The 121,896-nt window shown below is 44.2% G+C and overlaps 2 protein-coding genes across 2 annotated transcripts; both read left to right on the forward strand.

Moving 5' to 3' along the window:
- The first annotated feature begins 27,115 nt into the window (after positions 1-27,115).
- On the forward strand, positions 27,116-102,822 carry LOC128306494 (serine-rich adhesin for platelets). Its single transcript, XM_053044026.1, has 9 exons — positions 27,116-27,216; positions 49,111-49,271; positions 84,273-84,464; positions 84,593-86,509; positions 86,639-87,239; positions 87,324-87,745; positions 87,969-88,049; positions 101,082-102,135; positions 102,620-102,822. Exons 2-9 carry the CDS (start codon positions 49,131-49,133, stop codon positions 102,769-102,771), a joined length of 4,560 nt encoding a protein of 1,519 aa, XP_052899986.1. The 5' UTR covers positions 27,116-27,216; positions 49,111-49,130; the 3' UTR covers positions 102,772-102,822.
- LOC128306523 (putative uncharacterized protein DDB_G0271606) lies at positions 102,772-103,797 on the forward strand (the record flags this gene model as incomplete). Its single annotated transcript, XM_053044059.1, has 1 exon — positions 102,772-103,797. A coding segment is annotated over one exon (570 nt), but the record flags the coding sequence as incomplete, so codon positions are not given.
- Between the last annotated feature and the right edge of the window lie 18,099 nt (positions 103,798-121,896).

The raw sequence follows: 121,896 nt of genomic DNA on the forward strand, positions 1-121,896 counted from the left end.
GTGTTCATACGCACATACATCTTCCGCACTCAGCATATGTGGGTTGCGTGTACGTTATTTTACACATAAATGTTTTCGAGATAAATAAAAGATTTTTGACAAAAAGATTTTTTGGTAAATCGCGTACGCAACTTAAGTATGTTCTAAAGATTAGATTATCCCATTAGAGTATCTTATTCATTCCTATATTCATCAGTATCGCTATGTCAAAACGAGCTGTCAAATAGATGTCAAATACATCAACGAAAGATTTTCTTCAAGTAATAATAAAGTTAGTAAATCGGTAAGTTTGGTTCTAAAAATTGTTAATTCAATAAGTGATTTTGTTAAATTTTTAATAAAATTAGATGAGATTAATAAAAACAGCATTGTACAGCACTAGAATAATGTTACTGTTAATTTTCGAATAAAATTAAATAAAAACAAAATTATAATCCTGCAGTTAGTCAGTATTTTACTTTGAATTTTACGCACTTTTGACTAACTCTTTTATTATTTTATATTATTCCATTGGTCGATCCCCCTTAACCAAACCCCTCTCCCCACGGAGGGACGTAGGAAGGATGGAGGGGGACTAAAAACCACCCTTCTAACCCCTATTCGTTTCGTTTTTTCTCCAAGAACTCAGACATATGGTTTGAGTGCGTTTGCGAATTTTTATTTTTATTTTCCAAAAGAAGACAGAAAAGAATAGAAACAAAGAGAGAGAGAGAGAAAGAGAGCATTGCAACAGCAAAACCAAGTGAAGAAGAAAAAAAAGATTCTGCACGCAAATTTTCGTCTTGTTCTTTATTTTATCTACCTTCCACCTTCCCCCCTCGCCACCGTTAGCGGGAGGGGGTGCGTTTTTGTTTTTCGTTCTTTCGCTTTTTGGTGAACGACCCGGGAGGAGGAGGACGCATTTTCTAAGCGCTTCTTCCGCGTGCGCAATGTTTGTTTTTTTTTTTTGTTGTGTGTTGTTTCTCCTGCGCGCTCGGCTTGGGATGTGCTGTAGAGATGCGGAAACCGAAAGGGGTGCGTCTGTCTACGGTGCGGATCGACTGTGTGTGTGTGCGTGCGGCTTTTGTTTTTTTTTGTTACTTCTTTGTGCAGTGGACCCCCCCCCTCCCTCGCCCCCTCGCCCCCTCCCTGCTCACAGTTGGCGAATTTTTGCGAAAATGGTGCGTTTCGCGGACAGTTCAAGGTTGCTTTTTTTCTTCTTCTTTGGCTGCTGTTTAGAGTGTGTGCGTGAGTTGTCCGCCTTCGTCCCTGCCCCTGACCGGCAGGCCATCAAGTGGTGATCGAGCGGGGTTCGTAGCGTTCTTCGTAGACGAAGTTACAGTTCGTAAGTTTAGAAACGCTTTTGAGTATTTCCGGGTTTTCTTTTTACATATATAAATATATCAAGTTTTCTTCTTTTCTTGCCGTGGGTGGTATTCTTTTCATACCTCCCCCTTTGCTTTACGCGATATCTTTGGCTTAGCAAGGAAGTTTCAGAGCCCTTCTTACAAGGTTATAGCAAAACAATCTTCAAAATAAGGAAACAAAATATGAAAACCCCTTTAAGGACGCTAAAGGGAGAGAGTGTGTGAGAGAAAGAGAGAAAGAGAAGTTCCCAAATGTTTCCAAGGTCTTAAAAAAAGGGAATTGGTTGTTTTTTTTTGTCAAAGAAGTGACCGACACAAACACACACACGCCAGTGCGAATAGAAATACGCTCTAAAGGTGCAACACATACACAATGCGGTCTGTAGCCGACAACAACAACGACAACACGACAAAAAACGCTCGCAACCATGGGTACACACACGTGGTTTCATTGTGAGGTTTTTCGATGGGGATGTTTGAAACGCGCGCGCAATCGGGAACAGAAGAATTTTCCTCCTCGTGGCACAATGCACAATTGAAAAAGGGTTTTGGAAAATAATAATAATAATAAAAAAAAACACTCACACAAGCACAACAACAAATAACATTGAAACGCCGCAGCTGCCACCCCAGCTGTCTTTCGAGATTAGGTTTCGCCAAATTTTTGGCAAAATGCGCGTCTGCCTGCATGCGCTTGTTATAATGATGTTTTGTTTGTGTGTGTATGTGTGTGTGTGTGTCGCCCTTCTTTTTCTTTTGCTTGCTTCTAACGCGTTCGCCTCCTCGCCTAAGCGCTCGTGCAGCTCTTTCCCCCTATCCCGTGTGTTGGTATTGAAATTCGACAAAATAAAAGTAGAATGTCTACGATTGTGTGTGTATGCGTGGTCACGCATACACACAACCAGATCGATCCACTAACACCTCACGCGGTGCGACGAAATTCGCACAGCCCACACACACACACATACAAGCGCCCGTTATCAGAGTGTCCTCCCGGTTTCAAGGTCTAACACACCCCAACTTCACCCCTTGCCCACCTCACTTTACCCCCCCACCCCCTTTTCCCATGCCAGTGGTTTACGCACATTTTGATGGCGAATTGCGCGTGCGCGTGAGAGGAAGATGAGTCTTGCTGGAAAATTGTGTACCCTTATCTCCCAACTGTAAACCAAGAGAATAAAGGGGTTGTGAGATACGCAGGGGGTGGGAGCACATGACGAACCCGATCTGGTTGTACCTCCCCCCCCCCGTACCAACCCGTCGTTAGGTTTGTGGCCTTGACCAATATTTCTTATTTGCTGATACATTAATATGACACTAAGGCAAGGCGAGAGCTGGCTTGGAGTGGATGCGTATACGCATCCATGCGTACGTATGATATAAACCGCGCGTGTTCTATCTCGCGTGTAAGGTTTGATAAAAGTGTGACGAGCAGCTAAGCTAGCACGCGCGATCACTTAGCGAAAAGTTTATTAGAAGCCAAGAAGTCGAATATCCTTTAATACAGTTCATACGTTAATACGTTTTTTTTGCATTATATTTATTTATTTTAATTATATATTTGATTTTATTGGAAAGTTATTTTAGGTACTGTTTTTAGATTAATACTTAAAAAAGGGATCTAAAGGTGAAAATATTCGAAATATTCTACTTACATATTAAATTATTTATAAAATTGGATTACTTAAAAAAAATATTATTCAATCTAAAAATAATCCTTATAATTACGTCACGCACTGTAAATTCGCATAAAATTAAATATTTTAGGTAAATTGTAAATTTATATTGAATAAATTCAAATTTCGTTTTTCCTAAATCGGAAAGAGGTGCTCTCAAGCATGCAGCTTGTATCTTCCGGCATCATTCCCAGTTTATGCGTGTGCGATCGTTTTTCCTTTCTGTCGTCGGTGCCCGGTTACGGTTACGCGTCGCGTATGCCGCGTGCGCGAATATTGCGCAAGTGGTTTGGCTGGAAGAGTCAGTGTGTGGTGTCGTGGTTGATTCGCTCGTTAATCTTAGAAGAGAAGTTTGAGAACCGCATCAGGATCGAAGGGAACTGAGGAAGAGATGAAGAGACGGAACGAAGGAATAAAAAATACCTATCGTACTTTTGTGCGAGACTCCATACATACATTCAGCGTGGCGCGACGTGCCCCGGGGTGTAACACGATAAGGCATTAAACGAAGAGAAGAGAGAGAGAGAGAGTGTGTGTATGTGTCGCGGAAAGGCGGGAGAGGAGTGGATTTTTTTTTCGGCATTCGCGAATATGCGAAAAGTGAAATAACCTTGACACATAAAAGTTGCGGTGCGCGCTCGCGGACACACTCGCGAGATAGCCGCGGTTTCGTCTCGTTCACTTTGCGGATCTTCTCACTCAAGCGCGTTGTGAGAGAGCGGCGCGTGCGATAGAAATCGGATTTTTGTTTTTCCGGATTATTATTTATTTTTGGAGAAATTTTCCATGCATTAGGAGACGAGGGTGTGAAAAATTGGCTTTAGGAGGTGGTAAAGAATTTTTTCTTGTTGTCAGGAAGAACAAATTTTTTTTGGAGCAATTAAAGAACCCTAAAAGGGAGGGCCTTGCCGGAAATCAACTGATATTCTCTCATTTTCCAATCCTCGACCTTAGGGAGGTCACTGAGTCAAACACGAACATTTCTCTTTGCCGTGGTAAATGTCATGAGAATCTTTAATGAGGAATGCTCTCAGGAACTCTTAAATAAGTCTTTGAGGCTATAAAATACGCAGAGATTGATGAATCCTCAATGATTCTTGAATCATCCATAATTCTTAAATCCTAAGAAAATTTGCGAATGTTAAATGATTCTTGGGTTGGGTCAGAGGTTTGTGAATCCTTCGAATTCTGACTCTTGAATTCTCAAAGATTATAAAATCCTCAGAGATTTGTGAATCCTCAAAGATTCTTGAATCCTCAGAGATTTGTGAATTCTCAATGTTTTTTGAATCTTCAAAAATTCTTGAATCCTCAAAGATTATAGGAAATGCTCAGAGATTCTTGAATCATCAATGGCTATTGAATCCTTTATGATTATTGAAAATGCTCAGAGATTTGAAGATTCTTGAACCCTCAGAGATTCAAGAATTACCGAGATTCGTGTACCCTCGAAGATTTCCCAAACCCTAAAAAATTTTCGAATTTCGCAATTTAATTTAGAAAGCATTCTTCCTTTAAGCTGGTAATATTTCTTGAAAACCTAGTTATGTCATGCGAATAATACCAGACAAACAATTTAAATGTGCTTGAATAGATTGATTGTTTAAATAATTCTTACACAGTTATGACACCCAAATGTGCTTAAATTAATGTTATTTGACATAATTTTAGTTAAACTTTCTCTAAAGAGTTGGAATGGCTTGATATTATTCTCTGACGCCAGTGACGTGCAGGGAAACTGCCCATAATTTAACCAATAAGTCTTCCTCATTAGTGTCGTGTTTATGGTGGGGCCTTCTGTCTGTGGTCAATGTTTATTAATCAATAGCCCCAGCCGCGGTTGTTCCGTGTCTAGCTTCGCTTTTCCCACTGGCCTGCCTTCCAGTCTCGAGTCGAATTTTATTGGTTTTGAACCGTTTTTCTTTTCCCCCCCCCCTAAGCGTTTTCCCGTTCCGAAAACCCCGGTCGAAAGGTCGCGCCACGACGCACGTCGATACCGCCAGACACCGAGCCAGACACCGGCCCAGACACACGATAAAGACGCTAAGTAAATTAAACAGTGAAAACGCACCGCACAGCAAAACAGAGGGAGGAGAGAAAAAAACTTCACTTCCAATGAGGTAACATTCTCGATTCACCCAACAACCCAACCCCCAATATTGTTCCCAACGAAAAACCGCCGATCAGTGACCGGCGGCAAATCATATGGCATTTGTTTACACGCCACTCACGCACACACGCATCCCCCCCGCTGTCTTACCGGCGCATCGTTCAACTGTCTCACTGTCTCTTTCACTTCGTCTCGTCCGGTGCCGCGGGATGTTGTGGGGTGGTGCACACGTTAAAAATGAGTGCCACGCGGTCGGTCGGCTTTTTGGGTGTTCGGATTTGGGGGATGTTTTTTCTTCTATTTTCCATACGCGCTTTTCTTTATTCGCGATTATTGTTCACTCATTCCTCCTCCACTCAGTAGCAGAGATCGCCGCTTTCCGGTTTTGATTGTTGTTTTTGATTGCTTGCTCACTTGTTCTCTCTCAAAAACCACACGCAAGTGCGTGAGTGTTCTCCCTTTCCTTTACTTTGTGCATTCCGGCAAACGCAGCTTCGGCATTGTTTGTTTTCACAAACATTTCCTTTCCCTTTCTCTCTCTCACACTCTCTCTCTCTCTCACACGCATTCCTGTTGCGCACTCACGCATGTTTTGGTGAGTGATATAGAACGAGTGAGCGATATAGAAACACCTTCGCAAGGGGGGAACTCACGCGTTGGCGCTCTCTTTTCAATACGCACTTCTCGATGCGTGAGCGCGAGTGAGACATTAGCGCGTGAGTGGTACGCACGTGCGTGAGTTACCGTAACCGGTTGGGGAGAAGGAGGCAGATTTCCCCAATTTTTGAACGTCGCGACCCGGAGCGAAAAGTTTCCGAAATTTTTATTTCGGTGACGGGAAAGGGGAAAAAATGGAGCGAAAGTTTAGGCGCGTGATTTTGTTCCTCTCTATAGCCGAAATAAACTTTTCGCCCGAATTAGAGAGAACCTTTGGTCCGTACGCACGTTTTATTTTTGGGGTGTATGCGATTTGCCGCCATTTGGGGGTATTGGGGGTGAAAAGTGGTTCAAATGAGGTTGTTTCACGGCCGAGTCAATAATTGGATTAAGCTATAATATGTCTAAGATTTTGTCATGTGAAAAAAATAATTATATTTAGTTTATAATGCACGTATTTATATAAAAATTAATATAAAAAACAAGTAAAAACGTTATTTCTTAGTACACAAAGGCTCGAATGATTTGAATTAAATTAATACAAACCACCCAACTGTCAAAGCTTTCTTTTTGGTCGGATTTCGCCCGAAAGCTTCCAACATATGCGGCGTTTTTGGATAAATAGGGGAAAACGCGAAGGATATCCACCTGTAGCACATGGAGCCGAAGTAAATGATGAAACAAGAAGGAAAAAACAAACAATTCCTTCCAAATATGAACCCACCCAAAAGTGAGTGACCCCAAACTGACTTCGGTGGTGCGTAGGTGATTGAGTTTGAGAAATTCATGAGGATATCTTTTTCTATACATATTATTTTTATGTAAGTGTAATATATTTTTGTCGCTCAATTATTGCAATATTTTTGTAACAATATAAATGTTATTAAATTATTGTACCATGTAATACAATAAATATAAACACGGAAATTACTTTTTTACGACATGGTCATGACCTCACGGTTAGCATTTTATTTCTCCGCTTTCTGACCATTTGCTTATTATTTGTTGTAAAGAGGGGTTTGTACACGTACCGGGGTTACATTAGTGGTGGTGGCGTCCCACAATATTACAGCCCATCGCAAATGTGTCCTGCCAGTGCTGCACACCGCTTTTGCGTGTCCCATACTCACGCAACAGCTCGTAACTGTCAGACATCAGTTAAATGTTCTGCTTACTGCACCCTCACGCATACCCTCACCACCCTACTTCATGTCTAGACGGTACCACCTTCCCGCCTGCAATCCCAGACACTCTCGTCCTCATCAAAGGAGAGGACGAGACATACAAAAAACAAAACACCACACACCGACACGAAATGCTTTATCCTTCCATTATATTCGGTTAAGGTGTGTGTGTGTGGGTGGGTTGGGATTGGGCGAAGAGTGGAGAATAATGCGCACATCCCCAAACAGAAGGCAAAGAGGCGCGTTGATTCACCTGCGACACATATACACACATACACACACATACATCGAGACATGAAACATGCGGTGGAGCTCACGCACTCTCGAGAGTCATTCAACTTTCGTGTGCCGCCCGCTCCGAACCGAAGAAAAAGGGATCGACCGTTCGGGGGTTGGAAAATGGGAGGGTTGATTTTTGGGGGTTGTGCGAAAGGGGGGGTGGGTGGAGAGGCGCGATGTGATGGAGACAAATAATAAAAGGTTTACGATTGGAAGAAGGGAGGGTGGGACGGGGTGGTTTTATGGGGTGGGTGGTGGGTGGTTTTGTATCAAAAAACCCACCAGACAGCGACCAGACGTGCCACAGCACAGTAATAAGCGGCGCGTTGTTTTGGAACCTGTGGCGGGCTGTATCGGTCGGCTTTTGGGTCGGAGTGTGACAAATATTTTCCGCCATTAAAAGCTGCCCTTGATTTTCCGGGAGGGTGACCGCCGACCGCCGACGTCTCTTTTCGCCTTTATGGGTTTATTTTATTGACCAAGCCAAGGCAGAGATTTTATTGCAGCGAGAGAGAGGACGCGGTATTATGCAGTTGGGCACACAGAAAAAAAAGATTCCTTAGGGGGGGGGGGGGGGGGGGGGGATGATGATGAAACTTTTATATAACTATTTTGGCGAGTTCGTTGAACTTAGTGTTATAATCCCTTACTTTTAGTAAATAAGCAGTCACGCTGGCGGTTCCTTTCCCTTCCACGGTCAATCAAAACAATCAGTTTGTCTCCTCCAGCCTCCCTTTCACTCCCCATTTCCCCCTTCCAGGGAGGTTATTATCCTGACAAAGGACGAAAAGGTATTTGTGTGCCTGGGAAGGCCCTTGTCTTTGTTATGTCGACGAATCCTTACAAGAAAGGATGAGTGTGAAAGAGAGATAGAGAGAGAGAGAGAGAGAGAGAGAGAGAGAGAAAAAAACAGACATTTAGAGTGAGATAGCTGACTTCTTGGGTGGTCTTGCAAAAGGTCCTGTGAAGATGCGTGTAAATCTCTTGGTTAGCTAAGGCAAACTTCGTCCTGCTTTTTTTGTTGTGTTTTTTCCCCAAACATACATCATTGGTGGTCTTCTCCCCCATACACCACCCCCTCTTCTGTTTTCCGTTTTCCACTCCCTCTCCCCCCCCCATCGTATCGTCCTTTATCTGGTTCTGCATCGTTGGTGGTCTCTCCCGTCACTGTGTCAATGACATATGGGGACACACACACACACACACATACACACACAAACACACACACATGGAAAACTGTTTTCCATCATCATCTGCTATCATCTGCTCTCGTTTATCGCGTTGTCCTCCGGATCCGGGAAAATCTTGAAAGAAGGGGGGGTGGGGGGGAAGGGCGATAAGTAAACGAGCGGGAAGGGAGAAGGGACGGGGGAGTTGGAGAAGGTATCACTCAAGTATGTCTGGGCCAACAGCTAGAGAGACGTTGGCAAAACAAGAGTAAAAGAAGTTTGATCCGACCACCGGACAAAAGGGAGGTGTTTGGCATGAAGGGGGTGGAAGGGGAGGGGGAGGGGATGGAATCCTAGACTTTCCATTTCGACGGCAATCTCTCACCCCCCCTTTGGACGGCTTTTGTGATATACGCACTTCCACCCCCCCCCCCCCCCCCCCGCTCCCACCACCCCCAACAGGATAAGATTCTTTTCCACAGAATTTTCCTCCCGATTTTCTCGTACTCGTTTCAGCAGTGGTTTTATTTGCTGTTTTTTCTTTTCTTTTTATTGTTGTTACACCTCCACCACCCTCTGTAGCCCTTTCCCTTTTCCATCACCATTTTATGTCTTCTGAAGGTGGGAAGAGGGGGTTTGGACGGGGGTGGTAATCATAAATATCAGCCATTCTTTTATTTTCTACCCCTGTGAAGAGTGCCCATTTGTCGCTTGGTCTGTTGCAGTTAATTTTTCCTACTGTGTTTTTTGTTTTTCTTTTGTTGTGTCTGTGTCACGCACCCAAAACACATCATCGACGCCTGGAAGGAGTTGGAAGCGAGGTGGGGCAAACGCACTGTCTAGCCAGTTTTCCAGTTCGTGTTTTTTTCTTCTTCTTCTCACATCTCGCCCCCCTTTTATTACATGTATCAAATTTTTTTTTCGGGGGGAGTTCATTGGTGCAAGCGATAATAGGCCTATGACAGGGTGAATACCCAAGAACCTGTTTAACAGGGTGGGTGGGGTGGAAAGCAAAAAAAAAAAGGGGGTGATGGAGAAGGGGTGGTTGTTATGTCTCATGTAGCAGCCTGTGTCCATCCCACCGTAAGGGGGGTGAGTGCGCATTTTGAACTTGACATCCAATGAACCCTTCTCTTTGTGCACTCACTCACACTCCCTCTTAATCTCTCTCTCTCTCTCTTTTATTCGCCCTGTGCGTGGTTTGTTTTCTTCCCCATTTTTCGGCACGAACTGTGTTGTTGTCTGGCCCCAGTTGGTGTAGAGAGAGAGCGAGAGGCCATCACGCAATAACGCAACACCGAAAAAAAAACAACCCTCAGACACGCACAACCAACCACCCACTTGAAGCAACCCTTCCCCTCCCCGCCGCCGCCGCCGCCCTCCCATTTCACCGAGCCATGACCTTCTCAAGTGTCAGCGGGAAATATGCTAGACGACCAGACGGCGTCGTCGAAAAGTGACGATGGGCAAAAATTGTGTTCCTTGAAATGGGGGGATGGGGGTGAGTTTTTTTTTTTTTTGTTCGCTTTTCGCCTCCAAACTCCCTCCCTAAAATCGCGACCGCGTTGCGTGTGGTTGTGCGTCTTTATTTGATGTTTCGATTCCTTCCTCGTACCAATTCCATGTCTCGCCGCTGGCGGGGTTTAAATTTCTGTTTTGTTTTGGTTTTTTTTTTGTATTGGCTGGTTGGCTCTGGTGGATTTTCAAAACGAAAGGTGAGGAAGAATTCGATTTGTTTCCTCTTTTTGATTCGTTTTTTATTTGTTTTTGTTTTTTGTTGGTGGCACACAATTATGCAGCGAGAGCGAAATAAAATAAAATGAGTGGGTTTTTTTTCTTAAAAATGTGCGTCGTAAAGAAGGCAATGGAATGAATGGAAATCTTATTATATAATTCCCATACCCGATAACGATTTCTACTGCGAGCGATGCTTTATGACATCATTTGGCAACATCCCCCATTTCAATGTCACCAACCCACCCCCTTCTGCATAAGCATAAGCATGGAAGGATGATAATTGACAGCAAATCGCCATGACTAATGCGGTTAAGGGATCGGGTTTTGCTGCAGAAATCGGATGATTTCATTTTTATTTAATGTATTATCGCCTTTGATGGTTCTCATTGATGCTTTTTGGTCGATCTCGTCCCCCTCCCAAACAAACCCATTTCAGTCCCTTCAAATGCGGTAGAATTTCCCAAGACGGCGGAGAAGGAAGGGCATCAAAGACATTTTTCTTCCATCATTGGAAGTTGTGCATGACTTTATACTTCCTTCCGGTCTGGTTTGCTTCCGATATTGGGGGTTTTCCTTTTCTCCAAACAGACAGAAGAAAGAGGGGAAAGTTTGATTGGCTTTGAAGACGCAAAACACACACCGCGGGGGTCAGCAGAGTGTGGTCTTCAAACGTCAAATAAATCCATTTTATCAATGAGTCAACTTTCTTTTCGCCCAAACATCTGCATAGCGGAGCGGAAGTCTATACTACAGTCATGAGATAATAATAATAAAGAAAAACCCTTTCATTCTCTAAAAACAACATAATGCAGACGCAAAAAATAAACGGAAAACCCAAACCCTCTCTCAACGTCTTACGATGTGCAATAACAAAACACATCACAGACGGGTGTGTGTTAAATGCTAACCCGTGCAACTACAGCCTGTGGCCAAATGTGGCCATCATCGCCATGTGGTGTGCAGTTGGGTTCCATTTTTTGTTTTATATTTCTTCCAATTGGAGGAGACGCTTTGGTGTTGTTGTTGGTGAGCGTGTGGGGGAGAAGGAGCGAAAGAAAAGGGAGGGGAAGGAAGTGGGGTGCATCGGCATGATAGTGCAACTGGTAACGGAGTATTGGAGTTTATTTTTCATTATCAAAGTCAGGGCCACTGCAGCAGGATGATGTATATGTGCGTCATTAAACACACTTGCACACACTCGCCTTGTCATCCATACAGACGCGGCACACACACACACACATGATGCTGCGATACCCCGATGGATTATCTCATCGGAAATGCACTTTCTTTCTCTAACGGTGCACTTTTGCTGCAATGCACCATCTCGAATGCATGTGTGTGTGTGAAGTTAGTTTTTAAATATTTTAATGGAATTTAGTTTCTTTGATTAATTTTTCAAATTTGATTTTCATAAATAGCTCTTTTATATTATTTTTTTTAGGTAATTAATTTACAATATGAACTATTCTCTGTCTTGTGATTAAAATATAACTAAAAAGTGTAAATATTAAGATTTTATCATTTCCAAAAATTATTGGACAATTAAAATAGTTGTTTCTGTATCAAAACTAATATATTATTCTAAGCTTACCAGAGCGTCACCCACACTGTGGGTGACGCAGTACACGACGTGTTGAAAATGGTAACTGAACTAGTTGGGTAAACAGATTTTTTTTGGTTGATTTTTATGTTTTTTCTTAGTTTCTTCTGCGATACAGAATGGAAGAAAAGTATCCACCTTTTCCCCTAGAATGCTTACGGTGGGGACAACACGCTGTGGGTTGTCGCTATATTTAGTGTCAATACACCATCAAACACAGCCGGAAAATATGACGTGGTTATTTTGGTTACTTAAGGAACGAGGCATAACCGAAGCGGGGTGGGCACACACATGGGATTGCTTAATTTAGCTTAATTTCTTACAGCTGCCGCACCACACAGCACAGCGGATGGAAAATTTTTGTTGGGGAAACAACACACGGCCCTATACCAATAATATACGATCCCGGGATGAAAGGAAAATGTCTGGTCTTTCCCTGGTCTGGTCTAGTCGACACAATGACTCAGACACGAAAAATCAGGATCAAAGAAACATAAATCATAATACAAATGCGTGCAAGAGAGTCAGGGAGGGGGAAGAGAAGGGACTAAGATAGGGGATGAAAAATGAAACATTGCCTCACGGAGCACACACAATCATCGGTGCATAATGTTCATTGCGTTTTGGGGTGGAGGGATGGGGGAGAGGAAAAGGTGTAGAGAGAGATAGAGAAGGAGAGAGAGAAAATGCACTGGGCGACACCTTGAATGCGTTTTCTTGCGTTTCCGCTTTGTGAAATGTCTTTGCGGTGATTTGAGCTGTTGATGAGGGGAGGGGGATAAGAGACGGTGGGAGCAGGTTTAGGCGATGGCCAACAATCACGATGATGATGATGGTGATTTGGAGCGTGTACGTGTGTTTTTTTTCCAACGCATGAAATTACCCTCCGGACGATATCGCCATTGGGGGGGTGTGTGTGTGTAAGGGGAAAGATTAAGGTAAATGGAATGAAAATGAAATAATAAAACAAAAAAAAAACATAAAATAGCACAACAAAGCAGACACAGTACGTTGAATAGAAAAGAAAGAAAAGTATGAAAGAGAAAAAAAATAAGAAAAACAGAAATACAATAAGAAAAACAGTAATAAAATATAAAAACAAAAACAAAAGAAAGTAGATAAAGTGAAAGAGAAAAGGTAACGACAAACTAAGGTAAATGTTAAAAAAAGACAACAAAAAAAAGGAAGATCAAAAAGGGAAAAAGCACAAACAATCAAACAAAAGTAAGGAACGCAACAACAACAAAAACCAGAAACACTAATAATGATGATATTAAGTAATGATGCACAGAAACGAATTAAGGCTAGAGGAATCAGCAAAGTGAAGGGGGGAAGGATGGGGGGGGGGGTTGTTTTTTTTATGCTTCTCCCCCACCAGGTGGGTTGCGTTTCGATGCGTTTTGCGATGCACCAAACCACCCCTATTTTTTTCTGTATTTTGTCGGAATGCATCTCAGTAGTGACTGTTTTTTTTTCTTCACTCCATTTACCATTCTCCCACCCTCCCCTCCCCTCCCCGTGACACCATCAGATTTTTCAATTATTGCGTACACTTATTTTGCCTTTTCCCTTTTTCGTCCATTCCTTTCTCTTTTTGTGTGTGTGTTTTTCTTTTCCATTTTCCTCCCCAATGCGTATCCGTTGCGTGCGGTTGTATTATTTTTGTTTTTTTTTACCAGAAGGCGAAAAATTGTTCTGTTTGTGGTTTTGGTTTTTTTTTGTACTCTCGTGTTGCTACGTAATCTTTGGGTGTGTTGAAAAACCTTTTTTAAATTATGAAATAATCAGTATTTTTACAAGAAATTTAGCTTTTTTTGGGTTGTGTGTTGATAGTGTTGTTAAACTATTTGATAATTCAGCATAAAGTGCTAATGCAAGCTAATTTCATTGTAGGAAGTAGTTAAGAAACAGTTTTGTAACTGCTTACTTTAATACTTTTTTGTGATACTTTTTTTTATAAATATTAATAAATAAGGAAATAAATATGTGTTTTTTTACAGCCAGCCAATCCAATAGGAAAATATAACAAACGAAAAAACTCAATTTCAATTCTCCTTCCCTTCAATTATCTTTCCCAGGATGGAAATTGATGCACAATTTCATTCTTGTGGTTTCGTTTTTTTTTGCCTGTTGTGCGGCGCCCTATTAGGTACCTGCAATAGCTGGTTTTGATATTAAAAATTCTTATTTATTTGTTGTGTTGATAGTTTTGGCAAACATTATTGTAAAAAGTTCACTAAAACACTATTTACTTAGAATTGGTTCAAATAAGGGTAGTCTTTATTCCCCTTTTTAAGTTATGTCGTGATAACGCGAGTTACAGCTTACTTCAAGCCCAATCGGTTACCCACACGATAAACATTGTAAATGAACTCCAACAGTGTCCTCCAAATTTTAGCGTTCATTTATGGAAAGACACGCAAAAATAAAGAAACAATTAAATGAACTAACGGACATCCTTACACGCATTCAGCGCTGAGCCTGTCGATTGTGATTTGTGTGTGATTATGTCATTTATTACTTTGTAGTAAATACCCCCCCGGGCGCAGATAGTCTCCAATTGACATTGGCCCTTACGCAAGTTGGTGGTAAAAAATAGGGGTTGAAATCCAAATAGGGGTGGTGGTGGCGCAAATAAAACCAAACTACACAAAAAAAAACAGTGAGTTTTGGGGTGTGTTGTTGTGGTGTTGCCGAGGGGATGAGATGAGTTTGTGAACCGTTTTGAATGTGGTGCGCGCGTGCGCCGTATGCTTACAGAGAGAAGTTGGTTTTGGTGATTTTTGGGGAAGGGTGGGAGCCCAGCAGAAGGAGAAGGGGAGGGAGGAGGTGTTAAGGAAAAGGAAGGAAGATGGAGTGATAAGAGATGAGTGGGAGGAAGGTATGATAAAGAAGGCAAGAAGAGAAAACAGAGAGAAAAAAGCGCGCAAGAGAGAGAGACAAAGAGAGAAAAAGTGAATAAGCCTTCCGTTTTGCTGCATTTATAAAGAGTGCAATAAAAGGGGTGTAGGGAACGCGCGCAAGGGGGGGTAAGAAGAATGCGGGACGGTGCATAACACACAAGTGTGTCGTAACCGCGTGCAGTGCTGAAGCGCAAAAAGGGGGGTTGGTCTCGAGGGTGGAAGAAGGTTCCCGCTTGACGACGATTAATTGTCAATGTCAGTGTCAAGTACGCACACGGCTTCTTCTTCGTATGCGCAACTAAACGTGCCAGCGCGCGCGAGAGAGAGAGCGAGAGAGTGGGGGGCGATTAGGGGATGATGGGGGTGGCTGCAATTCGCAACTCGTCGTCCATCTCGCTCGGTGTGTGCGTGCGAGCTGTGGCTGGTTTTTGCACTGCGCGCAGCACTGTATCGATGCAATTTGGTGTGCGGGGGGTGAGGTGTGTATAGAGAGGTGAAGAGTCCGCCACCGGTTGCGTGCGTGCGGTGTGTGCGCGCCTTTGCACGCGTGGTTCCGTATGACATTTGGGATGGGGGAGGAGGGTGGGTGGTATGTAAATTGCGTAAAACAATACCCAGAATATTCCAGAATTTTCTAGCACGCTAGAGCGATTGAAATTACTAGGCGTTAACTACTCCTATTTCCATGTCTTCTTGTATCATCCATTTTATCCACTTCTGCATAATAAATTTTATACGTTTTATATTAAGTTTGGTAGTATTATACACTTTTATAGCTGTGCTTTGTTATGACTAAAACTTTTATGTTATTTTACTTACTTTGATGGTTTTTATTTTCATATACAAACCGCGTTTGGGAGACTCTCTGTTAGCTCTGTGTTACCCTTTATTGTCACTGGGGCGCGTATAGATTCATCTCTTCTACCTTATCTTGCACGTAATATTTGTTTAACTTTTTAAGTGTTGGTGCTGCTGTTGCGTGTACATCCGCTGCATGTCAGTGATGTGCGCAGTCGTGATCAGATGCACCCCTCCTACCCCCCCCCCCCCTCAACCCTCCCACCAAGTCACTTGAAATCGGTTGTTTTTTGTTTGTGAATTTACAAACCACCCGCGCGCACTGTAAATTGTGTCAATCGGGTACTACAGGGTGACTCGCAAAGAATTAAAAAAAGAGCGAAAAGGAGGGAAAAGGAAAGAGAAGGAGAGATCAAAGCGTTTATCGTGATGTATGCGGGTGCTTCCGTTAATTTTGTTACAAACGCATTCAAACCAACTCAGCATTTCTTACGCGCTTGCGAAAATGAAATTTATAGAACAACAAAAACAACACCCATACATCCACATCATCTTCTATTAGTATAATGCTGTTGTATACCATCAACGTGCTGGACCGATTTAAATGAAATTATTACCAACGGGAGAAGAGTTCAAAAAAAAAAATAAATCACAAAAATTAACGACCCCCCAACACACACTCACATATGTAGCACCCAACCCCTTCAGTTGTTGCACCAAACCGTTGAAGGCCACAGCGAATGTGTGGGAGGGAGGGAGGGTGGTGGGGAGGGAGGGGATGAAGTGTCTTGCAAACGCACAACTTGGTGCAACTTTGTTTGCCTATTTTTATGCACGCTTCGGTTCTTTTTTTGCTTTTCAACTCGAACCACCCCCTCCCTCACCCCTTTGTTGTTGTTGTTGTTGTGTCGTCACCGAAACGACACCAGTGGGGGGATGTTTCTGTCCACTTTGCAACCATTAGTTTCCAGAAATGCAGAATTTTCGCTTATCGGTGCGTCTTGCGCGCAATATCTAACCGTAAATTGAGCTCCGTTGGCTTTATTTGTTTTATTTTCCCTTTTGGGGACGGGCGATCGATTACAGTAACAAAAGGGGGTTGTTTTTGTGTTTTTTTTTTTTTTTGTTTTATGACACATTGGAGGGGTTTTGGGGGGGTGTTGTTCATTTAACGGTAAAAGTAAAATCGATCCACGAATTTCTTCGAACACAGTGAGAGTGTCCCGTGACAGTGGTGTGGGGTGCGAAATGATGGATGTCAGCAGGTTGTGATTTTTTTCTAAGGGTGTGGGAAGGGTGGCGATATGAATTTTTAGCTGTAAAGGAGGTCCACAAACTGCATAATAACCCGTTCGCAAAGTAGAGTTGATTTTTGATGTGTTTTTTTTTGTTTTTCCTTTCTCCACCGCGCTTGACCCTTGGGGGCCGGTGGGCGACGGAGCGCGCTGTAGATCGATGTAGGCAGCGATCCAACACACGCGGCTTACCGTTTCAACCTGGATGAGGCCGGCCGGTTATATACGGTTGCTTAGATTTATTCTCAACACAAAACCCCCCCGGTGTTGAGAGAGAAAAAAAGGGCTCGCAAAGGAAGGAAGTTAGCAGCTGACCGGCACTCCTAGGGCAGGCAGTAGAGAGCAGCTGCTCTTGTGTGTGTGCGTTGTGTGCCCCTGAGGGGTGCTAAAAATAGCGCAGACACACACGTTGCAGCGGTGGGCATCATCATCCGCTGCTTGCCAACATTCCATCCCCGTGCTATAACGCTGTGCAATATATTTTGGCATTTTCAAATGGTTTTAAATGATATAGTTCGGGGTTGGAAGGAACGATGGTGTAGTCACGAGGGGGGGGTGGGGGGGGGGGGGGTGGTGCAGAATTCGAAAAAGTGAACCCCCTCACACCCAACCACGCCATCTAACCACCCCCTGTGGCAATAAAAATCGCAACGTTTTTGTTTTTGTTTTTGTGAGGCGTGTGTGTTGTTGCACCTCAGATATAATTAGTGCGGCACATGTGATCATCGTCAGCCACATCTCCAAACACACCGGCAAGCGTCTCGTTTTAAAAAAACTCGCGACACATGAAACACTTATTTCTGCACGTACTTTGGAGCTCATGCTAATAGCCGCACCTTATCCCCGTCTGATTGGGGTAGCTATCCCCAGAAGTCGCCCCAAGTCATCTGGACATCTTGACTTTTTTTTGTTGTTATCGGCCTATTTTGGGTTGGGATGCTGCTGAGAAAATCCCCTCATTTTCGCAAAACGATCGGTGGTTCGTGATGTTTTCGATGACTTTCCCACTGTCCGGTTCCGTTCGGCACAGTGTGTTGCGATTTTCTGTTGCTTCTCCCTCCGGGTTGCGTAACGCGAGTTGCATCATCAGCTGAGCGGACCCATCAACATCCCCAGCGCCGCCACCTCTGTTTGTGGCAGGCGAGTGAAATAGATGGGGTTTTTGAAGTGATCGGGAGAGGGGACGAACACATTATCGTGCACATATTCTGCATCGCCGTCTCCGGCACCGTTAAAAGGGAGATGTTCTCGTCACCACATCTCAAATGCATAAGCAATAAGAAGAGGAGTATTACACACCTAAACAGGAACGACTTACAGTACAGGACAAAATAAATCATCAATAAATCATCATAATTCGGAAAAATTATAATATTTCCATAATATTTTTAGCATATCATAATAATACATAAAATAATATATAAAGTATATATCTATTATATAATTAATATATAAATATAATTTTATATAATATTTATTTATCATAATATTACCTACAAGAAGTAATTGCAACAAAGATATGATTTTTAATCATTAACAAAATTAGACGTTTTGCTGGCAGCACTGCAAAACTGGCAGCACTGCAAAACTGGGCGCTCTGTCTTTATGTCTATTCCAGGTTTTACCCTTTCCTGAAAGAGCCTTGAAAAGATATTAAGAAAGCCATACATAATCCTAACAACTCCATTTCTTCACATTATTGCTTGATAATAGATGTAAAAACGATAGTTTTATAGCAAGTATAACATTGAAGGATTTATTGAGGATGCAGAACAAGATTTGTAAAAGCGTATAATTTATTTTGTCCAGCACTGTATATTCTGTAAGAGAAGTGTATAGAGTTCTGCTCTAGGGTTTTTTTTGTGTGGGTCCTTTTTGCAGAATATGCAAACCATGCTTTTTTGTGGTGCAAGGTGGAAGACTTCGTCTTCCTTGCTTCAGTATGAATATCTGAGTAATATGTCAAGAGCCCTCGGTCAGAAGTATGAAGAATGGTGCGATAAAAGACTTTTCGAAGCTCCATGTGAAGGTCGTCAAACGGACAATCTTCACCATCAGTAATTTAATCCATATTCCAATCTTCCCAATTCGCATCTGGACATTGCGGAGCAACTCCGCATGCTTATTATTTGGTGTTATATTACGTCCCGTGTGGTGTTTTCTGTCCCGATTCCTAAGTTTTGTGCAGAGTCTCCGTGGACGCGTTTTGTGTGCGCGATAAGAAGTGCGCCGGCCCGGGACCTGCTTATCTCGGAACACCTCTTCCCCCTCCAATGCACACAACCTCCCAGCAGAAGGGAGTGTTTATACTTTTGTTATTTTTTGTTACTTCTTTCCCCCTCCCGGTCAAGCAACTTCTTCGCGCTTTCTTCCTCCCTTTGCAACGGGGGAAGAATTCGACGGTGTTACGGTGTGCTTCTTATCACCAGTTGCAGTAAACTTAACCTCCCGAGTTGCGCTTCCATCGCCGCTGCAGCCTCTGCCACCGACGTTGACGGCCCCCGGGTGTGGTGAATTTCCTGCAATGGGGTGTAAAATTGTTGTGCAAAAATTGTGCATTATCGCGCGTACATGTGACGCGCTGCGGGTGGGGTGAGGCACGCGTGTACCATTTTGGGGAGCAAATTTTGCACGGTCGGGTGTGTGCAGGATCGTTGCAGGTTCGATTCGTGCAAAGCCTAGCCCCTAGCGTTTTCGCGGATGGTAAAGCTTAAACAGAGTCTATTCTCGGGAACCGCACAGTTAAAGGTTGGATACAGGAGAGGTCGTTGCACTCTGCACAGTAGCAGAGGGAGTGGGTGAGGAGGTGGAGGGGGGGGGGGGGAAAGAGTAGGATTGAGGTGATATGCAATCGTTGTCCGTGGAGCTGCAACAGATAACGCACAGCAAAGCGAAAACACCTAGACAATGACACTCTTGCCTTGCAAGGGAAGTGAGAGGGAGTTCACGGCTTTAGAAGAGATATTTTGCTGTCCAAATTCTTGGACCACCTCTTATCGCTATCATAGATACATAAATGAAGTACGAGAAGTGGATGGCCATATGCAGTAATTACGATCTTATTCATTACCTCCAATTAAGCAGCAATTCGAAGATGCTCCAGGTATCTGAACATATGAGTAGCTCGCCTTGAAGTGTTACTATTCTGGTCAGGAGTCTTACCTCCTGCAGCAGTAGCAAGATGGAGCCATATCAGTGAGGATATTATTGGATCTTTGAGAGATGCTTCCTATTTCTGTCAAGATATGCGTTGGATTATCAACACTCTAGCAAGTCACTTATATGTCTTTTATTGTGCAGTAATAGGGAGATGCCCCTTTATTGATGAAGATATGCTTGGATCTCCAAGTTAGTAGTAGCACCACTAGAGTAGGTGATTCATCAGACTTCAGAGAGAGAGATGGCTTCGTGTGTCTTATCTCCTATTATGCAGCAGTTAGTAGATGCTCCCTATATATCTTCAAATTTGGAGTAGCAACATTCTGGTAGGTGACTCGTCTTATTTGACAAAGAGCCTCAGAGGGCACTCCAATGTAGTCTCGGCAAAATGCGGCACAAACCACACACTATAGCGGGTTACGAACCAGTGACTTCCCTTCTACGAGAAGCCATTAATCCCGGGCTACGCACGAGAACACGCACGAAGATGGCAACCGCACGAATACGGCCTCTTTAGTTAAAAGCGGGAAGCAAAAGCATCGCTCGGCGTGGGGTATATGAGTGCGCTGCAGGCTGAACAGCAACACCCCTTCCCTTCGTACCTTTCTCAACCCCTCGCTTGCATCACCGCTGCGTGCGCAGGTGAGAGGGACCGTCGCGACATGTCTGCCCACCACCGGGAGGAGGAGAGGGCGTCTTTGGTATAATGCAAGCAAAGCTTTTCCTTTTGCTCCCCACTCCGGCGGTGGCGGCGTCGGTGTCCGCCGCACGCAACATCAAAACTTAAACCAAAAATTAAACGAAATTGGTGGTGAGAGGGAGGGAGGGCGGTGGGTGGTCAACTTCCCCTTCAAGCCGTTTTTGCCTCCACCACACTTGTTTGTCGCTTTGCGTGCAATTACGGCACGCGTGCATCTTGCACACGTTGCGTGTGCATATTAGCCCCCGTCCCCCTTTCAGTCTGAGCCTCCGCGCATCCTCTGCCCCATCCACCAACCGAGTAGTGTGTTACCAACTTTGGCTAATTAGAATGCGTTCCGGCGGTGACTTCCTCATTTCGCCGCCCGCTGTGAAGATTGCGTTTTGGGTTTTGCTTTTCCTTCAGTTTCCCTTCTTTTGCTGCTTTTTTTTTCTTTTTTGAAACCCCCGGAGCCTTTCCCGGCGGGAAATGCACAAACAATCTAAAAAACCACCATTGGACCTGCCCTGTGCCCAGCCAAGCTTTGGGTTTTATACGCACGCCATCTAATTTGGGCTTAGTACGTTTGGTATCAGTAAAAGGGCATTACTCATCCCCAACGTGTACTTGAAGGGTGGTGCGCAGCATCGAATGTGAAAGTCAAAAAGAATCATGCGGGCAAGAAGGGAATCGAACAAAAGCCAACAACGCGCGCAAACCTGTTTGCATATTGCCGTTGGGAAGTTTCATTTTTATAGTATTTTCGTATTGTATTGGCTTGGACCGTGCAAGATCAATGGAACGGACGGAGATAAATAAATGAAGCGCGAAAAGGCAAGTCTGGCCCCCAGCCTCCCAACAAGATACAAACACGGTCAGGAAATCGTGGAGATGCTTCAAACCTGCAAACACACTGACACAGATTCACTTTTGCTTTTCCGTTTCGTTATCCCCCTCCAAAAAAAAAAAGAAGGAACCAAACCAGAAAAAAGACAACAAATGCAAAATTGCATTCCACTTTGATACGTTGGTTGTGATGTGGTAAATAAAAAAAAAACACACACACGAGAATGGCACAAAACGTACCAACCGAAGATACATCGTTATGAATTTGGTGTATTTTTGCAGTTCATTCCATCATTCTTCTTCGATTTTTTTTTTTGGGAAGAACGGTACCAAATAAAACAAAACCATGAGAGAGATGAAGCAGTATATAAATAAATTGATACACACCACAACACATAAATCGTGCAACGGCCTTCTATAACTCTGCCTAAGCGTCAGCATTGCGTGGCGCCTGCATTTCTGCTGCCTTTCCCATTGCATGCCTGCGTGGTTTGTTGTTTTACTTCCGGCATTATAATTAATGTGTGATCGCTATCGTTGTTGTTGCTTCTTACTTGGAACACGATCGACATAAATACGCTTTCATTCCTTTCATTCTGTAGTACAGAATGCAGAAAAAAGACAGTTATTATCTCAGAGCTAAAATTTCACCCACACTGGATGATACTGGTCGCTTATCAGTTGCTTGTCGGTTGAGGTGTGCTGAGAGCGCAACTGGTAGGAGCGCTAGGAAAAAAGTTCTCCAACGATGACGCGCGCGCGTAGGTTCAAATCTCGGTTTTGAATTCTCTCTCCCATACTCTTACTTCTTTTCTCATCATGTATTGCGGAACTAGTGACCGGAATGAAGATTACTGATCGTGTAGAACCTTTCCCGTTGAAGAAAGCTTTCAGTAAAAGCTGTATCAGAGTTCTCGCTTTGGGGCACACTTTATGCAATCTCTTCCCACACACGTACACATTTAATAATCTCCTCTTCTCTTCCAATGTTATCTGCGTTGCAACAACCTAGACTCATATCTGCATTATAATACACCTGCACAACACAGCCTCCCATGGTTTGTGGAAGTTGACGATTGACTCGGCAAAATGATGCAAAACAAATATGATGCACCTGATCACATCACACACACACAACAACACTCTCTCTCTGAACCAGGGCTAAATATAGCAAAAACCCCGCACTGCATCAGTGAATCGATGCTTATTACATCGTTAGGTTTCTGTTGCAGGGTAAATGTGTCTGTGCGTGTGTATATATGGTTAACGTCCTCTTTATGGTGGAAGGATAACGCATGTCCGATTAAATGTTTTTTTTTTGCTGTATGCCTTTCCTCTTCTGTGAGGTTTTTATGCAACTCTGAATGAGGTTAATGATTAGACGATCCGCATTTTAAAAGAAACAGGGCTACATTAAACCACGGGCTTAAAACGGGAAAGATTGCGCAAGATTAATGCGTTTGCGTGTGTGTGTGCGTCCAATTTAACGAAGAAAAAACAGAAAAGGAATGAAGAATGAAGAAAACGGGTTGTAAAAATCGCGTAATAATAAAATTAACGAATGGAGACGACAGCGCTTAAAAAAAATGCAAAATAAGTGGCAGAAAAAAACGGAAAAGAAGTAAACCGAGCACAGAAAACACCCCGTATGTGTCAACGCCTTCGTTAAGCCTGGCCCTTCGGTCTTTCTCCGCACTTATTTCCTCATCATTACACACGCATTACTCTCGTTCTCATTCGAACGCATTTCTTTCATTCTTTTCACTCTTTCTCTACCCCCCCACCTCCTCCCCTTTTCCTTCCCTTTCTTTTCTGTTCCGTCACGCCCGATTCACCCTCCCACAACCCCCCCCCTCTCCCCCCCCCGCCGCCTGCACCATGTGTGATTCGTTAATTGTAAGGAACGAAAGGCCAAAATCAACACTGCACGCGTATCAAAAACACACTTGTGCGCACATAACTAACCGTGCGTGTGTGTGTGTGTTTTGGTGGGTTGGGGGGGAGGACAAGGGCATGGTGGGACTGTGGTGTGAGACGCACGGAAAACGCAACCCGGTCACGATCGATGCCCCGTTGCAGTGCGCAATATGCGCGCCCGCCTGCCAGTTTCGGCACACGGGTCTCTGCATGTGTGTGATGGTGGTGGTAGGGGTAGGCGGCACTTCTACCAACACGCACATAACACCCCCCCACCCTTTCGGTTCGCATCGCGTCAGTAAATCATACGAGAACGAACGCGCTTTTTTGCAGTCCGTTAACCAATGTCAACTGTGCAGTAGTGTGTACGCAAGAGAGAGAGAGAGCACTAGGGAGAAAGAGAAAGAAAGATAGGAGCGCTACAAGCGTAATTGTGAATGTTGTAGAAGGAGAGATGGTAGGGACAAAGGCAGGGAAAGAGAACGCAACGGGCTCTCGATTGAAGAAATAAAGCCCCCCCCCCCCCTCTCCCCCGTCTTCTTTTCCATTCCCTTCTACGTCCCACATCGTGCACAACACACGGCAGCACCCAAGCACCCATACGCGACCTTGACATTGAACGCCACGCCATGCGCGCGCGACGCCGCATGCGTTTGCGGATTTTGGGTCGCTTCCGTTCCGCTTCTTCGCATCTTCCGCCCTGACATTGGTGCGCGCTGTGATGTGATGCAGTTTTTATTTTTACGTAAGCGCCTCTTTTACGTGTGTATGTCCGCCGAGTTTTTGGTTCGCGAACGAGCGCTTGCAAGGGGAGGAGAGGAGGGGAAATAGAGGGGAAGGGCAGATACGTTCAGATCCGTCGTCTTTGTGTGGTAGATGCTGTTGAAAGTTTTCTTTGAGGATGAGGCACAAAGTGTGAGAATTTGAGTAGTTTATTAATTTCACTCCAAAACAAGCTGTCAAACGTGTTCTTTATGATGCAATTTCTTCGATGAGTGTTTATTATATCCTTTTCTGCTTGTCCGTACGCTTCTACACACGTACCGAGAGGGGTGAACACACGCGTACGCAATTATCAAGTGTGATCAACAAAACAATTAGCTAATGTCACTTTGACAGCTCACCATCTTCCTCCTTCGTGGAAGGTAACGGTGAGTTCCCCCGATGTTGTCAGTGTGTTGGAATGCATTTAACCATTTGCACAGTTGGCTAATTTCGTACCACCCTGTGTGTGTCATTGCGAAAGTGTGTGCATCATGTGCTCTCTCACTATTACCAAGAGCACGCGCTCACGCTTTGCACACCTATGCGTTTATAACGTCCAGCGTAGCGGCGGACGGTGGCAAAAATGCATACTCTAACAGGTGACAGACGGTTAGATCAGACGAAGAAGAGGCCCACACACACGCACATCGACCTCCAACTATCCCTTACCCTTTGCCGTTCTCTTTCCCTTCCCATTCCGCTTCAGCGCGATAGAAGCCCTATTCCGCTTGCGGTTATGCATTAGCCAGAATGCACGCGAAGTAACAACTGTTCAATCGGCGTAAAAATCAATCATTTGGAGCAAACGTGCAGAGTTTATTTTCAGTTTTGGCAAGCGATCATCCGGGCCCACTCACTTACACACCAGACAGTTACTGAATCACCCGGCCTGGTAAGCGTTCTATTTTCCTTCCACGGGAGATGAAATGGTTCAGGTCTATCATTTTTATTGAATGACAGGTACAACACACACCCCGATCAATGATTGTGTGTGCCGCCTTTAGTGACTCATCCGCGTACATGGTGTGCGTGTTCTATGAGCGGTACGTGACGTTATGGTGTCATAATTCGATAACTTATGCATTGCAAACGCACGCACGTTTAGAATCTGCCGTTTCTATTTGTGTCTAAAGGCTACAGCACGGAATAGTACTTATATGCTGAAGGTACAAGCTTCAATGGTTGAAGATCGATTACAATTAAGCACGGATAATTGGGTGTTGTGAGAACTGTGAGGATTTCTGTCAACCGATTTTGCCATCTATCTGTCAAATCAGGGCCGTTTGACAGGTAAAAGCACTGGCAGTCTCCGAGATACGCTATTATAGCGAACCGCTATAATCCGGGAAAATTCCGCGAAAAAATCGATTCCTGGTGCAATTTCGTTTATGAAATTGATATGGAAATACCGAAAAAGTAAAAAAAAAAATGTAACTGCACTGACAGAAAAACGGACGTGTTTTGGACCAGTGTTTTTCTGTCAGATTTCGTTTTGACAGATGAAAGGTAAAATCACACATCCAATTGCTAGTACAGGCAGTCCCCGAGATACGCTATTATAGCGGACCTGGATTATAGGAATCCTGGTGCAATTTTGTTTATACTTCTAAGTCACAGAGTCGATTTCCTTCTCTGGACTTAATTTTTTCACCGAATCAGGCGATTTTAAGAAAGAATACATTAAAATAAGTTAGAAAGAAATGTTTTATGTGACAAAAAAAGGTAAGGTTCGACCAATTTTCATTCTTTTGCTTAGATTTGTGTGTGGTTCGTTCTATGACCTCCATCCCTTAACAAAAGCGTCCTTTCTTCTTCTTCGCGGAGTGGCCCAGTGTGCTCTTTTAAGTGCACTTAGTACATACCCCGCTGCAAGTGACTAACAAACGAAAATACAATTATTCCACCATTTGTTACTCACACACACACACACACGGACAGCGTGAGTCAGGAATCGTCATTTACTTCGCTTTTCCGCAAATTACCACACAAACAAACCCCCCCTCCCGGTCACTGAACATCCTTCCGAATGATCGGTCGAAAAATCGGAAGATCGATCAGTCTGTGGACGGAAATCGATCGGTTAGGTTCCCTCCCCTCGCTTCTTCGTCCCCGTTTTAAGCAGGGCACACACACGCGCGCTCGTTGCACGGCGGCTTCGGCCTTGGCATTGGCGCAGGGGTGTGCATATTCGCTGCTGCTGCTGGCTTTAGATGCGTCTGTGGTGCACGACCGACCGGATGTGTGTGCGGGGTGCGCGCGCGCGCGTATGCGTTGTTTCGTTTGTTGTTTGCTGCCCTTAACGAGTGTGTGTGTGTTTGTGCGCGGTGTGTTGTTGTGTGTGTGTTTTTTTGTTGTTGTTTTTGCTGCATTGAAGCGGCTTTTCTTTTCCCGCCTCTGCGGGGAGTTTTTCGCGCGCGCGTGAACACTCCGCTACCGTGGCGCGCTGATGTGACATCGGACCAAGCAGGCTTGCTGCACACACGGGTGTGCCGATTTGTTGTTTTGGGGGTTTTTTTGTTTTGTTTTTTGGTGTTTGTGCGGTGCGTTTTCATCAATTCTCCAAGGCGGTTTTTTTTTGTGCAGAATTAAAGCAGAAAGGATGAAAGGGAAAGAGGGAAGGGGAAAGGGGGGTAGCGTAGTAGTGTTCTTGTGCCCCGGCTTGGGTAACGGCGGTATGCGTTACGGTGTTACTCACGGCGGTTACTCACGGAGTTATTATTTTAGTGTGGAAAGGATGATTTGCGCTAGAAGAGTGATCAGTGGATCGACAAGTTTTGGTGTACGTTATGATATAATAAATTATTATTAAGTGAGCAAACGTGTGTGTATGTGTGTATATCAACGGTGATCTTTGCAAGCTTTCCTAGCTGGGGGGCAAAACATCACAGAATACACCAAAAGAAAGCCAAAAACCGTGTGTGTACTACTCTGGTTGCCAAGAACCGCCCGAAACAAGAGCAAAGTTTTATCTTCACCTGAAAGAATACGCAGGCAGTGTATGTGTGTGTGTGCCACAAGATCACCACAAACCTTAGGTTCTTTTTTTGGGGAGGACGAGGCTTGCGAAAAGCGAAGGCGAAGCAAGCCAAGCGGCAGGTGAGTTATCCGCTCGTTCTCGACGTCTTCTGCCATCGTGTTGACATATCCAGCATCACACGCATCACACACACACACACACACACTCTCTCTAGAGGAGAGGACTTTTGGGGGTGGAGATGGCAAGAGGTAGTAGAAACACATCTTCTTCCCTCGTCAAGGTTGCATTGGTCACGATCTGCGCGTGGTTGTGCATCGGGGTGCATCCGACGCAATTCTCTCGCCATTATTCTCAGATAAGGCAGAGTGAAGTGGGCGGCGATGAGTGGAGAAGGGAGGGGGGAGGGGTGGTTCATCTAATTGTCAATTCCGAATCGTCATTCCATGTGTACGCAATGAGGAGGGAGAAAAGGGGAGGGGGGAGGAAATAGTAAACGTTCGTGGTAGACATGTTTGGAACTCGTGAGTGATACGTTTGCTGTTCATTTTTCTTTTTGTTCTTTCCAAACCGTCTCCATCACTGGAACATTAATTGGACAAACAAAATATGATCACGTAAAGGGTCACGGAGAGAGAGCCCAGCGTGATGTTTTATTTATAAAGAAGAAAACAATATTTAAAATGTCCACAATTTTGGTCGGGTAACTCATGAGTTCTTGTTTTTTTGTTTTTTTGTACTTACGGTTTAATTTTTAATGCATAATAAGAAAAGTATTATGAACCACATCCGCCGCCAGCCAGCCATACGTTTCGCACGGTCAACAGGGCGCACCATTTTCCGGCCCCACATCTTTCCCCCGGATGCGCGCCAGAAGGCAGCGGAGAGTCCATTGGCTTATCATCGATCGGCATCGTTGTTACACGCTCCGTAATCTTGTCATCAATCTCGCACCGTGATCATCATCCGCTCGCTACAGCGCTGCTGCAAACGCCTTGCGCTGCATTTTCGCGCCCTCTCGAATGCCCTTCGTCCACCGAAGCCGCCCCACCCGCAACCCCACCCCTGCCGCCGCCCCCCCATACGTTTGCGCTTTGGACACGCAGCTTCGTTCGCTCGCTCACATTCACCAGCGGCCGCCTTGCAACGTGCATGCATTTAGCACGCATCCAGCACACAGAAACAATTACACGATCGGTTGTCACACTCCCCCTCCGGGATGGACGGGCGCCACTAACCCCGCCGCGTACCCAGCTTCCCACTCTTCCCTCTTGTTTTTTTAGCCTCTCGGGTGTCCTATTTACCGTGCTGGAGTGATCTTTATTATTGTTACCTTGCTCAAACGTTTTTGCTGTTGTTATTCCGGCTACCGTTTTTTTTTTTCGTTTTACAAGGCAAGAGTGTGGTAGTACTGTACGTGTCTCTGCGGGCCCATGTCTGTTAACGCTAAGGGTTTTATTTATGGGGGGGGGGAATGGATTCTCTCCCCCTTTTCGAAGGTTGCGCACACGTGTTTAATATGCAAAAAAATTCTTAAAATTAATAAATATAAAATATTTTTTATTTCATAAATTTTAGAGAGTGATGGAATCTTCCAGCTTAAATAAATCTTTTACTCTTTTACTCTTTATGCTAATGTATTTTTCCTCCCCCTTTCTCTTTTACAGGTATGTGCACACCCATCTGTACCATTATTCTGAAAAGTACCGGGCGGCTCCATCGGAATATTTTTATGTTACTTCAACCTTTTTATTGTAAGTAAAAAAAAAATGGTTTGTTTTATCAGAAGATAAGTTAAAGCACATTAAAGGGGAATCTTTATTATACACAACCCGACGGACCATTAAATCGATTGTACGCGTGTTGTGTGGCGTGTGTTCGTGTTTTAAAGCGAATGGATGGAAAAAAACACTCTATCGAAAATCAATGGCAATATGAACGTGGAGGATAATGCTGCCAGGTGTGTTTTGATGTCCGAGTCACACATTGTTGTCTTCTCTTTCTTGCCTTTCTTTAAAGAAAATGAAAACAGCCTTATTTATGCCATTACATTTAAGCCTCAATGGTATTTTTCTTCTCTTTTTTTATTTAATTCTTTTATTTTATATTTATATTTATTTTATATTTTATTAACAATGTGGTGAGTTTTCGTTAGGGTTATATGATTAATTTTCTCGTCCTTGTGTTCCGAATCGCTATTATTTCAATATATTTATTTTTGTTTCGTCTTTCAATTTTCCTCCGGTTTTTTTGTTTGGACACACCACTACTGGTGCATTCCGGCTCTCTTCATTGCCATACAAACACACACACACACAGACACTATCCCTAATTGATGCGTTTAACCTACTGCTCCAGTTATCGATCCTGAACGGAATCGAATCGCACACCTTCGATACATTTCCGATACACATCCATTCCGCCCCCCCCCTCCCCCCTTCAACCCCCGTTTCAACCCCACCATCCATCATCCCTAAATCAGATTTAGGTTCAAACCTCGTCCCTTCCATGCATAATATTGCAACCCGAGAATGCTTTCACTTCGGTGTGCTTGCACTGAACTTACCAATTTTCCATCCTACTTTTCCGCACGCTTGTTCACACTACTCTTTCGTTCCATTCCCCTCCATAATTCCCATTCCCACTCCCCCATTCCCTTTCTACCAACCTCTCACTTCCACCACAGGGCACTTTGACAGCGACACAAATTCCATTCTGACGCGCTTCGGCTGGGCCCAAAGCCAAAACATTATGCAACGGTCTCAGGGATGCACTAACGAAAAGAGAGTTAGGAAAGGGAGAGAAATGTGTGTGGATGAGTTTTCGCATATTGCTGCGCTTCTCTCGAATGCATTTATCGCGCCGTTGCTTATGCCAACACAGCCGAACGGAAAAAGGACACCGAAGGAAGGAGGGAGGGGGAACGAAAAATATGAGGCGAGTTTGGATGGGAATGGGGATGATGTTTGACACCCTTTTCGCTCACAAACGCTCGCGGGTGAGACATTTTGGCCCCGATAATAATGATGGCGGTTTACGATCGATATCGGAAACATGTGTAGGTGTGCACCGGGGGTGGGACGCACGGATATGGTGGAAGTGCATAAAGGATAATGCAAACCATCGAAGGGTGGATGTGTGTCACAATGCAAGCCAATGGAAATGCCGTACTCCAAAGGAACCTGACTGTAAAAAAAACTACTACCACCGGAACAGTTTTTCTTTTGCCGTGGGGAAAGAAGGGGGTGGAAAAAAGGATAGTAAAGAAAATCCCTTATTCCACGTCCGGCGATCTTCACGATCTTGCTTGTATTTTTTTTTTTCAACAAGACGATCGATTTATATTCCCCATCTGAAGATGGGTGGGATACTTTTTCTTCTGCTTATTTGTGTGTAAGAAGGTGAATTTTCTTCTTCTTTCATGCGTTTTTTTCTCACTCTCACTCTCGTCTGTGTCACCCTTACTGGGTGGGACACACTTCTGCACGGGCTGGAACGTGATTTCTACCTCGAAAAGAACGCAAAGTGATTATAAAGTATTGGTGAGAAAAAAAACCTCAAGGAAGGGGGAGGACACAAGGGAGGGGGTGGAAATGGGGTGGGAATGGGGTTTCTTTTAGAAGAGGTTTTAAATACGCCTGTCATCATGGGAGGACGCACACAACACGAGCTAGTACAAATTTATATTTGTATAATATATAATACATTTTCCTTAAATTTACTTAAAATCCTCTCTTAAAATCTAAAATTTTCCTTAAATTCCTCTTCTAAATTTTAAATTCCTTAATTTAAACAAATTTTCGTAATTAAAATCCCATGTTTATATCTCCGTAGATTCTTTTGGTGTATTAGTCTTATTTGACACATCTTAATGTATGAAACTGTAGTTGACAATTCGGTGCTTTTTTAAAAAAATATATAAATTTAACTACTTACAAATAACATCTGAAATTAATCATTATACTTAAATACTTAAAAAGGATTTTAAACTTTCGGCGCTCGGCGTAAAACAGTCAAGTTACCTTATTTGCAAAGATTCGTTATGGCATGAAATTATCATCATAATAGCAGCGTCAGAACACATATTTGAGCTTATTTTTAACATAATCAATAAATTTCACCTACGGTTGACAGACAATTTATGGGAAAATTTAAAACTAAATATTGATTTTGTTCTAACTCGGGTTCTATTACCGATCAGCTACATGATGAGGCGCTTTAAAGCGCTTTTTGCCGCTTCTGCTTTTATCTTTGACAAATTGCCGCACAATGGGAATGGATCATAATGGTTAATGGTCATAATGTTTTCTTTCTCGATATTTTCACTACAATATACAAGAGTTCCTGTAATAGAAAGCAATCAGTAGCAAATATCGGTGGGAAAAATCCATCTGCATATCGGTTTCCTGTTTGGGGGTTGAAAAATTATATGAAATTTGCTGTCGGTTTTTTTTGTTTTGTTTATGTCCACCAACAGGTTGTGTCATACCAAGGCACCATCACGCAAAAAGGGCGCAAATCGGGCAAAGGGGAAAGTGAGCCGCGTGTGTATGTGTGTGTCGGGTACTTAAAAATAAGATTGTTCTAAGTCGTAGAAGGCAAAAGTAAAAGAAAGTGTTCCGCCAAACGCATTCGCTTGCTTGCAAAGCGCGCTTGCATTTAATTTAACCATTACCCAACCACACCCGTCGTTGCTGCCCTCTCCCCTCTGAGCAGTCCATCCCCTTTCCTGTCTCTCGCATTCTCTTCCTTTCATTTTCTACCACCCAAACATTGCCAGAGCCGCTGTTGGCACAGAAATCTGGTTTTTGTTTCGGTGTGTCTCCGTGTTATAGTCGGCTTCGGTGGCGACGAATTTGGCAGTTGGACAAGTGGCCTTCGTTCGGCTCCCCTTTTTACGTATGCATCCTATTTTGCGCATTCGCACACACACACGCTACTAGAATTACCGTTGTATGCAAAATTCGCAGCAGAGAGCTCATTTGCAAATTGCGAGTGAATTTGGAAGGAGAGGAACGGGGTAGGTACAGGCCTACCCATCTTCGGTGCAGCAACCGTATTTTGGGGGGGGTGCAGGAATGATTTTACGTCTAATTTTATGTCCGCTTAAGCTTCCCTTTGTGTGCGCTATCCATTCTCATCCTCTTTTTCCACTGTCTTGGACGGATATGTTCGACGCTTCGCGAGTGCATTAAAGGGGATGGGAAGCATTAAGGGGTTGAAACCGAATGGTCGGAATCAAGGGGGGGGGGGGGGGGGTGGTAAGAGTGCGAGCTTCAAGTTCACGCTTAGGGCGCGTGAGCGCAGCGGGGAACACGAGAAACACGGAATAGTCGCCAGCCAGTGCGCGGGTGTGTTTGAGAGCGCAAGATCACATGTGCCACCATTGGTAGAGATTTGGATGGTGTAGGCACCTGTGAGAAGAGGTGAGCGTGGGTAGCAACTTAAAGGGAAGCATAGTGGCAACAACAAGACAAACAACAAAAGCGGTCAACAAAGGGAAAGGGATTTTACACACCCAAAAATAGGACACACCACGTAGCGAGAGAGAGGTCGCCTTCACCACCGCCCAGAGCGCTCTACAGGTTAGCGCGGGAGGGAAGATATTCGTCCACGCTTAACGCGACCTGCCAACGAGGCCAACTCGCCCACAATCCCGAATATTCGGCACCTTCCTTTGAACCGGTAACAAAACCCGCCATTACCGACGTCACTTCACATGTAACCAACCACCCATCTATCAGCCCTATTAGTTTCAATTTTGTCCTTCGGATCGGACGCGTACACGTACGTTTTTGTTGTTGTTGTTTGCAGTTGGCAACATCATGCCAGATTTTTCCCGATTTCTTTGCCTTTTTTATTTTGTTCTGCTTTGCGTCTCAACTAACATGATTTTGTTGTTATTTCTGCTTTTATTTGTTTGTTCCGGTGCAAAAATGCGCGCACCGCACGTGCATCTAAATTTATCCCCTTTTTTTTTGCTCCCAATCGCCACCTCCTCCCCCCGAACATTCCTAAAAAAAGGTGCAAGTGGCATAAAACGACGCAGTTGCAGTTGGCAGCAGGTTTCGGCACATTTGCGTTTAAGCGCACCACGGTTACGACGGTGTTTTTAACGTAGAGAAAAAAAATATGTTGGAAACACATTGAGATACCTTGGGATATTGGGGAGATCTTCGCTGGTGCTGGTCGGAAAGCAGTAATAGTGGATAGATATTCAAGTATGCATGTCGCGTAACCTTCTCCAGAAAACCGAGCGATCTACTAATCACCGAGAAGCAGATCGGATCACATCTTCCAAGAGCGTCTTACATTCGTGCGCATCTCCCATAACGTCAGAAACGCATCCGTTTGCGACGCCCCTGGACGCCTCCTGGTCCATCGGCACAATCTTATGGGCCAATATGCACACTCAGCATAAACGAACTGCTTATTAGCTCTGGTGGCAACACACCAACAACCCCGACCCGGGATGATGAGCCTGAATTTGTTTTGTTTGACTGGACAACGGTCCGACATATCGCGCCTATGGACATCACGTAAACAAAACATTGTGCATCTCATCGAACTGTTTGTTACTGTAAAGGTTGGGTTTCTCTAATTAAGATCACACAACCCTTGATGTCACCAGCTCCAACTCCATGCCCGACAATCACGTTCTGCCTGTCGGAATCGCGAATTTGTTTATGATTCTCGTGTGTGTGTGTGTGTCGGGTTCCGTTTTAGCTGATGACCAACCGAGCAACACAGATTCTCCCTCGGATGTCACGTACCGCAAGGGGCTTCCGAGAAAACTGTTGTGGCCCTTTCTGCTGTGCAGCGACACTGTGTGAAGATCAGTTGCGCTGAGCCGACGAAATCCTGCTGCGTTTGCGCGTCGAGATGAAATGTTTTGAGTAGCGCCCCCCCAGCAAGCCATCGAAGAGCCTTCTCCGGTCTCTCGCTGTTGTTGTGGCGTGTGATGTCAGCTCTCTTCGTTCTCCTCCATTTGCCTGCAGTGTGCCACTGTGTGCACCCTCGCAACGATGTTGCACTTTTATTCGCGCTGACTCATGCAGACTGATGATGGTTGGGCCTCGGCCTGCACATCTCATTGCACGTATATCCGGAAGGCCACTCAGTGCGCTGCTTCTTTGGGGTGGGAATGTACAAGACATTGCTCGGACATTGGGAATGCTGTCCTCCCCCCCCCCCCATCTCACCTGAGGCAGGCCCTGAGTGGGTCTGGCGCCACGGGTGTCGATTGTGCCAGGTGACTTAATGATGCATTAGCCTACCGAGGGAGTGGAGAGTGAATGAGCGAGTTGCAATACATCAATTATCTCCCCAGGGTTACCCGGGATCGGCGATAGCGAAGAATTGATGTCCATTGGAGACATCCGAGAGAGACCCCCACCGTTTGGATGGTTGGGAAAGCGAGCGACACTTGCTGTTGATATTTTCCCTTTACCTCTACGGCAACGGTAAAGGTGTCATTTGGTGCTAATTTAGATCCCTTTCGCCCAGCGGTTTCGCTCCACCCGCCTTGTGGTGGCCGGTACACACACGCACTTGAAACGAACGCTCGGAACTGGGGGGAGAGCTAATTGATCTACGCCGCTCTTGACAGACGCCCCCGTGAAATGACTCAGATTTATCGTCTCGCCAAACCTCACGTTCTTCGGGGGCTATTAACAGTGACACGCACCCATCCATCTTCCCGCGGTGCACTCAATCTTTCGCTCTTCTGCACTTTGCCGCGGCTTGTGCACCGTTTGATGCAGAGTGGCAACCTCTGGAGGAGCCTCTCGCTCTAGGAGATATTGCTACTTGCTGTGTCCACCTTTTGTGGCACTTGCGCGCGCACACACACACAACCTCATCCACAATTCTAATGATCTGCAAATGAATGTGTCCCGGGGTAGTCTATTGAGCCTGTTCTCCCGCGTGGTGGAGAAGTTGTAGGAAATAAAAAGCAACCGAGAGATGTTGAACATTGTTAAGCGTCGGACTCCTCACCCTCTGAAAGCAGGACACAGCAAAACTCTTACTGACAGCGGCATTCTATATCATTAGCCACCCCTTTTTTTGTGGTTGTTGCATCGGTTTGCGTACCCATGCTCCGGTGTGCGCATTATCCCTTCAACACCGTTTGACATTCCGACCGGTGGTGTGAGCGTCTCGCGAGGTGATAATGCTCGGGCGCCCGCACTCCTCGCCCGGGTGCGAAACAGGAATGCATGCGAGCTCTCTGGGGAAGTTGTTCGGGTGAAAAATTCCGGCTGCGCGCGGGTATGGAATATCCAGCCCCGTCGGAAGATACCTTCGATCATTAATCGTAAGAATACACGCACCTCTATGCGGGAGCGTGTTCGGGACGCACCCCCTCCCTCCTTGAAGATGCCTTGAAGATGCCGAACGCAATACCCAATGATCCGCGCGCTGCCTGTTGAATTGCTGATGGTGTGTAATTTAAGCTAATTTACAGTGTGCCGCGATTCGCAACGAGCGCTAGTGTGCATCCACGCGGAGCGAAATGTGGGAAATGCTCGCGAGCACCCGTTCGGTGTTGTTGACTAGGTCCCCTCCGGATCTTAGTTCCTTGGTTTGAATGCAGCAAAACCCGGCGGCACAGAAGAAATTGCAGTAGAAAAGTCGATTGATATCACCTTTTTTTCTTCTTGCTTCCTTCTTTTCACCTCCGAGAGTCCGTATGACCACTCCGGGTGCGCGCGCGTTGTACATGCGATTCGGAGGAGTTGTAGAAAGTCTCGGACGCCCCCGCTCCAAAATGAAGCTAATTTATAAAGCATGTTGGGATCTTTTACTGTGTGCAGGAGGAGGGAACCTCTGTCCAACTTCTGAGCCTCAAACGGGGGGTGGGGGTGTTTTAGAGCCCTCCGGGAACACCGCGAGGGTTGTACAATGGTGCATTTTATATTTATATAAGAAAAAAACACATCTCCTCCACCACGCCAAGAGTAGCCGTTGAAATGTCGTTTAAGATCATCGCTCCGATCTGATCGAATCGCTCACCTCGCAACTCTTCCCCAGCCCTTCGTCACACGAAACGAAACTTACACATTTTTCTAGCCTGGCTTCCGACCAGCGTTAAAGGTCTATTAAGATCGCAACCCGTACGAAGGATTAGGGGTGAGATTTGCGCGCATCGGCCACCAGCGGACGCATTAGTGAGTGAGATTGAAGATTACAGGTAACCCGGTGTTGTCTCCCCCTCCCCTATTCTGGTACCCACATCACCCCCCTGATGTTCCCACCAAGCCGTGCGACAAGACACCCCAGTGCGAAAAGAAACCCATAAGAGGGAGATTAGATAAAAACGCGGCCCTCATACACCGAACTCCTTAGTCGTCTCCCCCATTCGTTGATGGTGTGGAAATGGCTGGTGCGTAGATTGATGAGATGATTGGATTTTGCCACCCCTCATCTGAACCCCTGCGATGGTGTGCAGTGAGCGGCAAAATTGCTTCATCAGCGCGCCTAGAACACGACCGGGCGCTTGAATGCAAGGCTGCAATGTGCAGCACAACGCTTGGCGAAGGTAAAACCAAGGGTTAGAGATGCGTTTATGGGCGTCTTTATGAGTTGGGAGCACTGGATGTAGAAAGTATTTTGGCATCGGAATTGTGGGTCTCCATTAAGCTCATTAGCCACAGCTGTTGAACGTCTAAGAGCTTAATGTGAAATGCAGGGTCACATGAAGTCTACCTTTGCTCAAGGAATTCGTTAAGAATAGCTAATTCTCACGCATATAGGGATGTTCTACAGGCAGGAGATTGATCTTAGGAAATTGTCATTCACCTCTTAGACGAGAACCCGCTTTTTCTGTCGAAGAACAATGAAGAAATCCTAACATCTTACTATTTTACAGCGCATTGAAATCGTTGGACAATGATTACTCCAGACGAAACTAACCTGTCAATTTCTTTTAGAAGGTCTATGGAGATAGAAGAGCAGTAGATGATAGAGGAGCTCTGAAAGAAACTAATACCTGATTATCGTTGTATTCATGCAAGAACAATGTGCTATAATTTGGTATAAAATATATTTAAAAAATATAAAACTTAGACGTAGAGGAGCCTCAACGACTTCAATAAATTGATGAGATATCCGCATCAGGGGATGCTTGTAGTGATGTGCTCTATATAGAGATCTGTAGAGAATAGTCATACAATCTTCAGGGAAAATTGAATTATATGAATCTTTTAGAGAAGAGTTCTCAAAATGTTCTTGAATTTTCAGGGATGTGTCAGATATTCAAGTATTCTCAGATCTTCATGCATTATCTCCAAGATTCATACAGATTTACGAATCCCTATTCAGATTCACCCAGCATGTCCGTTTCGTTGTCCTGTTTCGGTGAGGACATTGACGATAGTAGATTCGTAGGGGACTTTAGACGAGGCGTATACAGTTTATTAGAAGACTTTAATTCATCAATGGAGGATATCAATGAAAAGAAAAGGATAAGAGTACTTGCAATAGAACACTTTAAACTAAAGTTAAACACACTACAAAGCTCATCCATTCCTTTCCAACAATATACTCTGACCAGTTACAATCCCGCCCAAATATTCCCACAAAGAGATCGAAAGCTTTCTTCTTCCCAACCTGGATAGGTTGGCGAAGAATCAAGGGTGAATGTTGTTTGGGGGTGTGGGTAAGTGTGTATGTACCCCTTATTTATGGTGACCATTTGTTTAATAAATGCGCATACCGCTAAAAAGCATGCGTGATTGCGTGCATCCACGTCCCCCCTCGACAACCGGCCTACTCGCCGGGGATGAGGGGGAAGTGAGGTGGATCCTATTGGATTTCCCGTGCATCATCCCTTGTTCACATCCACTCCACCCCTCTTTCCCCACCCGAGGGACACCACTTTTCCGGGCCGGTTAAAATAGATGGAGTTTGGGGGTGGGTTTTTAGAGGACGTTGTGTTGTACTCCCCCTTCCCCCCTGGTGCTTAGAAAGGGCCAGTGTGTGAGCTGTTTTATTTGTGTTGTGCCCCAACCAAACGCCGTGTTGCGTGAGAGGGTAAAGGACAATTAATTTCCAGCGCATTAAAATAACTGCCAACCCCCCGGTACTCCTTGGGTGATGTTGTTATGTTCTCTCGTGCGGTCGTGCAGCTCTAGTTTTCTCCTTCGTGTGGTACATTTATTTATCTTTCCTACCCCCTCCTTTGAGGGTGGGTATGTTTAGTGTGTGTGTGTGCGGGTGGTGAATTATTTGGTTGTGAAATCGTACATTTTATCCCAACCGTTCGTGCGCCTTCCTCTAAGCTTCGCTCCTTGCGCTCGCTCGTGCTCTGATTTCTGTCGGCAGTGATCCTGGCACGGGGAGGGTGGTTTTATTTTTTCTAACAATATAGCAAGAAAGAGTAGGAAGGAGCAATACTCCAATCAGGCACCGACACACAGTTCCCCCTTCCCGCCGTACATCACGAAACCCGAAGCTTGATCGTTTTCGTGCACGCGTGATCAAATTAATGATCGTTTCAGCTTCTCTCGCGCGCACAGCTAGAAGAACGCTTGTCTTTTCTTTTTTCTTCGTAGCGTTACCACGCGGTTGTCGGGTGCGCACCCCGGATCCATGATCCCTGGACCCTCGCAGCATCCATCGGGGGATGTGAAGGTGGGACATGTGGTGGAGTTTATACGGTCGCGGGAATCAAAACGGAGGGCAGTAACGAGATATAGTTGCGAAATTAATTTCATCCTTTCCTTTCACCCTATACCAAACCCCCCCCCCCCTCCTTTATTCCTCCTTGCGTACCACCTTCCACTCTCCAGCTCTCCACCGAAGCAGAGAGGACCCCGGACTGCGGGTGCATTTCCTGATCGATTTCCTCCATCAGCGTTTTGCCCTATAGGTCGCTCTCCCTTTCTTTCTCTCATTTTGTCCTCGTTTTCCCCCTCCCGGGGCAAATGTGTGTAGGTGGTGGTATGGTTTCAAATTGCCGTTGCCGTTTTTTTTTTTTGCCGACACTCGCTCTCGACGACCCGTACCGTTTCGTGCCGCTTTTGTCGCTTCCCGGGCCGAAAGGAATCGGCTCAGTTTCAGCAAATTAGGTGCGCACAGAAAACGGTTTTTTTCTCTAGTCCGGTGCTGGCTGCCATTTTTCTTTCTCCCACTGTTAAAGATCATGAGTTGGTAAGGTGCGCTCGAGTTTGTGCGCTCGATGGTGCCAATGAAAAAGGTTGGGCGCGAAAAGGGAGTGAAAATTAGCTAAGCTTTGTGGTATCTCTGAATGCTGCTTATTTTACTGAACAGAATCGTACACTGTCACGTATTCGCGTGCGTTCATTGGGTGACGCATGGTAAGGAATTTGTAGAATTGAAGGACATTCCAAGGAAAACATTTGCTTTAAACAGATTGAAATCCCATGAATTAATAAGCTTGTTTGAGCATTGACGAAATAAATAAAATAACTCTTCAATTTATAATAATTGTTCCGGGAAAATGAATAATATCGTTATAATATTAGTCAATTTATCAAAATAAATAACTTAATCATTATTTATTTTTTATTTGGTACCCTTTATGTTCAACAAATTAACAAAAGTGTATGCATGATATTTACCTATTTATTCCATATTACGAACCCTGCAATGCTGTTTGTTTCGCATGAATGTTAAACTATGCAACGTCGTTTATCCGGGTGTTCGGTATATCCGTGCAGTTCAAAAAATGACAGTTCACTACAGAGCACAATTTGAAATTTTAAATTTAAAACAAATGATCTTCAACGAATCATTTAACTTAAGTCTGATGTAGTAAAAGCCTTCACTAAAAACACTGCTTATTAATTGTTTAATATAATATAGTTATAATAAACTCAAGGAAAGTATTTAAGTTTAAATAAAAATGATAGACATCTATGTAAATTGAAATAACGAAATAACATAATAACGAATAAAGAGTAACGACACGTAATTGAGGTGTAGTGTTCGAAAATATCTCTTACATGACAAACAATGTACTAATTTATTATTGCTTACAGTGGCGCCCTCTTCCGTCAAACCATAAAAGTTGATGAAGCAGCACATAGTGTTAATGCTTTGACAAAATTGTATAATATTTGGCAGTTTGTGGAGTATTTTTAACTTTGAAAGACAGTAAAAATAATTTACAACATTAATCATCCTCCCCTGCTGGCGATCGTTTATAGCAGCATTTACGATAAAGTATAATAAGCGAATAAATTTATTTATTTTAATTTTCTTCCCGAGTATTATGCTACTCTGAATGTGCAGCACATGGGTAATTTGTGAAACCAGTTGATAAACTTTAAAATGCTTTCTAACCTCATCGAACCCAAAACACACAGCTCCAGGTTTAGAGTGATCGCCGGCTCCCGATCGTACACGCGCGCGCGTGCCTTAGCGGACGGGGAGATAACGCGCAAAAATTTATTGACCACCTAATCGCGAATGCATACGCTTCCTTTTGCTCGCCTTCCCATCCCCCCCCCTCCACTCCCCTACTTACCGCTCTTGATTCGCTTGATTCGGGCCTGAGCGGGTTGCGTCTTTTTTTTTTCCTGTTGGTGTGTGCCCGCAGGACAGAATGTGGGGGCTCTCTCCGCTGTACGCCCTTCTTCAAGATTTGGATTTTTCCCCCAATCTTGCTCCCCAACCTCCACCATCCTCCCATAAATACCTTTTCCTACAATGGAGTAGGTGGTAGTGCCGGTTTGCTTCCTCTATCCTTCTCTCTTTTGCTTTCAATTTTACCCGATTGCGTGTGATGAGTGTGTGTGTGTGTTTTTTTTCTTCGTTGTTGTGAATAAAGGTTGCCTTCCTTTGCGCGGCTTTTGGTGGACAAAACTTCTTGTCTGTTGGCTGCTGCTGCGAGGTTTCGTTCGTTTTTACAGTCAGCAGCAGCAGCGGTTGGGCACATTTTTTGTTGTTGTTCCTTTTTGCGCGCTGTGTGCGTTTTTCTTTCGTCCGCCTGCGTGTTTTATCTATCTCGCGCGCGTAACTTTAGGCGAACTTTTACGGTCTCTCGGTGGCCAACATTCGCCCACCGCACCCACCGTGCCCTCACGCGCATAAACACAAACACCGGCCAGCAGCCAAGTGTGGTGATGCAAACCAGCGAATGCAGGAAGGGAAACGGTAATTTACAAGATTATCACTACGCTATTATTATATTGCATTATGGGGATTTTCTGTCAGTTTCATTGCGCCCATTCGTTGTCGCAACTGTCAGGTGGGTGGGTGAGCAGAGGAGGGGAGGGGTGAAGTGGGTTGGGGAAGTTCCAGGACACATGCCGTACGCGGTTCCGCGTGTTTGGGTGCGCATGACTTTCGATCGGTTCGTGGTGTTCTCCTTTAGACTATGAGTCTCAAATTAACCCTTCAGTGGCCATGGAATGAAGTAGTAGAGAATAAAGAATTAGTAGAGAGTAAAGAAATAGTAGAGAATAAAGAAATATTAGAGAATAAAGAAATAGTAGAGAATAAAGAAATAGTAGAGAATAAAGAAATAGTAGAGAATAAAGAAAAAGTAGAGAATAAAGAAATAGTAGAGAATAAAGAAATAGTAGAGAATAAAGAAATAGTAGAGAATAAAGAAATAGTAGAGAATAAAGAAAAAGTAGAGAATAAAGAAATAGTAGAGAATAAAGAAATAGTAGAGAATAAAGAAATAGTAGAGAATAAAGAAATAGTAGAGAATAAAGAAAAAGTAGAGAATAAAGAAATAGTAGAGAATAAAGAAATAGTAGAGAATAAAGAAATAGTAGAGAATAAAGAAATAGTAGAGAATAAAGAAAAAGTAGAGAATAAAGAAATAGTAGAGAATAAAGAAATAGTAGAGAATAAAGAAAAAGTAGAGAATAAAGAAATAGTAGAGAATAAAGAAATAGTAGAGAATAAAGAAATAGTAGAGAATAAAGAAATAGTAGAGAATAAAGAAAAAGTAGAGAATAAAGAAATAGTAGAGAATAAAGAAATAGTAGAGAATAAAGAAATAGTAGAGAATAAAGAAATAGTAGAGAATAAAGAAATAGTAGAGAATAAAGAAATAGTAGAGAATAAAGAAATAGTAGAGAATAAAGAAAAAGTAGAGAATAAAGAAATAGTAGAGAATAAAGAAATAGTAGAGAATAAAGAAATAGTAGAGAATAAAGAAATAGTAGAGAATAAAGAAATAGTAGAGAATAAAGAAATAGTAGAGAATAAAGAAATAGTAGAGAATAAAGAAATAGTAGAGAATAAAGAAATAGTAGAGAATAAAGAAATAGTAGAGAATAAAGAAAAAGTAGAGAATAAAGAAATAGTAGAGAATAAAGAAATAGTAGAGAATAAAGAAATAGTAGAGAATAAAGAAATAGTAGAGAATAAAGAAAAAGTAGAGAATAAAGAAATAGTAGAGAATAAAGAAATAGTAGAGAATAAAGAAATAGTAGAGAATAAAGAAATAGTAGAGAATAAAGAAATAGTAGAGAATAAAGAAATAGTAGAGAATAAAGAAATAGTAGAGAATAAAGAAATAGTAGAGAATAAAGAAATAGTAGAGAATAAAGAAATATTAGAGAATAAAGAATTAGTAGTTGTTGTTGACTCAAACGCGTCAATTATCGTCTGTAGACATCTCCTGTAATTGTTTCGTTCGGTTGTAGCAGCTTCTAAAGAAAAAAAATCAATTTTTCAACCGTGCAAGCCACAAGCCAATGACAAACTAGTGCTAGCAGACAGCTAATGGGAAAGAAAGTCTGAAGAAGACACTTCAAAATGGCAGTGTTGCCAGATTCCACCACAATAAAACATAATTGTGGTAAAAGTAAAGACGCTTGTACTAAACCCGCACTAATTATATAATCCTAATTATTAATGCGTAACGGTATGCATCAAAATTATAAAAATCACACAATTTAGTTTAGCAAACTTTAACATTTGAGCTTCAAAAGCAGTGTTTTTTGTTTTGAAACGAACTCTGTAAAAAATTAGCCCCCCCCCCCTTCACGAGGTCTAAAAGAAAATATTCTGCCGTAACCATTCGAAGGTTGCAATGTGAAGGGTTTAAAGCGGGCATGGTTCGTGTGCGGAATGTGTCCATCGCACCAAGGGGGAACGCGTGATGAAGGGAGGAGGGGGGTTTGTTTATGTGGCTGCATGATCGCTTAATATAAATAATTCCGCGAACAAGACACATACGCACGCTCATTATCCGCGCGGGAATGGAATTCCTGCGTACACGATCGTAAGCTGTAATATGAGGGTGGGATCCGGGGGAACTGTTTTGGTTTTCTTTGTTTTTGGTCACCCCGAAGCCCTTTTTTTTATTAATTCTCGCGTCCTCTTTTGCTTAGCTCTCTCGAGTGGTAGGTCATGGATGCTAAATCGGTACGAACCCCCAGCATCCTTGGGGGTTTTTATTTTTTTTTTCTTATTAAATGTTAAGTGTTTTTTTTTTGTTATTTGCTTCGGGAGAATTGTTCTATTATTTTCAATTTTACTCTTGCATTAAACATGCGAGTCTCATTTTTTTTACAATACTTTATTTAATTATTTTAAGTTGGAAAAAAACCCTTTTTTAAGGCACACTTCTCCATGCTCATAGAGAAAAACAGTAAAGCTTCAGTGGAGATAATCAACACCGAACCCCCCACCGCTCAGGTTTTGCGAGCTTAAGCTTCCGTTGCAAAAAGGGTAAACATTAAACCGCGTAGGAGGAAATGGCCCATCCGCTCCAGAGAAAGCGCACCCCTCCCCCATCCGGGTCCGGTGGGTGGGAAACAAACAAATGACGCAGCAGCACGCAGGATTTGCAGTGTGGCAGGGCAACAGGGGGAAAGGGAGGGGGTGGGAGATTTTTTTTTGCTCTGTGTGGCCGCGCAAACTCCGCCGCAAATGCCCGTTACTCTTCCGGTGCCATTTGTGTGTGCGCGCGCGCAGTTAGGCCGGGCAAAGATAAATAAAATAATTAATGAATCTTTTCTCCCCCGGTCTCTCTCTGCCTCCCAAACAACCCCTAAAGGGGTGCATTCTTCGTGCCGTGCTTTTCCCCCGGTGGGTGAGAGGGAAAAAATGCGTAAATGTTGTCGCCGTCACTTGGATGCCACCTCCTCTCAAACCCTTAACCCCCGTTCTTCCTCTTTGTGCCTTTCTTCTTTTTTTATCTCTTCACATAGCCGGCATATGTGGTGTGCCGGCAGTAGAAGATGCATGTGCGTGCGCAAGGGGGTTGCCGCACTTATTGCACTGTTCTTTTCTGCGCACTGCAATCATTTGAGATCTTACTTTTGCGTCGCCCCTCTCCATTCCGGTTCCCCACTACTCCGCCAGGAACGCCACACTCAATCAAAATTGCGCGTGGGGTTGCATGCACGTGCCCCCAGCAAGAAGCGAAAAGGAAGCAACCTTCGCGCCAATCGAATTGCAAGCAAGAAATAAAAGAAATATAAGCAAAGCAATCCATCCGGTGTGTGCAACAATGGGGAACAGTTGTGCGCTTGAAGGTGAGAAGGAGAATTTTGTAGCAAAACCTTCTTTGTTTTTCGGTGCGGTTAGCAAGTTCACTTTCCATCTTTTTAATGCGCTAAGCGATCGATTTAATAGGAATACGTTTTGTGTTACAATTTTCCATGTTTGCTACGTATTCTCACTACTTAAAAGAACAATTTTCACATGCAATAACCACTTAAGTGCGCCGTTGTGTAAAGCTTGTGAAAACAGTGTCTACTTTTTATGTCTTTTTCTTTACTATTGGTTGTCCGCCTTTTTTATTTGCTGCGTGCGCGTACTGCAGCGACACAAACTCATTCGGTGTGTAATTATTGCGAGCATATATGAGTTAAGCGGAAATGATCAGGCAAGCATGCAAACCCCTCTCCATCACACTCCCACCCACCCCCAATTGACGGGGGCGGTCGATAAGGGTGGTAAGGAAGGGTGAGGTTTACACTTAATTTATATTTATTCGCCCGTGCGCATACATATAGAGCGCCATCATTACACACTGCCGTGCGGTGTGTGTGTGTGTGTGTGCACCGTTGCGACAGTTCTTCGACCGTTTGCGCCTGAATGTTGACAAGCGCGCGCGCGCGCGCGCGTGGTGGCAAGTTTCTGGAGGACCAAGCAAGAGGCGGTAAAAGAAATGCGCGTTCGGTCGTAAGTTGAATGCGTGCACCCACCGCGTACTACTGCTGGCCATTTGTACGTGAAGTCGGTCACGCTGGTCCGGTGCGGTGTCTATACTTCAACTCCTCCTCGCCCCTTCTGCCCAGTTTGCGATCGTTGCTTGCTTGCGTTGGAAGAACGTGACGGGAACGATCCGGAATTCGCAGGAGAAGGAAGGGGAGGGAGGGAGGGGGGGGGGGGGGTGTTGTGGCGAGGAAGGAAAAAAATCGCACTTATGCTAGCGCGGTTAAATTAGTGTATCATTACTCATTTGGTGAACCACTGGGCCACCCCCCTTCGGGGGGTGAGTTTACCCCCGTTGGGCTTTTGCCGTACCAAGGTGTTCCCGCTATAATTCCGCCCATATTATTGTCGGTGTGTGTGTGTGTGTGTGCCGTGCGGTGGGTTCAAGCCTTGCGCATAGATCACATTCCGGATCGGAAAGCAAAAAAAAAAAAAAAAGACATCCCTCTCCAACCCTCCCAAGCCTACGTGGAAGGCTGCGGAATGTGGTTGGCTAGCGCAACCGAGCGGAGATCGTAAAATTGATCTCTAAAACTTGGGCAAGCTGTGGACGAGGAAGTTATCAACTGCACACTTGCTGCACAAGCTGTGGCGTAACGAGCCCGCAAAACGGATAAACTTTGTAACCCTGCTTCACCGAAGGGTTGCATTGAAGTACTTTATGGGTTTTGCGTTTGAACGTGTATTGGGCAATCGCGCATGCGTTGAAGTTTGTGAATGATATTCGCCCAAAGTGCCTCGGATATATTGAGCGCATTTCCGAAGCGTTCTGTGTCCGCTGCTCCCCTTCAAAGATATTTCTAGGCCACTGGCAATGGCCGACCGGGATGGTGTAGCATTCGACCCATTACCACCCGCCGTGTTGCGTAGGCGACTCTCCAACTCCACATCTGTCAACACCAGGAAGGAGATATCCAGCCGTAGCCGTGGTGCAGGAGGAGGACGTTTGGATGCTTCTTGTCTCGTGGCAAAACTGTCGGCACCTTCGAACACTGCCCCGTGTGCGCGAGGCGTTGAGTGAAATTCAACGCGTGATCGGATAAGCATTGCAAACACAAGAGCCTGTTCCCTCCCCTTCCACACCTGTTCATGGGCAAACCCCTCGGACATCTTCTGCAAGCTATCAGCAGCGTCCGATCTTTTTCCTCTCGCCGAAGCGGTTTGCGTGGTTATGTTGCCAGGTCAAAGTAGTAAGCGCGCACACCTCCTTCAATTTCGATTCTGATCGCTTCGAGGCTTCCCGTCTTCCTGGTGCATAAGCTTTTATAAGATGAGGTGCTGAGATCGGAACGTGCAAACGCATCAGACATTCCCTCCCCGGCTATCGGTAACTACGATCTCTGTTGGGGGGTGGGATGGGAAGAACTATTTTTTGGTTTTGCTCTTTTACCTCAAAGTCCACCCGCTTCCATGCAAGGGGATAAACTCAATTACAAGCAGTCTAGTTTGCGCCACTCGCACGGTAAAGTCTTGCGGTGTTCTTGATGCCCCTGATCAAGAAGAGGCAAGGTTATCGAGGTGACGCACACGGGAGATCATCAGACGCATCCGCAAATGGGAGCATATACACCGTGTGTTGTGTAGGCGTAACAGGGAAAGTCTTTGAAGCATGGAAATCGCTAGATTCTGCTCAAAGTACGCTTCAAATTGTTATCTCCCAAATCATCAAAGTGTACAGGAGAACATTTGAGAGAAGATGTGCTGAAAGGAACAAACATCTATGATGAAGTAACTCAATACATCCGGGGAGAGCCCCTGTGGGGGAAAGAACCTCCGGGACATTACGAATATCTTGAGGATATTTAATTAAATCTCTCGCTGGTGGATACCTTGAGACAACTTGCAAATGTGAGAACATACGCGGAGTTCCAATACCAAACCTTTGACCTGACAGCTACACGGGCTTCTGTGGTATCTAGGCGCGGTGCACTCCATTTTAATGAGTAATCTTGATCCGAGTAGCCTATTATGTTACCTTCGCTTCTTGCGCATTGAGCGTCCAGTGATGTAGGAAGGCGTTCTTCGAACTCTGATTCTCTTGCTCCAATATTCCGAGGCACCCTGTTTAGCAGCTCCGTGGTTTGGAGCCTTACCGACCACCGGTGTGGGGTAGGTGACTAAGGCTAACTTCACGCACGGCACTATCCCAATATCGTACAGTTCTTTGCTCTCCCGCATACTGCTGGTTGGTGCATCGGATCCCGCTCGCTTATCGATCCATCACACACAGGGTAGAAACACACGTCGTGTCGCGAGTCTCCTCCCCCTCTCTCATACCAAGGAGCCTCGATCTCGATCTCGCGGATAGCCACCGATAGAGGGGAAACAAATAATGTTCGCCCTCTCGCGGGGTTCGTTTTCCTGTTCTGCAGAAATTCTCCAGATATATCCCGGAGGAGATGAAGAAAAACTGGAGTGACTGGTACACGGAAGATGGAACACCCGACGTGTGGGTGTCCAGCTTTCCAGCACATTCGGAAGGAGGAAGCGGCAAGTGGCAGTGGCAAAGGCGGGGGAAAACCCGCCCGGTCATGTACCGCCTGTCACGAGCGCATGTTCGCTGTCAGGTTTCCACTGTTACTGCCACGGCAGGGGAGCCACGCGAAATAAGAACTAGGTGCGAAACCGTGGAAAACATCAAAACGGGAAAAAAGAGCTGGTGTCTCGAAAGGGGAAGGTTTCTGGTGGAGGTTGTCGAGGCTTTTGACATCTCTTGCTGTGTTGCGGTTGGATGAGAGCGCCCCCGAGGGCACGCGCTTCAGAAGTCCGAACAGACAGAAGTGCCTCCGGAAGGTGCAAAAGCAAAACAAACAACAAAAAAAAGACTAAAATCTTCCCCCCCTGCCCCCGGGGTCCGATCGACATATGTGTTGCCGGCCATTTTGACAATCGTCAATTAACTCCGCGCGCAGAGAGGGTAAAGCCTGCTTGGGGGATGTGTTATAGACAAGATATCCCGACGTGTGTGGGGGGAAAAGGTGTAAAATTTAAGAAAAAAAAAAACCACCGGCAAATGTGCCGCGCGATGCATAAATTATCATCCACTTTCGATGCCATGTCCAATATTGTACGGTGTGTTGACTTGAGGGCAGACGCTAGCAGGGTGGAAGTGAAGAGGAGAGTGAGTGTGCGGAGCATACTCGATGGAAGAAATGGTTTATCTCAAGCCGCGAGGTGAGTTCCACGGTCGGAGGTCAATTAATCGAGTTGAAGTCCTTGCCAAGGAACGCTTCGCTTCTGAGGGCTGTGCTTCATGACTTCTTCACCAGGCGGCGCCACCGAAATCGTACCGATATTTGTATGCCTCGGATGGGTAGCATTTCTTTAATTAGCATGTTTTTTTAAATGGTAAAAAAGAAAAATCGTGAGAGAGAGAGAGGGAGAGAGGGAGAGAGGGAGAGAGGGAGAGAAAGAGATTGAAAGGCGCAACGACATGCTCCACTGATTGTTTAGTTGGTAGGGGAGGGATAGCACCATTTTCCTTTTTCGGTGCAACAAAGCTGATTGCTAATTTAATAAATCAACAAACGCGCGATGGAAATGGATGCCTTTGAGGGGGGGGGGGGGGGGGGTTGATTGTTGCTGCTGCAAACAGTTATCGACAGTTAATTAACGCATCGCGCCCCTCTGCGTCTTTTGTCCTCACCGGTGACCTCACCAGTGGTGTGTGTGTGTGTGTGTGTGTGGGTGGTTTGCTAATTTTTCCCCAAATACCGACAACGAATGCTGCAACCTTTTGCATCCGGTTCCCTTAGCGCACCTTCTTTTATTTATCTCCGTTCCGGCACGCAGCAACGCTGTTGACAAGGTACTAATTTCAACCGTTTCGTTTTGTTCTCTTCTTATCGGTCTCTTCCTCACAGCAGCGTAAGCTGTCACCGACATGGGCAGTGATCATTACTGCTTGAGGTGGAACAATCATCAATCCAACCTTCTCGGGGTGTTCAGCCAATTGCTCCAGGACGAGAGTCTGGTGGACGTTACACTCGCTTGCTCAGAGGGCGCCTCCATCCGAGCCCACAAGGTAAGTACCGCCGGGAAGGGAAGAAATAGAGTCACGGGGTGTGATTTTAGGCAGACTGTGGGGGGGCCCATAACTGGAAGAAACATTTCATGTTGATGTCGACTGTTGGCACAAAGGGAGCACTGGATGACAGTTTGACGCGGCAACGTTTTATCAACTTTGTAGAGCCCCACGACGTTGGCTTTTGACTTCAGCTCTCGTATGAACTTCACCACATTCGGACGTGACCGTCGTACGATCTAGAATTTATCGCGATTGGTGAAAGATCTCGAAGGTCACGCGCTCATCCTGCTGCCTAAGCTAACCCCAAACCCCGGTCGTGATGAACGTGAAAAGTCTTTTCGTGGTCGTGGAAATATAGACAACTCCCTCTTCCCTCCGCTCCCAGCTTATCAGGAAAATTAGACTTTTCTCCCAACGGTAAAGGTGCGTGGCCTTTAAAAATATATAAGCTGGCTAGAAGTTTCATACCAACGAATCTGAGAAACTGGCGCGCAGAAGATGCAACCTGCAATCCCTCCCCCCGGGTTCCACGAATTGAATTTGAACCCATCTCCACAGTAGACAAAGCACAAAACGCTGAGAGGAGGGGTTCAAGCGTGTAAAGGGGGTAAAGTATGTGAACCCAGCCATGATCACGACTTGCGCGACTTTTTCACCGCGAGATTCGTGATTTTTTGTTGTTGTTGCTGCTGTTGTTGTGTTACTACAGTAGAGTCGCAGCAATTGAAGGGCTGGGGTGTCCTCATCATCTCGGAGTCCACTCCCCCTCCCTCATCAGCAGCAGCATCTCACGATTGCCAAGCAACGGCGGTGAAAGATCGGTGCACCCGGCTCTCTCGGGTGGGGAGGAAAAGTCAGGAAGATAATCGCGCATCAATAGTTATATTATGCACCCACCATCTCAACTACTCTGCGTGGCCAACACACACACACACACTGGGGCTTAAGGGCTAAAACAAACTGGGGTGGACCGATTCGGTACCGAGGACTGGCAAAAAAAAAAGGTAACCTAAAACCAAGGAAAACAAAACATAAAGGGAACGACTTTCAGAAATAAACGGATCGGTTCCTTCCCATGATGACTGTGAGGCTAGCAAAAGGAAGCAGGGAAGAAGAAGGGATGGAGAAAAAAAACAGAAACACAAAGGAGAAGCGTGCGAATTTGTGCGAAAAGAAAGGTAAGAAAAAAGAGGTAATACACAAAACCCCCTTCCGGCGCGGGAGGAGGGCCCTTGTAGGTCGCATAGAAGTAAAAACAACGCGCCGCGAAACGCGCCCAACAATTGCTCTCCACCGTTGTTGAGGCAGCGTTTTGGGGTCCGGCAGGTCGGCCCCCCGCGTCCCCCGGATGCTTAGAACCCGCGCGCGCAACAAGAGACGCGAGAAGTGAAAAATGTACACAGGCGCATATCCCATAATGCACCCACAGCAAACGTGTCCAAAGCCCTCAGTAGAGGGGGATGTTGGCAGGTGTGTCGGGTGGTTGGGGGGTTTTGTTGTTGTTGTGGAGTGGTTTGTGGAGTGCAGTGATTTCGGTCTTGTTTTGCTTTCGGGCTTGAAAATGGGAAGAACGGTCGAGATATCCTTTAACCCGGAGGGGGACCCGCACCAGTCACGGGAGTCGGGGGGGAAGGGAAGAGGTATATACGTGCGTGGGTGTGGATCGTAGTGGGAGTTTGGAAAATAGACTACACCAGCGTTACACGCCGGGTGGTTGAACCACTTTAGCGATAAAAGAAAGACAACCAACAGGGTTTGCGTTGTTGTTGTTTTATTACTATCTGCACTTCCAGGTATAGAAGGGCCTTTGCCTAGCCCAAGCGGGGTTTAAGCGGAGAGTTGGAGCAGAAGCGGAAAGGCAGAAGGATTGATGTGGTCTTAGAAAAAAAAAGGGCCCCGAACGTGACCTAAACCCGAGGCACGTATTTTCGTGTGGGAGTCTCACGCTGCATTCGCCTTATGGTACACCGCCAGAAGCTGGTGATGTCGACTCCGGGGACGGTCGATGCGTTCTGGACGTCACGCGGGACTCTTCCCAGTGCAGTCCTACCTGTGTACCCGTTGGAACCGAACGAGGAAGATTCCGGGATGGGCACATGTGAGTGATCTCACTTCGCGTTCGCAGTGTAATGAACTTACCGTTGTAAAATCGTGTCTACCGTCAAACTTTTTAGCGGTTCTTTGTTGGGAATAGACAAGAAGCAGATGAGTTCGCTCCTCTGGTTCGCTTCACGGACCTTAAGGCAATCCTGTGTGGAAATGCCTGATCCATGTGCGCTTTGTTGGAGTTTAGAAGGTCCAGCGAGATGCGTTACTCACCTTCACACGGCGTACCAGTTCGGATATCTCGCGAGCAGACACAGGAACCAACTAGAGATGTGCACATTAAATAAGAGTGAGTGAGTGAATTGAAACCTTTGAGGGAGTCAATGAATATAACTCCACATGAAGAGTTGTAAATATGACTCCTTATATCACTCTTTTGCGTTTATACTCACTCTCACTCTCTCACGACTCACGACTCACGAGTGAGTAAAAGTATTTTATCACTCTCTTATCATTTTCTTTCTAAAACGAATAACAAAACACTACTGGCATTCGCTTTTACTCTCTCCCTCTTGGATTCAATGAATACAATCCAAAGAGAGTGATAAAACTCTTCTACTCACTCCTGAGTGAGTTTCTCGTCAGCACAGAGAGTGAGAGTGAGCATTGAACGCAAAAGAGAGTGGTAAAACATTAATGTAGTGTAATATTATTCAAATGAATCTCTAAAGAGTGAGTTAAGGTTCCGAATCCTTAAACCCACTCTTTGACTCTGATTCAACTCACTGAAAAGAGTGATTATTCCCGCCTCTAGAACCAACTCTCCCGGTGAGAAAACATCAAAATAAAGTACCGCTTTAAATATTCCCCCGGAAAAAGGGTTTCTTTCACGTTCGATAGACCACAATTTCTAGATCTCTCCAACAAGTTTACGCTCCAGTTTCCTACACACATTTGGCCGGTGCCCTTTTGCAGGGGTTTCTATCCCGTACCACCACCACCACCACTACCACCTTCACATCTAAACACATCCGCGCGCGGTTGTTCATCGACCAATGTTCGCCAATGCACACTCTCATTATCATACCCGTTACATCTCGTCATGTTTCCGCGGGGCATCGTGTCGAAACCACGAAACACTGCCGCGCACTCTTCTGCCATAGTAACACCCACTCGCAAAAAAAACAAAAAAAACATAATCCACCATCGTCCAATGTTGTCCAGGGTCAGGGCTTTCAGCACATACGCTCCGTACCCGGTTGGTGTACCGAACGAAGAAAACCCAACTAGACATTTAGCAGTTCTGATATTGATGTGTTTGCACGTATATATGTTTGTCTCTGACGTGCACCGTGTGCACTTTAATGCGTAGAACTTTTTTTCCGATTTCATGACCGTATTTCTTTTACTTCCCGTCAAAATGATCTTCACTTGTGGGGGGCGCGAAGTGATGGACAAATGCGAGCGGACGCACCGGAACACCCGAAGGTGTCACTCTCGGTAGCGTCACTAGCCTGCACAACTGGCTATGATTTATGGGATGCTGCACAAAGGAAAGTTCGGAAACCGAGTTCGAATAGACAATCAAAGTTGTGTGTGTGTGTTCAGTGATTTTTTTTATTGGTGTGTGCCTTAAGCGCTCGTTAAAAGTTTCCTTGGACACAGGGTTTGTTAATTTACTCCTCGCCGCCATCTGTATTGGGTGCTGCTGTGCGTGTGCTGCCTCTCAAAGGTTAATTGATGGCGTAGTAAAGAATAGAGGAGTAGCACGAGTTGGTATAAATTTGTGGACCTCGTTTGCATTTTTCCAACTGAAGATTCCTCTGCATCTGGGCAGGGATAGATTTATATTTATAAGGTTCCGTTGTTATGCATGCTGCGATCGTAAAGCTAATTACACCAGCTCTCCGCCACCTTCCGCACCAAGCTGCCTTTCCTTCTCTCAAAAGATAAAGCTCCCAACTGTCATGTTTTTTTTTGCTCTTTCTTGTAACTCCCGTGTGATACCTCCACAGACACGCGCGCACCCTCCACCAACCGTGTAAGGATGCGTGTGGCATATGGGAAAATGGAGCAGCAAATGGAGAACGCTGGTCCTCCACCGGGTTTGGTTATAGCACCGCATCTTCCGGAGGCACAAACATGACTTCGGACTTCATTAAGAAACATGAGCGCGCACGTGCTGCCGTTGTTCCTCTTTAATTGTCTCCTGCGGGCTGTTATGGGACGCTGCGGTGCGACTAGTGCTATGTGGGCGCAGCATTTGTGGGACAGTTTACGATCGTACCACCACGGCACGGTGGCGTCTCTGTGCCCTTTGGCTGCAAGAGTTGTTTGCTCCGTAACACAAGTTCCGGTTTTGTCGTCCAGTTTAAAGGTTTTTTGAGATGGCATATATATGGAGGGGGTAGTCGGCATCGAAGTAGAAGACGCGGCATGTCACTTGATTGCGTTTGATGCTCTCGCATGGCTGATTCTTGGGTGGGTGTTTGATAAGGTTTCAGATCACAGACTTTATCGGGTTTTATGGTACGCACATCCAACAATTCAACTGATGATCCGACAGTGATCACTTTCTGTTCTGTGATGTGATCAGACACTTCCTTCTTTACTGACTGCAAACCCATGGCCTTGAAAATGGAGAGACAGCTAGCGCCATCGTGTATGTACGTGCCCGGAATATGCGAATGCTGGTGTCCGTCTACTGTCAAATGAGCAGCGCTTCACGTTACACTAACAAAACAAAAAAACCATCATACACAAAAACCCTGTGACGCTTTGATCAGGTGCGTGTGTTTTAAGCGTGCCTTAAGCGCAGTGGTCGCAAATTTTTTGGCAGAAAGACCTATAACGTCTGCGTTTGATGCCGCCACAGCTTCTATCAACCGTCATTGCGTGGTGGCGTCGGTTTTGGCAGAGCGTGTGTGCGTAAGCCAACCGCGCTTAAGCCACACGCACACCAATCGCCATGGCACACTAGTCCAGTCAGGCAACAGGTGGAGGCTATTGTCTGTTGCGGAAAGGGGGGAGGAGGGGATATGGCGCGTCGGACGTAGATTACGCATTTCATCCACGCGTGGATTCGCACACCAACACCAGCGAAGGCGCATTAGAATGGTACCAGTAGACCAATCTCTCGCTCTCTCCACCCTGTTCTCATCACACCGTTCTCTTATATTACTGACCGCTTGCTCTGCGTGCCCCCCCGAAAAAAAAACCTTTCGGATCTTCTTCCTGCACAAACCATTACGCATCGTGTGTTTGGTGCGTCCGTTGTGAAGTGGTGTGGCACCCTCCCCACCGTGTGCCTTTATTTTATTGTCTCTGTATTTTTGCAAGCCGCGTGTGTTTCGCGGGCAGAGTTTGCTTTGGTTCGTCGGCCGAAAAGTGCTAAACGCTGCCAATGATCGCAGGTAGAGGCGAAAGGTGGTACAGCAAGAGAAACATAGTTCTAAGCCGCGTTCTATGCTTAAAAATATCCCAAATACGGAGCGATGTTGGGAGCTTTTTTTTTTCTTTATATAAGTCACTTCGGAGCTCTGCAGTGGAGTGTTATGTTACACTCCGTTCCTGCTCTACTGCTGAGTTTGACGTTTTGGTAGCGAGAAGAGGAGGGATCCCAACTAAAGTTAGTGGACGAGATCAGAATACGGGACTCTGGACGAATTAAGAAGGACTCTCGGGCAGGGTTAATAGAAAATAGGGCCTTCTATAACAGCCATGGGAAAACAAACAACCGAAGGATGGAGGGTTTTTGCACGGTTCGAATAAATCTTCGGACCAAACGATCCCAGAATTCTTCGTCAAGCTGTCATCTTGCGTTCCTTTCCTCTTTCGCGGGTTCCAGTAGTTTTTTCTTCTTGCTTTCCTAAACAACATACTTCCTTGCTCACGCAATCCGCTCTCTAACGCGCTCCGCAACAGGAGACAAAGAACATTTTGGCAAAGGGAAAAGAAACAGCAAGAACCTTCTCAGCTTGTTCTTCGCTTTAACTATCTTCGGGGGTTTTTTTTTTAGGTAGCTTAGCCCCTAAAGGCTCGCTGATGGGAAGTTTGAAAGCATAGCGAATTTCGCAAACAACATCCTAAATGTGTCCTTGAATATGCTCCTTTCGGGTGAAAATAGGTACCCAACAGCTTGTACACGGCGTAACCAACCCAAACCAAACTGTCAACTTCGGTATCGTTATGGAGTCACGGTTATTCCGACAAGATGTCTGATCTTTTTGTCTTTTTCGTCGGTAATAAATCATACCGGCATTAGCGAACGGATAAAACGGCCGTTTTCGGTATGGACAATAAAACATTAATTTATGGAATATGGCTAGGGATTTTATGGAATGTATTCAAATAAATCTCCTTTAACTACAAGCCAATTTAGAGGCAAATTTATATGCTTAGCAATAAACTTAAGTTCTCGATTTTAATGGTCATCTTCTCGTTAGCTCTCCCGTGTTGGGGTTGATGGTGGTGCAAAATCAAAATCTATCATAGAAGGCTATCCGCCGCGCTTCCCCAGCACCCTTTACAATACGCGCCCAAATAAAGCTCGTTTCTAAATTTAAACCATTCTCCCTTCTGTTCGCTCACACAATTGTCACGCAACGCTCGCGTGTATGCGTGTGTATGTGTGTCTCCCTCTAACGCTTGTCAGTATGATTACCCCCTGCAGGGTAACATGCGTCGCCCGGCGAGGGTTTTTGTTGTTGTTGTTCGTGTAGTTTGGTTGCCGAAACTTTGGGGCCTCTATCTCCCGTCCAACGCAAAGTGTGCGCAAACAAACGAGTGGCTTTGAGGAAAAAAAAAACTGAACGGTCATTGAACCTCCCAAGCCCCACGTAGTAGCGTATCGCCAAATGGTGTGCGTGCGCGCTTATGGCGCGCGAATGTCAAGGTGGTGTAGCATTCTTTTTTTTTATGCTGTTCCCTACCTCCTCCTTTGCGTTAGCTCAAAGATGGAACGCAACGCGTAGACCGACCTCGCCTCGTATCTTAAAATGTATTCTACGGCATGTGTGTGTCCGCATACGAGTCGATTTTTTTCTTGTTTTGCACACACGAATAAAAACACAAAAACACGCGCAGAAGCAAACTTTCGGATAAAAATGTGTGATGGGAAGATGCTACCGCAACTTTGGGCGGGGTGGAGGATGAAACCCGAACCGAAATGCGTGGAAGAATAAAGTTGGGTTGATACGGCTTATCTGCCGGCAGGTCGATTTCCGTACGCACGCATACAGCAAGCTCTCGCGCCGCGTACGCACACGCACGCTCGTTCCGGGGTAACGCATGGTAACGCGCGTGCACTAATTGACGTGCGGGGCGAGAGTCAGTACCGGGGTCGGTTGGAGAAGCTTTGTGGGGTAGCGCGCACAGTGGTGTGTTCTGTGTGTGTGTGCGTCAAAGTCTCAATAGGGATGCTCCATGGTGTCGAGGCTCCAAGAGCAGTGAAGCGAATTTCAATTTATATATTAGCAGCTAGCCAAGAAGCGAAACCAGTGCGATGCGAGAAAGAGAGATGATGGAATAGAGCACGCAATAAAGCATACACACGCATTTGCGAATTCAATTTGTAACCCCCGGGGTTGTGTTGTGTCCGAACCGATGCGATGCGGTGAATTGAAAATGAGAGAAAAAAAAACTAGAAGGGGTGGAATAGCGAGAGAGAGAGAGAGAGACAGAGTGATTTTTTTTTATCACTCAGCTAAAACACCACAAGCGTCTTCTTTTGCGTACTCTGGATCCCGTGGTCATCCGATGTCCGGATTCTTGTTTTTTTTCTAACGGCGTCGTTAGAAGATCTGCATATAAAATAGTCCACGAACATCAGTGCCAAAATATCCAGAAGATCCAGACGGATGAGTTTAAAAACTGATCCTTCTAGTTTGGTGGAGCTCTCGTATGTCTAAGTACCTTGAGAGTGCAACTTCAGAAAGAATACATCGATAACAACGGGGCAACCTGGAGAACTGTCAAGCAGCAACCTCGTATAAATGTCGTTCGATCATAACCATTTCGATTGCTTTGTGTGATTAGCTCCACAAGTTTCTGCACGTCTACTCTGCCGGCATCACAAGAAGCTTGTCTATTTCACTGACAGTCATTCTCATTCTAACCTCACTAATCCAGCCGATTCTATTTTTAGTCGCGTGATGCCTAAATTAGTCGAATACGGCGCGTTTGACTTAAGGCTTTTTTGTTTATTGGTTCTTTCTGGTCCAAACGGGCTCTCTTGATATCTTGCGCGTCATATCAAAGCTTTTCTCGATGCATATCTAATTGGAATCAAGGGAGAACTCTTCGATGTAGGTTTTTCATTATTCAAGAAGAACGGCCAAGAGGTCGCATTGCTTAGAACTAAAGGTAACTTAATGTCTGAAGACATTTCCTTCTCCAAAACAGTGAAAGGTCACCTTATCCCTGGTGTACTCGTCCCGATCGATGTAGATGTTGATGGAGAATCAAATGCGTACGAAGACGTTCTGACGGGTCTGCTGTCTTCCGAGTTTCGAGACTCTAGATTTCGCCGTACAGTGGAGCTACCTGTGCAGCTAATAAAATCTTATCTTATCCGTGTGTGCGTGCGTGAATTAAAAAAAAAAAAGAATGCTTCACACGGACAATTATTTCGAACGGCATCAGGGCTTTATCTTCCCTTTTTTTATATATCTTTCGCTTCCACAATGGTACGATACCTGCGGTATCTTGCCGCATTTTGCAGGTTCGGTTTGGAGCACGCACTCGGCTAAAAAGGAAAAGCGAACCAAGCGAAGCAAACAGCCAACACCACTGGTGGTGGTTTAGAATTGGTTCCCTTCCATCCGGGTGTGTTCCGTTCACGAGCATGTTTCAAATGCTTGGGCCCCGCTTAGTTTAGTCGGCAAATGTGCGGAACATGTGCGCACCAGAGGGCTTTTAATGGCCGAATTTCTTCCAAGGCTCTCAATATACGGCGAGGTCCATGATAGTTTGATGTGTGTTAGTGTGTGTGGTTTTTTTTGTGTGTTCTGTTTGGATCCCCACCCCTATTATTTTTGTCAACCGGATGTGTTTATGGTCCTGCGATGTATGCGCATGTTACCCATGGCCTGTCGAAAGCGTTCTTCCAACGTCAACGTTGCGCGTGTGGTGTGTAGTAGGGTCCTCTACAGCTCTCACGCGTTACCGCCACACTGCAAGACCTTGCGCTTCAGCGAATCAGATGAAACAGGGTGTGAGTGGGCGGAGAGGTATGTTAGAGAATGAAGAAGCGCAGGAAAAGAGATATCAAACAGACCAAAGATATCACCCGATCATCTTCCTATATACGTAACCTTTCTTCCACGATTCTATTCGCTATTATCCGCCAGCAGGGTTTAGGACGCTATATTTTGGCGAGGTTCTGGTGTATGTGTGCGTGTTGCGCCGAATTCCCCTACAATGGCCCCAAAGTTCGCAAACGGTTCCGAGCCGTCACTCTCTGCGTAGATACGCACTCTGCCATTTGGTGCTGCAGGGCGAACGGGGAAGAGGGAAGAAACGAATTGACGAGGATATAGATAAGGCAACCCCCACCCCTCTCTCTCTCTCTCTCTCTCTCTCTCTCTCTCTCTCTCTCTCTCTTTATGTGGCAATAGGTAGTAGGGATGGGGGTGAGAGGCCGATCTCCAGCTCGTTTTCGGTTGGCATCAAGGAGGGTCAATGAACTATGCGCACTGCTCCAGCCAGCACATAGGGGTTGGGGGGGGGGGGGGGGGGGATGGGGTGAGTACTTGGATGCGAGAGAAAGAGAACAATAGACGGAGAGAGCTATATCGCGTTAGGGGCACGGCGCGGGGTGTGTAGGTGGAGAAAAGGGAGGCAGAACTCGGATGGGGTCGAAACCAAAAAAAAAAAAATCTGCCAAAAAACCTTGAACTGATCCCCGCATTCGCGCACCCCCCTTCCGCGAACCCCATCCCAACCTCCACCACACGCAAAACCTCCCCTGCTCATCACCCTGCTCTATCACGTCATCCACTAGACGCAATTCGCGAGTCTTACTTTTTGTTGCTGTTGCTGTTGTTGTTGTTGTTGTTGCTCGCTCTCCAAACGCACCAGCCCCAAGAGACACACGATCGTGTGTTTGCCTGGAATTAATATGAATTTATATTTCGCTTCTTGTTCCTTTTTCTATTTTTTTTGCGTGTGTGTGTATGTGTTGGATTCCTCCAAATTGACCACTACTAGAGGTGCTCAACAGATAGCATGAGCCTAGAGTGCTCCTACCACACCCCGGAATGTGTGTGTGTGTATAGTATGCGTGAAAGAGCATCCTCTCTCTCTCACTCTCTCTCTCTCTCTCTACTCCATTTCCCTCGCTAGACTCTCGGTAAAATAAAACAAAAAAAAATAACAAGCTTCGGGCGCGCTTGGTCTATTAAAAGTGCGAACTTCAGACGACGACGCACTCTTTTGTTGCTGTATCATGTATGCGTTCATGGGTGTGTGTGTGTGGGGGGTGTAGGAAAGGAAAATGGAAGTTGGTGGAAGAGAATGGTCCATCCAGACCCATTAGCAACAATCGCCCAAATTCACAACCCCCACCCCCCCCTTCTCGGTTGATTGTGATGGCCCCAACGCATGAAAATCAATTCACCGGCTTCGCTCCCTGCCACTCTTCGCCCTCTCCGTGTATCGCAAGCCTGAAGTAAGCATCGAAAGTACAATCAACAGACAGAACTTTGTTTTTGGGGGCGTGCGTATGCGTGTGGGTGAGCGAGAGCGAGAACTGGTGCCGCCGTAACCACACTCGGTAGATAAGATGGAGCTGTTCTCCTTAAAGATGGCGAAGATGGGTGGTTGTGGAGGATAGGAAGATGATAGAATCGTTTGAACATTCCCAACTCTTCCCTGCTTTCTACGCACCTTTTTTTTCGGTCATTATTATACGGTTTTGATACTTAATTTGTGTGCGTGAAGTTCCCAACTTTCCGGGCCACGCCGGAAGTGAATGGATGTGTGCGTGTGCGTCCTCCATGTTTGCTTCTTCCAGCCTGTTGCTCCTCTTACAGCTTGCGGTGCGTGTATAAAAGTGCGTACGCAATCGTTGCGCGTGCGTAGCGTGCGTCGATGGGCCCAACGAGGTGGTTGTCCATCCATCCACATCACCATGCCCGGGGGAGTACCCAAGGAATATTCACCACTTTCTCTGGTGGCATTCAGGAGCTTTCTGGATTTCTGATAGATGTCATCTTTTGGTGGATTATAATGGCGCTAGAAAGAAACATCTACTCAATAACCGTTAGACAACGATCAACTCTACTGCCCAAAACCCCCCCCAATTCCAATGTCTAACAGAGTGCACAAGTGCAGATGTGGCATCTTACCGCGTATCGAGTCGCGCAGCCGCAGTTGTTTGGTGCAGAAAAGTGGAAAAGTTGGTAGTTTTGCTGCAAAAATCCCATTTCTTGTGTGTATGCGTGTGTTTGAAATTTGCCACCACTAGCGCTCCCATCCCGGAATGTACGTGTTAGAGAAGGGGCTTAAGAGAGCACCCCCTTTCTTGCAATTAGTGAACAAGTGCAGTGTATGAAATTCCTGCCCCAGAAACGGGGGGAAGAGGGCGTATCAAATGCAATAAGCGGTGCTAAACAGGATTGTTTGGTTTGGTGGTAATATTGCGCCCGTAGCTCGGAAAGAGTACGTGTTATTGTCTCTTGCTCACACGATAAAAGGGGGTGTAGAGGAGTACGTTCGCCCGGGAAACAGGTGTGGACGACGCACCACTTAAAACGTTTTAGTAGCCGCAATTAGTTGGAAAAATGCCGCGCATGGTCGCGTGGAGGACAAGATCGATTTCACGCTTTCGCGCGCACAACGTGTTTACACTTATCCGCCGTGCGCGCGGGATATAAGGGATCGGGTGACATGTAGGACGCTGAAAAAAAGAGCATAATTAAAAGACAGCCACAAGTAACCGTCCCAATGGTGAACCGCTGATGTGTTTTAGAATGCCGGAATTGGACAATCTGTTTTCTGCGTTTTTGTTCAACTGCACAGCATATGCGTGACTCGCCCCCGCTGGTGTGTTTTTGTACGGTTTTCCGTGGATTTCCGGTTTCCAACTAGAACACCTGCAACTTGTGTGTCTCAATGTCCGAAGGGGGGTCTTGCACAACCACCCGCGCTGTGCGCTGAGATCTGCTGAGATGGCGCACACAAGTGTATATCCACCCCCTGCTAAAAGACTTGTTCTGGAGGTGAAGTCGGTTTCGTTCGATGTCGTTGGGCAGCAATAAGCTAAGCGTTCGTCTAAAGCTGTCTTAAGGTAGTTGGTACACCCCTACTACTGGAAAGCGTACCGACGATCTGTTGCGCGCGCACTATTGGCGCTAGTTTGGCTTTAGATGGTCAATTATCAGCGCACCAACTCACTCAACGCGATACGATATTCGGTTGCGTACTTCTGAGTTTAATATTTTTCGTCATTAAATGATTTTAATGAAAGCAATGCTTCGCTCCAGAGTTTTTGAGAGAATTGGGGTGTGGTCGTATAGTGGACTGCAAAGGTCGTATAGTGGACTGCAAAGGTCGTATAGTGGAGGATATCTTTGGTTATAAAAAATCCACACTTGTATCTTGAGTTTCCCGGTCCCTAAATATATCTAGCCGGCTGATGAAAAATTCCACATGAGAGTGTGCATAGTTGGTGTAGCCCATATGCTCAGCTACACATAACCTCAACCTCAACGTTTTACGCATGAATGTATATTCAGCCTTTGTTATATACGTGGGGATTTTGTTTCTTGCTTTTATGCAAGTCTTTACACCCAAAGCATTAGACAAAAGGCAACGAGTGGGGTCCTTCAACCGAAATATTGCCCAAAATAAAAAGCGGTTGTGGAAGTGCCGAAAAGGAAGAAGGAGGTGTAAAGGAGGAAGAAGCATATCCTTTATAAAAAGAACTCCGTTGCTTCGGGGAAAGGGGTTGCATTTTTGCACCTCATCATCGCCCCTCGTTTCTTGCAAAAGCGTCCTGAATTTTATTGTGTTTGTGGTTCCATATATTTGCGCGTGTGTGTGTGTGTGTGTGTATGGTTGAATTTCGGCATTTCATGTCGCACTTTTCCGCTTTTCCCCCAACCCCATGAACAAACTTCCTCCTCTTCAGCTACAAGCGAGGAGGGGTACCTCGCTTTGTCTTTAGCATTAGAATTCCCTTCTTTTGTCTTAAATTTTGGGACTATTTTATGCGTGTATGTGTGCGCGTGCATTTTGCTGTATGTCCACACGTAATGCAGCTGCTAAAGGAGGTAACGTTCGAGAAAAAAAATGGGGGAGAATTAAAAATGTTGTCCAAAAATATAAGCACGGCGGCAGCGAGCCCCGAATGTTACGTTTGAAGGATGCGAAATGTTTGTAAATTCTTTTCCTTTTTCTTCCTCTTTTTGGCTATATTGTACGGTGTGCAGGGGGTTAACAGAGACGAAGGTGTGGTAGCCATACACATCTAGTGGTGGGCCCCCCCCCGTTAGATGTGGAAATGGAAGCGTCCTTTTGCGTTTGTTTGTGTGTGATGGTAGATTTTTATTTTTTGCAGATAGAGTTTTGAAAACCTTTTTAAAGCATATTCGTATATCCCATTTCCCTCTCCCTACCCCCAAAAAAACAAAAAACACCATGACGAGAGAAGGTCTTGAATCCCTCATTTAGAGCGGTATCAGAAGAAAAAACAGGGTTCCAGGGTTTAATATTGCTGCGGAACATTTTATGAGTTTTTGCATTTCTGCTTTGAACCTTTTAAAAGCCCTCTTTTTTTTATTTACAAAAAAAAAGAGTAGAAAGCCAGAAGTTCGTCGCCTGGCGAGCATAGCAATCGATCGATTTTTGAAGGTGAATAAAGGGTTGGGTTAAAAACCGACGGTGTGTTTCGTTGAAGTTTTTCAACCCCGGCCCTTTATGGCGAAACTACCTGCAGTAATTTAATTTCCCTCCCGGGCGGTGCGATTTAGGAGGGGGTGGGGAGGGGGGGGGGGTGGAAATAAAAAGAAAGCTGCACAGTTATGTTGCTAACTTTGTTTATATATATGTGTGTGTTATTTTTTTTTTTTAAATATAAATATCGTCACGCAAAATAGGGAAGGATTGCAAATCACCGATCTTGCGATTCGAAAACACAATTAACCGAAATTGGCCTGTAGCTGTCAGCGCGTGAGTGAAATGAATCTCGCTATAAAAAAAAAAGAAACTAAAGAGACTCCGTCAGAAACCCTTCCGTGATTGTTGTTGCTTGTGTGTGTTTTTTTTAAATTATTTTAAATAATACCCAAATTTCTACGAAATCTTTACTTCAAAGAAGGAAAGTTTATGATCGTCTAACCCTCTTCAATATTGTTTTTTTTTCCATATTTATTTCTTCTTTATAAATATATTTCATTTTTTATACAAAAAAGAAAAGGATTGCACCGCATCGTGTGTCCGATTCGGCATGGAAGAAATGGCAAACACTGCAAAGATATCCAGAAAGGAGGAAACAAAAAAAATATAAATCAATTCGTTTATCGAAAAAATCGCTGCTTTTTTTTACTCTTTTCGCGCGCGCGCGCGCGCGAGGTCACGTGGTGTGCAGCCATTTTCTCTATTTTCCATTTCCTTCATTTCAATAATCATTGCGCCCTCCTATGCATGATTAATGTTACCCCCGTTGGACGGTTTCACCGTCGTCGCTTTATATCGAAGGTGACGTCTCCCTTCCCCCACTCCCCTCCCCTCCCCTGTTAACCACCAGCTTGATTAATAGAGTGTGATTTTCGTCAAGCGCTTCATCCCCTTGTCGCCCCGCACATATCGGAATCACCTTCATCTGTCACTTTGCACCGAAGTTAGATTTGCGTGTATATTAGCTGCCGTTTGTTTTTTACCTCCCACCCCCCCCCCCCCCCCCTCCCCACGGGTGGTGTAGGCGGGTTTGGAGCGAGGGCACACCACCATTCAATTAGAAACACATGACAAGCGCAAGCCGCGCTACAAGCCGGGGAAACATAAAAACCGACCTGGGGGTCGGGCGCATGGAGAAATGCGCACAGAGTCCGGGCAGAAAAGGAGGCGGCAAGATGTCAATTGGAATGCGTTGCTCATTAATATTCGTTCCGCTGCGGGGAAGACCGGTAGCACTTCTGAAGCCCCCCCCCCCAGAGGCTTAGAGAAGAGGTGATGGTGGTGGTGGTGGGGGAATTTGAGGACCTACTTCTATTTCTCAAGATGCCAAGATGTCCATTAGCAGCGCAAGAAGAACCCATCCCATGCTGAGCCTTGAGCGCCGGCGACTCCGCTTCCCTGCGGTGCTTCTAGTGCAGGTCACTTACTTCCTCGTTATCGAGACCACCTCCACTGCCATCATCACCACCCCCCCGGTGAGTCGGTGTTTGGTTAGAGTCTGAAAGAAAAATAGAGCGATCCAAAGTGGACACCCATGCGCGCAGTAGTCGGTTCCACACGTCCCCCGATGTCGAGGTCTTCGATTTGCGCAAGTCATCCGTGGCACTTAGCCGTGGGTGGAACCGTACCTGAAGGATGCACTGCTATTGGAAGGGTTTGCGCTTTGGCACAAGTGAGAATAGTTGGGCTCCCTCCAATTGTTTCCGATCGACTTGTGGGTCGCCGGTTGTTGACGAGAACGATATAGACATGTGTCCCCGGATGTAATGGACACCCTCGCCGTCGTCCCGCATGGACAAGTGTGAAGGAGATTCGCCTACAAAGCTCTCGGTAATTCCTTGCTTTTGCGGAAGGTGTGTGACGCTTTCACCGTTGGTAACACTCTCTCGCTTCTACCGCAAAACGAGATCGACACACGGCGGTAGTCGCTTATCGCTTGGTGAAAATCCCCTGCTAGCGCATATTTTTATTGCCCTGTCAATATTGAGATATTGACGTCGCTCCCGCGGCAGACATCAGCGAATCACGGGGTGCAGTTGTTGATGGTGTGTCGCGGAGACGTGGTCGAACACCCGGAGCAAATCAATTAACATACAGGATCTTGCCGCAAGCTGAAGATATCGAAGTAGCGCGCAAATCCTAGCGAACTCTGCAGGCTTTGCCCACCCTCCACCACATGCTTCAGGTTGTTCCAGTGCTGTTTTGGACGTAATCTTGCAAAACAAAACAAAAAAGAACTGCTGCTGGTACACGGATTGACGGCTGAGGAGGTTCCCGCTATCGTCGACCTGTTGGCGATTTACAATGTTGCTAATGTTGACTGATGAGGTTTTTGACCTCCAGCTCGTCATACTCCCTTTCCGGTGAGACCAACTTGGACGCTTAGGCGATCGTGAGATGCTCCAATAAAAAAAAAACCCCGAAAACCTCAAATTGGACATTGACTCTCTTGGGTATTCGGATAGGAATAGAATTTGGCTTTACCTCCAGGATTTCCCCCCGCGTAACCGCCAGCGATTTGTAGGGGAGGTGTTGGACTCCTGTCAAACTATTTCGGTCGCATTATCATAACCTGTCAATAGGGGGCCTGCATCTCCCCATGTACCTCGAAATGTTGAACAAGCAGCAGCTTATGCTGCAAAAACCCATCCCCAACATTTTCGGCAGGCGTATTCTCCACACAGTTGGTTTTTGGTACGGAGTCACCGCAGAGGGGAGTGAACGAATTAATTACCCTTAAGTCAATAGAGCCTGATCCAAGTGTCTGGGAGGGATCATACATTTTACCATGCCGCGCCAAGTATAGTTGGCAGGAGGTGGTTGGAGTGGTAAAGAAAGTCCATCTTAGACACAGGTGCCTTGCCCTAAAGCTGCTTATATATACGTTGATTTATATGCACACCTTGCTACTTTGTGCGGATGCCGCGTCTCGTTGTGCTTCTTTGTTTAGCATCTCTCAACCACACGCAATAGGAAGGAAAGGATTCATTTTTGTTATGCTTCTTGATATCTTCCCATTTCGGTTGGTGCTCTTTTTCACCATTTTTTCCGATTTATAATCCTGTCCAGCAACTATTTGTTGTTTGTGTGCCGTCATTCTTCTGCATTTCTTTCTTCTCTCCTTTAGCGCCGTCCTCTTCTGAGATCCCCCCTCCTTGGAAACTTAGCGAGTAAATTAGCTTAAATCCGCGTTGCAGAGGAACGAGTCATCATAAAACAGTGCCGCCACGCGTGTGTGCGATAAGAGGTAGAGAGAAAGAAAAAAGAAGCGACTCTCCACCATCACTCCATTTAATCCATTCTTCTCGTCTCCACGCCCATTCCAAAACCGGGTGGGACATAAAATCATAACGGCGGAATCATCTTCACCCAAACGGTTGTGCTGAAATCGATTTTATGTTATTATTTATTGATTCCTAACATCACCGTGTGGGATCCGCTTTTGGGGCCGATCACCTATTTGCGCTGGGTTGGACGAGATATTCAACCCAAGAAGAATCCACCCCTGTTGTAATCTTCACCCCTCAACCCACCAACTCTGATGGAATTTGTTGCTGCTCCTAAACTAATTGCCGCACGAAAAGCGCACTAGACCTTGGAGCTCAAGTGGAGTGATTGAGATGAATAAATAAATAAATTCCTGATGGTTCGCTTCATCTTCAGTTTTTTTTTATTGGAGTTTCGACTGTGTGTCCAGCGATTGTTTGGTCGCGAGTTGGAAAGGAAGCTGTCAGTGGTTTGAAGTTGATAGCACTATAGATTACCGAGTATCAGAGTTGCCCCGTTTAGCAATAGGAGGTATCTCTCTATCCTCAGCTGTCACCGCTTTGAAAATGGCGAAATCGAACTCTGGTCTGTGGATATCACCCGAAATGGGCCAACACTCGTCTAAGAGTGTCTGAGGCGGAGTTCATGAGTGCATTATATTAGTGTCAAAATGTGATCACTCAAGAAACTCCGAAGCTTTTGAAGAGCCTTTTTGATGTCATCTTTGTGATGATTATCACCGTTGTTTAGCTCTGTCGATCGTTCACTGCCTGGGAGGACATAGGTGTCTATGTCTTGAAAAGTAACTTTGAACATTCTTGGAAGTTTGATCTCGAGGTTCGGACCCCCATCGTAAGCGTGAACAGTTTGTTTGGAGAAAGGCTCATGATCGATATAAAAAAACGACTCAGAATTCAACTACAACGAAACAAATAGCGCAACGAACAATAATCCGGACGTAAGTGAACGTTAATTAGACCTTGGCTCGAAGTGTCCCGGGGAGCAAATCAAACAAGCACACACTCTGTAAATCCCCTCTCGCTTATGTCTCGCCATCTATTCCTCCTGTTGATTTAACGGTTGCGAAGCCTCCTTCAAACATGCGCAACAAAACACCTCACAGAGAGCCCCTCTACTAGTGCAGCCAGTGCAGCAACAGCAACACAAAAATGCGCTGCGCTTGTGTGTTGTTGCAACCCGGAATACCAGTGCCATGGTACAGTTGCACAGCACAGCGGCACCAAGATATTCTCTCCCGCCACCTTGTGTGTGTTTCTCCTGTAGGGACATAATCTTAGCGTGCGGCAGGCGGCGGGCGATGGTGGTTTGGCGTGTGCAGGTCAGGGCTGTCAGGCTGTCAAAGTTCGAAACAATCGACGGGGCCTTCGCCGTGGTGGCCTTCGACCAGCGCGCAGCCCAGCGACTGGCAAAAACTCCTCCCGGGTGGTGTTTTAGTCTATTGGTTCACGCCGTTCCTCCACCACCGCCGCCACCATTTTGAAAAGGGGAGAGTCAAAACATAGAAACGTCAAATGTCAAACGTACCGAGGAAACGTCAAACTCTCCAAGCGGAGTAGACCGTTTCGTATTTTTTTCTCTCCTCCTTTTTACCCTTTTTGTCTCCTGTTTCTGCTTGCTAAGGTATTGCTTCTCTCTTTATCAAGCTCCAAACGGTGTTTATTTATCTGTGGATCTTTTTCTTTCCGGATTGTGTAAAACCGGGCCGATGGATTTTAATATTCCTTTCGATTGGGTTGCTGTATGATCGTGTGGTGTGCAGGAACAGCAGGTGGAGAGAGTGTGTTAAAGGTTCATTTGGCGGTAGTCTTGATCAACGCAGAGGTTAACTACAATGCACCACACCGTTAGCTTGTGCTACCTGTGCTACTGCTGCTGCTTGGATACCAGCGGTTCCTTTCTAACGCACTCCTAACCGGGGAGACAGGGACTCCATTAGCTGAAGGAAGAAGAGGAGGTGGCGCACACACATACTAGATGAAGCAAGTGCCCAGACCGAACAGCACTTGCTCTTGCGCAAAATACCTCCTGAGCCGCTGGTAGAGAAAATGAACTGTGGAGAAACAAGAGCTCCCATTGCTTTTGCAACTTCACAACCCCACGTGCGGCAGCAGTTTAGGGAGGGATCTTAGTGTTTCCTGCTGTTGTAGGTGCACAGAAACCTGAAGAAGAAAACTCAATTCTCCATAGTTTAGTATTTGATTGAATTGTTTTGATGTGGGAAAGGAAGGGCTTATGGAGGGAGGGGGATCGTGCACGCATGTGCTGCACACTTACAACGCCGTCCATTAGTAGCTAACGTTCCGATGAGCGCGCCCTCTACCGGAACTGTCGACAATTGACAAGCTGTCAAAAGGGCAGGGTTTGATGGTTTGAATACTTGTGTACATAATATTAGGTGCGGTAATATACCGTTAAAACGTGTTTGATGCGGGGGTTTTCTTTGCAAATTAGAATTTTAAATACGATTTGAGATATTATTGAATAGATTAACGTAAAATAAAAACTATACTAAATCAATGAATATTATCTTCAAAATCGAAAACACAACAAGAAGAAAATGTTTTACTACGAAAGTAATGCAATATGCGCTTCATTACACCGATTTAACTGCACAAGAGTGCCTACAGCGAAAGGAATCATTTCATTAAAACTCTTTGCAAACACTGCAACGTCCCGTTTGCATGTGTTTTACTTTCCTTTGAAGTTTTTCACCCCAAACCCCACCGCGTACGGTAGGGGATGGTTTCAGTTGGCACACAGCTAATGAATCAATTTTCCTTCCGTTTTCCCCGTTTCATTCGATGGCAGTCGAAGGTCTGAACTGCATAGAAGATGCATCGTCACCATCATCATTATCATCATCACTACTGGGTTTCGAAGGGTGTCCCTCCCCCCCTCCACCCCCCCCCCCCCCCCCCACTCCCCTCTAAAGAAGAGCCATCGAAAGGTTGACACCAGCAAGAAAAGAAAATGGTGGTGAAAAACACCACCAACCCTCCAGGATATTTGCCAACGTCATGGTGCGCGAATACGTCCCACCTCTCCACCACCACAGCCCCACAGCCGGCGCCTATACGCAATTTGCAGTGGCGATTGTTGTTGTGGTATTGAAGTGGGCGCCGCATCAGCGCCTTTTGTCATCGGAAAGAGCGATGGTGGGGTGTCGTCAATCCTCGCACAATGTAAGCGTGGTAAGAAGGTGAACCATTGGCATTCGGAATCGTCTGCCCAAACCACCACCATTAGCTCTCGAAAAAGCCACCCCTTGCCTGGTCCGTCTGAAGGAAGAGGTTCGCCTTTCTTTTATTGCGTTTTGTACATTTTTATTTTCCAAACGATCGCGAGGACCAAACTGAAGGAAAATCGTTTTACCGGGGGGATTTTTTTGTCATTTAAACATGAAAAATTCATCCCCTAATAAAAGAAAAATCGGACTCACCCCTAATTAAAAAAAGGTATTCCATTTTGTTCATTAATATTTTTAAAAATATTATTCGTTTTTACTTTTTTTTTCGTTAAAGATTAATTTAAGCTGAAATAAAAAAAAATCACACACTCTCTCTCCCCGCAACTGTGCTGGTCATGAAAGCATGCTGTAGTAGATGGTCGACAGGGTGGACCTATTACAACACCCTTAGTTCGGGAAGCATTGCAATAGAGTAACACACACACACACACGACACAGCAGGAAAGCAAGCGAGAGAGCGAAAGATAGTGTGGAAGGGCTATAGGGTGCACACGAGGGCTAAATACCACTTAATATATCAGCATATTTGCAAGGTCTCGCTAGACACGAATTTTATTTGTTTTCCTGCTGCAAAACCCTTCCGGCACCCGCACTTCATCATCTTCCCCATCGTCCCTTAGGTGTCCCCGCCTGGGGTTGCTGCGGCGCCCTTTACTATCTCTCTTTCTCCCTCTCTCTGGTTCGTTCTCGCCATCACGCGGAATATGCGATTGCAATCGGTGCACCCACAAGTGCACACTCTTGCCTTTCCCTCTCTCCCTTCTCTTCCTGCTCCAAATGCATCCACCCTTTCAGAAACCCACCCCCCATTCATGTTCACCACCATCCCTTCCCTTTCGCACGCGCATTTCGGTACACCGTTTGCATTGCGTCTCTTGTTCGCACTTTTAACCGCTCAGCATTGCGTTGCATCGTCACGATGTGTGTGTGTGTGTATGTGGGACTGTGATTTTTCTTTTTTTTTTCTTTGCTTCCCTTCCTCCGCTTTGCCACCAGCTATTTCTTTTAGACATTTCCGTGTGCTAAGATTTGTTGTTTTTTTTTTGTTCATATATTTGCTGCCTTCAAAACTCAACATCCCTCCCCAACAACCCCCATCCCCCCACCCCCCCGTATCTCCACTGTTGTCACGTACGCTTCCTTGCGTACCCTTTTATGTTGCTGGTGCTGCTGTTGCTGCAACACACCATGCATCTGACTTACCGGTTGCCCCAATCTCCCCACGCACCCTCCCCTCGGCCCCACACTTCGTGTTGCTGGTTGCATGATTGTTTTTTCCTGCTTCGGCAAAGGCTCCTAATTATACTGTTGCGGTTGCGCCGACGCACACTCACGTGCGGCTGTGTGTGTGGTTGAATTTTTGTTTCGTATGCCTCCGGTTTTATTTGCAAATAGGAAGGCAACGACACACAGAGCCATTTGAAATTGGTTTGCTGATGAGGAAGTTAAAAAAAAATTCGAACAATAAAGGGGTACAATAATGAGAAAAGAGGGAAGGGTAAGGAGGGCTGGAATTGTTCCCAGTTGTCACACGCGTGTTCCCAGTTGGTTCAAAGTTTGGTGTGCGTTAGTTTACCGTTTTTCGGTTCTAGTTCTATTTTTGTTAATGGTTTTTTGGTATACAAATGCTTTCCAATTGCATACATTTAGGGGTTTTTTTTTCGGGGCACGATAATGGATGCTAGTACTTTCGCTTTTCTTTTTCTTTCTTTTAACGTTTTCACCCTTCACCCTTGCTTTCTTTCATTACTCCTATTTTATCCCTTCTTTTCTGATTACTCTAAAATCATTATTCGGACTGGGTATCTGATTTTCATTTGTAACCCTCTTCTTATCTCTCTTCTTCCGCCTAATTAATTTTCATCCACGCAATACCTATCATGCACCCAGAAGTGTTTTTCCCTTTTTCGGGGAAAGCTTTGGCACTAGCATAGTACTGCGCTAGTATTGCTGATAATAAAAAGGAATCAAGGATGAAGCAGAAGGGTTGAAATCTCGTTTTATTTTTTTTATTTTCGTTGTCCTTCTTTCAGTTTTGTGGGTGCTGTTACTTTTAACGGTTTTTAACGCATTTGTGTCTAAGACAAAGAAAAATGGAACTATTTGTTGGGTGTTGGGATATGTGGTGGAGAGGAAAGTTGTATGCACACACGCTGGTCGTGCGACTAGAGGCAACCATTGAAATCGATTGTATTCTTTGCGCCACGTTCCCCTTCCATCCTTCTCTTCTCCATTCTTTCAAACCAACGGGCCGGGTGTAACTGGTGTTTCCACCGCATCCATCGCCTGGTGTGTGTTTGTGCCTGCGCTCTTGGACTTGTCGATGATCTTGTCTATTTTCGATTCGGTGCATGTTGTATCCGTGTTTTGTGCCTATGTGTGCCCGCAGGCACTTTGCACAATGTTTCGTGCCATGCGTCCCCACCCCCCCAACCAACCCTACCTCATCAATGTGTGTTGGATAGCAGAAGGTGTGGAGGTGTGGAGACGACGAACCCTTGCGCTCCCGCACACGGGTAGAGAGGAGGAATAGTTTTGCAGGATTCAATCGCGCCCGTACGGTGTGGCGGCGTTTTACGGTTGAACGCTTTGGCCTTTCTCACGGAGGAGGTCCATCTTTTTTTTCCATTGCGCGCGCAATTCAAACGAGAGAAACCTTCCGCACTGTTCCGGGGTGTTCCTTTCCATTGCTTTAGGCGCTCCCTCCCCCGTCCCTGCAATCTGTGTCTTGTTCCGCGTCGTGCAACGTACCAAAATGCACTATTGCTTTATGAAGGTCTGAATATTGAAATCAAAAGCATCCCAAAACAAAACCCCTGGAAAAGCTTACTTACTTTATACTTTATAAATATAAAAATAAATTATTTGTATAATTACAAAAGAAAATCATTTAACTGTTTTTTTTTTACATAATCTTTCCATGAGGAATGACATATTTTCCCCTCACTGAGGGCTGAGTACAATCAAAGAAAATACAAATTCATCATCATTTACGATGAAAATGAAGAGCCTCTGCTGTGGAATGTAGGACGTAGGTGGTGATGGTTAGGGACGGGAAGTTATAACGCGCCGATGATAATGATGAGCCACTAATGGGACAGCAGCAGTTGCGATAGCACGAAGCTAAAAACGACAATACACACACCGCGCGCACCCCTATATTATTACACCCGTTTTTACTCCTTGTGAGTTTGTGTGTGTGTGTGCTTTTTTTAGAGGACGAAGGTGTTTAGACGGTGGTTTTGTGTCGGTTGCCGCGGTGCCCCAAGAAAAAGATAATTAAGGACAGAGAACAAAAAAAAAACACAACCGCCACAAACGCGCACACCACAAAAGATTAATGTGCAATCGTTTTAAAGTTCGCTGGCAAAAAAGCATTTAGTTGCTGCGAAATGCACTGCGCGGGTATGTGGCGTTGGGTTGAGGAGGAGGAGGGGGAGGGGATGGATAATAAAAATGGGTGAAAACGTTCAAAAATGTATCAACGAGCAAAAATTCCACTGCGCGGAGCCGCTTTAGCCGGTAAAAACACATCGATGAAAGTTGCTTGTAGTATATGCTTTAAATTATTATTTTCCTAAAGGGGTTTAATAAATTTAAAAAGTTTTGGGGTATAGATTTTTCCCATTAATGTAAAAAATTAAAAAAAAAAAAACCTTAAACCCGGAAACGCGTACAAAGTATAAGAAAAATAGCGAAGGTTCGTCGCTTGGGTTGAGTGTGTCGCTCGCGCAAGTCTTTCGTTTCGGCAAAACGCACTCAGCAGGGAGACACATTGATTGGCGTGTGAATTCGTGCGAACCCTTTAAACGGCATGTGCGAGGGTGTGTGGTGTTTGTGTGACTGCAAAAAGTGTGGCGCAATTGGAAATTGGTATCGCGCCATTCGCGTCGTGTGGAAGAAAAATTTGAATATCAGTATAAACACACACACATACAGCGAAACGGCAGGGTATTGCGGAGTTGATGAGAATAGTGTGGTGTGTAGGGGAGGTGTTTTTCCACACCGAAAGGAAAGTGTCAAGCCGTAACGATGCTCGTGCAATCTTCCTCCACAAAGGGGAAAGAGGGTATCGCTGCGTGTGTGCGGAGGTTCTATACTGAGGATGCATTCTCCTTTCTGTCAATCCGAAACCAATCCTAATCGTGGAACGGTTGGGTAAAAAGGGTCCGGACTTGGGGACACCACCAGTGTTTGACAGCAAGGATGACAGCTTCGTTACGGTGCCATCGATGGGATGCCGAGGAAGAGAGAGAGGGTGGTGGTAGTGGCAGCGAGAGAGGAAAAAGGGGCCCAAGTCCACGATAAAGTGTCACCCGGAACACCGTATAAGGACAAGACAAAGGGTGAGTGTAAGACGCACCAACACGGGACAGGCCGGGGAAGGTTGGACGAAAGACTGGAGACGCCTTTTACTGCGCGTGCCTATTTCCATTGCGTCAAACGATCGGCTAAATTTGAATACACTGCCTTTCGTCTTCCTTTCCTACAGCATCAGTTTTGCTTCCACACTTCGCAGGTTCTGTTTGATGTCTGTTTTTCCACGTCGGCCAATCATTCGCCAAACCGACCTGAATCGAATGTTCCTCCGTTCGACCATTCCACCCGCGCGCGTAGCCAAGTATTTCGTTTCGTTATTATTTATTTGTACCTTCCAACTTTGCCCACGAGCCTCCGTTTTATGCGCGGCACCAAGGTTACCTAATGCGCCGCCGCACATTTGCATTCGCATTTCCGTCTTGCACGACGACGACACAACAAACGGTACGTTGCGCCGCACGCTGCTTTTCGTAACGTTTCGATAGATCATGATGACCGTTTGGCATCGTCGGTAGGGGAAAGGGCTTGAAACGTTCAAAGGGAGGATGCAACCACAAGGGGTGGAGGGTGACTTTTGTGCGCCTTGTATGGTAATGTCTACTACTACGCTCTGGCTAACGGTGCGAATGCTCTTTCTTGGGTTCGATATGAAAACGACAGACAAACAGCGAAATCGGAATTGGTAGTAACACGGCAACGAGGAGCTACGAAGAAAACGCACACGCACAATATTCCATTTGTATTCTTCCCTTCTGCGCCTACCTGTGCCTGCAATTGTGATTGACGTGTTGCTTCCCCTTGCGGGTGAATAATGCGTGGGAAAACATTCGCCCAGGTTCACAGAATGCAAAACATCTACCACAGTTCGAAATGTTGGTGACCGATGGTATTCTGGGGTGCATGTACGTGAATGTAGCAAGATGTCTTTATGCACTCGTCTAAGAGTTTCAATCTAAAAGATTCCCTACAGGAAAAATAATCAATAATCGGAAGTGTTCAGCGTGAGGAATGTTTTTTTTTTTTTGAAGGCGTCGGATCTCAAGAGATCCACGAATCTGTGAAGTTGAGTCTAAATCATCTTTCAGAATCTTGATAAATTTTCCGATATCTTGGAATCCTGACGACATTTCAGATTTCTTAGGACATCTCAGAATCCTAATGTCATCACTTAATCTTAATTTCATCTCCGAATACAGATGACATCTTAGAATCTTGAAGTCATCTCAGAGTCCAGATGACTTCTCAGAATCCTGAGGTTTGCTAGATTTTTCAGAACCTTGGGAAATTCATGATGTCTCAGAATAAAATGTTGACAAATGCTACCTACGAATTAATGATATCTCAGAGATCTGACGAATTTAATAAATCTCAGAGTTCTGAAGGTTTTAATTTTTCAAAGTTCTGAAAAATTTATAATTTGTCAGAGTTATGAGAAATGTATGATGATCTCAAAATATTGAGTAATTTATACTACCTCCGAATCATAAGAAATTCATGACTTCTTAGGCTACTGTAGTTTATGATTTCTCATAATTTTGTAAAATTCATGATATATCATAATTTTGAGAAATTCATAAAGTTTCCGAAACACCAGAAATTTGTAAATATAAAAATAAAAATAATATTTTAATAAGAATTTCAACAATTGCTACAGATTCAATATTTTTAAAACACATTGTTTTATAGATTCATGAAATTTAGTTATTGGTGAATTATTTATATTCTTATTAATGTTAATTTCAAAAGGTGTAAAGATTTATTCCTACTCATCTAACACTGCTAATCAACAATACAAACGCCACTTTAAAACATTAAAACATGCGTAAAGCAATAAGTTAAACTATCCTTCCCGGTGAGTTATGAATGAATAAATTATTTCGCACCATATTATTATTGACACGCATTACATTGATAGTTATTGCGATGGGGTTCTTCAACGACCCCCGCGACCCATCGGAACCATCATTCCTCCTATTATTATTTTGTGTTCTGTTCCTGACGATCAAGGGTGCAAAATATAACTGCGGTGATAATTATTATTATCCACCGGTAACACGATGCACACACAAACACACACACCTCTTCCGTATCTTCCTCTCAAAACGTGAGCCGGTCCTCTGTGTTGTGACAATAATGATAAGCTGATAGTTTGCTAAATGGCCGTGCTAAAGTGGCTACATAAATTAGTCGGCGCACCACACTGCTGCGCCCCCCCTGGCTCCGCTTTGTGCATCGAGATGCGGCGAAGGCATACACACGCGAAATCTTGCAACGCGATTCTTTAATGTGTCACCAGAGTTTACGATACGACATTATTCGCAGCATGCGGTGATGTGTGTGTGTGTGTGTGTGCAGAACGCAGCGGGCTTATAACTATATATCGTTAGGCAGTTAAGCGCTCCCGGGTCGGCCCGATCGTATACCCCTGGAAGAAGAAGGTTGGGAAGGGGTTGTAAGGGAGGAAGAGATTGCGTTTCTCGTTAAGCCGGGGATTAATTCTCTCCCTCACATAAACGGCGGGCAGCATTGAGATGGAAGCGGGTTTCGCTCTTAATCGAATCGTTGAAGTATCGATAATGCTACCATCGGATTCGGTTTCGAGCGTAATTATCCGGGATGCGGGAGGCAAATGCGTCCGGATACGGTGAAGGTTTAATACCGTTAAGATGCAACACCTGTGCAGATGCAACCATGAGCCGGGGACGAGTGTAAAATCTTGCAGCAATTTAATTAAAGATTAAATAAAATCCCACGCCCGGGGGTTTATGAGGTTTGTTGGGGAGGAGGTTTCTGGTTTTACTGCTGGCCACCCTCGACACTGCCTCAGCGTGGTGTGCCATTAGCCGTCCAAAAGGGGGAAGTAACTGTTGTTTAATGAGTAGTGTTTTTTTTTATTAATTAAAGTAATATAGATAAGCATACAACACCACGGGTTCGGTGCGCGACGGCTACAAATCACACGCATTTTGCGTATCGTTTTACTCGCTCGGTACACAAACAACCCGTTTTCTTGCTATTGATGAAGAGAGCAGTAAAACAAGTGAAATAAAAACGTTTTATATATATATATATATATGGACAATAAAAAAAAGCACTTAAACATCGATTTACAACCCTGTCTTCTTTATTATTGTAAGTAAAAAAAAACCTGCCACTAGAATAAAAAATAAATTAAGAAATACTAAGGGGGGGTTCGTCGCTTACAGTGCGGCAACCGTGATTCCGGTGCATTGTACAACGATCAACCTTACCCCAGATGATCAGCATCACACCTGGCGGGGAAATCATTTCCAATTTTCTTCACATACGACAAAGAAACATACACAAACACCGCTTACAACGATCACGTTGTTTGATGCGATCAACAAAAGATTTCAACGAAAAAGGACATTAAGCTGGATTTTTGAAGAAAAAAATAAATAATACACACACACACCCCATGATCAAACAACAACTACCGCGTTGGTTGTTGTTTGTGTTGTTGCACCCATCTAAAGACATCTGTTTCGTATCTTTTGCCACCCCGTTATCGGAGAGGGAAGGATAAACGTACAGCGAGAAAAGATAAATACGACGCCAAGCGACGAACCCGCTCAATTTATGTTAATAACAACTTTGTTATACAAATTACCATTTCATTAAACACTGGCAACACCACCCCCTGCACCCTTATACCTTCGAATCCCTTTCCTCTCCCCCTCCCTTCTCAATCCCCCGTTTTTTTGCAAGCAAGCTCGGGGGAATCCGATTTGTCACCTGAAGCAAAAAGGGTGTCCATGCTTTTTTTTTTAGCTCATGTTCCGTACTTCCCTCTCGATTATTCACTTGTTTTGTTTGTCGCTTCGTCGCTGCATTCTTCTTCGCCACAGTTGAGCCCTTCTGTGTGCCCACAGGTTCGTTGCATTTCCTTTTTGTTCGAATGTTTTTCCTCCCGCGCTTCGCACGCACGCCGCTGCCCCGCTTTCCACCATATGCACACTTCCGAATCAAAGCTTTTGTTGCGCGGTTGTATCCTTCCTTCGCGCACAGGTGTTGCGTTGCCGTTTTGCCGTGCGCATATGATGCTGTTGACGACGATGACGATGATAATGGTACGGTGCGCGCCGTGTGTGTGTGTGCGCCTTTGCGGGGGGGGGGGATCTCAAAGCCATCTCGCCTCACCGTTAAACCGGTGACGGAAAGAAATGGAATAATTATAGACATTTATTATCAATTTGGTGTACATTAACTGCAACACCTCTTCTTGCTGCAACGCTTGTTTCCTTCCACTCCGAACCTGCCCGTCGTTGCCACCTCATTTAGAAGTCGGCGAGCAAAGCTTTCTTCTGTCGGGTGATCTGGTGAGGTTTTGCAAGCGTCTTCATTTTTGCTTTTTTTGCAACCACACTTTTGTTCACCCTTGCCTTGTTGCGCATCGATCGTTGTTGTCAATTCGTTCCTTTTGGTCGTTCGCCGGGTTCCTGTTGCAGTTCGTGCGTTGCAACCGTTGCTTCGGCCAGAGTGCCCATCGTTCGCAGGCTGTGTTAAGACGATGGATTTCCCTCTTGGGGGAGTCCTTTCATTACTACGCGCTAGCGGTGCGCCACATGTTTTGTTATGTTTTTTTTGTACACAATCCAAAAAAATCAATCCTTCTCCCGTTCTTTGTCTCTCGGTTGTAGCTGTATATATCCTTCCCCGATAGTGATGATGGTAATTCGTCATTCATCAATCCGTTCCAGCAACAGCGGCGGATGCGCGACGCGTGAGAGACCGCTCGCACGTATTACATTATCGCACGCGGGGGTTCGATGAATCATCCGATTTTGCTTATTCTTTCTGTGTGTCTCGGGGTGTTTTCGTTTTTGTTGCAATCCTTTTCTGCCATCTTTTTCTCTCGAGCCCGAGGAAAAAAGAAAAATCGACTTTTTCTCACTTGGCATTAATGTGCTGGTCTTTTTTTTTCTCTCTCTCCGCCCTTTAATGCTTCCCACAGGGCACCTATTAGCTTTTTTTTTCGGGTACGATATCCTGCCTAAAAACAGAACAACTAAATTAATGGACGGAATTTAAAGGGGTTTTGTGCGTTTTTTTTTTCTTCGTTTCTCTGAATGTAGCGTTGCATGTTGTGTAGCCCATCGGTTGAGTAATGTCGTAATGCGGTTGGTAACGTTTGAAGTTAAATACATCACTGGCTACCGCGTGCAAGTCACTCACCGAATTTAATTTCACATTGTCCCTTTCCTTTGGATGCTTCGATCGTTTGGTGCCTTTTGTATAGTTGTTAATTTTCAACTCTTATTTTCATTAAAAAAAAATACTATTCCTTATAAGAAATGGAAATACAGATTTATCTCCCTTACATTTGTTTCATATTTAAATTGTATCTATTCAACAGAAAAAAAAGGGAAAAACTTGTTACAAATGTTACAAAAAAAAAAGAAAACCCACCTCGTCACGGTGGGTCACTAAGTTGTCTTTATTCGATTTGCAACATTTTACAAAAGACTGCAAAGACGACGCAAGCGACGAACCTTAATTCTTTTCTTATTTTCCGCACAATTCCATCACTTGTGTTTAGGCATCCTTTTTACACATGGCGCTGGATGCAACGTTGTATGTAAGATAAGAATGGGAGGAAGGGGGGTGGTGGGTGGGTGGGAGGGAGGAGTATAGAAAGATTGACGTGGGAAAGCGATGAGTTGCTTTTCAATGGCGCGGTGGGATGTGCACGGGTTGGGAAAGAAAAGTACAATCAGGCAAAAGAGATTAAGAATTGAGTGAATGAATTTGATTCGCTAACCCTTTCCTCTCGGTCCCTTGCGTTGTTGTGGAAGTGCTTCTTCGTCGAACACATTCGATTTAATATTACCTCGTCTCCCACATGCGTAATTTCGTCACCCGCGACCTTGCTTGCAACGAAGGTATGAATGAATCGGTTTTATGTTTTCGTTTTAAGTGAGCTGTTTTTCAATTTTCTTCAGCTGAACGCTTAATTTTGGCGCGCTTTTAGTATTATTTGCTGCACTTTCCATTCCACGACCACCACCGCATACGCGTGGTTCGCTGGAGACTGTCGGAGATGAAGTATCATCAGCCAAGGGGCATACAAAGATAATCGCCATTGGGGGGGGTGGGGGGGGGCGGTCGGTGGCACCACAACGTGTTACGCGAGGATGAAGTAAAAAATGTTCGCACACTTGCTTTTTGCCACAGGATGGTAAGCCAGACCATGGTAAGGCAGATCCATTGGCCATCGGTTTAATGGATGTGTTGTGGGAATGAATGACAAAAAAAAAGAAACATTGAGAAGGAACGAGGCGAGAAGCGGTAGCGTTTTTTTTTTGTTGTTGTTGTCTGTCGTTGATCAGTCATGGATGCACCTGATCGCACTGCAATTTCTCTCTACACAATGCGCGCGAGTTGCTATGGCGCGAATCTCTTCAGTTGTCGATGAGGGTTTTCCCTCATCATCCCACTATGTTGCGACGCCGGGGCTAACCTGTTGGGCAGCCGATGGATGAAATTGCATGTGATTACATTTATTATTGCACCTCATTCTGCCTCCAGCGTTAGTTAGGAGCGAATGAAGCCGAGCAGAAGAAAGGTCAGCAGCCACATTTAATCCGCGATGCATCGCTGTCGAAAAGGGATGTGCTCTCGAGGGGACGGTCTGGCAGTTTGTCTTGTTGGCTTGGGCCCTGGGTAAAGGGAAGGTACGTTTTGCGTTGGTTCTATGCTAATCCGTGCGGGTCGAAACGGTGGCAAACGTTCCAGTGCCCACTTTCGGGAGCGCAAACCATCAAAGGAAGAGTCCCAGCGTTTTTTTTTGCGGTTTTGAGCCTTTGCAGAGTTGAGTTCCGTGTTGAATGTGTATTGGGATTGTTTTTTTTTTTGTTATTTACTGCTGCCGTTGAAATTAATTCCAGTAGCCCTCCCCCGTTCGTTCCAGTGCGCCCCGCGTGCGGTTTGGTTAAAAGGGTTCGTCGCCTACAATTTTATTTGCTTGAAGTCTTTTGATTTTTCCACCACAATTCCCACTGCCGTTTGTGGAGCGATTCAAGCTCCGATGGTGATTGTTTATTTCACCATCAACGTCGTGTCTCGTCCTGCTGCGTGTGCGCCTGGAAAGCGGGTGGTATTGCGATTGAAAATTATCTACCATGATGGAGTTAAAAAAGGACCGTAATTATCATCATCAACCGTGATGGTGCGGTTGCATCCCGCGAGCTGCTAGCGCGCGTCCCTGCAAGCTCTCAAGACTGATTTATGCTTTCTTCCCTTCACCCGCCAGCAGATGATGTGAACCCTTTCGATCTTCAAACGCAGCAGGCGTGTGGGAAAGGCAGCCCGCCAGCGCAGGGGCCGCCTTTTAATCGCGCGACGCGCTGTCCTTTCATATGCGCGACGTCATGTTGCGCCACCCTAATGATGCTCCTGGGTAATGCATTTTTTTTTCTCATTCGTCGGTTCGTCTGGTATGTTTCGATGTGCAAGATGCAACACTTTTTCACATCTGCAGTTGCACTCATTTAATATCCATTTGTACATTTGCTCGTTCATCTTTTTTTTTTTTGTTAAATAAATCAATGTTTGTGTGTGCGACCTTTTGTTCCACAAGTTCTTGCTCGGTGCGCTTGCGTTGGTGTTCTAGATTTTGACTGCGTAGATAAAATTTCGGTAGCTTAAAAGTACTTTGTTCGACCGCACGTGAAAAAAAAGCAATTCCCCAATGCTTTAAAATGTTGCGCGAAAAATTAGCTTCAAAATAACAAAAGACTCAAAGCGACGAACCTGCCCCAGGATCCAGCGGTACCTTTGCAAGTGTGGGAGCGTGGGAAGCGAATCATCCTATACGTGTTTCTCTAATAAACAACACGCATAAAAATGTTACATTTTTATGGTCAGCGTTAGGTCGAAGCTCATCGTTAAAAACCACCCACCAACACACAGCTTCCCCCCCCCCCAAAAAAAAAAAAAAAAACACGGACTTATAAAAACGAATGAAGCAATTCAATTCATTTTGCGGCGCATCCCGGAGATGCATGATGGACGTTGGGCTTCCGCATAAAAACGTTAAAGTTGGAAGCCGCTTTAAATCAGTGGGAAGCCCCCTGTTTCAGTGTGTGTGTGATGGATCGCGAGATTAATGGTTTTCTGCTTTTGTAGCGAAAGGGAATTTAAATATGTGTGCCTTGGCTTAAACGCGTGAAAAGTGCAATTTTGTTGTGCCTTGCAAAGATGGGTTGAGCAGCGCGCAACAGTTCCTGGAACAACGGTTGCAATTGTTCGGGACAGATAACCGTCACTAAGCTGCTTAAGCTTCCCGGTCGTTTTTTTTTAATATTTTGCTGCCCTACGAAGAAGCCAAAGCAATCACGCAATATTGACCTGGCTTCCGAAATGATGATTAGCCCTCAAGTTGGAATATTTATGCACACACGTTCAAGGTTCGCGTGCGTCTTTCTCGTTGCCAGTGCTTAAATGATTTTGCCGTTCTCGACATATGCATGTTACTTCCTCTCTTTCGAGGCAATAATAATGAAGTCGGGACGGAGGAGACCTATTTAAAAAGTTGGCCCCCCCCTCATCTGTGTGTCCCGGGCCATGACGTGTTCGTGTCGTTAAAAACCACGACGGGCTAATCTTACGGTCTCGCGAGAGAATGATGCATTTTCTGGTGAATATTAAATTATTTAACAATTTTACGAGACACCCTGTCGTTTGCTGCCTCCCCTCTGGTCTGGCCCTGTTTGCCACCAGGGCAAATCGCTAGAGATGCTGTAGAAGATTCCTGTCCTCCACGCGACTGGTGGTGGATTGCACCGATACAAACATTTACTGGCCATTAAAGCCGAAACGAAAGTGGGTTCAGTTTTACGATGCAAAACAAGAAAAGAACCCACCCGCCGGGGGTCATCCCCCTATTTTAAGGGGGGGGGGGGGAGGGGAAGGGGTTGGTTCATTTTACCCGTAACCCTTCGATCGCAATGCGGGGGTGTAAAATGGTGTCTCGCTGTATGTGAAGGGATGAAATTAGCCAAGAAATAAACGGTTAAACATCTGCGACTGAAGCTCTCCGGTTTGACGCTGACTGGGGATGGTGGGTTACCACCGGAGTTCACCGTCGTTGCGTCAGCAGTAACCGTTGTTACGTGCCCTCTCGCGCGCACACACCATGTCGTAAACGTGTCGTGCAACCTTCGACGCTACGAAACCCATTTACAAGCGAGTTTTATGATAATTTTCAAATTTAAATCATTTTTACATCAACCACAATTACATCATAAATATAGCGATTGTGCTTTCTCTTCGTTCCCTTTTGGGAGTTTTATTTTTTATTGTCACCTCTCGGGCAACAACAATTGCGTGCCGGATGACGCACTGGATAATCCGGTGGTTCTTTGCAAGAGAGAACATTCCAGATATTGAACTTTTGACATTCACCATTTCCGAGACCCTAAGGGCTTCTTCCATTTAAAAGGACATAAAGGTTAACAATAAAACCGTTCAGTGTCGTTCGCTTATTAGCTCGCCAACAACTTACAACACCCAATTTAAGCAAGTAGACAACACAATTGTAATTCAACTTATCCAAAGGTAAAACTCGTCCAGTTTGGACTGAATATTCATCGCCCAAAATTAATTGGATTTTTATTTCACACGGGGATGTAAAGGATTTGAAACTCTCCGCAGCCACGTTTGTCACCAAACGTAGTGCGAAAGGGAAAAGACAAAGACCCAGAAGATTATTAATGATAATCGCCTTCGCTGACGTGGATATCGCCGACATCATATGGTGGTTGTCTTATTGAGAAACGGTTGGATTGATTTTGCTCAACCCTCCAACCCAACCCTCACGCTGACAGGTGACGGGTAATTTGTCTCGCAAAGGCACCCGTTGACAGCAGAAACACCGTTACGCTCGTCCATTTCCTTCTGTGCGTCATTGTTCGGCCTCGGTGCAAATCTCGCCACCCCCCCGGCCGGGGGGACCGATTTGTTAGCGGTGCGCCTGCAGCGCTGCAATACCGCAAAACACGCATCCAATTTACCATTTTCCCTCTACGATCACATTGTCTGCAACATAGTTCCTTTGCCTACTGTATTCAACAACAACAACAACAAAAAAAAGCATGAAGAAAGAAAAGATGATAAATGATGCTAATGAATCTTTCTCTTCTTTCTTTGCCGGTTTTCAATGGCGGTGCGCGGAACAGGTTGTACTCTCGGCTTGCTCCTCGTACTTCCAAACGCTGTTTCTTGACCATCCGGCCCGGCACCCGATCGTCATACTGAAGGACGTCCGATTTGCCGAGCTGCGCACGCTGATTGAATTCATGTACAAGGGCGAGGTAAATGTCGAATACTGTCAGCTTTCGGCACTGCTAAAGACAGCAAAATCGCTCAAGGTAAGTCATATTGTAGGTGCTGCTATAGAGATATAGACAGGATTCGAAGGATCGGAAGCTAGAACTCGTATCTCTATACATATATATATATCTCTTTCTTTCTCTCCATCTTTCTTTCCCTTCCTCAGGTCAAAGGTTTGACAGAAATGACAAATCAGAGCAGTCCGCTAACGGAGCCGAAACTAGAACCCGAGCGACTCAGACCCCACAGCAGCCATGGTGCCGGAGGTGGAGGAGGAGGGGCAGGAGGTGGTAACAACAGTAGCAGTGGTGGAGGCGGTGCACTGGCCGCATCGGAGGCCATTCTTCCAACGAACCTCTCGACGACGTTCCCAACGGGGACGCTAGCGAGTAGCGGCAGCTCGTACATCACCACCTCCACCATCTCCACGACCAGTGGTGGCGCCTCCCCGACAACGGGTAGCACTGTTAGTACTAGCGTTGCAGCGTCCGGAGCAGGCAGTGAGCCGGTTGGTGGAGATAGACGGTCCACGGTATCGCCATCCCATCAACACCACCCTCATCAGTCGCAGCAGCTGGCAGAGCTACAGCAGCATCACCAACACCCGCATCATCATCACTACCCGCACCACCAACAACAACAGCAACGTATGAGTTCCTCCGGGTTTGCCAGTGCAGGTGCCACCTCAGTAAGCTCGCATAGTAGTAGCAGCAGCAGCAGCAGCAGCAGCACTACCACTACTACTACCACCAGCACCACCACAACCACCACCAGCAGCAGCAGCGGTGGTGTGACGGATCTATCGACAACGCTTGGTAAACACCGATTCCTAGAGGACGGCACGGACGGTACCTCCACGACGGCAGCGCGCGTTAGTACGAGCCAACGCCCGAAGTTATCGCCCACGTCCGAGGCGGTCGCGTCGATCGCCTGCCCTACAACGCCACTCTCACTCACCCGGAAGCATCGCGAAACCGTCGGTGCGATTATCTCAGCCACCACAGCCTTATCCTCATCGGCCACCGTATCTTCCACGGCGCTGCACAGTGGTACCAGCGGGGGCAAAGCGTCGAGTTCCTCCTCCTTCACGTCGGTGGCGGCACTAGCGGCGGGTATCACGACGTCACCGACCTCAACCACCGCCGCTTCTGCCACCACCTCGTCGTCCGGATCCCTTAGCACTACGGTCATTCAAAGACCGACGTCCGGCGATGGTGACGGTGACGGTGGTGGCGGTATCCTACCATCGCAGCTGGCCGCATCCGCTGTCAGCAGTGACGACACCAGTACGCCACTGCACGATCACGACCACCACCACCACCACCACCACGAAGATGATGAAGATGACGGACATCAGGAACAACACCCGCAGCACGGTGAACACGGTGGTCGGGATACACCATCAACGGCCAGTGCCACCACCACCACGCTTGGGGTCCTGGACGAGGACCGCGCCACACTTACCGCGGCGGTGTCAACGCACCAGCCAGCAACGAGTGGCAGTGCCGAGAAGGGCCCCAACCAAAGTGCTCATCACCACCAGTCCGGTGGGACGGCGACGCGGATAGGTTCGCCACCATCGGGCAGTGGTGGCGATACGGACGTGTGTAACGAACGACGACAGTACGAAGGCGACGAACCCGACGAAACCCAGGTGACAGCGGCATGCTCCTCCTCTACCTCGATCGCAGGCCCGGAACAGCCGGTCCCGCCCAGTAGTAGCAGTACGCCCGGAGCTGTAACGGCGGCAAAGCATGAGAGTAGCTTCACAACCGTTGCCTCACTGATTGCGGACAGTAGCGCTTGTGGTGGAGTCGCCGGAAGTCCTGCGCGGCGTCGAAGTATGTCGCACAGTCCGGTCGGCAGTGATCCGGAGGAGATAAGGCGTCCGGTAAGCACTATCAGCAGCAGTGCATTGCTACCGATGGCAACCGATCTCCGCACGGACGAACATCACCATTCGCTGCTGCTGAGAGATGTCGCAATGGCACCGGACTACGATGATGACGATGAGGATGAGGAGAGTGACGATGTGGATGATGGTGCGGCAGAGATGTTATTAGCGGCTGCCGCAGTTGCACATGTAAGGATATATGATTAAGAGGAGTTGGGGACACACACACCCCATCCACTGCTTTGCGACATCTTGCCCTTGATATTTACTTCTTTTTTTCTCTCTCTCTCTGTCTCCCCCCGGGCTATCCGACTTTAGCATGTTCGTGAGGCTCGTGAAGAAGGAGCGGATATTGTTGGTAGTGTAGAGGGTGCAGGTCGACGTCGACGCGCGTTGACGGGGAATGAGGAGGATGTTGCTGAAGACCACCACCACCACCGGATTGCATCCGCCAGAACTGATGCGAATGATGACGTCGTCCCGGAAGATGTTGAGGATGACGACGACGACGATGATGATGATGATGATGAGGACGAGGATGGTGGTGGTCCACACGATTTGCACATCGGCAGTACCGGCAGTACTGGCAGCACTGGCAGCGGCGTTGGCGGCGGCAGTCTGCTCAGCCACAGTCGACACCATCAGCATCTGTTGCATCTCTCCTCGCACCAACACCACCAGCAGCATCAGCTCCTGCAGCAACATCAGCAACAACTCGTTGCGGCGGAACTGCTGCGTTCGGCCGAACAGCAACATCAGGCACGCCAGCGACAGCAACGTCGGCGGCGCTCGTCAGAGGATGGTGGCCCACCACGGCAAACCAACAACAGCAGCGTGACGAACAATAATAACAGCAGCAACTTCAACAACAACTCGGACGACGAATATCAACCGCCGATGAAAATCAAGAATGAAGTTGGTACGTATGTTCACCGTGCGCGCGTGTGTGTCGTGTCTCTTCCTGTACTTACTCCTCTTATCCTTCGTTTGTGGCGGATTGCAGACTTTTCGGCGTTTTCCGGTCTCAACATGACGATCAATGCGGCGAGCGCCAACGTGAACCTCTCCGCAGCGCTCAACTCATCGTCCGCGGCAGGTCCGGGCCCATTACTGCTCGCCACCGATCTGAGGCCCGCATCGCGCGGCGGTATCGCCGTGTCCGGTGCGGAATCGCTTATCGTCAGCAATGCCTCCACCTCGTCCACAACCGCGCCGAGCGGGAGTAAGAATGGTGAGCAGCAACAGCAGCAGCGCGAACGTGGTTCGCCACCGCACCATCTGCAACATCACCACCAACGGACGGCCGCGGCCGCTGCGACGGCGGCCGCACTGGCTGTGTTTAATGCGAGCGGTCTCTCCAGTCCGCTGTCCGAACCGATCGCAGGACCCTCCGGCATCATGGGACCGGTCCAGCAAGTGCCTCTGGTAAGTGCAATTACCCATTATCATGTCGGAACTGCGTAAAGGAGCTCTGCACACAAATGCAAATTAATAAGAATGAAAGCGCCTAAAAGTATGCAATTTGTAATACAAAAACACTTTCGTAGAATACTTTTAGCAGTCTGAGCTATAGTGAGCATCGCAGTTCACTCCATATACTGTATATTAATCATTTTCCACCTATATTTCTTCTTTCCCCTACGAATAGTCGCTAAAGAAGGAGATCGACTGGGGCGATGACAAGTCGTCGGGCGAAAGTTCACTGGACTTCCGCCATGCGCATGACTCGGTAAGTGACCGCAAAACCAAACTGACAAACTTGCAACAACATTTCTTTACCTTTCGTGTCTTTATTTACTTTGGTTTCTTATACATTTCGTATATATATATATATAATATAATGTATCGCTGTGTCCGATCGCGCGCTCGGTCCCCTTTCCGCTTCCCCCAAAAAAAAAACATGAAAGAGGAACTGCGCCTTCGCACAACGATTTGCTCTAGTTGTGTGCTTAGCTGTGTTTGTTGTTTTTCGTTCATTTTTTCGTGTATGCGTGTGCTGTATTACTCTTGTTGTGTATTTTGTTTTGTTTGTTTTTTCTCGTCTGTCCAAGGAGATTGGAGCACGCAACTCCCTGTTCTTCTCCTGTCTCTTTCTCAAATGTGTCTCGATTGGCGGTGTTCTTGTATATCGCCCGACCATATTCACTGTGAACATTGTGTTTCTTTCATGTTACTGTATGTACGCTATGTTTTGAGTGGATGTGAGTGTGTGTACGCGTTTGCTTTAGGTTAATCCTAGCACACATACACACATTCACACCCGCACTCACTCAGATGCTTCGTCTCGAAAGGTGGTGAAGAAGAAGGCAGATGCTGGATTGGATGGAGGGGGAGGAGGAGGGGAAGGGAATGGAATAGGACAAAATGGAGCGTGGATCAGCAGCATCTTCAGCACATATATATATGTATATGCAGCCTTCTCTTCTATATGTGTTCATCTTGACAAACAAATTTTCAATTAATTTCTATACATCTTCGTATGTGTGTGTTTACGTGTGTGTTTCTGTTTTGTTTATTGCTCTACATTTCTCTCCTTAAGAAACAATGTCTCCCGCTCCGGGAGCTGTTTGTTGCGCGCTAAATGTCATTATATATGTGTGTGTTCTTTTTTTTGTTTACATTTTATATGTGTCTCTCTGTATGCTCGTCTCGCCCGTTAAGTGTTCCGTTTTTAGGACGATCGCATCGCGACTCAGCGACGCGCTGTAGGTAGAATGGGTTGAACAGAAAGCGAAATGCGGTTGGGGAATGGTTGACAGATGATAAGATGGCTTCCATTTTGTGCCATTCATCGGTAGTACAACCGCGATATTTCTCTGTTCCGTTTGACACGAGCGAAATGATTAGTCTCATGAAGTTAAGTGTTTTATATGTCCAATTTTGTTTATTATCTTTATTTATATAAATATGAAGCAACATACTCGTAAATATTTTAATACAAAACATTACATACACTACATATATAAATGTCTCTCTGTGTGCGTGTGTGGTGCATGTTGATTGTTAAACGTCGTGTATCAAAAACACACACGGAAGGCAAATCGAACACATTGATCCGTCACCGACAGGCTAGAAAACTTCTCTTTGTATTCTTCTTTTTGCTGGACGAGTTCATCCGCTGGATACAACTACAAACATGAAATTAATTCCAAAGATATTTACAATAACTCTCATACACCTATACACACCCATAAACAATTCACAACAAATGGGTGAAACACTTTTTTAACGTTATTCCTGGTTTGACAGCTGTCACCGAATGACAGTTCAAATTAGAAATAGTATTAAGGGGTGTGCTAACGGGATATTTTAATTTGCATACAACATTAAATCTGTATTCACAAATTCTGAGTTAATATCTCCAGAAGTATTTATTATTTTGGTGGGACGCACATGCATACACAAGCGCGTTTTATTTACAAGAAGCTCGTAGCAACACAGCATCAGTTTAGATTTTCAGATAGCGTTTTATTATCTTTACTGCTCTCAGGCCCGTATTACACTGCCTTACACAACCCACACAAACACACAAACACAGATCTTTTTTGTGCTAAAATATCTGTCACGGTGGTTTGTTTTTTTTTTATGTTTAAATATGTATGTTTTACTGCCCAGCAAAAACTGTTTTAGTTTTTTAGTGTATATTTTTTTAATGCAATAATTTTTTTTCTACCATCAACTCATCCATCAATTGCATGACTTATTGTTCTGAAACAGTTGTGTTAACTGTTTTATCATTTCTTGTGTTTATGTTTTATCCAAAAAAGGGTTTTATTTATTTATTCCCCCCCACGCCGTTAACGGTCATGTATGTGCTCCGTCTGTCCGTGGGTGTTTACCGTTGTGGTTGTCGTTGTTGTGCGGTTCTGCTTCTCGATATTAATTTTCCCAACTTCAACTCACGATTACTGTCATTCCACTTACTTCACACGCTAAACTAGTTGCTAATTAAAACCATCGCTCGTCTCTACACCGACGAACGTTCAGTGCTGCTGTAACGTTCAGCATCAATCATTCGTCATCGTCCAGACGATGATCTCTGTAAAATTCGATCCCGTCCGAGAAAAGCTCTATTGTGTGTCGTGTCGTTCACCTCAATCTTACCCTTCCCATTTCGTGACGCGTCTCAATGGTCCTTCAGTTGTAGGTAGGATTAAATTTTGTTTCTCTCCCTCTATCTCTTCCTCGGAAAGCGAACGTTTAATATTTGTCGGTTTTTTTTAAATGGCGTTACAACTTCATCGTACATATCTATTGATTTTGTGACTGATGGATTGGATGAAAAATATTCCAAACCCACCTCCCACCTCTCTCGCTTCACACTCTCTCTTATTTTCCAAAGCCTCGAAAATGCCTTTTCTCAATACGCATCACAGACGTACCCGACGGTAGAAATAAGTGCATTTTCAATCGTGTACATGGAACTTCAATGGGGGGGGAATGGGACGATGGTGGGCGTAAAAGCTCGTCCTTGCTATTGAAATGCATATTTCCATCCATTTTCCTACACACTTGCTCCACCACCCCCGTAATACACCCTCCCCCTTTCGCTGCTTTCCGCGAGAAAATGGTCCATTTTCGGGACGGGTTTGTATCCGTCCATCAACCAGGTTGTCAATCCAGCTAGCTACTTCAACGTCAGTTGACGTGTGCGCTCCGTTTCCACGTGTGTGTGTGTGTGTTCGTGTCCAGATGAGCGGTTTGTGATGCGTTTTTCGTAGCCCGGTTTGCATACATTCGGGCGGTATCGAAGCAAACAAATCAGAAAAAAACAAGCAACAAGGGTAGGAAAAGAATGGAAAATTAAACAATAATAAGAAAAACTCGGTGACATTTGCCGTTGTTTGGCTTCAGCGATACCTCGGTCTCTTTCGGACGTTGAATGGCTAAAACAGAGGGATATTATCTGCATGCGAAACGGGCACGAACGAGCATTTGATGGACAGCAATAATAGGGGATATTGATTCATCTTTTCCTGTTGATATTTTTTCATTACAATCGGGAAAGCATTTCACTCTGCTGGGAACGGTTTGTTGAAATTTGATGTAATTTTTTTTGGGTTTTCTAGCTCCTTTATGAGTGGTAGTAGTTGAGTAAAATCCCTATCTCAATCTATATTGGTTCTCGTTACACATGAAGCTGTATGCGGTCTGTCGTCAATGCATACAACTCCAATACAATGAAAAGTGAATGAAACTAATATCTCCTTCAACTCCATTTCTATGTCCTCCTTTCTCTTTCTCCCTCTCTCTCCCTCTCTTTCATCAACCTTGGGGCAAGTAAGATCCTTTTGTAATCTTTATCGACTCAATAAGAATGGGGATATCCAATAAAAGGAAAAGGCAATTTGAAAACAAGCACACTTGGAGCGGTTTTGGTCGGGACACGGTAATTGTGGAAGTATGTGGCAGACATAGACCGTGTTCGACAGGATTACTTCCGTGTGCTCTCGGCAGGAGGAAAGCATCTTAATAAACCGTTTCCCTTTGCATGATATTACCCCTTTTCGACATACGAACTGTGGAAGACAATACTGAAGGAGATCTGTTGTCCGGTGGTGCTAAATTGAGCCTTTTGCTGAGCTTTTTTTTTTTCGATCACCACTTCGACATAACGACATTCGGAAGTGCGAACAGTTTTTCAGTCTCGCTTTTCTTATTCCTGTCCCCGTGTGTTTCATCCGCCTGGGAATAACGGAGTATGGACAAAGAGACGATAGTTTTCCGACAGCTGCAAACATGTTCCGGACCTGGCGATAGTGACAACAACAAAAAATTGGGATCACTTTTGTTCGCTTCGATGTATTGGTTTTTTGTTTGCCTTTTCATCCCATTCTCTGAAGCCAACCGGTGGCGATAAGTTGACGATGTTACAAAAAGGAAGTAAAAAATGTGCCAACTATCCGATTGTAACAAGTTTTTATGCGAGAGTTCGGAGAACGTTTAAGGCACGCAAAGCACGCTTATTTGAGGGGGGTTTAGAGGGTGGAGAGTACATATCCTCGCTTATCTCTACACGCACTAGCCCCCCTTTCAAATTGCAGCACTGTGCACACAGCGCGTCATATCTACTGCAATGGGGAAAATCACGCAAATCCTAACGAAATAACAGCGCGGAATGCGGGCGGCAAAAGGAATACGACAGCAAGAAGAGGTGGTCGTCCGATTGCCCGAATCGGTTCCATGTATTATTCATCATTTAATTAGTTTTACAAAAGTTTTCCATTTGTCGGTGGTCCATTGCGCACCGTCGGCTGGAATGGTGGGTACAATACACCTCCCCCCGGGGAGAAAGCGAAGCGACGCGAGTGGCAGCAAATCTTTAAATATTTTAGCTCACGCTCGTTGCGTTTCCGTGCTTTCAATGCACTTTGCGTACGGTTTGTGCAGCGTTTGCACACGCAAAGGGCCGAATGAAAACCGAATGAAGTCATCTATATGTTTCTTCCTTTCGTCCGTCTGGTCCTGCTGTAGCACGGTGTGTACCAATTTCGGTTGTAATTTTTAGATTTAGAGAGCGGCGGCCATGTTTGCCATCCACTGATTACACAGCTTTTGATTTGCGACTGCGACTGTCGCCATCCTTTTCTCCGTTAGTTTGACAGTTACATTATTGTTAAAATAATTCATAAAGTGCAAACACACTTCAGACTTAGACCTTTTGCCAGTGTAACGAATATGGTCGTAGGAATAAAACGTTGTGGTATAAATTGACCTATTCACAAGCTGTTGGAATAAAATAATTTCGACTTCGACTTCTTATACAAGTTGCTTTGAGGCGTGATATACAATCAATTTTTTTGTCGTTTTTATCAATATTCCATCCATTTTCTAACAAGATTTTATTTTTGTTAATAGAAATATTTTAAATCTACAGCGAAATGGTAGACAAAATATGCAATCTTGAAATTCGATTGTCCGCCTAAGTTTATGCATTCAAAACCTAACTCGTAGTACTACTAAGTACTAGATACCAGTATATAATTATAGCTTTTATCTTATATTTATAGTACAAACTTTTATATCGCTCCAAAGAAAAGCTTGTTAAACCAACAACTTATAAATGGCTTTTATGTATTGTTTACGTACTTTATAAAGCTTGTAATTTCTTACATACACAAACAAAACCTAATAGTCTTGAAAAGGTGCAGCGTTAAAAACGCGCTTGCCCTAAAATTGTAATGCGCCTAAATGTATGCAATCCGGTGAACAAATGGTTGGCATTTGTCTATAGAATTGCTAGACTAGTGTTTTTATTTTTTATTTTCGGCAATTCGGTTATATATCTTTGGTAACTTTCACACTCTGTTTGGTTGTTTGTGTGTTTTTTTTTAACTTCCATTCGATTTACTTGTCCCCCCATCCCAATCCCACACACTCACCACCCTTATTTTGCTGAGTGACGCACACGCGACAATGACATTAGGTCGGGTTCGACCTTACCGCACCATATCAGGCGGGAACGAACCACAACACTAAACCACTAGCAGGATGGATAGGGAAGGGGTTTTTTTGGTGGGACGTAGTGTATCGTACCAGAACCTACCCTAAGTGAAAACGGCATGTGCTGCACCCTGCGGCTGAGGCTACCGAGAGAAAATGCTACCATCTCACGTACACACACACATAAACAGAACCAAGCTTGTACTGAACTGCACCTGTGTGTGTGTGTTTGGAGTTTGGAGTGTGGTCCGGTGTTACGGAACGATTACGATTTGTGTGGCGTGTGCACACCACAATTGGATGCAATGAGAAAGTTTGGAGGTTAGAATTGTTGGGGGTGAAGGAAAATGGAACAGAGGGGATGGAAAATGTGAATCACCTTAAGGGGGGGTGCCATGCTGTGTGTCAATCGATATCACGTACTCACAAAACTATCGTTTCCCTCCTAACCGGCGTCAGCCATAACTTTAGTGAATAATTTCTATGACGAATATGGTGACTCCCGTCGGTGAACATTTCGGTCGCCATTTAAAGCGTGTGAAGTCTATTATAAATTTTTTATGATTTTGACTACAACCAACTATGACCAAAATGATCTAAACGCACTATCTTTCTCCTCTTTGTGGTCTTGATGGCAATGTTACACATAATCGATAGTGCATTTCAATCCGACCGACATGTTTCCGTCGCTTCTCTAAAAAGGGATAATGTCAACTCCCATTTCCCAGCATTTCGGGTCCCCGTGTGTCTCGGTAGCAACTGCCGCTGGTGTATCGATTTCGTGTGCAATTCTCCCACGCGTTTGTTGCCCTACATAATGGACCATCTCCCCACTACCCTTCCTTTAAACACGGTCACCGATACCGAGACAGTTTGCGCTCTCTCCTACACACCACGGTCATATTGGCGACAAACGTCGTCCGGCACCGCGCGTGCACCGAGTTTCGATTATTACAATTTCTAGTTTCTATTTGCTTTCGGGGGGGGGGACTCACGTCCTCCCCCTCCCTTTCTCTCCCACACGCTCCTCACCCTCTGTCCCCTTTCTGGTGAACAGTTTGGCAGTTTTTGCTTTTCGGATGATTTCATTTTGCCTGCGATACGACCAATGTTATGTTGCTTTTTTTTTAGGGGAGTAAAGGGGGTGGGACGGGGAAAAGCAAACAATTCTTTAATCGGCTTCTTTCACCTGGTTTCCCATGGCTTTGCTTGCTTCGTGCAACCAGCATCGAACCTCAGCATTTGATTGCTGCAACAGTCGTACATTTTCATTTTCCCTTCACACAGATGAGGGTGATTTTAGGGTGGGGAGGGAGGGGTGCGGGGGAAGAAACGGGAGGGAGGGAGAGGCATAAATGCGTTGAGATGGCAGGTGGCCATAGCAGGATGTAGACTATCCGTTCATTTGCCACCTTTTCACCCTCCTTTGTATCTTCATTCTTCCATCATGCTTCCTTGTACTGGATGGGCTAGTTTAGTTCGTTGTTGTTATGTGTGTGTGTGTGTTTTTTTTTGGCACTGCATTGTGTGCGCCCCCATTCTACCGATATGACCTCATATTCTTGTGTCCTGTATATTTTTTTTGTTGCTCGTGTTTTGGTTCGATTCCTCCAAACCCCCTGCTCACACCACCAATTTGTCATAGTAGCAAACTGTGTGGGCACACACATAAAAACACGCACCGAGGCGACCGAATTACGTGACCACCAGACGGGACGGATCGATATAATACACACACACACACACACACACACAAACCCCTCCCACATCCAGACGCCACACGACGATGAATGGTGTGTGACGTTTTAGGGGTTGTTTTTTTTTATTTTTGATTCTGTACTGCTGCTGCTGCTGCTACCAAACGGTGGACAATGAAAGGGGAATTGTCGCCTTATTTTTGTTTTACAAAGGAATAGAAAGGGGTTGAGAGAGAGAGAGAGAAGGGGGATACTGATTCATTTGGAATAGTTTTTTTTAGGGAAACGACACTGCCAAGCGACAACAGAGCGTTTTGCTTGACGGGGGCTTGTTCTAGTTTTGAATACGCTGGGTACGATTGTGTCATCAGCGTATCACCGGTTATATTGCCTTTTTTTTTTTGTTTCGCTAGAAAAATTGAACGTCACCAGGCGTCTCCATTACGCCCGTCTTGTCCGCGACCGGGCGTCTCCATCGCACGAAGTATGTTCGAACACTAAGCTAATAATTCGCATATTTTATGTCATGCCGTAGTGAAAGGATAACTATTTTTCCAGTGCACTTTTGTTCCACCATGTTCGTCAAACACGCATTCAAACTTTCCTCTAGAGAACGCCCGTCTCCATGACCTCTCGCGCGCCTCTTTCCGGTCGGCGGATCGATCTCGCTCGTTGTTTCGTTTATTGTCTTCCTTTTGTTTCGATGTGTTTTTGTTTCTGTTCTTACTCGATGTGTATGTACATATAGATCTCTCTCGTTCGCTCGTTCTCTCACTTCTCTGTGTGTTTACTTCTCGATGTGGTTTAACTTATTTCTCGATGTGTAAATGTTGTTGTTGCTCATAATCGAATTCATGTGTGATTGTATCGTTTCGTACGCCTGTAATTAGCCTGTTTTTCCTTCTTTTTTTTCCTTATTTTCATTTCCTTTTCACACCGCTAGTTCTTCAATCAGGATAGTTTCTTTTTTGTCGGGTATTGTTTGTTTCTGTCGTTTAATGAGGTTTATCAACACGATAAGCTTTATTTTGAATAATTTACTAATCGGTATATGGTACCTTACCTTTATTAATTCTTTTATTATCTTAAGTTAATTGTCTTCTTTTTGTGTTGTGAAACACCTTTAATTGTCTTTGTTTTATTTGTTTCTATTTTCATTATGTTTCTGCATCCCCTCCGTAGTGTGAATTCGAATTTTGTTTTATTTGTTTCCGTGTCTTCGTTTACACACGATGCAAAACCTATCACAAACAATTTTATTGTTTATTGTTTGTTTGTTATTTGCGTTCTTTGACCCTGTTACGTTTTCATATATATATATTTTTTTTTTACTTTCCTGCGTTTTCAGTTTCATATGATTAATTGTCAAGAAGTTGATCTACGTTTTTTGAACATGGCTGTGCTAAATATATTTATTATATATAGATTATCGATACCAAAAAAAATCTACAACCTTTCGGACTTCTAAAACGAATTAAAAAAAAAAACACAAAAAATATACACCCAAAAAAACCAAATCAAAAACTAAATTAAAAACAATGTCAAAATTTATTTACACGTGTACCCTTTACTAGTATTTGTGTAATCTTTTTTTCCTTGGTTTTTGTTTGCGCATTTTCAACTATTTTATAATATTCTCACTTATATAACGCATTGGCTGTCGACACGTTTTCCTTTTACTTTTTTGGATTCCGATCAAAATCTTCGATATGTAAATATATAGATATTTTTTGCTATATATTTAAATATGCAATTTACGTTTTGTTTTTGTTTTAAGTTTTTCGATCGTTGAATTCACCCATTGGAAATTTCTTCGAAATGTTATCTTTCTTACAGTAACATGGTTGTTTACCGCCCTATGTGTTTTGTTTTCGTTTGTTTTTTTTTCACTAAATTACTGGAATTTTTTAAACTATTGCAACAGTGAAATATAAAATGTTAATTAAGCAAGAAAAGCAAAACTATGTAATTGATATATGTTATTATAGAAAGGATTAACTTTTGCCTTTTATAATTTTTTTTTCTTCAATTCTCTGTTTCGTTCAACAAATTTATCCAAATATTTCATTTCCTATGTATATAATTCGAATTTGTTTTTCGTTACTTGATTTGTTTTGCCGCTTTACAAAATTTAATTCCACGATGGTGGCCCAGCCTTCTGTCAAGCATAAATTTTTTAAAAACATTACATGGTTTTTTTTATTACATAGAAACATAAGGACCATAAGCTCGTCAGTAAACATAAAACAAGAAAAAAGGCACCACAAGAAAGCAATCGAGTGAGCGATTTTATGTTGAAGAAGAAAGAGACAAAATTTAACGACAATGGTGAACAATAGTAAAGAAAAATCAACATTCTTGGCGCTCTTCCTCTCACACGGCACAAACGATTGCGAGAAGATTGGGTGCTCTTTTGCTTGTTGTTTACTGGAGTGCTTATACTTGTTTTCTTTCTTTTCTATATCCAAATCACAACTTCCGGGTTGGTGTGTTACATTTGAAACTAATTTCCTAATTGGTCACTAATCGGTCAACATTCAGTCAATCACGAAAAATATTGTTTTTTTTTATAGTGAGAACAAAAAAAAGGTTATGAATAATAACAGGAACCAAAACTCTCCCGAATCGGCAAACCTGATACAAAAAAAAAACGCTGTCAAATCTCTGTCAAAAACGTTAACGCTCACAAAGCCCCCGACGTCGACAGCAACCCCCAAAAACGCCTGACGCTTCGCTGTGCGCCGTCCAAAAAAAACAAAACAAAAGGTACAGAGCACAGTGGCAAAAATTAGCTCACAAGTAGCCTCGAATCAGAAATTAAACTATAAGTAAAACAAAAAAGTAAACCAAGAACAACAACAAAGCGACGAACCCTTCACAAATTATCGTTCAGTCGGACTGTGAAGACGACGATAAGAGAACGCCCTAGTGCTACAAATAATGAAAACCAAACAAACTAATTAAAAACAAAAAACAAAACAAAAATAAGCCAACAATCCGACTAAACTAAACGAAACGAAAAAAAAAAAAAAAACAACTCGCAAAATATGCTCGAAAGCACATTAATATATTAAACAAAATGAAAAAGAAAACAAAAGAAACAAATATGGAAACGAAAGCAACCAGACAAAAATCGAATTTCAACTTCTTGTCAATCGCAAAATAATCAAAATAAAAGAATCAACATGTATACATACACTTACAAACACTGGTAACACACTCTAGTATAAATTAACTGCTAAAGCATTCCTCTTAAACACTAAACCCGATCACACACAAACGAACACTCGTCTTAAAAAAAACTAAAGAAACAAACACAAACACAAAAATACACACTACTGCTGCGGTAGTAATAAAATGAAGGCTAACCAAAGAGATGAAAACGAAACATTACAACATATTGTTGAGAGGACTCCACCTTCCCTCCCCCTTCCCCTTTCATCACCACTCCGTGCAACTTAATCCTCCTCTTTATCAGCGCGTGTTTCGCTTTTTCACTTGAATTCGCCTTCGCCCACCTCCGCCCAGACCAAGCCACCCCCCCCCCCCCCCCCCCCCATTTCTGCCCTATCACTTTCTCACCGTCTGTTGATTTTGATTGGAATGTCCGGCATCATCGCTTGTATTCTTCTGCTCTCTCATTACAAAAAAAAAAAACGAAACAAAATCAAACACACACACACACAAAAGCAGATCAGAGCGCAAATACCATCGCACACACGCGGGACGGTTAGTGTATGGGTTTATCTTAGCGCACCTGTTCAATAGTCTGCTTCTCATTGCCCCTTAACAACTCGCTCGTTTGTTTGTTTTGTTTTTGTTTTTCTTTTTTCTTTGCTCTCGGTGCAGGAGGTTGTACGCTTTTGCCTTTCCTTTTCCATCTAGCGAAACGCTCTATTCCGGTCGAATGTAGCAGGGTTGCGTCTGTCACTTGACTGTTCGTTCTCTCCCATTCTTCCGCTCGTCCGTCTTTTGCTGCGGCCTGTGTGTCCCTGTGTCGCTCTAGCTTTCCCGACATTCTGTTGCTGGTACGGAAATGGTCCACTCTTCCTGTGTAATGGCTGGTGTACGTTGAGTTTTCCCGTCGGATTCGCTACTCTACCTCTAATCTGTCGCGCTACTTCATCTGCATTCATTACGCTCTATCTCTCTCACTATCAAACCTCTCTAAAGGTTCGAGGTTCCTCTTGATTGTAGTTCATGTTTCCATGAAGATTATTACCTTTTTCGTAGCTTGAATGGAGACATTTCGTACGATTCAAAAGGGAAAATCAAACGTTTAGCTTCATGTGTGGAAATTATTATTTTTCGATATGTTGTTGTAAAGTGAAAATCTCTCTGAAAAAGGGTGGACCAGTTATGCTTTGTTTGAACTACAAACATACAAAGACCTTCAGCAAATTAATTATTGACCCATATCCCTGTTCCCATCATCAGGCGATTAGCCACCGCTCGTGAACACCTTCTTATCGATGCTATTCACTCTTCGTTTATGAAGCAATCAAGTGTGAAAGGGAGAGACTTTTTTTTTAAATATATCCAATCCTATATCCTTGTCATCTGTCAGTTGATCATGTTTTGTTTTCAACAGTTCCATTTGAAGTTTCAAAAGAAAAGCAAAAATAACCAAAACTGTTTTACGGTTCTGTTTTTTTTTTACCTAAAACATCTACACAAGCATACACACACACACATACAAAGGGTTCTACGGTTGAATCACTCACACAAACATGCATACGGACATTTTCTATCCATGAAATGCACCATTTTTATTTGTGAAATTATGTTTTCTATCGCAGACTCCATTCATTTGTATCTTCATCTCCAGGTTCAATAACGCCCGCGGTGAGATTAAAACATCCCATTATTTCCTTATCCTTTCCCCCACCACCTTGTCGTCCCCAATTCGTCCCCAAGTGTGTGTTGTCCACCTCATCGATCGTTGGTTTCTCATGGTCCGCGATAATTAGGTTGACGTTTTGAATTCATCTGCGAACACCATGGAAAGCAAAACGACCCCACTCAGAGAAGGTGTCAATTTGACCACCTGTCCACTTGCAGTACATTTGCGTGTTTTGTTCAGTTTTTTTTTACTCCTTCTATTAAAAAATCCTCGCCATTTGCTCTTTGTCCTTTTCTTGTGCTGGAGTTTCTGGTTTCTCTCCCCGTCTGATGGGCAAATATCACCAGCCCTATCACCTCCCCTCCCCATCGACTCTTTTCGTCTAATTTCTCAAAACGCTTCCACCAGAAATCCTTTCAAGAATTCGCAACTAAGCAATATTTTTAACGTAAAAGAAAAGCATTAGTCTTAAACCCATTTGCAGCAGATAAAAACACACATCCAACATAAAAAAAATGCAGCCTCCTTTGAGCTGATATAGTAAAGAAACAGAGCAAAACAAACAGTACAATTAATTTCACAGAAACATACTCACACACTCACATAAGTCGATCACGGAATGCAAAAAGCGTAGAGAGGGAGATAGAGAACAGATTTCCCACACATACATGCATACCAAAAATCACACACACACACATACATACACACAGCTACGCCTAAAGTGACACGAAAAACGAGAAGTTGACATTTCCGATTTTTGTTTGGTTCTTCCCCACAGGAAGCGTCGGAGGGGCCACATGGAAGCGTTGGTGGTATTGGTGGTGGCGGCGGCGGCACAGGCGGTGTGAGCGCCGGTAGCGGTATGGGTGCTAGTGGTGGCGTCGGTGCAAATAGCGGCATCGGTGGAATCCTGGGACTCTGTACCACCACTCACGGGAGCGGTGGTGAAGGTGGTGGTCTCAGTGGCCGTCGTTCGGCAAGCAGTGGTAGTGGAGGTGGCAGCGGTAATGGTGGTGGTAGTGGTGGCAGCAGTGGGAAGGAAAGTGCTGGAGCGACCGTTACGGCGGGTGGTGGTGGTGTTGGTAGTGGGTGTATGTCCGGTGGTGCGGGAAGCGGTGGCAGTGTGGGTGGCGGTGGTCCGCCCGGGTTGCTAGCGGCGGCGGTGGACCATCCGCATTCGCATGCGCACCACCATCACCATCACCATCACCACCAGCAGCAGCAGCAGCAGCCGGGTGGTGGTGGGGCGTCGACGACCGCCGGTCTGCCGGTGCACACCTGCATGTACTGCGGCGTGACGTTTCACAACCAGAACAAGCTGACTCGCCACATCCTGTCGCACTCGCTCGAGTCGCTCAAGTTCCGCGAGGCGACACACCTGATCCATCCGCATCTGGCGCTGCGGCACGAGCTGACGCAGGTCGCACTGGCTGCCCAGCAGGCCCAGTCACCGTCGCCGTCGCAGCTACCGTCGCCGCACTACGGCCACCACCGTGGCAGCGGTGGGCCGCCCACGCTCGAGCAGATGCTCGATCCGGCGGAAGCGATGGCGGAGCTGGAGCTGGCGGCCGTGCTGGCCTCCCAGCCGGTTGGCGGGCTCGGGCTCGGACCGGTGGTTGGCGGTGGCAATCCACTCACCGGCGGTGTCGGCACCGACCAGGGCGGCAACAATGTGGTGCTGTGCAAGTTTTGTGGCAAGAGTTTCCCGGACGTAACGTCGCTCATCACGCATCTGCCGGTACACACGGGCGACCGGCCGTTCAAATGCGAGTACTGCGGCAAAGCGTTCAAGCTACGGCATCACATGAAGGACCACTGTCGAGTCCACACAGGTATGTTTTGTTGTTACCAAACTCTTTCACTCTCTCTCTCGCCGCTCTCTTTCATTGACGAATTGTCCATCGGTTGGGGCAGCTCTTTTCAGTGAGCGGAGCAATGAACGAAACTCACTTCATAGAGCGCATTGAGCGCTACCCACCGAAACGTTCAATATGAAACTTGATACAAATTCCCTGAAGAAACTTTGTATAAAAGCGGGGGGATTTGAGGGTAGTTTAAATGAATATACATGCTCACCGTGAGTAATAGAATTATATTGCTCATTTAGCTCAGCGCTCTATGTGCTCTTTCGAATGAATTCAGCTGATTGCTCAGTGCGGAGCGCTGAGGCTCGTATTGAGCACGATCAGTTCCGGTGAACGGTCAGCTCTCTTTAACCCCTCCGACACAACTATGCTCCTGCCCCTCCATTTACAAATACGCACCAAACTCCCCTTCCTGCAGCATAATGATTCTATTTTCGCTCTTGTTTTGCAGGCGAACGCCCATTTCGGTGTGGCATGTGCGGGAAAACGTTCTCGCGCTCGACAATACTGAAGGCGCACGAAAAGACGCACTATCCAAAGTACGCGCGAAAGTTCCTGACGTCCCCGCCGCCCATCGACGGGAAAGACGATTCTCCCCAATAGTGCGACGATTTGCATCTGCTGAACTTTCTCCTCCTGTACAACCTGCAGCAGCAGCAACAGCAGCATCAACAGCAGCAACAGCTGCAGCTGCAGCAACAACAGCAGCAAGCGCTGTTCCAGCATTCACGGCAGCAACAGCAGCAGCAGCAGCAGCAGGCACAGCATCAACGTATTCAGCAACTGAGTGATCACAGCACTCGTTACCAGCAGCAACAGTCTGCTCAACCGAACCACCCACACCATCGGCATCAGCAACAGCAGCTGCTGCATCAACACAGTGATCCATATCCGCTGCTGCTGCAAGAAATGATGCACCGGCATCAGCAGCAGCTGGAACAGCAACAGCAACAGCAGCAGCAACAACAGCAACAGCAGCATTTGCAACAGCAGCAGCAACAGCAGCATCTGCAACACCTCCAGCAACATCAGCAGCAGCAGCAGCAGCAGCAGCAGCAGCAACAACCGCATCAGTTACTACCGACATCCGAGGACCAACCGCCGCCAGAGCAAGGACGCGCGAAGAAGAAACCTTTACCGCCAGGTATCGGGAACCTGTTCGGCTTCACGTAGGGAAGGTGCTGATGGGAGATGCCTGAAAATTGGTTCAAATCCGGTTGTGCCTACCCAACCATTAACCCCACACACACCCCCGACAACAACAAACCTTCGCTTACCTCGACATTTACTACAAAGCAACAACAGCAACAACAGCAACAACACATCAACAAAAAAGCACACACATCATACAAGCAAAAAAGCAAACCAGATATAAAGAAAAGAAAAAAAACCACGGCTGTGACAGGATGAGAAAGAGCAGCAGACGCAAAGGGAACTCAGCGAATTAATCTTATGTACATTGTCTGTATAGTTAATCGGGCCCACCCCGCCCCGGATATATGTGGGGTGTCGGAAGCGAGAGATACTTTGAGGAGGGCGAGGCAAGGAAGCCCCCCCCCCCTCTCGCAATTGCATCATCTCCGCCAATGCAAAAAAAAAACACTACTGGATATACACACGAGCGCGAAAGATCGATCCCGTTTGTGTGCGCGTAACGGTCTGGTATGAAGCATGCGTTACGCGCAGCAGAAAAAAAAACAACCACAAAACACTTATTGACGAAGCTTACAGAAGCTATAGTAATCAAGGTACCGTAGCAGTTAGGATATATTGGGCCCCCCCCCCCCCCCAACGGCACAACTCGGCAGATTTTCACGTCGTCGGAGGCTTAACTACTTCACCGGCTCTTCACATCCCCCCCTCCCCCACACACAAACACACACACACACGCACAGAGCAAAAATAGTGTGTAAGCGTGTGATGAGTGCCGCGCGCGTTAGTTCAAGCAAGTAACGCGCGCGCTGTGAGGAGTTATTTTTCGGTTATGCCTTCTTTTTTTGTGTATATTTCTGTGCCTGATTTTATTTTTCATTTTAAATTTCCTCCCTTCTTTTTTATATACGATACGCAATTATTTTTAAACGTTAAGTGATAACACACTATATGCGAGCTCGCGGATGCTTAGCGGTTTTACGAAAAGACACGTTACGAAGGATGCTAGCTGCTGGCCATTTTTTTGTTTTAGATTTTTTGTTTTTTTCGTTGGGAATGGAGTTTGTCGCCACAGTTGAAACGTTGTTACAATGTTAACTGTTAAGGGAGGCGAAGGAGAGAGGGAGGACGGAGGAGATGAAGAAGTGAAAGCTTCATTTTTTATTGTTAATCAGCACCCCTCATCCACCCAATTCACGCTCCCTTCGAAGCTCTTCCAAATTGTGTGAATGGAAGAACACAAAAATGCACCCACTCCCTGCGACACTACCACTCCACCAGATTTTAAGTGGCAAATTGCAAATTGTGCGCAAAGAACAAAAAAAAAGAAAACAAGATACAAAATACACACAAAATGGACAAAATAATGGCAGTTAGAAAACCGCAAAACGAAACAATTATGGGGGGAAAGAGTGGTGTATAAACCTTGATTTTGTTTTCCAATATAACGCGTCACCACGCAGCAAATGGCAAAGAGGGATAAAATAGAGAGAGAAGAGAGAGAGAGAGAGAGAGAGCTGGCTATAAAGCCAAGGAATAGGGAGAAAAGTTGTGCGGTGCGTGTGCTAGGTAACCGAGAGTAACACAATTTACAACACAATGAAACATTAACACGAGCGCGCACGCACCAATACACGCGTGATTGCACACACACACACACACACATTCGCTCGGTGCAGGTGGCTGCGCTTGTGCCCGCTGTAATAATCTGCATCTAACTGACCGAAACACACAACACTTGTGGATTGTACGAGCGGAAAGTTATCTGTGATCTTATTGAATATTAATTTATCGATTTTAATTGTATTAGTTTTTATTCACACCATCCTCTATTTTTTTTTTTTTTTTGTTTGCTACAACAGCTGGGTCGGTGATGTGTGGTGTTGTGTGTTTGTTTGCTATATTTTTTTTTTTTGTTAATTATAATTGTGTCTCCTAGCCCACCATCAGTCTTATTTTCGGTTCTGTTCCTCTCGTTCTCTCTTTTTTTTCTTTCACTCTCTATATTTGTTTGTTTTGAGTTGTTGGAGTCTTTCCTTGTTTGTATTAGGATGCAAATGCAAAAGTTCCCCAGAAAACTTGCAAAAGACAACATCATTCGTATGGTCGGTCACTCGCGTACTGACCTCACTGCAACACTTCATATTATTAGGATGAAGTTGACAGTGTTAAAATATCTCTTTTTGTGTAAAATGCTCTAAAACATATTGGATCTCGGTTTGATTTGCCCTCGCCCAGATAGAGCAATGATAAGCATGGAGAAACGAAACAACATCCCATGCATTGAAGGTATCAATTTTTTGCTTACTACAAAAACATAAAGGTGGAGGAGAGTTTCTAAATTACACCCAAATTCTAAATTCTCACCCTTTGTGTGTGTGGCCGGACCCAGTTTCGTTTGGTTTGGGACATTGTTAGCGACATAAGTATTTCGGTTATAATGTTTATTTCATTATTAAGTATAAAGCGTCTCGCTACCCACTCCCCCGCGTCGTAGTGCAAAAAACCACCCAAAAAAAAAACGCGTTGCGCTTTTAGGGAGAGAGTAACGAGATAGAATTAAGCTGTAAAAGAAGAAACCCAACAATTTGGCCGACGGTTTTGTGATGAAATGTAGTTCAAATTTTTCGAAATCTAAATTTTTTTTTGTGCGTATAGGTTTACTGTATTCCAAAAATTTTGTACTCTGTTCTTTTGTATTTTAGACAATGTACTAAAAAAAAACACGAAGGACACTTAGCGTTAAACAAACAATGCGCGACAAATTTCCTCCCGTTCCGTTCCGGCGCATACATTTCTTTGAGCGCATTGGTGTACAGCGGTAATGAAAGACAGCAACGCTCCGGCAAAATAGTAAGCGACGAACCCGTTTCGTACACCGTGCGAGAAATGTGCAATACTTGCACGAAAGCGCGCTAGGAACAGAGTGAGTGGAAAGTCAAAATTCAAAAATGAACACCTTAAAATTTAACAGACTAATGAAATTTACAACATAAGTGATAAAACAAATAACGAAAACAGGCGAATGTGCGTGAATGTAATGGAAAAGCAGCGCGCACGCCTAAGAGAGGGGAAGTATAAAACAAGCAAAAGCAAACAACACTCGTTTCGGTAACCATTGGCTGTGATTTGGATCAGAAAAAAAACACACACACAAATTTTTGTTTCTTAGTGGAAAACGTTAAGCACATCGTATTAAATTATCGTCCTCCTATTTTGGATTGTGAGAAGAAACGCCCGGAGGGAAAGAAGCGAAAGTAAAAGGAAGAGGTAACAGGACACCATAGGAAAAGTAAAAAGTATTCTGGCTTGTTTATAAACGATTTCGGCATTATTGCGTGTGCGGGTAAGCTTGCTCTTCCGTAAGCAGCAGCAGCATCACACCCGTCACTTGCTTGACGAGAGCAAACGACAGTTTGGCAAACAAAAAATGTGGAAGAAACGAAACGTCAAAATTTAATCAAACAAAAAAGCGGGGATGAAAAAAAAAACACTCTACTTATTGATTTTCGAAACGAAAGACAGTAAAAACTCAAATAAGCGTAGACAAAAAGACATACAACAAACGGACAAACGGTCTTAAAAGGTGTTGTTTTCTAAACAAAAAAGTAATGCAAAACCAAAAACCGCAAATTTCGGAACGACATTTTGGCTTTAATATTTGTTAACTATTTTCTTTAACGAAAAAAAAAATCTATATTAGGAGAGAGAGACAAAATTTATTGCAAAACAAACAACAAAAAAAAACAAAATATGAAACTCATTGGATCTCAGCAAAACGGTATGTGATCAGTTTTGTTTTTCTTTTGAAAACGGCAATTAAGTATCGTTAGACATATTTAGGCTTTAAAAACTAAAATGGAAAAAAAGAAACCAAAATTCTAAATTTAAAATTTGCGGTTATTATACCTTTTCGTTTAAGTGTTTTGATATTTTTATTTGTTGTGAAAGACAGGCGACGAACCCCCGACGTTGGAAAACGCGAAAAGTACATGGTTTTGGTTTTCCAATGCCATCGACATACACACACACACACAAATTTATATTTAAACATACAACCCCCATTTGCCCACACTCAATTGTGATTCTTTCGGCCATATATCTGTATATTATGTTTTCGTTTTCTTAGTCAAAATTTGTTAGTTAATGGAAATTGATACCAAAATTATTAACAAAAAAAAAACAGAATCGTTATTTAGGCTTTGTATATTAAAAATTGTAACGTTGTGTGCTGATATTTCCGTTCGGTGCGCATCGAACCGCTCCCAAAGTGTGATCATCAAGCAAGTGATTCAAAATTTAAAATTATACTCGTGTCCTGTTATTTTGTTTAAGCAGTAGCATAGGTAGTACGTATTAAGCTATGTCTAGGTTATCTTCTGTTTCTGCTTTCTAGTTCGTCGGAACGTGGCGTGTTTAGCATTTAGGTGTGGTTGAAAGTTTTCGGTAATTGGTGGTAATTGTAACTACCAGCACGCGGGGAACAAAACACAGGAAGCGAATAGAGCTACATTTTGAAGAGGTCAGAAGGGGGAGGAAATCAAGAAAAGAGCAGATCGCGCCACTACAAACATACAAAATTTTGATGCCATTCTCCTCCACTTTTTGCTGATTAAGGTTTCTCGTTGTAAGCGTTTTATTTTCTCTTCTTATTATGTTTTTCCCGCGTAAACTTTTCTTAAGGAAAATTAGGCCTTACTGTTTAAATGGAATGACAAGTGTTCGCGTACGTTATATAAGCGCATACACCTACACACACATACACACACTCGCAAACAAACACATACATACACGCAATCATGCTCGTTGTAATAAGAAAGATGGTCTAATATAGACGTGTGTTTTGTGTGTTATAGTGTGGCACAGAAGGATCAGCCCGAAAGATAAACTCCAATTGCTTCCCTTCCTTTTCCACCCTCCCGTACCACCACTACTTCCTCACCCACAAAGCCACCCAACATTTCCTGCTCCGTTAGGTTAATGAACTTTCAATGTTTACCAACGTTTGTTCAAAACTTTGCTAATAATAATTTACGTTACAAAGGCGCGTTAATATAATAGTTTCTACAATTACGACGTTTAGGCGCAGAGAGACAGTAGTAGCAATAGTAGTAGCACCTAGTAGTAAAAGCAGTAGTGGTATTAGTGAAGCGTCGATTTGTTTACTTGTTTAATTTTGAATCGGTTTTCGGTCAGTGTAAAAACAAAATGGCCCCGTTAAGCTGAATATACACATACACACACACACACACCACCTTACACAGAGCGAGTAGCATACGCTCGCTCTGCCACTCACACAGCAGTGTGGATGTTTTGTTTTGTACGAAACCAGCTAATATATGTAAGTAACGAATAATATAAATAAAGGATATGGAACAAAAAGGAGAAAACAAAACCACCCCCAAGGAATAGTAAGGCGAAAATAAAAAAAAGAGAGAGAGAATACGTACATTCCAGGCAGGTGTTGGTAATACGAGGCAAATACCATTCTCCAGTTGGAACACACCCATACAAACACACACACACACACACACGGTTGGTTGGTTTTATTTATGTTATACGTGTGTAGTCCTTAAATCTCGAACCCCCCCCTCCATATCCCCTCACCCCACCAGACACGTGGAGAAGAAGGGGTGTATTTTGTTTTGGTTTTGAGTGCGTTGTGTGCGTGAGTGAGAGAGGATGTATTTGTGCGAATGAGTGTCAACACATTTTGTTCTTGGTATCGACCTACTAGGCCCATTTCTGACTTATCGGAAGGACTTGACTAGTCCTTGCTACGGTGTGATACGGTCCGGATAAGATTTTGCCGCGAATCAAAAAAAAAAACGGACCACCGCCAGTGTCAACACATATCAGCCATACAAATAAGTCGCGCGTATGTTTCAGCAGTGGTAGGAGCAACATGAGGGTGGGGGTGCAGAAAATAACTAATGCGAAATTTGGTTTAGCCAAGTAGTGTCTGTACAACAGCACGTAAAAAGGATGATAGCGGCAGGTTAGATTAACTCTGTTGTTTTATTGGATAGACACACACCGCACGCACACATGCACACATCGCCAGTTAAAAAAAACGCGATTGGTACCAAAACCCATCAGACCATCACATGCAATCGTAAGACCGGTTGTGTAAAAGTTTAAGTACACACATACATACACACACAAATTCAAACAAAAAATGCAAACACACATGCATGCCCGAGATAAGCAGCCAGGATGGCAAGGGTAGGGGATGATGATAAAAAAACACAATACATATATTTAATTGAACCATGTATATGTATCTTACCATAGCGCAAAGTTCCTCTTTTGTTTGTTATATCTGTTATCTAGCTACTATATACATATACATATGCGTTTTGAATTTATTTCTATTTTTATGTTTTGTTTTTCTTCCTCAATTGTAGATTACCTTTTCCAATTACGACTATGTGGCTATCCTTTCAGCACACATACATAACAAATACACACACTCTGACATACATAGCCAAGCAATAGAAGCAGGCAATGTGAGGCTCCTTACAATCACATCCGTAACAGGCAAACCTGCAACATCCCAAACCCCTATGCCTCTTCCTTTTTCACCTACTCTACCCCACGGCCCTCTCATAAACACATACAACCCCCCCCCCCCTCCCCCCGCAATCCAGAAGATTAAAGTTGTAATATTTATTTTTTAACTATAAATATGAATATAAATATATTTACACACTAGTTTTGAGGGGAAACGATCGGGTGAGGGAAGAGAAGCGAAAGCGGAAATGGAAGTAAAAGGCAAGAGGCTCTCCCTTAGGAAATAAGCGGGGAAAGAACAAGATAAGACAGGAACGCACAGAACAGCGCAAGCATGAGAATGAAAGGATTAGACAAATCAAGCGCACACATACATTCACAAAATGCGACCCACACACCCCGATACACTAATACCATCTACCTGTAGTGTAAGGATGATTCCTGCTCCATCGGTTTTTGCCCTCCTCCCGGGAACGTCCCGGTTGAGCTCCTCCGATCATGTTCCCCTTTTATTGTATGTGTACGTATGCATCTCTCTCACGTAATACAAACGCGCGGTGTCAAGTCGGAGCAGAGCAAAAACGAAGTCGAAATAATTTAAATGGTACAAGATTTAATTGTATGTTTTTGTCTCCTTCTCATTTTGTTCTATGTTTGTTTGCCTACATATGAGGTCTAAATTGTAGAAACAAGGTGCACAGAGAGAGTGAAGGAAAGAAAGAAAGAATAAAAGAGAGAGAGAGAGAGAGAGAGAGAGAGAGAGAGAGAAGCATACTGTAAAGAGCCACCTACGTGTGTGCTGCAAAGAAAGGATTTAAAATAATGAAAAGTTAATTACATAAATTTATACATTTAAGACTACACCAACACACGTACATGCCACACACTCACACTTTAGAGTATTTTGTTTAGTACGTACGGTGTGCGCTAAAAAAGAAAACAAAATATCATGTGTGTAAGAAAAGGAAACTAATTTATATCGAATGCAAGAAAAATTACCAATTCAAATACAAACACACATAGCAAGCACACACACACACATACTAATATACAAACAAAACAAATCTTTAACTGGAGCTATAATTTTAACGATTATCAAAAAAAAAAGAGATGGACTAAAAACAAAATGCCCTCGGCAGTCGCAACACCCAGATAACACGGATTATAGCGGGGTTGACAAGCAACAACATGTGGGCAATATTTGTAAGTTTTAAATAAATACGTAAAACAAAATTACAGAACTAAAAGAAAATGCATATAAATAAGAAGTAAACGCAATACAAAGATGAACTGAGGTGATTATTCTCTCTCTCACTTTCTCTCTTTCTCTCACTATCTCTCTCTCTCTCTCTCTCTCTCTCATGCGCTTTGCTGCCACAAAAATGCAATAAAAAAGTTTGTTGTAACAAAATTTGCTATAAATACCGATAGACCTTCTCACACATTCAAACACACCAATACGTTGAGGTGGAATTGGAAAAAATCGCGAATATTTATAACAGTGCGTATACAATTTTGTACTTTGCAAACATCAGAGAGAAAGAGAGAGAGAGAGAAATATAGCGAAACAAAAAATAATAGAAGTAAAATTGCGCAATTACAAAAAAGAGCTGAGCTAGTGTCGGACTTTTCGGTAGTACAGAGCTACAAATTATATACTCTACCACGCATTATTTGGATCCTTCTTACTTTGGAAAATTTTTCTTTGGTATTTTCTCTTACTTTGTTATGACACTCACATGCACGCGCACATACACACGCTAAAACACATACATGCAGCGCACAGGATTAGCAAACCAAAATGCCGGAAGCTCTGCATGTTAATCAAATTAAGCACAATTATTTCTCGTACAATAAGCAATAGAAGCTGAAAGATAGAGCCAGCAAAAATGTAAAGAAGGAGAAGAGATCGTGGGCGAGAGAAGAAAGAGAAAGTTGAATGGGAAGGGGAAGAAAACAGATAATAGGCGATCTAATCTTCACACACATACGCTGATTTCGCATCACTAATTTTAGGTGAGGAGTAGGAATTACTGGAAAACTTAAAAAAGAGAAAAAGGGAAGGGATGAACTCAACCATTACATACATGTAGAAGAAGAGATTCCGGAGTTAATCGTACGTGTGGTGCTAAAGTAAGAGAACTTCACAACTCACACACCCACACATACAGACGCATACACACACGATCAACGCGCTGTGGGCATCAGATTGCAAAAAAAAAACCATCATAGCTCGAAAATTAAATTAACCCTCTGAAGATACGTGTGTAAGCGCATAGGAGACGCAAATATGCACATACACAAGCAAAAGTTACCTTCCGATCATCGTTATCTTATTCAATCTTTGTTCTTTAATCTGACAGTTACCATTGACCAGCTTTGTTTGTCATTCCCATCTTCATTTAACAGCTTTTAATTAGTGCCTCGGGGAAATGTAGTAAAATCAAGCGGAACGAAGCTTTTTCATCGATCGAAGAAGAGAAACAGAGCGAAAAATAGTATCACTTTTGAAGAAAATTATGAATAACCAACATGAAATATTTAGAACGGAAATACATTTCAGCTTAATGCAAGTGAGAAACTGCACGCACACACACACAAACACACATATATACACATAATAGCGAAACGTTAGCCTGTGTGTCCCCTAATCGATTGTCAATTGGAATATTATTAGTGCTTCGAGCTATTTCATCCCTTCATCCTACAACATTTCATGTGTTGTGTACTTTTAGTCGATGCATTTCTTTGTTCTGTTTTATTTTTTCCCCTTTAAAGAAAAAAACCTCCCCAACAATGTATCCGCCATTGAAAGCCGGCTGAGAAGTAAAAGATAATAATACAAAATATATGGTAGTGTACTAAAGTGCACCAAGCAAATTTAACATTAAAAAGTTAGTGAGCTGTCAAATGAACTGTCAAACATCGCTAATGTTAGGAGAGTGACAGAAGCGTAAATTAGAAGCTAATAATAATATTTGTATGTGTGGATGCGTGTATATGGGTGTGTGTGTGTATGTATGCGCGGATACAATATTGAACCACTTCTAAAGCAACTGCACAGTAACATAAATAGCATGCAATATAAAGAATCGCGTACCCGAAAATGATGTAGGAACGCGAAGAATAAGCAGAAGCAGAACAAACAAACCAATGAGACAATGAGCGAGGGAAAGAAGGAGTACGGTGACGTGTGTGTATAAACAATAATCTGTGATTTCGATAATAACACAATTGAGTTAAAAATAACAATTGCAAACAACAGATAACAGACGACGACGATGCAGAAGAGGTAAGAAATAAAAACAAACAGAATGGAAAGCAAAAGAGTAAAATCACAATGACGTAAGAAAGTGCATAAAACAAAACAGGTGTTTTGAAGATGCAAAATCAAACAAAACGCGACACCCTTCCCCCCAGCAAACACGAAAAAAAAACATGCAAAACAAAGTAAAAATGCTGAAAAACTCCTTGGGAGAAGAGAGAAACATACTGTAAAGAGAGAAAGAGAGAGAGAGAGAGAGAGAGAGAGAGAGAAAACCGCATAGTAGTAAGGCTCCTTAAACCGTACTTCTTTGGCACATTTTAAAATACAATACATGGCATATCGCCTGTGGTATAAACATTGAAGATAGGAATGCAAGCGAGATAGAAGAATAAATGAAGAAGATTAAAAACACAATAAAATTAATGCAGGAGAGGAAGACACATGATATAAAGAGAGAGAAAAACATTGTTAAGACAAACACAAACAAAACAAAGAAAAAACATGATAACTCAAATCTAACGCAAGGGAGACAAACAATTGGCTGTAACTTTTTGGAACTGAGATATTAAAAATTACAAAAACATTTAAAAACAAATCTTAAGCTATAAATGAAGAAAAAGGAGGATGAGGAAAAGCCTACTTCTCGTTACAAGTTGGAAGAAGAGAAAACCAAAAACACACACACACATACACTAATAAGCAAAACATAAATTGTAGAATCGACATTCATACGTTTCTACGCTAGAAAAGAGGAAGGAAAAGCCGGCAAAAGAAAATTTGCTTAACGAGAGAGGAAGCAAAACAAAACAAAAACAAAATGAAAGAATTTGTAGCAATGGCGTTTTAGTGGTGAAAATGACAATTTGGCTTTGATTGCGTCGCGCACGCACATTCCCTCACGTTGCCTTTTGACAGGTTCACTGTCAATTCTCTTACCCCCTCTAGCCCTGCCGCGTCCTTTCCCTCCCATTGTGGTGTGTGTGTGTCTGTGTTGGTAGCAGTGTGCGTCAAACTAGTAACGATCGTTGTAGGCAAGAGAAGCACGCCGGGCTGCACTGCGATAATTTATTTTTTGGCAACCGAATCTAGTCTAAATTCAAAATTTTTTATTCAATACTCCTGTGTTTAGGTGTAGTTGGTACGGTTTTTTTTTGGCATGTTTCTCGGTAAATACTTAGTTTCTTTCCTTATCTTTCGATGTAGATCTCGCTCTTAATCATGCTAATATCCATTCAGCGTAGCTAGGGCTTAAGATGCAGAGTATGTGTAGATGTAAGGGTAGTGGCTGTGTGCGTATGCAAGAGTAAGATTTTGAGCTAAAACAAAGATTTTCATCGCACACATACTCATACACGCGCGCGCGCGTATTGGTCGCTTTAATTATCTTTGCAAAAAAGGGTTATAACGTCAGCTTAGCAGTCGAAAATCAGACATCAGTATACAAACAACACTAAGCCCGATAGACGCCTACACAATCACACACGCGCACTTTCGCGATTCGAGGATAACAGCCATTCAAGGATAACAGCAACGACCTACTGCAATATCCGTATAGGAAATCATTGCGCAGACTATATCAACTCTCTCAATAGTGGCACTCAACCCGAGAAAGAAGCTCCTAGTGCACTTTTGAAAAGAGAGGAAAAGAGAGAAACATAGAGAGAGAGAGAGAGAGAGAGAGAGAGAGAGAGAGAGAGAGAGAGAGAGTAATGTGCAGAAGATTGTTATTAGTTTGATACTATTTTAACTATAGACCGTAGCCCCAACATATCGAACGATAGATGTGAATATAGATATTTGGAAGTATAGTTAAGACGTGACTTCTGAAGTTCTGTTTTATTTTCCTATCTTTGGTGCAAGCAATATATTTAATATTTGTTTGTGTGTGTGTGTATGTATGTATGTGTGTAATGAAGCTGAGATCAACTTCAAACGCGTAAACTTCACCAGTTCAAATAAGATGATAGCATTACACTCCTCTGAAACGCACCTCCTCATAAGAAAAAGGGTCTTCAGCTCTTCTCTTGTTTCATTTCTTTTCTTTTGTTTTATTAAACGTGTTTTTTTGGCTCTAAACACACATAAAGTAAGGAAATCTTACAACCCCACTCTCACATTTCAACCTCCTCGAATTACTTCAGGACCAGTCTTTTAAAACCTCTCCTCCGGGACACTAGAAGACAGGAATAAATCAATTGAATGAAGACAAACCTAATATTAAAAAATAGCGTACAACAACCTTGTGGGGGAGAAAAAAGAAACACTCGGAGAGCGTATTATAAAGGGAAACAGGAACAAACACACAGCAAACAAAACAAAAACCAACCAAGCAACAAACTAACAAAGCAAGTAACCAGACATGCAGGATATCAACAGATAATTATTGTAATAATAGCTCAGGGCAACTCAAATTCTTCCATAACCGTATCAATAGGCAGATTGAAGCACGACAAACATTACAAATACAACACACAAATGTGCTCACCCAATTGCAAACATAGAACAAACACCCGAAAACACACACATAAAACACATACAGAATAGATAGAGAGAGAGAGAAAGGCAAAGAAACAATAGAAGAAAGGTCTGTTGACACACAGACCACACGGTGGTGACAAAAAAGCAGAAGTTTATCTCATAGTAAGGACAAATTAACTCTATTACTCAACACAATCATGTGTGCAAGTGTGTTGCAGCCACTTAGAGAGAAAACCGGCGCGGAGAGGTGTGTGTGTGTGATGCGTGCGTGAAAGAGAGCAGTTAAATTAGTAGCGAAAAAATAGTAACTGGAACATAGTAGTAATACAGATACAAACAAATACTTTTGCACATCCGTACTGGCATTGACATACGGTAGAATACTGATAAATTCTACAGAACGTACAAATTCAACACATTGAGAGCAAGAGCGAAAGAGAAAGAGATAGAGAGAGAAGGGAGAGAGAGAGAGAGAGAGAGTGAGCGAGAACGAGGGACGATTGAGTGAGAGAAAGATTAAGATGGGAAAGGATTTGCTAGTAATATCAGCAATATACAACATTTATTTAACAACAGCTCTTCCGCTGTTCTGCTCCCTATATCCTACACACACACACACACACCGCCATGTAGGTAGAGGTAACGTTACAAAACCTTTGTTCCTTGTTTTAACTACCAATAATGCTTATAACCCCATCTCCTCATAACGCGGAAACACACACACTACCACCATCACCTCGTGACCTTTTTGTAGCCGTGCAACGGATACAGTTGATAACACGCACAGCGACACCTTAATAGAAGTGTAAATCAGACCCTTTATATACAAACACACACACAGACACACACATCCCCAATACCACAATTACCTTTTTCCCTTTAAACCATTATACACCTTGCCCAAGAGTGTAAGGCAAATATGTTCTCCCGTACTAGATGAAACAACACAATAGAGAAAGGAGCATTCAACCGAGATGCATAGCGATATCATTGGAGCAGGAAACAATTACACACGCTGAGCGAATTTTCTTGTTTTGTTCGTCGTTTTTTGTTACACAATAGAATCAAATATACAACTATATACGACTTCCGTTGAACTATATACACACATATAAATATTATATATGTGTAATTATATATAAAAACAAAAAAACAATATATATATATACACATTTAAAACAAATATATACATATACAAGCCGAAACAGGAAACAGGTTTAAAAACCATGCGTGGTAAAGGAAAATACATACAAATACAATAGGATACAAGAACAGGATTACAATAGAACTGGTGAATCTTATTATGATTACGATGATAACATTTATTATTAACGTTCTTTTTTAAACTGGTGTCAAACTATTATAAGGAGCGGATACATGGATCGGCTACCTGTACACGGACACGCTACCCCCAATTTTCCCCCGTTCCCCAACTCCCTTCACCCTCCCTCCACTGATCCTCTTATAGCAAGATGAATCACTAATGAAATAATGTAGCTCAATCTAATGTAAGCCGGCGCGCATGATGAAAGAGAAAACAAAAAAGAAGCGAGTGAGCGAAAAAAAGCGAGCATAAAAGAATTAAAAAAGTTACAGGAAGGCTCACACAAACTTTTTTGACAACTCTATTCCCCCATTAACAGCACGTCATGTGTAAAAGAAGCACTGGCTGACTGGTGAAATGTGCTTGTAACCGTTGAAAACAGAAGATATATCAATACAAAAGAATAGAAGGAAAGAAGGGGAATTGTGGAAAACAAAGAAGTGCGCTGAGTGAACCAATATCAACCAACCAACCAACAAATAAAAACAAACAACAAAAATACGAGAAAAGTAAATGTGGAAAAATGAATGACAGATGTAAACTTATATGAAACTGTTATGAGAAGCAATTTTTAAAAATGAGTAAACAATTCATTAAAAAAACAAAACAAAACAAAACCCAGCACATCTCTACACCGATGTGCAAAACGAGGGAGGCAAAATAGAAGCGCGAAGCTGTAAACACAAACATTGAAATAATTAACACTGGATGGTTACATATATCGTAAATTAAAAGGAAAACCACAAATGGTAAAACAAAACGTGTGCAGAAGAAAGAGCGAGACACGGGAAGTGGAAAAATAGTAGCAGAGTCAACTAAGCAGATATAGTAGAGAAACGAGAAGCGGTGTGTAAGGAAAAGCAACAAATAATCCCTTACAGCGCAATGAGGCAACAACAACAACAACAACAAAAAACAACTTCAGACAACAGCAAAGTAGTATTTAAGATAAGCGAAACGGATACGAGAATCGGCCGCCTGTGTGGCGGTAGAAGAAAACCTATTAAGTAAATAGTAGCAAGAAAATCAGACAGTTTTTATAGCGGTAACACACCAGCAGGTTACGGCTCTGGATACAATATTGAGTTTAAGCGCGACGAGGAAATGAAATAAATAAAATAAAACGATAGGTTTTTTTGTGTTTCGACTGTACAGTTGTTTTGTGTTGGTATTTCTTTTTACTTGTTCCTTTTCTATCGCTTTTCACTTATTTGTCCCGTTTTGTATGAGTTTCAATATTTCTTTCAATTTCGGGTTTTGTTTCCTACTCTATCATTGCTTTGATTTACTTATATGTTATTTCGTTTTTGTAATGTTTTCGTTTATTTATCTGTTTTATTTTTGAATTTATCTACATTCTTGTTATGTTTGGTTGTTCGTTTCTCATGTGTTTCAATTTTGCTATGGTTTGCTTTCGTTTGTGCTATTGTTATGGTTTAATTGTCAGCTTCTGTTTTGTTTTCACTTCAGTTCGTTTATTTTTACATCTTAGTTATCTTTTCTTTTAAAATTGACGTTTTTCTTTCTTCTTTCGGACTTTGCTCTTTCATACTGTGATTTAACATTTTCCTCTTCACATTCAGGGGTTTCAGCAACTACTTCTAGTTTTCGTCTTGTTTTCTTCATGTTACACAGCAACAATAAGTGCGTAAGAAATGCACAGGCATATTATTTGTTTCTCCCAACATTGTTGTACTGAAAATACCGGCAAGATCCGTGACCTGAACCGAACACGACTGTATATCAAGGGGTTGAAGACGTAAAACTTATAGGAAAACAAACACACATACACAACCACACAATAGCCCACACTCACACCAAAGAACACACCAGCAGCAGCAACAAACAACAATACAAACGAACGGATAATTTGAGTGCCAAGCTTTAACTAAGTAAACGAAAAACAATACGGACATAGGTTCAAAGTGGAACAGGAAACCAGTGCCGCCAACACTGGTACATTAGTACACTGGTATATGTGTGCGTGTCATAGTATACCACGTACGTGTACGTGCAAGTTGTACAATGGCGTTTGCAGGCAAACCCTTCACCATCACACACACACTAGCTATTGAGAGCCATCTTTTCCTTTTTTTTCTTTCCTCTTTGTCTGATTGAGCTCGATTTTGTTTTATACGCAATAGTGTGTGCGTAAAGGTGTAGCGTATACTATTGTTGCTTAGCATCTTGCATAAAACGCACTCACACACAGGTGCAGAGAGTGAAGAAACGGTGCAGAATCAGAGGGTTACACCGTAATGTAATATGGTCGCAGGAAACAATGGCGAAAAACCAAGCGTTGAAAATGATATTGAAACCGTAAACATACACATACACACTGTAGTGCCTGTTCTGGAATAAAAAAATCGTATATACATATATTATATATATATTAATGTATATTTATTTATTCAAATATTTATATATTTATACATGTATAAATGGAACATTTATATGTGTGTATATGTATACATATGTTTATAAATAATATACAGCAACAAACAATATCAATTATATCTACTTGCAAACAAACAAACAAAAATAAGAAAAAGAAAAATAAGCATTAAAGTAAGTAAAAACGCTAGACAAAAAACGGATGAAAATATCCACACAAAAAAACATTCGTTTGAACGGAAAAAAGCAAAAAAACATCGTGAAAATACAGTCGAAATGACTCGTCGTCCTTTTCTTAACTGTGTGTGTGTGAGTGTGTGTGTGTGTGAGTGTGTGTGAGTGCAGATAAGGAGAATCTAGGGTACAGAATCAAGCGCACTGATCCACGGGACTTAGCAAGACCTAATGAAAAAAAGGAAAAGGCGACGAATCGTGTATGTGCTTTTGTTACAGAAAAGAAAGCACTTAGGTAAAAGCAGTAAGATAAGGTGGATAAACCGGGTAATAAGTGTTGAAAGAGAAAGAAAGAAAGAGAAAGAGAGAGATAAAGAGTTTACTCGTCTTTATTTTAGCCGTGTAAAGGGAGAGCGAAACGAAACAAAAAAGCGAAAGCGAGAGAAAAAGCAAATGCATCGTTATGCACTTACTTTACAAAGCGCCATCTGTTTTTGAGTGCGAGAGAGACGGAATCGGCTAAGCGCACTTTCGCTCTCTCCCTCTCTTTCTCTTTCGCTCTGAGCACGGCTGCTTAGTAGTGAGTGAAGCACACAACGCTCTTCCATAGTTTCACGTTAGAGGGCGCTAAACGTTCTGCAAGATGTACTAATTGGTGGAAATGCGTAAACATACTCTATGAAATTGACATTATGTTTTAGAGCAAAGGGGTTGAAAAATGTAGCTGAAAAGTATACAAGTTCACTTCGAGGGAAAAAATGAACGAACAAGTGGTGAGAGAGAATGGAAAATGCTAGACATATAATGCCATACAGTTTACATAAGTTGGGATCTATTTACAGCGTAACCAGTCAGAAATAAAGGGAAACAGTGGGAGTAGGGAAATAGGGAGTTAGTTGGAAGGGGACGGGGTAAGATGGGGGAGCAATAGAACCAGATTGATTTTGTTAGTAATTTTTACACACAACAAAAGAGAACAGATAGCCGAAACGGGATAGAAAGAAGCAATTACAATATATTGTATGATACTAGCCAGACAATGTTATACAACAATGTCCTTCAAAACCCAATTAAACCATATACAATAGCATAACACAACGGAAGCCTTTAGTTTTTTACCTGATATATAGAGAACCAACTATAAAGCAACGGACACAAACACACACCCAGGACAGACCCGAAACGAACCGGAAGAATTTCCTTTCCACCCAAAAACCCACCTCTCTTCGTACAAGGCACCACAAATACACTCCCAAAAACCCACACAAACACAGCCACACCTGACAATTCTTCCTCCTTCGCGCGGTTACGGTGCGCGTATGTGAGCATGCGGGTAGCGAACGGGACAGAAGATAGATAGGGCCAGCGTATATGTAGCACACCATTAAAATAGTACCGAAAGGAAAACAATAACCTCAGTGGAAATGAACTACAACAGTGCGTAACAACACGTTCCGATGCGCCTAGTGTGACAATAGGGAAGTGTTGTGCCATTTTATTTGTTGCATCCTCACACGTACCATACCACAAATACAACAGAAACAGTTAACCTCCAGTTGGCATCTCGCAGATCCCCGACAGGAGGGCGTGATTTAGCAATGAAACAAAGCATCATAACCTGAAGTTCTCAGTTTGTTTGTAAAAGCAATTTTAACGCGAGGTGCGTGACAGTTACGGTTACACCTGTTCTAGCAGCTTTATAATACTAGACTAGGTACCACCTGTCTGCTCAATCCCATACACACACTCACACATGCACTTTCACACACAAACTCAGAAAAGCCAAAGGTGTGTCGTGAAGACTGTGTTGTAGGTAAAACTCGTGTTAAGTATGTTTTTCGACCATTGAACTTGAAATTGTAAACAAACTTTAGTTTTTTTTTCTTTTCTTTTCGCCATTTGTTATTTAAAACCCACACACATACACACACGCGCACAAGGAAAACCCCATCCCCTAAAAAAAAAACTAATGCCCCCGACCGATAAGCAATAAGGGCTGGAAAGTACGCTGTGTATGCGCGATTTGGTAAGTGATTTTCACTTTAAATTAAACGCAATGGCAAAATAAAACAAAAGAAAAATACACAAAAACCACACACCCCAACACAAGCGCACGCATGTTGAAAAAAAAATTCAAAATCTAAAGTAATATAAAACAAAAACGGAAAAAACCGCTGCTACATTTTTGAAAGGCAAAGAAGTGCAGAGTAAAATAAAAACGGAAAACCAAAAAAAAATCGCGCACATTTAAACAAAGGGGCAAACTTTTCTAGAGAAATAAATTAAACACGCGAATAACGGTAGCAAAAACAGCAAAAAAAAACAAAAGGAAAAACAGCAGCAAAAAACGCAAGGTGTTAAAACGAACGCTTTAAATCTAAAAACAACATTTAAGAGAAACGTTTAATTGCATCATAAATTATAG

Source organism: Anopheles moucheti, chromosome X (genome assembly GCF_943734755.1).
Source record: "Anopheles moucheti chromosome X, idAnoMoucSN_F20_07, whole genome shotgun sequence".
In the NCBI taxonomy this organism is placed as follows: domain Eukaryota; kingdom Metazoa; phylum Arthropoda; class Insecta; order Diptera; family Culicidae; genus Anopheles; species Anopheles moucheti.

Bases quoted from the DNA above. Each gene is read 5' to 3' on its own strand.
- LOC128306494 (XM_053044026.1), top strand. From the start codon at position 49,131: ATGGGCAGTGATCATTACTGCTTGAGGTGGAACAATCATCAATCCAAC. The intron at 49,272-84,272 runs GTAAGTACCGCC...TGCGCGGAACAG, and splicing joins CCTCCATCCGAGCCCACAAG to GTTGTACTCTCGGCTTGCTC. The intron at 84,465-84,592 runs GTAAGTCATATT...TCCCTTCCTCAG, and splicing joins AGACAGCAAAATCGCTCAAG to GTCAAAGGTTTGACAGAAAT.